This window comes from Salminus brasiliensis, chromosome 3, assembly GCF_030463535.1.
Source record: "Salminus brasiliensis chromosome 3, fSalBra1.hap2, whole genome shotgun sequence".
NCBI lineage: Eukaryota > Metazoa > Chordata > Actinopteri > Characiformes > Bryconidae > Salminus > Salminus brasiliensis.
This window is the reverse complement of record NC_132880.1, coordinates 36,447,238-36,574,855: the sequence shown is the minus strand read 5'-3', so window position 1 is coordinate 36,574,855 and position 127,618 is coordinate 36,447,238. Positions and strand designations below refer to the sequence as shown.

General features: G+C 39.3%; 5 protein-coding genes and 1 long non-coding RNA gene across 7 annotated transcripts; 3 read left to right on the top strand and 3 right to left on the bottom strand.

The window, feature by feature from the left end:
- Positions 1 to 21,170: 21,170 nt before the first annotated feature.
- sync (syncoilin, intermediate filament protein) lies at positions 21,171 to 26,788 on the top strand. The gene is made up of 5 exons (XM_072674815.1): positions 21,171 to 21,288; positions 23,643 to 24,389; positions 25,498 to 25,920; positions 26,122 to 26,246; positions 26,353 to 26,788. The coding sequence occupies exons 2-5, from the start codon at positions 23,661 to 23,663 to the stop codon at positions 26,408 to 26,410; spliced, it is 1,335 nt and encodes a 444-aa protein (XP_072530916.1). The 5' UTR covers positions 21,171 to 21,288; positions 23,643 to 23,660; the 3' UTR covers positions 26,411 to 26,788.
- A 243-nt stretch (positions 26,789 to 27,031) lies between these two features.
- On the bottom strand, positions 27,032 to 32,426 carry rbbp4 (retinoblastoma binding protein 4). Its single transcript, XM_072674813.1, has 12 exons — positions 32,319 to 32,426; positions 31,107 to 31,254; positions 30,445 to 30,590; positions 30,177 to 30,350; positions 29,970 to 30,085; positions 29,648 to 29,808; positions 29,358 to 29,484; positions 29,166 to 29,243; positions 29,000 to 29,076; positions 28,806 to 28,863; positions 28,584 to 28,694; positions 27,032 to 27,724 (listed from the first exon to the last, which is right to left on the bottom strand). The coding sequence occupies exons 1-12, from the start codon at positions 32,332 to 32,334 to the stop codon at positions 27,662 to 27,664; spliced, it is 1,275 nt and encodes a 424-aa protein (XP_072530914.1). The 5' UTR covers positions 32,335 to 32,426; the 3' UTR covers positions 27,032 to 27,661.
- A 1,530-nt stretch (positions 32,427 to 33,956) lies between these two features.
- On the bottom strand, positions 33,957 to 53,922 carry bzw2 (basic leucine zipper and W2 domains 2). Of its 2 annotated transcripts, XM_072676027.1 has the most exons (13): positions 53,820 to 53,893; positions 47,836 to 47,955; positions 47,504 to 47,574; positions 44,713 to 44,889; positions 40,228 to 40,331; positions 39,401 to 39,466; positions 38,587 to 38,722; positions 37,499 to 37,608; positions 36,489 to 36,659; positions 35,616 to 35,762; positions 34,711 to 34,849; positions 34,485 to 34,607; positions 33,957 to 34,373 (listed from the first exon to the last, which is right to left on the bottom strand). In XM_072676027.1, the coding sequence occupies exons 3-13, from the start codon at positions 47,565 to 47,567 to the stop codon at positions 34,345 to 34,347; spliced, it is 1,266 nt and encodes a 421-aa protein (XP_072532128.1). In that variant the 5' UTR covers positions 47,568 to 47,574; positions 47,836 to 47,955; positions 53,820 to 53,893; the 3' UTR covers positions 33,957 to 34,344. The 2 variants fall into 2 exon arrangements, with proteins under 2 accessions (XP_072532128.1, XP_072532129.1); XM_072676028.1 differs by lacking the exon at positions 47,836 to 47,955 and having other exon boundaries at positions 53,820 to 53,922.
- A 12,803-nt stretch (positions 53,923 to 66,725) lies between these two features.
- Positions 66,726 to 69,126, top strand: sostdc1b (sclerostin domain containing 1b). The gene is made up of 2 exons (XM_072674459.1): positions 66,726 to 66,921; positions 68,759 to 69,126. Exons 1-2 carry the CDS (start codon positions 66,726 to 66,728, stop codon positions 69,124 to 69,126), a joined length of 564 nt encoding a protein of 187 aa, XP_072530560.1.
- Positions 69,127 to 86,269: 17,143 nt separating this feature from the next.
- On the bottom strand, positions 86,270 to 93,173 carry LOC140551397 (uncharacterized). Its single transcript, XR_011979256.1, has 3 exons — positions 93,050 to 93,173; positions 91,288 to 91,304; positions 86,270 to 86,302 (listed from the first exon to the last, which is right to left on the bottom strand). It is a non-coding gene; the product is annotated as an uncharacterized lncRNA (long non-coding RNA).
- A 4,248-nt stretch (positions 93,174 to 97,421) lies between these two features.
- On the top strand, positions 97,422 to 106,851 carry meox2b (mesenchyme homeobox 2b). The gene is made up of 3 exons (XM_072674812.1): positions 97,422 to 97,956; positions 102,201 to 102,373; positions 105,601 to 106,851. The coding sequence occupies exons 1-3, from the start codon at positions 97,452 to 97,454 to the stop codon at positions 105,823 to 105,825; spliced, it is 903 nt and encodes a 300-aa protein (XP_072530913.1). The 5' UTR covers positions 97,422 to 97,451; the 3' UTR covers positions 105,826 to 106,851.
- The last annotated feature ends 20,767 nt before the right edge of the window (positions 106,852 to 127,618 follow it).

The following is a 127,618-nucleotide window of genomic DNA, read 5'->3' as shown; positions in this document are numbered from 1 at the left end:
ATCACAGTTTTTTATAAGTAAGAAGGGGGGGGGGGCTGTTAGAGAGGATTGTCATGGGAAAAACCAAGAGGATCATACACACCTCACTGAGTAAAAAAAAACATGCACACACACTTTCTACCTGTGAGTGACGGTTGGATTTTATGAAGGGGAATATGAGCTGCTGATTTTCACCTGACATGACTGACAGACCAGGACCATCTTGCCGTCCTTTCAAACACACACATACGAACAACTGAGGCTCTGTGAAGGAAGTGATCTGCAAAAATAGGCAAATACGTCCTTCTCCTCTTTTTAAACTGGCTTTTCACCACAGCCTTACCTGAACGCACACATTCTACAGCTACCATCTTCTAGAAATGGCTTGTATGCATGTGTGTTTGGTTTTAAAGGGGTGGGTGAGGGTAACTTTTTGACCTCCAATAATGAAAATCCCTCCCTGGAACTTTCCCTTGAACTCTGACTGCCTGGTAGCATGAATTAGCTATTTTCTACTGTTTCACAGTGGAGAGGAGCCATGAAGCTGAAACTAAGAATAGCGCAGGCGTAGTGATGTCACGCCACATGGGAGTCGGTGACGGGGGAACTGGAGCAGGGCTCATCTGGTTTCAATAGGGCTGTGCTGGTGTAGAGCTGAGTGGGCCACGTCCATCCGCAGGGGGCACAGGGACCAGATTAGCTCTTTCATTGTTTATCTCCTCCTGCTATCAGTGGTGCTGTGTTTAATGTGAGTTTGGTTTGTATGTAATTAAAACTGCTCTTTAAAACTACTAACAGTAGGTGCATGACGAATGTGAACTGGGAAAGAGGTCTGAATTCTTGGTGAAGAAAAACATAAAGCTGCTTCACCTGTCGTTTTGTTCTTCATCCTGGCAATAATGATTAAAGCAGTGCTTGATAATCTTGAAGCATGGTTTAGAACATCCACTCACTGAGCACTTTATTAAAAACACTTTACTAATTCTGGGCAGGGCAGCCTCTTTTCTCAAACAACCATTTTCATGGCTTGGATTCCACGAGACGATGGAAACATTGTTTCATTACACCAGCTGGAGGTATTAGAAGATGGGTAAAGTGTGTCATTAAAGGAATGCACATGGTCAGCAACAACACAAAAATAGGCTGTGGTATTCAAGTGAGGATTGATTGGTATTAACAGGCCAAATGTGCACCAAAAAACCCCAAACATTTCCCACGCCATTACACCATCTCCACCAGCCTGGACTGTTGACACAAGGCAGGTTGTTCTCATGGATTCATGATGTTGCCACCAAATTCTGACTCTACCATCTGTGTGCCTCAACAGAAATTGAATTTCATGTGCATTCTAAGATGCTTGTGCTCACCACAATTGTACCAGATAACCACGGAGTAGCTTAAACCATTCTGGCTGGTCTCTGTCGACCTCAATGGGTTTGAAATAAATGAATCAAGATGTGATCAAAGTGTAGACGTTCAGCTTAATTCAAGGGGCTTGGTAAACATATTGCATTAGCTATTAAGGAATTACAACTATAGTTCCTTCGTTTTCTCAGGCTCACCACTTACTTATTTAAGGACAATGCATAATACTTGGATGTAAATCCTTTGAATTATGACGTCTGGAACCTATGGACATCACCAAATGTTGAGTTTCCATCCTTAGGATGCTTTGCCAGGCCTTTAATGCAGCCAGGCCTTATCTGCATCATTTCAAATGCATTGTACAAAGACAGCATTGCAAACACCATGTCCCTGTTTTTAAATACTTTACAAATACTCATGGACCTGACAGTGCATACAGTATGTTTTCAGTTAAAATAGTCATTAAAACAGCAGCTACTCCACCCCTTTTTTCCTACCTTCTCTGATTATGTGAAGTTTTTTTTGTCACAGTTTATTACAAGTAGCATTGTTTGTTGGTAAAGTGCTTTTTCACCTACCTCCTTTGAGGTCAAACTTGATTTAAAACCTTATCAGTTTAGTTTTTGTATAAAATCAGTGAGCCGATGCAAACCCATCATAATAAAACCTGCTTTGTTAATGTTGTAATAGTAGCCAACATTTAGTGCAATCAGTCTGCTGAATTCCTTATATTCTCTTCTGTAGAATGGCAAAAAACATGAAATGATAATTTTCCTTTTTTTTCCTTTTTTTTGTTGGTTGTACTCATCATGTCGCAAATCTTAAATCAGTTCATAGATACGTAGTATTTACTAAATACAGCTTTTAGGCGGAGCCCGTTTCAACTGCTCTACAACTGAGGGTTCTACAGCTGAATCTAGATGTGGCATTTGCATCTGTTATTGCTCACCATGAGGACCAAAGAAGTGTTGATAGCAGCAAAATAACGTTGTAAAAAAAAAAACAAATCTGAAATATGGCCAAAACATTGGGTTTGCCAAAATAAACTGTTTGGCTGTTTGTTATGAAGTAAGAAAGAACGTGTCAGCTTAGCAGTAGAACACAACTGGGCAGACCACAGAACCCACAAAAGTAGATCAAATAATTATTTCATCTCTTTCAACAATAACATTTGTCCAGAGCAGGAACACTATGCAGGATAAATGTAGGTGTATCAAAACCATAAGGTTACTTAAGGTTACAAGTTACCAAGAAGAACCTGTAATGCCTCATAGACAGAAGATGAACCTGCACCAGAGTGATGTAATGAGCAAAGTGTGAAGAAAAAGGACCTGCATAACTGGAAATTACTTGATTCTCTTGGTCCGACTTAGTGCTTTTAAACACACCACTAAACAAGTAATGACTCTCATTGACTGAGCATGTGAACCACCAAAGCTGTACCCACCAAGCATGAATTTCTCTTACTAAAGAAAAAAAAACTAAAAAGCAAGTAGGCCCCAAGACAAACTGGAACTGGTAATGGTTGAATGCCCTGGCAGAGCTCCAGAGAAGGTAACCAATATCTAGTGATGTCTATAGGTCTATAGCATTTGCAGAGTATGGCTTTTTAATCTGTGAATTGAGGGTTACATGTTTTTTGAGAGATGCTGAAGAAGAAAAACTTTTGGTTCCTTAAAATAAATGTTTGTAATACAGATGTGTAAGCATAAAGAATATTTTAAAGATCTCCACTTAATGTAAAGATTCTTCACCAGTTTTTATCGAGTGGTTCTTCTGTGGCATTGCTTCAGATCAAAGTTAGCCATCTCCACAATAAAATCAAAATCCAATGTCCAATTATTTATTTATATTTACTGCATATATCATGACATTCATTTATTAAATTCATCCTGCCATAATGTCATCATGATTATCCATAATTAAATTATTTCTGGACCGCCTAGTGAGCTGACCGAGAAGAGGCAATTTCACTTACTGATTACTTACTGATTACTTACACTTACTGATTTCTTGTCCTGACAGTCTGGGAACCACATTTTGCCACAAAGCTAACAAGTTTTTGTGCTTCCAGGAGGAGATATAATCTTAGGTAAGCTGAAGTTTGCTACTGTGACATTAACAGCATGCTGGCCGCGGGCCTTATGCAGCATCAATACCATTGTGTTAGCGTGCCGGCTGCCGGGCTCACCCAGCATCGCTACTACAGTGTTAAACGACAGTCATTGGCTGGATAGCAGCGTAAACATCGCTATTGCAGCCTTGGCATTGCTGATCCTGCATCACTACTGCAGTGTTTTCATCGCTACTGCAACAACTGCTGGCCTTTTCCAACACTGATTCCACTGCGTTAGTCACAAGCCATGTTTATGAGGTCCTGGGCATCTAAAAACTGATAAATATATTGTCTACATTTTAAGGCTCATAGCAGTGACATATGAAATGGTACATCAAGCATAACAGATGCCATTTAATGCCAGAGCATAAGAGCAGATTTTGTTCACAAACTCCAAATTGTTGCAATGCCATTGATGATTCTATGCAGCCAATGGTGGTCTGGCAAAACTAGGCCTACCTGTTTTTTGTGTTTTAAATAGATGTTCACTTCAAATCTTACAAGCATAGAAATTCTATAATTCTGCAATTTATGTCTGATTCTATATTTAGAGGATTAAATTACAGTTCATATTGAAATTATAGATTTAAAAGATTTTGCCATAGACTAAAACTGAACATGTACAGAATTTGGCAGTGATGTGCAATGTTAAAAAAGGCTAGCTCATAATGGTGTCCTCGCTTACTCTTGAATGGCCACTTTTGGCTTTTATGATTCCTCTAATAGGTCACTAGTTTTCTAGCAGCTTTAAAATTGTGAAATTCATCATGGACCTTATTACTCAAACCTATAGAGATTTAAATGACCTAAGTGCAGTGAAATCACAATGTAAAACATTACAGCTAAAAGATTACGTAAATCCATCCCTGGGCAATGACCCACCAGCTCTGTTGCGAAGATAACCACATTGGACGTGTTAGTTTAATGCATTTTCTATCATGCGACATTCAGTTCATAGGAAATTGAAGTGGTTTTAAAGCTAAACATAGATAAGGGACATGGTTGAGGATATGTTTCTAGGAAGATTCAATATGCTCTGTAAACAGTGGAGGAGCCTTTTTTTCAGTCTACTTGTTTGACTTTCCCTTTGCTTTGAAAAGAACAGATGGAGCTCTTCTGCTCATGGCCTCTGCCTGCACTGGGCTGGACCAGTCTGGGTCCAGTAAACTGTCCATTAAATCAGTACTATCTGGGGATCACTATCTACGTCATTTCATTAGGGCTGCGTAAGTGAAGCTGCAGAGTAAAGAATTGTGCACAAATGTAGGATTTCAGAGACGCAAGACCTGAAGTGACAAAAAAGGTTTAGCAGTTTGTTTAGAAATATCCAGTGCCGAGATATACCACACATTTCAGAAGCTGTTCTGTATATTTTTGGCATATAATGTGGCTACTTATGCTCCGCATAGTGAGCCTGACACAGAGAGAGCGAGAAAGAAAGAGAGAGAGGGAGAGAGAGACGCTGAGCACATGGACGTTTGGAGAATAGGGTGGGGCTGGAGTGAGTCAAACTCAAGTTTAGTCACTCTAAACACACTGAAATGTTTAAATGCTACTATAGCAACAATGAAGAAAACAGTGATCCTCTACTCAATGTGAAAATGTAGGGGTTTTGTTTTTTTCTGGTGCAAGCGTGGAGCACTGCCGTGTTCCTTTGTGTGAAACGGTGCAGAAACATTAACCAGCAGAACATCCTGAACCCACCATGCAGCCTTTGATCTGTCAGTGGCGACTCTCCCCAAGCCCACTGCACAGACTCAACCAGCCTTAACAAGAAACTATGAAAATGCTGATTTACTTCCTCAGACATTCTGCATTTTTTTCACCTTGTATGAAACATCGTCTTCATCTACAGTGGCATCTGGCAAGGGCTGGGATATATTAGGCCGCAAGTGAGCAGTCAGTTCTTGAAGGTGATGTGTTAAAAGCTGAAAAAATAAGCATGGAAAAGAATGAGGATCTGAGTCACTTCGACAAGGATGGCAAATTGTAGTGGCTAGACTACTGGATCAGAACATCTCCAAAACATCAGGCAGGCCTTTTTCTAGTGTGCAGTTGGCAATACCTGTCAAAAATTACTTAAAGGATGATAACCGATAACGTCTTGGTGGAAGATACCACAGGACGCTTTAAGATGTTTCAATGTTTATATAATAATATATATTAGTTAGGGTTATAGTTTATTTTAATGGTCCCTTTAGCAATAATTCACAAGAAGAAGTGCCATACCTACTGTATAAACTGATTAGTCACAACGTAGAAACCGCATGCCTAACGTGGTGTACATCACCCTCAACTTTGTGCCACCAAAACACATTTGACCCATTGAGGCATGGACTCCATGAGACCTTCAAAATGTCCTGTGGTATCTGGCACCAAGACATTAACGGCAGATCCTCTAACACTTATACATTTCAAGGTGCAGCCTCCATTTATCACTTTAGTGAGCCTTGGGTTCCCATGATCCTATTGCCAGTTTACAGGTTGCGCTTCCTTGGACCACTATTGGTAGTCACTCACCACTGCATACCGGAAATACCCCTTAAAACCTTTCTGATGTTTTGGACATGTTCCCCGGATGTTCCCCAGTATCCAGTCATCTAGCAATCACAGTTTGGCCCTTGTCAAAGTCTCTCAGATCATATGCTTGCCCATTGTTCCTGCTTCCAACACACCACCTTCAAGAACTGACTGTTCACTTTCTGCCTAAAACTGTACACCCAACACCTCATCAGGTGCTATTGTAAGCATATGGTCAGTGTTCTGCACTTCACCTGGCAGTATGTTATGACTGAGCAGCATACGTATACAGTAAAGCATATCCTCAAGAGTATTATTGCTATTATACCACATTTTTGACCACGTAGTCTTTATGTTTATTAGCAAGTTAGCAAGAGTTGCTGCATTTAAGTGCTAATAGACATGAAGCTCTCTGTTCTCCCCTTCAGTGGTTAATATTTTCTAATCGGTTTTTGACTGGTTATGTAAGATGCAGCAAACCCCACTATTATCAGCATTAAGGGTTAAGTCAATTTTAAGTTGAGGTTAAAGTTAGTGGAAACATCCCACTTTCCCATCACAGTTTCCCACACATTCTCCACTGCTGTCTGCAGACCAGCCGCTGACCTGTCAGTCCTATTCTGCACATATCCACGTTGGACGTGTCAGTTAATGCATTACCTACCATGTGATGTTCAGTTCAGAGGAAATGTAAGAGGTTTTAAAGCTAAACACAGATAAGAGAGACATGTGGCTGAGGATATGTATCTAGGAAGATTCAGTATGCACTGTAAACACTGTGCCAGAATTTCACGATGGTCATCTGCTTTTTTTTCCCCGTTTTAGTTGACTTTTCTATCTAGCACATCAACATTCCTAAACCAAGGTTCCAGTATGGGTCTAGGAGAAATATTTCTTTGAGCCAGACCTTTTACATTACTTGGACTTTTTTAACTTAAACAAAAAATATTATTCATACTTACACTTCACATTAGGAAAAGAATCTGTTAAAGAATCCAAAAGTGGTTCCTCTATAGTATCACTCTAAAGAACCCTTTGGCACCTTCACTGTTAAGAGTGTGTGCTTTTTTTTACATGTTAGAAGTGAGTTTGATTGTGCATTTTAGGTGAGATTTTGTGGACGTGTGGTATGTTCTTTAGTTCTGACTCTGTGTGATTTTGTTATCGGCAGAGCGACTCGTTGGTGCAGAAGGAAATCCAGTCTGCGGAGGACAAAGAGAAGAGCAGCAGGATAATGAGGAGCGGGGAAAGGGTGGCTTATCCCCACCGGCATGCGGGATTTCCTGCCTGTTGCCTCAGCTCTCATCACTGAGACTCATGGTGCATTTTCAGCAGGGGGGTGTGGAGGGCTTGTTTTGGAATTACATGCCCTTGCAGCTTGAGATCATTATTTGGATCCTAAATATGACAGCACTTCATTTTGATGATCTATAGGTGCTTTGTAGATACTCAACATGTCTTTAACATACAATCAACTAAATATTACTCACGTCAAAAAGACAAGCACTTGTGTACTCAAATGCTTTTTAATCGGCTTGTCCTGTTTGTTCACTAAATGTTAATGATACAGTTAATCCTAAAGTGAAAACTACTGTATTGTCATTCAGTTTACCTGATTCTGTGGAGTGCAACAGGGTTCAATGTTAGGGTCTATGTGATATAAAGTAATTAGAAAATTATGATAGTAATGGTGTGTGGGCCTACATACAGGGTTAAACAGGTTTTAGCATTTCTAGGTAGCTACACTATTTGGACACCAAGTATTGGGACACCGGCTGACTCCCTTTTACTTCCAAAATCAAGAGTAATAAAAAAGGATTCTGCTTTGTTGGAGTTACTGTCTCCAGATAAGGCTTTCTGCTAGATTTTGGAGCATTGCTGGGAGCATTTGATTGCATTCAGTGACAAGAGTGTTAGTGAGGCCAGCATGTTGGATGTTCACCACCCCACCTCATCCTCAACTCCCCAAATTATTGGATGGAAGACCATCATTCCAGAGAACACAGTTCCATTGCTCCACAGCTCAATGCTGGGGCGCTTTGTTTGTTTGTGTTGCACTTGTGTCTTGTATGCACTGTCTATGTTGCACCATGGTCCTGGAGGAACGTTGTTTCGTTTCACTGTGTACTCTGTATGTAGTTGAAATGACAATAAACCCACTTGACTTGACTTGACTTGACTTGACTTTAAGTGTTTAAAAGCTGTTTGTCCTTTTCTTGAACACTCACTCCATGACCTTTCACTGATTATATAGGATAATGGCAAAACCCTGCATTCTCCAAACAAGAGGCGTCATGCTGGACATAAGGCCAAAACATTACCCTCTTAGTTTTATAGCAAAGTCAATAGTCTGTCAGACGCCTCATACCATAACTCAGTCTCTGCACTCGCCCCTGTTCTATTAACTGTTCACTGTCGTACGCTGTTCATTTCCAGGAACTGAGCGCGTGAGGAGCTTCAATTAAAGAGATTTCAGTCCGTTGTGAGACACTTTCATTTAGAAGCTTCCGCACTTCATGCCTCTGTCCTTAATAAGGCCAATGATGTGCCAAGTTCCCAGAACACTGCAGATTTGACACTCAGTGCCATCAGTGTAAATTAATTTTCTAAAGCCTTCCAGCAGCTAGTTGAATTGAAAGTGTGTGTCTGTATTTTAGAGGGGCTTCTGTTTCCTAAACAGCGTTGCAGACTTTTTTCTCCACTGACAGATTATATGGACAGATCGGTTAAACAGATCAATCAAGAGATTAACCTTGACCTTTAGCAGAAGAAGAAAAGACCATCCTCAAAACAGCATTCTTTCTTTAAGACTCTCTAATCTCACTTTAGACATTTAGAGTGGCATTTGGATAAAATTCACACCAAGAGTGTTCAAAGACTACAATGTGAGCCTGAATGGTATGCTGTATGCTAAATTTCAGCGTGAAAGCAGCACAAACCACTTTGAGTGTGAAGGTTCCTTGAGATGCCAAATAGCAGTGCCACAGGCCATAATCTGGTCTGCAATCTTTCTCATTTCAGAAAATGTGTATCCACCTTAATGCTTGAATTTTGCTTGAAGAACAGTGTTATAAACACAAAACACAAAAAGATTGGAGTGTTGTGGAGCAGAATATAACTTACATCCACTGCCTTCCACAGAAGAGGACCTACATCTATGGTTGAAGGATGCTAAATTTAAAGCATCTACCCGAATGTCCACATGTCTGCTCTTACCACTCTGTGGAGGGGGACACCAACACTAAACCATCCTTACCCAAAGAAATGATTCGGTTATGAAGCTCCAGTGAAGTGGATGTGAGCTAGGGTTAGACACGCCAATCTTTTTGTGTTGTGTTTGACAGCTAGATGTGCTTTACATAGCTCCATTAATAAGATCTATCATTGTCAAATAATTCGTTAAGGTTCTTTCAACCAAGTATAAGCTTTTCCACTGAAGAACCTCCTTTGCAAAACTGTATCACTGAACATCCACATATCTACATTGACCACCCACATACACTATATATCCAAATGTGTCCACACAAACAGCCTGTCTAGTCCCTGCAGAGAACTATTGCCAAAAATATAGGACTCTCATGAACATGAATGTATTTCTCCATGTACAGTATCATGGATGTGCCAAGGGAGCCAAGCCTATGACTCTGCTCTTTTGAAGCAGTATTATGTGAGAATTGGCATTTCTTGCTCCTGGGCTTCTCCTAGTTGGGATATGTAATTCATGCTTTGAGCCACCTGTAAAGGACACACTTAATACATGCATTTCTGGACAAGCTGTGGGGTACAGGATCGTCACAGAAAGCATGTGGATTGAGCAGGTAGAGTGATATTACAGGATTTTACACAAATATGACTCTTGGGGGCATTTTCCTGCCCGCTTTAACAAAGTTACATAATGCAGTTAGCAGCGTTCTGAGCCTGGAATAGGAACGACTGATTTCCTTACTACACCTCAGTAGAGCATCGACATGATTCTGAAGGTAAAGATACTACATAGTGTTGCTTTAACAAATATTGGTTGCATGAGACTAGATTACATTCAGATTGCAGAACATCTGCCAGGCCCAGATGGACAGAAATGCATTATATGACAGAAATTGTCAAAATGTTGACAGACTTACCAACAATTCCAGCCAGAGGCCCAAGCACTAATAAAGACTATGCAGAGGAACTGAACTGGGGCAAACATAAAGATGTAGGCCTGTGGGCCAGATGATGAGAGAGAGACAGTGAGCTTATGCAACGCAGCTCAGGAACTCTAAATGGAAACAACATGGAGAGGAAACATCAGCTAGAATATGATCAATTTAATCAATCAACTTTCTCTCTTTCTGTGTCCATCTCTCTCTTTGTCTGTCAACACACTCACTCACTCTGTCTGTCTGTCTCTCTTTTTTGCTGAGTGAGCAGTCTTTTTGGGGATCAGACAGACAAGCTGTCTACTTCATTATCCTTTCCTCCTGTTCTTTCTGCTCAGGAAAACCGGCACATGTCCAGGCACGGTGTTTGCCTCTCTCTCTCTCTCTCTCTCTCTCTCTCTCTCTCTCTCTCACTCCCTCTCTAAAGCCTCCCCATCCTAGAGGCACGCTGAGAGGCTGAATGTTCTGGAATTCCTCGACCTTGCTCCATTTGCACTACACAAAAGACCGGAAAAGAAAAGAAAATGTTTGTGTTCGTTTTTTCGTCCCTATCGCTGCAAACGTGGACCAGGGCAAGTGTGTTTTGATGTCTGGAGCTCAGTCCTGTTGGCTGTGCTCGCGTCTCTAGATGGTTTAATTATGGCCTGCACTAAGGGAGCCTGAACACACAGTTAGCTCTTTCAGAGAGCCTAGGCCTACATGAATAAGGATGTGCAATCTGAAAGTGGGCACAATGAGGGCAGACTTCTGGACTTCTATACAGCTTCTTTTGGAATCTCTTTTTTTCAAAGATCATGTTGTTAGGATAGGTCAAGTATAGCTGTTTGTTTTTCCAAGCACACAAACACAACACCGGAATGAGTAACATTTGACATGACAATTGACAAGATGAAGCCAACATAACTTTTTTTTAAGGCATAGACTGTATTAGGTGTCAGAAGGTGTTCGTTATAGAGGTTAACTGGTTCACAGTGGCATGGCGATTGCTCTGTACCCCTTGTCATTGTTACCCTCTGGCCTAATTGGCACATCTGCTATTCCATTGGGAGGCACTCAATGTGTGAGAAGTCCATTTCTCGGTACATCTTCACTACAGCAGCTCCAAAACATTCAGAGAAGTTTGCAGTTTTTGAGATACTACCACCCAAAAGGTATTATTATTCATGTTATGTCTGATTGGTGTAAGTAGGGTTTTATTTAAAGTTATTATTATTATTATTATTATTATTATTAATAATAATAATAATAATAATAATAATAATAATAATCAACTCATGCTACTGTTGCTTAATAAAAAAACAAAGTTCTGTATGGTGCATTAAAAAAAGCTATTGAGCAATCACTATTTTGGTCTCATTTAAAATTCTCCAGGGTTTAATGTGTTGCACAAAACATTTTAGCCATCATGAAAGCCTGTTGAATGGTGCAGGTGAGGACATTCTAGCACAGCACAGCAAAGCAGACTTGAATAAGGCTTATGGATGATGGTTTTAGTCTACCTCTCTTTTGACTATTGTTCTGTGATTATGACATTATGTTAAATGGTAGGTTGCAACACAACTCAGACAGCACTGATCTTTCCAGAAAGCTATTTCTGTCCTCTCACATATGTCTGACTGAGAGTATTTTAGGCCTGCATTTGACCACTAACAATCAAACGACCCGTTAATGCATTGTATACACAAGAAATGTCCAGATATACTCAGTAAGTGACAGAGCATAATACGGGAGTTGCAGCCTGCCATCCTGCCCCTGTGTCTTCCCAAAACACACTAGTTGTAATTGCATAACTATAACTTATGGCAGGGTGTGACAGAGTGAACTCCTGTGATTTTGTGGCAGCTTTGATGAATGGCAGAATGGTCAGTCAGTTTCCATGTGAGGTGGGGACTCTCTCTGTGCGCTGGGGTCAGGGAGCGGCTGTTTCGTCAGGCTGAAGTGAGTTATGCTTTTGCGTGGTGGTGCTCAAACATGGAACTGGTAATTACATACCTGCCTAACAGCCTCTTTTGTGGTGCATAAGCAAAGCAAAAGTGGGAGCTCAGAGAGAGTATTCCTGACTTGTAAGGCATTTACACACTCAATAGACCAGGAAGACTGTCCGTTTTACAGTCAGGTCCATAAGTATTCGGATACTTTTAATATTCAGATGCAAATCATTGCAGTCAATGACTGCCTGAGGTCTGGATCACCAAATGCTGAGTTTCCACTCTTGAGATGCTTTGCCAGGCCTTTACTGCAGCCACCTTCAAATGCTGCTTGTTTGTGGGTTTTTCTGTCTTCAGCTTTGTCTTCAGTAAGTGAAAAGCATGCTCAATTGAGTTGAGGGTAGCTGACTAAGTGACTACAGCCTGGCAAAGCATCTCAAAGGAAGATCTCAGCATTTGGTTCCAGGTTACAGAAGGTTCCAGACTTCAGACAGTCATTGAGTATGAAGGAATTTGTCCAATTTGTCCTTTATGACTGTAAAAATGGAGTGACATGGCTGTAATTCCAAAATGTTTTTTCCTTAAATTTCCTTAAATAAATTAAAGCTGAAAGTCTACAGTCACATCCCTATTGTTTTAAATCCATAATAGTAGTGTATAAAGTTTTATAAAAATATTTCATTGTCCAAATACCTGCCTGTGTTCTCATTACAGACATTAAATGGCAATGTTTCAGGGTGCCCTCATGTCTGTGTTACCTTCTGGCTCTCTCCTTTTAGTTAGGCTGTTATAGTCAGGCATAATAATGTTTAAATCCTTCTATCCTCTATAAATCCTCTATAAATTCTATAAAACAGAAAACGTCCATCCCTTTACTCTTTTCCAAGTTAATGACTAATGGAAAGAACTGCATTAATGCTGCATAACCCGTAAGTTATATTCATGTACAATCCGGTAATATTAGTCCACCACTTCATGATGCATGATTCTTTCACTTTCTGTGACGGTTGAGTATCTTTCAGCTTGTCAACAAATACTGTGAAAAGTCTGTCCTTTAGTGATGGCTCAGTGCGTGAATTCCACTTGTAGGGGGAGCCCATGAGCAAGAAAAGTCAATCTCGCATAATGCTACCTTACTTCTCTTTTTCCATACTTTCATGATTAGATTGTGAGATGTTCTGCATAAGACTGTTTGGCTGATACCTCTGTTTTTTCAATAGTTATCAATATCTTGAGTGTTAGATTCCTCTTCTCCTTGTTGGCGATTCAGCCGTGTTTTAAACGAGGAAATGAACCATAACTACAATACTGAGCTTATTTGAGAAGACGTTTGAAAACAGTGAAGCTAATATACCAACAACATTCACACACATCAGTTGACAGATCATTTTAGTAATATTTGACATGAATTGCTCTTCTAGTTTAACAATTATGCTTTCTGTCCTGAACATTAGAGTAAATATAGTTGCCTAGACTGTCTGTCTGTGAGGACCTCGGGGTACAGGGAAGAGTTTGAAACAGTGTGTGTGTGTGTGTGTGTGTGTGTGTGTGTGTGTGTGTGTGTGTGTGTGTGTGTGTGTATGTGCACGTGTTGTGGTTCCAGCAGGGTGTGGCTCTGTTGTTTTGGAGGTCTCATGGCTCTCTGGGGGAAAGAACAGGTTTTCCATGTGATCCACAGTGGTGCAGATCAGCTCCCCTAACAGTAAAATCAGGACCACTGCTGGAAACATTAAGCTATAGTTGAGAGAGCAGTGACACACTTTTCCTCCTTTGATATCAATCTCAGTTCTAGACGTATTATTTGATTATTAATAGTTATTAATATTAGTCTTATAATGCACAAACTATTATTATTACGCAGATAAACTTAAGCCTGTTGGCACCATGCCTAATTCCAGGCATGGGCTAGAGGGGTATAGAGTCCCCCAGCATTGAGCTGTGGAGCAGTGAAACTGTGTTCTCTGGAACGGTTGGTGCTCCATCTAATACTTTTGGGATGAGTTGGGGAGATGGGGATAAGGTGGGGTGGAGATCATCCAACATTCCGACCTCACTCTAGTCACTGTATGCAATCACATCCTCACACCAATGCTACAAAATCCAGGAGCACAGGCTTTTTAAATACCCTTGATTTTGGTAGAAACAATGAATAAGCAGGTGTCCCAATACTTTCTTTTAATAGATCATATGTTCAGCTACCTTGACAATAACTTAAAACCAAAACCTTAGTTTGTTAACACGATGAACATCTGTTGATCATATATAGGGGCTAAAGTGTACCATTCAAATAAAGTTAGACCAAATATACTGTTCATTTTCCTATTAGAACTTTTTGTCAACACAACACTGTATTTTTACACTGTAGTTACTCCATGGTAAGAGAGGACAATGAAGAGAATGATGCAGATGGAATCTTTGCTCATATATATACTATTTATGTACCTCATGGCCATGTTCAGTTCTTTCTATATGACATTTTAGCCCCTTATATAAACCTGCAGCTGACTAAGAACTGTGCATTTACAATCCTTAACTGTAAGAGCACACTGTCCGGACCTTTGTTTACCACAAATCTTGAATAATCTTTGAACTTATTTCTACATATAGATACATCGGTTATATGGCTCTGAAAGCACAAGGACAAGAAGAGGGCTCTCTCTCTCTCTCTCTCTCTCTCTCTCTCTCTCTCTCTCTGTCTCTCTCGCTCTTTTAGGATAGAGGACATGATATTTTTAAAATGTCATTAGATAGATTAGGGTGGAACAAAAAGGAAGCTTCCACAATACAAAATGTCACAAAAAATGTCACACTAATTCACCCTATTATTTTACAGGCATTCATTTTCAATTAGAAATCATCTATTTTCACAAGTAGTAAGTGGGTAACGATGAAGAGAAAAGAGAGCACTGGGAACACACAGGCGTCCACCGCGGTTGGGATGTTTTGACCCAGGGGATTTCAAGTTGTAGGGACCATAGAAATGTGTTAAATATCTGTAGTGCAATTGCATTTTTAAATGAACATTTACCATTAGTGAAAAAACCTTAACAGCCCTATAATAATCATAATGGCCAAATAATATCATTTAGTTTTAGTTTCAGGACATTAAAATAAATAAATAAAAAATACAGTCAGCTACCTTAAAAAACTTCACTGGACATTTGTCATCATCCTGGTCTGTGCGACCGATTATTGATTATTGCACATTTTCGAATATTTGATCCACTTGAGTGTATAACTGATTTGTGTATTTCATTGCTGTCCTAAACCTTGCATTTTTGCTGTGTTTGGTTTTGGACACCATTTGAATCTGTCAGCTAGATCTTTATATTGTGGTAGACGTTTGAGATGAATGGACCAGTAGAAATGCTCATTGACTTTCAGTGGTTGTGTAGATGTAGGTACACATAGAGTCATTATAGTGGAGAGAATCTGGGATTTAAATAGAAGTGTTTAAAGTTGTAAAATCCATACACTGAATATAAGGTGTAAAAGCAAACACTGACGTAAATGAAAGCACATCTGGTCACCCTATGTGGTATAAGGTTCTAATCATAGAACAACCAATCCAACAGCAACTCCCTTTAATTACCACTATGGAAATTGTATATCATGGCAAATGTATATAAAACTATACAAATATAGACTACTGTTATTTTTAGTGTTTGGTATTGGTATGGTATTTGGTATGGAAAAATCGCCAGATGAAATATGAATGCGGACTGATTTGATTCATAGCAGTGGGTGTAACTCACTGAGCTTGACTGATTTGGTTCAGCTCTTCTCTGTTCAGGTTACATCCCACACAAAACATTTGTTCAGAGAATCGGCTAATGTTGAAGAATGTTTGGCAGGCAGATGTGATGCTTATCATCTGCCTGAAAGGCTTCTTTATCACTGCCATCGTTGCCTTTCATGCTATCCTCATCGAGTCACGTTGTTAAAGAAAATGTCGCAATGTAAAGTGTGGGTTTACAGACAACATAATGTAGCTCACTGAGAGAAATATAGAGCAAGCAAGAACTCCCTCAGAGCAAGGAGAGAAATCCATCCTCCTCTAAACATTTAGTGAAGCAGTGATTCTTTACTGTGAAACAGGTTACTTAGCTGAGTAATGCTTCAAGGCATTTACGTATGTTGACAAGGATTTACTGCTCTCTAACCATCACTGAGGAAGAGAAGAAAATTGATGGTACTCAAACACTGAATTCATGTTGAATGATATACTGTCACAAGATTCAGTAAAGATTTCACTTTGAACTGAACAGGAAAAGAAAAGGGAGTTTCCAAAGTTTATTTAGCTCAGTGGTGAACGGTACGTTACAGACCTGACCCAGCTGGCCACCAACATCGATAGACCTTGTAATCTGGTTAAATGTAGGTCATGAAACTGGGTGACCAAAATTCCATGTCAGGACAAAGTCTAATGCCAATACTAATTTGACAGAATAGTGACGGGAGCTGATGTTGATATTTTATTGATTTTAAGTTTAAGTAACCAAAACCCAACGTCTTCCAGACGTCACAGGCCGACGTCATATTGATGTAACTAAAACTTAGTTGTATGTTAATGATGACTAAAACCCAACATCAATCCAATATAGATTTTTGATGGATATGTGATTTAGATCTTTGACCACAGTTCATGTGTTCAACGTTTGGTTTTGATTTTGACCCGATTTAAATTTTTCATTTCAGGTGAAAATATAACAAATTGCTAGGGGTCTAGGGGTGTGTATTTAGCGCTAGGATAACAGCAGATCATTGTAACATTTCCTAAATAAAAAACATGGACATTTGAAACTATATCCAAGCTGTATCCAAGACCTCCTGAAGGCCCAGGGTGACAATATTCTCATGAAATGGTCTCTACTTTGAAACATGATTGGTTGATTCCTTTGTGACTTACATAATTATGTTGCAGGTTACTTTCACATCTTAGTCCTTCAGTTCTGCTAAAGACCCAACCACTTGTTCAGCATCATCAACCCATGAACTACAGAACAGCTTTCTAAAATATAACCATCTCCTGTCAAAACCTTTGGATGAAATAAGACTAGTACTTTATTACTCTTTAAAGACAAGACTCATTCTATTGAAGGAACACGAACAACAAACAGGAATTTCCTAATTCAATAGGAAGGCCATGAGACGTCTTCACAGATATTGACCAACACTAGAAGTACACGTGTAGATACAGTTTTGTCATGCTAATTTATCAAACACATTCCAATGACATGCTAACTGGACAATTCTTTGTGGAGTTTGTACTCCATGGATCACTCAGGGGGTTTAGAATATTAGCTTAAGACCTGAGCTTTTTCCATAAGAAACTCTGCTTTGAATCATATCACATCATGTACAGCACATTTGCCAAGTATGAGTACTATGTACTACGTGTGTGTGTGTGTGTGTGTGTGTGAGGGAGGGAGTACATGAAAGAGAAGCAAATGGCAAACAGGTGAGATAGCTTATGTGTAGTATTATGAACCTGTACAGAGCCTTGAAAAATAGACCCAGAAACTCTGTATTGTGTGTGTGTGCTTCTGTCTGGAAACCTGTTGGTTATCGTGTTTTATGTGTTCATTATGTGCAGTGCAGGACGTTGTATTCCCATGGGAAAATGTAGGAGAGACTGAGAATGTGTTGCCACAGTAATCAAAACATGCATTTTACAAAAGATAATCTCACTATGATCTGCAGTGATGAATGTGACATTTTCATTACAAAACACATGGCTTGGATCACTGACAGCGCTTAGCTCATGCTCCGCTTCAAAGACACAGGTGGCAACTTTCTCTTCACAATGACACAATTGTAACAGTGCACCTAAATCAAATGTTGCCGGCACAGAATGTGCAGTTAAAGAGTGACTTCTGCTATGATGAGCTAAATCCTTCATCGGTTTAGTCGCAGTGAGCGTTACTGTGGTAAATCAGCGACGGCCTCACTCAGCACAGGCTTATTATACAGTTGCAGAGGCTCTGCATTCCTAAGAGAGAGCGGCGGGCTCACAGAGATTGATGTTAATGTAAAGAGAAAGAGAGAACACACAAAAGCTACAGCTCCTGCACTTCTACATCTCTGCATCTGTGAAAATGCTGGAGAGGAGTCAGGCAGTGAGGAGGGTCCGAGACCACCAAGAGATCTGCTCTGCAAAGGAAGGGGGGGGGTGGCGCTTTTCAAACAAGGCCACATTCTTACAGAAGAATGGAACCGTACTTATGTCTGAATCTCCATGGAAACAGAGGGCAGAGAGGACCGGACTGAGATTTGTATATGTGGCTTTTAGGATCTGCATAGACTATACAGTATAGACAAACTGCATGTATGGATGTATAATAAATAAATACATATGAATGAAGAATGATGATCTCCACCCCAACTCATCCCTAGCTCCCCAACGTATACCAAGAGTATTGGATGGAGCACCATCATTCCAGAGAACACAGTTCCACGGTTCTTATTGCTGGGGGTCTTTATACCCCTCTGGCCCACAGCTGGCTTTAGGTACATAGGCTAAATAGGTTAATGTTTATCTGCTCCAGAGAGTCCTATTCTATTGGCAGTACGTCTCTATAGGGACTAGACAAGTTGTGTTTGTGCATTGACACAGCTCTGTAGTGTTTTTATGTCATGCAGTAATGTTGATTTAACCGAAGCTAAGCAGCCCCCCCTTCTGGTCATAACACAGAAGCACAGCTGGGAACTAAAAAGTAAAATTAGGTTACAGGAAAGCCCCTGAAAGTCAGTACCAGCGGCCTTTTCCATTCGCTCATGTGCACCTGTTTACTGCTCTCAGAGCAGCTTTTTTCAAGAACTTCTGACACACTATTCATCTCACAGGATGAGTGATCAGCGGCCTGTGAGAGAACGTCAGTATGATCTCTCTATAGATGTGTGTTACTGGATTTACTCTTTGATCGTAGGAAGAACTTTGTGCGTATTTTAGAAACTATGTGGGGCAGAGTGCACAGTGACCTGCACCACGGCTCCTGCACAACATTGTTTCTCGATGGAATCAGGACTGAATCAAGGTGTTCTGCCTCTTGTCTCCTTCCCCTCACTACTCATAGTCTCTGAAAGATGACAATGAAACCTCCCTCCAGTACATCACAGACTGTGCCCAGCTCTGATGAAGACCAGACTAGGTAGAGTCATTATACTTCAACAAGAACAAGAGAACAACAAGACCTTTTCCTGTGTAAATACTGCTGTAACTGATTTAACGGACATGTAAACTGACTTAACTGTGTAAATGTTAATGTACTTGCTGAAAAATAAAATACCTTTATGATTTCAGATGTCAGATCTCAAGTGGCCAGAATTTTCTTCTTTCTTCTTATATGTGTTAGTGAATGTAATCTCATATGTATGGCAAGCCTAAAAATCTAAATAAAGCCTATATATATATATATATATATATATATATATATATATATATATATATATATATATATATATATATATTGTCATTGTAGTGAAAACTAGTGATCTATTTTTTCACTATTTTAATTCCAGATATCGCCACTGTAACAACTTCTAACCTTTAGATATCAATAATATTATTTATAATAAGGAGTCATTAATCCCCCCCAGTGCTTATTGAGTCTACAGAGCATTGCAGACTTGTATGCACTGTGTGCCTCAGCACTCAACAACCTCACTCTGTAACTTTACATGGTCTGCCACTTAGTGGCTGAGTTGCTGTGGTTCCTAACTTTCCCACTTTTCAATAATACAACCCACTAGTTCTTCATGGAATATCTAGGACGGCAAAGGTTTCACATACTGACTTGTTACACTGGTGGCATCCTATTACAATACCATGCTGGAATTCAGTGAAAGACTGATTCTTTCACTAATGTGTGTAAAATGCAGACTGCATGGCTAGTTGCAGCTCCGGCAATGGGACTGAATGAAACACCTGAATTTAATGATAAAGAGGTGTGTCCAAATACTTTTGTCCATTCAGTGTATCTTGAACTTGTACTGGTCACAATTCACTTACAGATATGTGGACTAGAATGGTATATATATATACACCTCTTAATCAATAATCATTTATCACTTCTCTATATGTATACACCTCTATCATTAAATTCAGGTGTTTCATTCAGTCCCATTGCCACAGCTGCAACTAGCCATGCAGTCTGTCTTTACACACATTCGTGAAAGAATGGGTCTTTCTACAGATATATGTATACATATGTTACCTGTACTGTAGTGAGATCGCATGGAAATCAAAGGAAACATATGACTAGTCTAAATAAGAAAAATAAAAGGATATATGGTCCTGACAGTATGAGTCAGAATAACTTCAGATATTTGTAAATCTGATATTATTACTATATACGTTAGATTACTACAAATTTAGTAGATACCTATACATTTTAACTGGTCTGAATTAGAGTTTGTATTAGTAAAAAGACCTGTCACTTGTATCAAACATGGATTGCAATAAATATCAGATTATCAGACAAAAACAGAGCAAAAAATCTTCTGATCCTCAAAGTCTTCCTACAGGTCATGTAAAGTGCAGTGCCTATTTACAGCATGCGTAGCAGTGAGCAGGCATGGAGAGCATTCAACACTGTCCTCCCGCTACAAAACGCACACTGTATGAGGTTCTACTTTGTCTTCGTTGCTCCTCTGGCCTTTGATTAGCTCTCTGCTCCAGTTCCATTTCAGTCTCCTTTTCACTTGATGATGCTCAGGCTTTCGGGTCATGCTGAAATATAGGTCAGTGTTGTTTAAAATTGCTAAGAAGTGAAGTCAAAACTTTCGCAGCTACCAATGAACTAGATTCCCATTGGTCAAAGCATTGTCCCTCCCATGTGACTGTCCTGTCTTGGATCCTATTTGTTAGTTTTGCTTTGTCAAACGTCTTTCAGGCCCCTGCATTGTGCTCCCCATTGGATGTTGCTCATGCTTGTTTGCATAAAATATTCTCTCTAAATCCTCATTGGCTCGTGTCCGCATGTCCTCTCTCTGTGGACTTCTCTGTACAGGATTAGCTGTAGTTGGGGTCTATGTTTAACTGGCTCATATTTCCCCCCTCCTACTGTTTATTAATAAATGTAAACAGATTCTGAGTTGCCCTGGTGACTCAGTGCAGTACACTGGAGCTGGAAGACAGAAGCCAGACAGACTCGGACTCTCCCTCACGTTCTTGGTCCTTCCAGCTCTTCTCACACTGCTTGGATATTGTTCTGAAGATGAAAGAAAGACATGACTTTCAGTGAGTATCTGGCCTTTTTACTTACCTTTACTACAAAGATACATCTGAATGCAAAAGAGACACTTGAGTAAATGTAAGTTCATCCAGTCAGCCAAACATCTGGTACAAAGCCATATATTACATACCTACTTATTATATTCTGATGATGGTAAAAAGAAAAGAAGGTATGCAAAAAACAATGGAAGTTTCATATCAGTCCTGTAAAACTACAGTGTAAGCATGAACAGCTGTTCGGGATGGAGTATGCCACTGTTGGAATGTGCCCTGCCTGGGCTAGCAGCTGCTTTATCTGTGGTCCCCCTGAGCCTCACTTTATAGCTACTGACCCTATTTATCAGAGACATGGACCCTCAGACCATTTAGGGTATCTGTGTCTTTAATATCACATTTTGTCCCAAGGGAACACCAGGGAGAGGCACTGCTTTTTAGTGCAGAACTTAGATCTCTGTAGCCAGGATTCGGGTTTGCGATGTGCTGTGAGTGACCATTGGTTACTGGTCCCACAGTAATGGCTGGGTTTTGTTGTGGTAAGCAAGCAGTCTGGTGGTCTTGTCTTAACGTACCCTGGCCGGTAGTTACAAATGATCTTTTGGAAAGCTTTATGAGATTTATATTTATATTTGCTGTTCTCATTTCCACAAATGGTTAGAAATGTCATGTATGATGGTAGATACTTTAGCATCAGCTGTGACAAGAGATACTTATAGATGTGATCCCAATAATTTAGCATTGTTGGAGACTTCTTTACACATCTCACACTTGCTAGAACAGCCTGACCTTGCAATGTTGTAAATTATATTGTGGACAGTGGAATCTTTTTTTAACCCTTTTCAGACTCTTATGCATCTACAACCTTCTTTCTGAAGGCCTAAAGAGCTCTTTGGAATCTTGCCATGGTGATACCGCTCACTTCAACAATCAAAAGCAAACAAACAAAAATAAGGATACATTCACACAACAGGTAAAAATGGCCCAAATCTGATCTTTTTTTCATCATGAGTTATCTATCATTTTCATTCTGATTTGGCCCAATTTCATATCTGATATTGAAATCTGATACATGTACAATACGCGATCAATGTCACTCGGCCTGAATAGCAAGATTGGAATTTGTGTGACTTTTATGTCTGTCCGACTCAGCATTTGTGAGTGCTGAGGAGAGTGGAAAATGGGTCATGTGCGTCAGTTTAGGAGCGTGAACTGTAGGTCCACATAAGATATGCTAAAAAGACAGTGTGAATAGCTTAAAAACTTCAGATTTGGGCCACTTTACCTGCTGTGTGAACGTAGCCTATATGCCTGGTGTTTAAAATACGACCGGCCCCTCTGCACCTGATTTTTAATTCAAGCAATTAAAATGTTTTCCCTCAAAAACAAATTGCATTTCTATGAATTACACATACAGTTTATTTTTTAAAGGCATTTCTTCAGATGTATATGTTGAATTCCATTACCTCTCATTATTGTTCAGATGCCCAAATGATTAAATATGTGAAAGATTTGACCTAGTTTTTTTTCACATGACTGTAACTATCCAAAAGTATCCAATTGGTGCATTCAGCTATTTCAGCACGCTCATTGCTGACACAGCTGTTACAATATGCGCACACACATATAATGTCTAGAAGAGCACTGCCAGTAGAATGGGACTCGAAGGTCACCATGCCCACTGCCAAGTGCCAGATAAAGCTCCCAGGCAGTGGACTGTGAAGTAGTGGAATCACGTTCTTTGGAGTGATGAAGCACCATGGAACACCCATGGGATGGTTTGGAGGGCTATTTGCAAGCCAGAGCTGATCAGCTAACATCAGTACCTGACCTCAATAATGCTCTTGTGGCTGAATGGGATCAAATCCCTGCAGCAGCAACATTCTAACATCTATCAGAAGGCTTTCCTAGATGTTTAAGGATGTAACGACAGTAACAGGCATTAAATCTGTATATTAAAACCCTTGATTTTAAGCTTAGACACTGGCTCATAGTGTAGGTAGATATGCTTACATGTTCCGTGGTTAGTCCAGCACTATATTTGTGTCTGTGCTTCTCATAAGTTAGCTGTTCATTAGCTTTGGGCAGCTGCAGCTTAATGACTTGCATGCCCTCCAGTCTCTTGGGTTGCCTTCACTTCACCACCTTCTACATGTACTGCACACTGTGCAAGAATCTCACACCCACAATGTGCTGCACACACACACAAACAGTAAGGTTGATTAACAGGGCCTCTCTCATCGCTGAAGCACTCTGAAGAGAACCAAGCAAATGGCTCATGAGCACAGTGTGTGTCAGTTTAGGACTGAACCAGTAATATAGAAAGGAAAGTGACATTCAACCTCTTTTGTGATTATTATTTACAGATAATTAACAGATAGAGGATGGAGAGTGAAGATACTAAGTTTGAGCAAGCCTGTGGGCCTCTGTCAGAGCCTGAGGGCAAATTCGAACCCTTATTCATTGAGGAAGAAGATGAGGACTACTTTGAAGATTGCTTGGAGGAGATCGAGGCTGCTTTTGCTATTCCCAATGAATCCGTTGCCTATTCACAGAAATGCCGGGAAGCACTGCAGGCTGAATTTAATGGACTTATGAGGCAGATGCTGGAACAGTTAGATGACTTTGATGCCACCCACGAGACTAAATCTACCACGCCAGCTTTCTTCTCAGAAGGTGAGCATATGTCAATAGGAAATGGCTTCGAGGACATGGGCAAGTTGGAAGACGGTGTCCCAGAAGCAGCAGTATCCATGGTTGTAGATGAAGCTGAAGCTGCACCAGTGCTGTCTGAAACCATGAAGATGAAGGAGCTCGGGACATCATTTGAAAGTTGCATCGAGGAGGTCAGCCAGCTAGAGCGCAGGAAGGAGGAGCTGGTGCAGGAGCTTCTGGAGCTGGAGAAGCCTATGGCAGAGGAAGTTCAGTCTTTGAGGGCTGAGCTGGGGGAAGCAAAAAACCTCCTCTCCAAGGCCTTAATGGAAAGGCAGAGTTTGCAGGAGGAGATGCGAGTGGTCAAGAGACGCTTGTTCTTGACCGCCAGGGACTGCGCACAGAGCCAGGTGGCTTTGGCCACGCAGCAGAAAGAAGTGGGGCAGTTACACCAAGCACAGGTACTGTGAAGTGACATTGCCTATAGGTGGCATCTGTAAAGAACCAGTGGTAATGCTTTTCTGTAGGCCAGCATTCATTAAAGCAATAGAACACGAGAGGGACTGTGTTGTCCTGAAATAACACACAGCATGGCTGTGATGAAGAAGACATGAGCAGAAGGCGAGTGACGTATTGTAAATAAATAAATAAAGTAATAAATAAGTAAATTGAGCGGTGCCTTAACTTTCCTTATGGCTAGTTCCTTAAAAAGCAAGCTTGTTGCTACCTCATAGTAACGGACTCCACTCGCTCACTGTAAAGCCTGCAGGTCCTTCGCCAGTTCCTTACATAGACACTTAAGTTTTTTTTCTTGTCCCTTCGTGTTTTGTTGTTGTGTATTTGTGTCTTAATTCTTTTAGTTTGGTTTTGGGTCGTTCTTGTGTTCTTTTGCTAGTGATTAGCTACATTACTTCTTTATACGTTAGTTTTTTTTAGCTAGCTGTATGATTTATAGCAACGCCGTTCAGCGGAGTGATACAGTGTTTATGAAAAGAACGTTAGAACGCTTCTGGCCGGACTAACTGTTGTATAACAACTAGTATAAACCTACATATCGCTGCTGTCCGGTGAAAACCATGTATCTCCATTTTTGTTTTCTCCATGGATTTTGGAGATACGTGGTTTTCATTGGACAGCGATGATATACATACATAAAAGCTTATTCCAACAAGTGTCAGTGGTCATAAAGGCTGCATAACGCTTGTTGAATAAACCGTTGGAAATGTTCGTGTAGCTGCATTTCAGTTGTCCTAAAAGACTGGTGTAGTAGCCTTATGACCACCGTGCAGCCATATATACACCACCCTTCAGTTGTGATTTGCCGAACCACTCTTTAAAAAATATTTGTGTAACTGAAATATTCAAATGTGGGCCTTTTTGATGTTTGAAGAATCTCCATACTATTTTAGGTATTTTAAGAGAGTTCTAATAACCAGGTGTCCAAACAAAGGAAACTCCATAAGAATGTTTATGTTAAAAATGTAGAACAAATTCTACACCTCTGAAGATCTTTTGCCAGTATAGAGAGCTTCTAATGCTGCTGTCTGCTCCAAAAATTCTTTCACTCAGGAAGAGATGAAGGGCCATGTTGTGAAGCTGACTGAAGAGATTGACCAGCTTCATTCTGAACACCAGGACCAACTACAAGCCCTGCAAAACCAGAAAGAGAACATTACCCAGGAGTCCAGCAAGGATAAGACACGCTCCTATCTGTCCCAAGGCCGAAGGGCCTCCAGTGACCTACAGCAGTACCTCCAAGATGGAATCAAAGCGCTGGAAGAGTGGTATGAGCCTCGGCTTGTGGCCTTATTAAAGAGACGAGAAATCAGTGCTGATGCTGTATGTAAGTCCAGGGAGCAGTGCCAAGAGCTAAAGGCTCAGCTGGGGCCTCTGAAAGACGAAGAGCAGAGGCTGGGGCTTGAGAGGGCCCGTTTGGAGGAGCGGATCCGTCTGATGGAGAGGCAGAGGAAAGAAAATGTGCAGCAGTATCGGGTATGTAATTTAGTATACGTTAAAAAGCGTTGTGGGCGATGACACCTAGTTTGAATCTGGCGGTTGTTCTGTACATTGTGTCAAACATTTCATGAGGAGTGGACCAATAGAAATTCTCCAAATTGACTTCCACTTCCATAATTTTAGAGATACAAGGTTTTTGGATGACACTGACGATTTCTTGAATGCATTTGTTTCCAGGAGACAATAGATCACCTTGAAGAGAACAGCAGGGAGCTAAAAACTGAGCTGCAGATTCAGATAAACAAAATCAAGGAGATTGAGGCATTAAAGAACAGCCTGGTCAAGCAGCTATACTTCTATAGGCAAGTATTTCACACTACTAAAACCATTTAATTGATCCTAATTTCTATGTTACGATACAGCAAATTGAGAGATCTTGAACCACCATGTCCACATTCTGTTTCATAGAGAACGGAAAGAACAACATCCCCCCCAGGAGATCCTAATGATGGAGGAAAAAACCTGATTACTGTTTGTGTTTGACCACATTTTGCACTCTTTAGTGATGTTCAGAGAATTCACTTTTTAATGGAATGTTATTTTTGTAGTATGCAGCGTAAACACAACTGTTAAAGTGTTAAGTGTAAATAATCCGTGCCACAATGTTAACAGTGTAATCATGCATGTGGGTGCGCTCTCCACACAGATGTTTAAAAGCAGGCAGTAGGCAACTTCAAATAAACCAGCACTCAGCGTCTCTGAATGTCACATCACCAAGGTATGTGTGATGGAGGCTGCCCAGATTTTTATCTACCCACTTTAACAGCTCAGAATGCTCTAGATGTACCTGCTGTGTTGACAGGGAAGTGAGTCAGAGTGAAGAGAATAAAGCTTTTATATACAATAGTCTGAGTGCTAGTGATTTGTCTTTAGAACCACAGGGTAGGACAACAGGAGAGAACAAGGACATATTTGGGCATCATACAGGGACTCTCAGAACACACTGACCGAGTGATGCTGGACAGGCGTAGATAAGCAGCTAGAATAACATGGATGAAGCACTTTATTATAATCACTTTGAATAAACGCAGATTAAATTGGGAGGTGTTTACAAGGCACACTAAAATCATTAGAACGACTGAACCAGTTCAGTGAAAAACAGTTTATTCTGAATGTTCTGTACAATAACACAGACATAAAGAAGACGATGAAAAGCCACAAAAGGATTTTACAATATTAAAGACATGAAACGGACAACTTCACCAGACCATTACTGAGAAAGTACAAAATAAAGAGTACACAGGTTATCCCGTGGACCCGACATATGAAGGACGCATTTTCGCAGACATGTAAAAATAAAAATAATTACCATGTTGTCCATTGACAGCCACCCGAAATTAGACCACGCCAAGCAGGTAGTCGCTAGCCGCAAGTTGCTTCTGATACATTTAAAATGAAAACGGACTTTCAGAAAACCCATAGAATGCTTAGAGCTCTGGGGACAAAGCACTTCAAAAAGGAGAGGGATTATAATTCTTACTTTTAAACCAAAACTAAAGAACCACCAATTTCTCATAGAAAAATACACTTTTCACAAAGTAATAAAAAGGTTGCCAGTCAATTTCCCCCTCCTTTTCTTGGGAAAGAACATTGTGTTCTTTGCTTGTGTAGGTGGCCGCTGATGTGTCTGATTCAGTTCACAGTTCCAAGAGATGGGAAAGAACATGGTCAGATGGAGACAGTGAGGTGTGGTGGAGAGTCAAAGTTCTATTGTTCTTTATCCTTGGACCTCCGTGTCTGCAGCGCCTTCGGGGTCCTCATCATTGTAAATGTTCTCTGCCTAAAGAAAGTGGAAAAGGACACAGTATTACAAAACTGAGAAAAGGGCTTCAGGAGATACTCTATATGGACAAAAGCAATGAGACATCAGCTTTTTCTTTCAAAATCATTAATTCTGGAAGGAAAGTTTTAAATATGTATGTTTTTTTAAAAGAAGGAAAATAACAGAAGTTACAGTAATAGGGTCTACTGTGCAGGGAACATTTTCTACTAGACTCTGGAGCATTAGCAAGGCTGAATGATCACCGCCCTGGCGCAGAACAGTTCCACAGCTCAATGCTGTGGCCGCATAGGGCATGGTGCCTATAGGTTCATGTTTATCTGCTTGGCAAGACATCTCTATGTGGGCTAGTTAAGCTGTGTGCGAGTGCATGCATTTGCACATCCATGTGAGCAATGGGTGCCAACAAACATGAGGACATGGCTATGCTACATACCTATGCTCCAGTATACTTAAAACACATGTGATTATTGTACTTAAGAATTTAGCAAATATAAAATTAATATTTAAACATACTCTAGCATCTGAGATTTGTAAGGACTACTCTGAAGGTCCAAATGTAAGGAGAGAAAATGTGTCGTCCTGGTCTTGTAGGTACAGACATTTTATTCCAACAATACCAGTGAAGTACAAACCTCCTTAAAATACGGTAACAATATACAAGTAGACATATTTCACCTCTGTATACGTTAGACTGCAAGTACAGTCATATCTACAAAAGAAAATTGCTACAGTCTTTAGATTTACGTTTTTTACATGCATTTTCTATAAAAGGAAAAATACTGCGTTTCTGTTCTGATCATTGTTTACGCAAGGTTCAGTTTGTCAAAGGATTTGCATGCACAGCATATTTACTCACCATCTGCCAAACTTGCATGATGTTGTCCTCAGATACAGAGCAGATCACCCATGGCTCATTGGGGTTCCAGGAGAAGTCCGAGATCTTTGCTGTGTGTCCACCATGGATGAACTAATAAAAATAAAAATAAGTAAAGCTTCCAAATTTCAGAAAGCCTAGTTAAGCTTCTGAATTTTAGGTGTCTCACAATGCCTAATTTAATGAATTAACTGAACTTCTTACCAGTAACTCAGGCGGGCCATCCTCTGCATCTTCTGGTGACTGTTCCTCACCAATTTTACTGCAGAAAAACAAAACAAAAAAAAAAAAAAAACAATAACCACCAGAACTATGATTACCACAGCCACAGTGCAAATTATGCATCTTCATTCTTTGGCAATGTCAGAGCAGACTTAGAAGCAAGAGCGCTTATTAACCTGAGATCCCAGACATTAAGTCGTCTGTCTGTTCCACTGGATGCCAAGATGGTCTCATTATGAGGTGACCATTGAACCTGTAGGAGTATTGAGAAACCCTTACTCAATTATTCAAGAGTTTAAAAAGCTGTACATATATACATGGCATAAAGGGTGTCTTTCATACCTGGAAGATTTCGTCTTTGTGCGACTCAAAGGAGTGCAGCTTCAGCTTGAGGTTCCTAAGATCCCACAGTGCCACAGTCTAAGAGGAAACAATAAATGATTGTTTAATATCAGCTCATTTCATTGATTTCTTTAAATACAAAAAACTTGATAACAGAGGACAATAGTAAACAACATTGACTAAGGTTCTCACCTTGTCAGCAGAGCCAGTAGCCAAGATGAACTCACTGTAAGGATTAAAGGACAGGCAATTGACCTCTGCAGTGTGGGCATCAACTGCATGGCTGGGCTTGGACGTGTTGTTGGAGCGCGTGTCCCAACTAAAAGGCAAAGTTTGATTAAAACCAACAAGAAAACAAAATATCAATGTAATTTAATCAAAAAAAAGTCTGATTACTTGACTATTTTTTACTTGTTTCCCTTCACTACACTTTTTCAATGATGTCAGCAGGAAGAAAGACATGGACACAAAGAATGACCTACATCATTAACTTCTGGTCATCAGCCACTGATCCAAAGAGGGACTCATGCAGTAGATGCCACGAAACATCCTCCACCACAGCAGTGTGACCAGTGAAAATGGTCTTTGCATCAACTATCTTTCCCTCTTTTGGCACCGTGCTGATGTCCCAAAGACAGATCGTCTGAAAAAATACAAAGTAATGCAAAACTGGTCTTAATTATTTGGGCAGAGAATACACATTTTAGAAAGTGGTTTCATAGAAACCAAGTTACAGTCCCAGAGATAATTACTCAAAATTAACAATCAGATCAAGTCACAAAAACAAATGTCATGGTTTCTTACATGGTCATCAGATGCACTCAGCAGGCAGCCACTTAAGTTGGGGTTCCAAGACAGGCCATATCCCTCTTTCTGATGCCCCCTCAATCGCAAGTCAGGAGTGCACTCGCCAGAGGGATCTACAAGGAACAAAAACATTCGCTTGTGATACCAAAACCAGTCAATCAAAACAGGGAGAGGCACAAACAACATAGTTGAAAAGGCTCCTACCAGGCTTGGATGGATGCTTGGTGTAATCAAAGACCAGCACATCACTGGTGGGAGTCTTGGTAGCAATAATGCAGGGGTTCTGGGGCATGTAGCGGGCCCTGTTCACCTCTCCTTCGTGGTTAATCTTAATTTCGATCTCAATCTTACCACTCACCGAACCAAAGCCTCCAAACTCTGAAAGAAAGGATCATAAAAGGTCTTCATATATAAACGTGTCGATGTTCTAATTTATGGTGACAAATCGGTAGACCATAAAACACTCCCTTACCGCCTTTCTCACTGTCGTAATGTGAGGCATCAAATTGGGCATCATCATTAGGCAGCTGAACACTGGCAATGACCAAGTGGTTTTGCTCATCAGAAGTGTGGGTGCCGAGAACCAGTCGATGGACGCTGTAATCCTTACCCTCAGGCCTGCGTAAGAAGAGAAAAATAAAAAAGGAGCAAAAACTTTATGCTTAAAAAGGTACACCGATGCAGCTTCAAGACAAGTTCCAATTTTCTTTCACATTACCTCATGAAGGAAAACATTACTCTAACTGGAGCTGCTTCCTAGCTCATATGCATATGCAGCAGTTTGAACACACCCTACACCCGTTTTACCTATTTATTATTTAATACACAGCTACTGTTTAACCTTTTCACATACAAAGGTAACCACACGTTTAATGTGCACCTTTACCCGTGTTCAATTCAGAAATATACAACTGTCAAACAGAAAGGGTGCTCTAATTTGCATATATATTTTTTAATCAAATAACAGACCAGGTTACATTTAAAAAACAAACAAACAAAAAAACAAAACATGGCATCTGAACAAGGTTGCATACAATTTTACCATGAACTCAAACTAGTGTGTGTGTGTGTGTGTGTGTATTGAGAGCTAGTTACATTAGGTTGTTTTCTGTAGAAGTGAGCATTTCAGAATACCTGGTGACGTCCGGTAACCACTGAGCAGTGAGGCTCGGCCACTCCAGTGCATGGGTCATCACCAGGTCGTACAGAAACGGGGTGTTTTTCTTCCATATCTTGTACTCTTCGTTTATCACCCTCTCTTCAACAGCATCATCGAAAGCAGCTGCATCACAGCGTGAAGAGAAACAGTCAGCTCTACAGTCAGGACAGACTGTCAAAACTCAAACAGACTGAAGACTATCAGTGATCTATCTAGGGGTGAACTAATCCCCTCCATACACTCACATATCAAACTCATGAACATATCAACTCTGTACCTTTACACATCAAGAAACGCTGATGTGAAAAGACTGTATTCTTCTACTTCAGGAACACCTGTACTCACACGTTATACTCTGACTGTGTAAACCTGTCTCATAACACCTTACATCTCTGCATCTTGTCCTCGCCACATTCTCATGATGAGTGATGTGTGGGTGCTGCGTTGCCCTGTCCTGTCCTGTTTATAGCCCCCCTGTCTGTCGTACACACTGTATTGGTCCGTGATCGGTGTTTGCACACTGCACTTTCTGTAACTTTGTACTGTGTACCTCCAAGGCCCTGGAGGGACGTAATTTCGCTGCACTGTGTAGCTAGTACTATACTAACGAAACGACGTCTCTTGACTTGACTAGTTCAGTTAACGTGCCTAAACATTTCTGCTACACATACACAGCCAGCAAAACCACTCCAGCTTTAAGTTCCGGGCACATAAACACACGAGTAGCACGGACACTATCTAAGACACAGAGAAACTAAAAAGCAGGTCAATTTAGTGGCTAAATACACAAACCCGCGCTAACGTGCTGATCATGCTAACTTAACGAGCTAGCTAACGTTCATTCATCCAGCCGGCTGACGCCAACGAGCGCTAGCTAGCCACATTAGCACGTCCGTTACTTTTCATCTTTTTAAACTAGCTAACCATCTGCCTAAAAACAACGCACTTTGACGCTCGCCACAGCCACCACTTCCCGCGTATCTTGCGGGAGACAGCGCTGAAGCTGTGTAGCTCTGTAATATGGCGGGACCCGGCCTGTGTTGATTTTGTCAATGGCTGCTAACAAGCTACGGCATTAGCAATGCTAGCCGACTTGCTAAACATATTAAACCTGAGGAGAATATCGGGGAAATAAATTACCACACCGCAACGCTTTCTGACTAAGTCACATATAAGCAGCCGCATACCGTCTTTATCAGCCATGGCGAGTCGTTAACGGCCGCAAACCAGGCAACTTTCGGGACCGCGGGTGATCCTGCCGCTCTTCTTTGTCTCGCGCACCGGCGTGCACGTTCGCGCCAAACTCTATAGCAGAAACCAGCGCGGCCGCGCGCGCCGCCAATGGAAGCGCCGAGACTGCCGAGATGGGCGGGACCACCCTGTTTCCCCACCCGTATTTCGCCACTCCTCGCCCACTGCGCTACCGCAGGCCAGTACGTCACCCGCCTGGTTCGCATAAATATGCATATTACATTCAGTACTAGCCAATCCCAGAGCTGGAGGCGGGACACTTCTAGCCAATCCCAGCGAGGCAAGCGAGACACTCCCGTAATCCCGTTGTCGGAATACGGGCGGTAAACAAAAAGGAGACTTCAACAGCAGAAATGAAGGCTGCGTCCCAAACCACACCTTCATGTACTTTATATACTACACTAGTGGATGCACTTCTAATTGCAGAACACGTTTAACACCGTTTAGTGTATTAATGTGCGATTTATAACGCGGCCAAAGTATACAACGCTGAGGATTGACAAAGAGGGCGCCAATTGCCGTGGCCACTGATTGGGCGCATACTGTATCACGTGATCGACCAAAGTCGGAAGTGAAAAGAGCTCTATCGTAGTAAGAGATGATGGTGATCGTATCGTAGCTATAATATTGCTTAAATGTGATCCCAGAAGAGGATTTTATTTATTACTATTTAAACTGGCCCATTGGACACATCTGACTACACTTATCAGTTTATTAGCAAAGACCGAACTGCATTCAGAGAGTGTAATAGTCAAAAAGTGGCTTGTTGCCGAACATAGACATAGACATAGAGGGTGAGAAAAAGGTGACTAGCTTGACCAGCATCACTTGTTATATGTTTGTTCTTTTTAAATATGAATATAGTCTACATATTCCTCTTCTTCCCGCTCCCTCGTTTTTGTACATGGAGAAGTAACAGCACAAGTTGGTCTAATCCTGCACTCCTAGTTTTTATTTTTTTTATTTTCTTTAAATGATGTGTAGGACAATAAAATGATAAAGAAGTTACATGTAATTCTGTTCAAGCAAAGCAACAGTAACCAGTATTTTAAGTTTTCTTATTGAAAATGTGTTGGTAGTCACCCTTGGGGTAGCTCTACTCTCCTTGCTATCAAACTGGTGTAACACAGCCTCAACAAAATGCTCAGATTATTAGGTTTAGTATAATTTTGTATTTGTATTCAATAATCAAGTGTTTGCCTTACTAGGACAATGGGAATTGTGTCTGTGCTTCTCTTGATTATAGATCAAATGAAATCCCTACAGTCTCACGATGCGTGTACACTCATGTCCATCATTTAAAAGACTTTAAATGTGTAGAGCAGGAACACCCACACACCCACACCCACACACACACCCACACACACACACACACACACACACACACACACACACACACACACACACACACACACACAAATCTATTAATTTCAGTATATGCAGATTAAATAACATTGATATTTAGACTGCTAAAGCTTTCAGACATTTTATAAATGTTTTTAGAATAAGAGCAAAACCACTATAGTACACCCTACTGCCCATGACCTCTATCAAACATCAGTAAAATCAGAGGATTTCTGGGTTAAAATAATTTTAATAGATATTTAAATGACATAATACATATAAAACACCTTTTTCTTAATAAAAAGCAATCGCATACATATACAAGTGACTTTGATCAAATGAAAATCTACTGCAGAAGCTGACGTCTTTCACACCGTACCTGAACAGCATTGATAAAAAGTGTGTCTGTGTGTTGGTTGTTATTAAAAGGCTGTCTATGTGACGTCTCCTGTACTCTTGACGTAGAGCCCAGAGGTCCATGGCTTTTCATTGAGTTGTGCTTGAGTGTCTAAGGACTCCTTGTACTAGGCAATACGCAGTGACATGGAGACTACAGTGCACTAACAGGCTGGCCACAAAGAGTAGACTGTGAAGAGCAGATCTTCAGCGGTCCGACTGCTAATCCTCCTCCTTCTCCGACTCAGACTCTGCCAGAGAACATAGAATATGAACCAGTACTGGACAAAATGGTAAATAAATGTTCCACTTCTGGATTATGGTTATAACAGCTTAAACTTCAAATCTCTGAAATTCTATACCTTCCTCTGCATTCTGAAGCCACTCTACAAACTTCTTCATCTGCTCCAAAAAGACACTTTTCCCTTTAGCAGCATGGGAGTCTTTGTACCACTTCAAAATTGCTTCCTCACTAAGGACATCGGCTAAAAAAAAAAAACGAGAGAGAGAATGTGACGTTGACAGAGTCAACAGTATGAAATACAACAAATACAGATCTTGGATTATACTGTATTGCTGTTGACGTACCTTTGTAGAACAGCACCACTATCTTGGAGAATGATTTCATAAAGTGGATGTTGTCATAGCAGTACTCCTGAATCTTGAGTAGCAAGACCAGTTCTGATTGGCCCTGAGTACTAAACATGGCCAGCAGGGGAGCGTAGTGCTACAGAGAAGAGAGCACATTTAGACTACAGCACAGAACAAATCAGTCAAAAACAAGCAAAACATATGTACAGAGCATACTAGTGATGATCATGTTCAAAAAGCCATTTGGGTGTTCAGCCTTTATAAATCAGTTCGAATCATAGCACACTTGTCAAGTTACCTCTGTGTTTCCTACAGCATTTCAAAAGATCTTTCACTGCCCTGCAAAAACTACCATATCATCTGAATCATCCATCATTCATTCATTATTTTTTTTATAATATATTCTTATTTCTAGTCCCTTTTTGAGTCATTTTATTTAAAACAGTATCATTGTAATGCCAGAAAGCTTAGCTCGTTTACTTGCTAAAAGAAGCATCTAAAAATAAGCATTTACGCACACGATTCATAATAATATATGTGTACACACACACACACACACACACACACACACACACACACACACACACACACACACACACGTTGATTTCACATTCGCTCGCTTCTACATTCTGCATGGGAATTTTTACAGCATCAAATGAGTCTGTTAAAATCCCACCTTCTCACCTTCTCTCTACATGTATCTGCATCTACACCGAACACTGGTGAAACCGCTTCCCAGAGAGTGAGTGAGAGTGTAGCCTAAAAGTTATAGAATCAAGTAGACTAAATATTCTCAAAACTTGTCATGTATTTTATATTTTTCCATGGCGACAAAAATCCTGCAAAGTAATTCTTGAAGAGATTTAAAGAGAATATGATGTTCATGAGGATTGTGGCAGTACCTTTAGGTGTTTGAGAGCCTGGTCAGTAACCAGCTCTTCCTTCTTATTCCACTCCACAGCATTCATAAGGCAGGACCACAGTAAGCCAATAACAGCCTGCTCCTGCAGATCATTCTTTTTCATCTCATCCTTCACATACACCACAATCTGACACACAACATTGACGAGGACACTGGTTAATTTATACACCAACATGAATATTAAATAAATCTGTCTTTGACTACCTACCAAAATTCAAAATTATACAAAATGTATTTAAAAGAAAGTACAACCCAAGAAAGTTTTTTCTTTACTACGTATAGGACCGTGGAAGCATGTTAAATTTAACTATTTTAACATGGAGTCTGTAGTTGCCATTACCCAAATCAAATGTGTGCAATATACTGGTGAGCTCATTAATCAAAAAGGGACTGATAGGTCAAGGAAGACCTCCACTGCTGATGGCAGACGAATCCTCACTAATCTTCAGAAAACCCCCAACTGTCCTTCCGACAGATCAGAAACAGCCTTCAGGAGGCGGATGTGCATTTGTCCAAAACAAAGTGAAAGCTCTTTAAAATGTCCCAAACATTATGGTACCCTGAAGATGTAATTTCAACACTGTGATACTGAAATGTATGCAAATACCTTTGCATCCCTAAAAATAGTCTAGAATGTGTACTTTATTCACAGCTGATTGATTTTAAATTTTAAACTGCAGAGCAGAGAGGCATCAAGAAAATTGTGCCTCCCCCAAACACAGAGGGCACTATATATTTATTAAAAAGAAAAAAAAAAAAAATGAAAAAAAAAGGTTCAACTAAATTGATGGAAATGTGAGTCACCATCAAATGTACTCAGAGGTAACAAAAAGGTTGATTGATTGATATTCACCTCTCTGATTGGACACTCTTGAGACAGACGCTCTTGCAGTTCTTTCTGTAGCTCCTTACGGGTGCCCAAAGACTGCTGCACTCGCAAGAAGTCTGACAGCTCCTTCAGGCTGGCCTCATTAAAGTACTTCGAGAAGTGCTCCACATTTTGCTTGTTTGCAGGAAAGAGTTCCTGAGCAGATTACAATACCAGATTAATTAGAAACATAAAACCATAAACCATTCTGCTTGCTTTACAAAAAGTATCTCATTAGGTTTAAGTTGGATTTATGTAACATTTTAAAATAAAAAATAAATAAATAAAATAACACCTATAAAACCATGTTGATGAGCAGTGAGAGCACTGCTGCTATTGTTGCTACACTATACAATGTAACTCGTGAAGTAGTGAAGTGTAAGTGAAGTGTAACTCATTTCTATGAGTCATATTTGTGTAAAACCTGTAATATTACACTACTGCACTGTTCCACATGCTTCTTTCACTTTAGATACCAGTTCTGTAGCTCTCAGTTTGTAAAACGCATGCGTCCCTTAGTGGTGGCTCAAAAAGCTAATTCCATCTCCTGACTGAAGAGGGAGACCATGAGCAAGAAATGCCAATTCTCACATAATGCTGCTGTAACAAATACTTAATATTTGAAAGTTAAGTCATACAGTGAAGAAATCAATGAACTAAAAATAAGATACTGAAAATAAAGATAATAAATAAAAAGTGGACAGATAGAGAGAGACAATAACTTAGAGTACCTAAAGTGTGTTCTTGTTGTGTCTGTGCTGTGGAAGTAAACAGTTTCTAGGAATTTCTAGGAAGTCCTAAATAAGAAAACATCCCTGTAGAATATGCCTCAAGGTCATGGAGGGGCTAAAGCATGACAGCCAAGTGATGAAGGTTTCCATGGAAACATCAGCACAATCTGCTCACAATCTCACAAATTTCACGTTTTCAAGATCAAATATCATGCCTCGTCCTCGCAAAAACAGGAGGCAATCTCACACATGCACACAGCATACCAGGAGTCTCTTATCCAAGCTGGCCTTACGCAGGGCTGAAGTCACTGCATTAGCATCTCTCTCTGCTATCCAGGCCTTGAACAGCTTCACTGCAAAGGAGGCAGCAATGCCTGCATAATGAGATAAGAATGAGTGTAAGAATAAAAAGGAGTGCTCTAGAACATATATGAGATCCTCAGCACACACAAAATGTAAATAGAAATTACAAAAAATAAATACATACATTTAAAAAATGCATGCATACATATACATACACAGTTATGTGAGGCATCAACAGATTTACATAAAATGTTTGAGATCATAATTTGTCACTTGCAGATTTAGTCATGACAAACATTATTCAAGTGTTCAAGCTGAACCATACTTCAGTAAATTATACATACATATCTTCCATAATAATTCTCAACTATAAGTTTTTTTTTTTTACTTTACTAATAAGAGGGGCCGTCAGCTGCCTTGAATATCCGTCCAGTTCCCAAGTATGTAAGAATACTCAATGGTGGGCTTCATCAAAAACATCTAAGCACAAGTTTGACTGGCAATGACATTTGTTGAGTTCCACATGGAATACGATGTAGGACTTTCCATGTTCCAAGTAGGAAATTTCAATTGAAATGCCCACCACAGGTACTAAGTAGAGAGAGCCTCACCAACACAATTTAAAATCCAAGATGGTTGCACTGCACATTAACAGTAGTAAAAGTTGTAGTATTATACACTTCATTAGCACTTCTATCTAGTTGTGTCTCTTTAAAATCAGTCATACACACAGTACTGTCTAACTTCTATCTGTGGCCTTAAAAATGGTAAAAGTCAAACCAGTTGTGGTAACTTATTTGGAAAGGCTTTCAAATAGTGTATAATTATCTTAAATGTTTAACTGGAACCTGATCAACTCGGGTGTGCAGTCATTCCCAGCTCAGACTTTCAAGGTAATCAAACACGGTCATTAAGAAAAGTAGGACTGTTCCTGCATCAGAATCAACACCAAACAAGAACAAACAGCAAAGAATTTTTTGGAGGATTTGACCAATTTTAGTGGAAAAACCTATGATTGTTTCATGACTGTAAAACAAAGTTCCACAAACCTTCCTTTACTATATTGTCACTGAAGAGGCTGGTAAGAATCTGAGGTGGTAGCGCGTTGTTTGCTAGCAGGATGCCCGTCAGCATGGCCAGTTTGGTCTGCTCAGACTCACTGAAGGCCTTCAGGAAGAGGAGCAACTGTAAAGGACAAATAGCAACAAAAATGTGAAAATGTGAAAGCAGGTTATGAAAAACACTCAAGTACAATCATGTAAATGAACTAGGACACCCCATGAAAACCTTTGTCCTTTTCAAAATGTAAATAATTGATCATTTTATCAATACTGAGAGATGGAGGGAAAAATAACTAAGCACATAAAAAAAAGCCATTCCTTTTTTTGAGATCTTTTTAAAACCCTTCATCTGCTATCAGTCATTATGCATTAGAAGGGGTGTCCGCAAACATTTGGACATAGTGTACCTTATTCTGAGAAGCGAGGTTGCCAGGTAACTAACACCCACACACCCACACCCACCCACGTTACTAATTAAGACCATTTGCTCTTGTCTATTTGCTCCATCTATTGATATTTGGTCTGTCTCTATATAATGTGCTCATTCATTAGCGAGACAATTATGAGCATTATTATGAGATTTTAGAAGTACAGGTTCTCATACAGGGCAAGACCAATATAATTAAAATGTTAAGTACACAGACAATCTAGTGAACCACTATGTAGTATGTGTCTGGTTCTGCCACTGTAGCAGTATTTAAGCAGATGGTTCATGAGTAATAAAAGCTGCAGACAGAACAGCTTTTTTTCACAGTACAACTCCATCTGCTATATAAAGTACAGTACAAGTCAATGCAAATACCTTTTTGATTTCCTCCTCGAAAGCCTTCTCCAGATATTTGTATCTCCTGATAAGTTTATTGAAAACCTGCAAATAGACGATCACCACATTATAACACAGAACTGAAAGAAACATTAGAAATCTGACAGTTCTGTGACTAGCAGAGTGTGCCAACACTCAGGAAACCTGGTTGTACATAGTGGATTCCTAGATGCTCGGAGAGCTTTCCAAAACCATGCAAGAACCTGCAGACCACCAATACCATTCCCTATCAGATACCACTTAAAAGCTTTCATTTTAAAGAGAAATGAGAAAATCAAGCTTCACAGATCCACAATGATGAATCAACAGTGTGGGTCTGCAAGGATGTGGAAATAATCAAGAAGCTCTTACTGAAAAAAGGAGACAAACCAAATAAGAAGACCATCTGAATTCTCAGAACAATGGACTAGGAGCCCAAACCTCAACATCATTCAGTGTTTTGGGAACTATATGGATCATGAGAAGCAGAAAATGCTGGCGTGAAAAAAATATCCCAAATTTCTTTGCTAAACTGAAAGCTGGTATTCCCTGAAAAGAATGGAAGTTGTAATGAAAGTAAAATACACTCTGAAATGAATGAACTTAATTTGGCCGTTTTAGCTGGAAATCAAAGTAAATGGGGAGGGGAATTTTGACTTTTGCACAGTACTGTACAAAGACTACACGATGAAACATTACCCTGGAGGCTATTTTAAAATGACACAGCATGGCTGGCATTCTGGCTCTACTGAAGGGATTCTGAGCATAAGCAGATCCAATTCCAATTTCAGAGAAGGCTGTTGTAGCGGGGGGAGGGAAGCCTTTACCTGAGCATAGCTACGAAGAGCGGTTTGATTTTCCTCTGCGGTGAACACACAGTGCTCGGTCACCTTGGTCTTGTCCCCGTCATCCATGCGCGTCCCCCCGGGAGCTAAAAGAGGAAAAGCAGAGTTACACTGACTGTTATCATTAACCCATGCTAACCCAAGGTCAGCCAAACCAAATAGTAAACCAGAACTGTACTGGTTTCTACAGTTATCGCTAACGTTTAGCGATGTAGTACGTGGTACGTATCTACACCTTAACTTAAATTATACCTTCCACTATAGTTGCATATGTATGTTAGGATGTTATGTATTAGGATTTCATCTTTTTGTAATAAGGATTGTTTATCCATCCTGGTTCTGCCATACCTGGCTCTCCACCTCACTGCATGGCTGTGCTTTTGACGGTTTATCAGCATGGACTTAATCATCTCACCATCTCCCATGTCTTGATGGCACATTTGCCAATTTTCTCTTAATTTAGTATTTTATTTTATTCCTGTTTTGCTATTTTTGTTACTATCCGATGTCGACCAGAAGAGGATGGGTGGTTTGAGTCTTATTCCCTCTCAAGGTTTCTTCCTCTCGATCAGAGGGAGTTTGTCCCATGCCACTGTTGCTCAAGCTTGCTGCAAGCACACAATACAGTTTTCACTACATAACTACATTACTTTAATAATTAACATCAGTTTCAGAGGCCCAAAAAAGACCCCTATGAGACTCCACAGGAATCGGTTTTACCAAATAAATGTAAAAGTTTTTGCATTAGGATTATTAAAAAAGAAAAGGATAAAACTAGGGCTCAATGGGGTTTAGCTTTAAATGTAGAGTCTTCCCTTTATAACACATAACAAGCTCTCTGCAGGTGCTACAGCCAGAGACAGGGTACATAAACACATATTTGCGCCAACGCATGTTTTTTGATGGGACTGTATGGCACTTGAGATTTTCAAAAGTACACTTCTAACAAATGAAACAGGCCTTTTTTTTGACCAAATAAAGTGCCAATCTCCATGGAGAAGTATTTAAATAATAATAATAATAATAATAATAATAATAATAATAATAAAAAAACAACAGTCTCTGTAACTAATCAAACATAAAATAAGATTTAAAGGCAAATTTAAATTCACATATGACTCAAAATAAAGAAAGAACTGGCACTGGCAGAATTGCATGGCAGGAGAGAAGAGTGGATTCCACAAAACAAACCCCAGCAAATCCTGGATGCAAAGGGCAAACACTCTTTGAAAAGGCAGAAGTTGTAAAGAGAAAGGCTTTTACAACAGAATAATGATCCAAAGCATACATCAAAACCCGCCATGGAGTACCTGAAGAGACACAAACTGAAGCTTTTATAATGGCTCTCACAGTCCCCCCGATTTAAACATCTGCAATTTATAGATGGACCTTATACAAGCAGTCAATGCAACACCAGTCAAGAATATCTCAGAACTGTAGGTCTTCTACAAAGAGGTGGGATCAATTTCAACAAGAACTGAAAGATGTTTAGCTGCTACAAAAAGCAAGCTGCAAGCTGTGAGTTCTGCCAAATGTGGTGTTACTAAGTCTCGACTCTGTACAGTATCCAAATGTTTGCACAGGCTCCACTCATTTTTTATGTTATGAAATACAGAATAACTGTGCATTAGAATTTGTTTTTGTGTTTTATATTTGCTATAAAGAGCTGTGTTGCTACCATCCACCATTTCACATTGCACTTCTTATTACACTTTTAGCAGCAAAGAGTACCCCTGACTCCTTAAACAGAGGATTTTTACAATTCATAAGTCAAAGATTACAAAATGCATAATAAGGGAGTGTGCACTTTGGGTTTGCAGTTCATGATTCAGTGGCTCAGTCTGCAGGAAAGGTTAAGTATTTCTAACTGCCATAGACATGGTTCAATGGCCACTGTTTAGCAGACAGTCGTTGACCTCTAACAGGATTATACAACATTACCACAGCCTCCATGTCCTACACTCAGACGAGGGATCAGCCAGACTTACACAATCAGATCTCCTTACACACATAAACAATGCCAAGGCTGAAGCCACAGGTGGACCAGCATATGTTCTATATAATTTTGATGTATTGATTTTGTATTCAGACAGTGTATTTAACCAGATCAGCTTAAAATAATACTGGTAATAACAATGCTAATATGTTTATATTAACTGATTAAAGACTGATACACTCTAAATAAGAAAAGTGCCAAAGAATATAAGTTTACATTATGATTTACAATTAAATCCATTACAATAAAAATAATCAATTTATATATTTATTTATTCAAATTAAGTAATTCAACACAATGCTGCTCATCTCCATTCTTCAGTTGGGAAAAGGGCTGTAATATGGGAATAAGGGGGACAGGGTTGTTGAGCCCGAAGCCGTTTCTGTCCATCCTGGCACAGGGCAGAGGCAGGAACAGCATATTTAGTTTGAATAGCTGCTAAAAACTTTGCCTGCTTGATTAAATGTCAACTAAAAGGAGTGATGTGTAAACACTCTATTTCTGTAAAGATATTAGCTATCTAAGGTCAGCCCATTTCACTGTGGACCAAGCTAACAGATTAATTTCCAACACTCACAAACTACACTCATCCTTCTTCCTGAAACACTGAGTTACATACTGATGCCATTTTCTCTCTCTCTTTCCGGTGTTGGATTTATATCATTGCGTTCATTGTAAACAGATTTTTCTTTTAAATGATGCTTCACTCCCAATTTGCAGTGCACTGCTCGCAATTGTAAATCTCATCTGTTTTCAGGGCGGACTGAACCATCTCATATAAATAAAAAGGGAGATGCAAATCAGATAATGCATGAATATTTACTCTGAATATTTTTTGCCAAACAAGAAAAATAAATAATTCAAGAAAAAAATAGTTTAGTTCAGTATTGGAAAAAAGACCAAATACAAAACTAATACATTTTTGATGCATGCTTTTTCACTTTCTCTCCAGTAGACTGGGTTCTATGCTTCCACTTTTAGATTACAGTAGATCATTAAAATGGCTAACCCATCTCTATTCAGACAAAACAAGTTAAACAATGGATTGGGAAATGCTTCAGATTAAGAAAGACAGGCCATGTAGTTTGAGAGGAATGTGTAGCCATGGAATACCATTTTCGGTGAGAACTGCACAAGGTATAGTTACAGGTTTCTTCAGGAAGTGTGAATTAAAATAAATTTGACACATGAATAATCAGAAAGCTTTATAATTGGTAACGGTCATTTCCTGGCACAGCACGACAGACAGTGTTCCAATTGTTGATTGGCGCTTTGGCTGGGCCGTTCACCCGCTCTCTCTGTCTGTCTGTCTCATGATTAGTGAATAGCTCCAGAGGCTTTATATAGACCCACAGTAAACCGTTTAGCTGCAATTGGGTTGACAGAGTCAGCCTGGATAGTGCCTGAATGTGAATTAATTCTAGGGTTAGAGATTAAAGAGGAGTGTGCAGTGAGTGCATGAGTGTAGATTGTGTACAGAAGATCAACTGAACAGCAGTGACAACATTCATCCAATGAATACGGATAATCTAGCGTCTAATGAGCACAGGTAATCAGAGGTCAGTCATTCACTAATCTGAAAGTGACACATACACACAGACACTAACTGCACCAATAGAAACACAACATTTCAGTACACATGCCACCAACACAGACCCCTCTACAAGACCTCCCTGTGGTGTCTGGCACCAAGATGTCAGCATGAGTTCTTTCCTCTCCTGTCAGTTGCCAGATGGATTGGTCACGGATATATCGCGGCTGTACAGCCATTACACATTTCTGAGACTTTTGCCACAGCAGCCCTTCTGTTGGTTCTATCCAGATGGGATAGCTTTTATCGCACTCAGTAGTAACCCACCACAGCTAACCAGGAGCACCCACATGCCTTGCAGGGTCAGTGAGACTCAGGCCCAGTCATCTGACCATGATGATTTGGTTCTTGTCAAAGTCATTTAGATCTTTATGCCTGACCATTTCTGCTACATAAATAACAATATTGGAAAATAAAACCTGTGATATATAATTGTCTAAATAATATAAAGAAAAATACAGGAATTTTCACCAGGTTTCTCCAGAGGTCAAATGATCCAACATTTCCCAAAAACCTATTCTGTATAGGACTGGACTGAAATAAATGATATTGGGCAGATATAATTCGCCCTTTTTAGAAATGTTAAAATATGAAAACTGTGTAGATTTTCATTTAGCATCAAGCATGCTGTAGCACGACGCATGTAATTTAATTGGCCTTACAGGACCTTGCATGTCCTGCGATATGATCATTGCACATGTGCGCATTCCGATGACGAAACTGATACAATATATTGTGCAGCCCAATGGACTGATCAACTATCTTTAATTCAAGAGAGAAATTGTATAAATTTGACCTTAGTGAACTACTCCTTTAACAAGCATAGATGAAGAAAATGACTGCAGAATGCATCAAGTATCTGAATGACAGTCCTTCTTACCAAGCATGCTTCCAGCGATGAGGATGTCAAACAGGGTGTCAGCATAGCGACGGTAGTCCAATTTCGACCCGGTGACATCCAGAAATTTGGCTACAGCATCGAGATCACCCCCCGCTTCACTGAGGCCCTGAACAATCGTGTCTCGGAAAACTGTGGGCTCAAACTTCTCCTTTTCATCTGCAGGAAAGTACAATAAAGACGTCATAATTCCTCGTTTTGATCATCCTGCATTTGTTGGATTAACTGTCTCAGTTGCCCAGAGAAGGTTTTCTATAAGCATTGCTGTGAGGATTTAATTGAAATCAGTGACAAGAGCATTAGTGACTAGGATGCAAACATTGCACCCATCCACAAAAACATGGCAGATGACTGAGAATGAAAATAAGGGTAGTTTAGACCAGTGTTTCCCAAAATGTGGATTCGACAGTAAAGTTCATTTTCCACTTAACAATCACAACCGACTTCTCCAGGGCCACTTCATCATTCAGAAGCTTTAAAGAGCTTTAAAATGATGTATGGCATGCAGACTTTTCTGTAACACTCAGTGGCTGATTACACTCAGATATTACTGTAGATGGCTGAGTTCAGGAAAATGTCACGCCGAATGAAAATGAACGACGCGCACCAACCATCTTGCTGAGACACCCCGTGTTTGAACTGCCAATCACACCTACAGAGTAAGCCCCTGAAGTGTGACGCAAATGTCCTGTTATGAAAAACACCCTCACATTTGGCAGTCACAGGCCACTGAAGAACATTTTGTAGGCCAAGCCTCTCTCACTGAACTAGTTTCCTTTTGCCTTACACGATATACTGCACCACAATCTCAGGTTTGCAGCACTAATGTCTTTAAATTCATGTGGAACCTCCTGATAGCGCACTGTTTGGAAAGGCATGCATCTGTACCAGGGTGAGCAGCTTCTGTGCCACTGTTGTTGTTCCTGCTTTGTATGTGGGGAGGAGGAATGGCAGGGATAGTGAGGTGGCAGGGGGCCTGCACAGGGCCTGGTGTTGTGTAAGGGCCAGCGAAAACTACTGGACACAAGCAGGCTATTAATGGAAAGTAGAGAGCTGCCACAGGGACCCATGTCATCGCGAGGGTGAGTGAGAGACTGCAGCACATGTGTGCTGGTTCATGCCTGAGGGTTTTTGTGTGTGCGCACGCATATGCCCGAGTGGATAAGCAGGCAGATGAACTTTGTTGTATCTGTTGAACATTTTTCAAAATAGAGACGCCACTACACCAGGCACAAAAACCAGTGGCCAACTTGGTGCTTATTGATACCAATCATTGATCAACTGACCATTTTACTTTTTCCTGCATTTTAAACCAAAGTTCACACTATAATCCATTAACTATATTGAGCCTTGATCAGAACACAAATTACTGATTATTATATGGCTCACTAATTGAATAAAAAAGGACAGTGTTTGCGTATCAGACACTCCTATTCAGTGCAACTTAATGTAGCATTATACAAAAAATTATATTTTCGGGTAATTCATGTTTACTCCACTACCACGAGCTTCATAAGTAACTGAAAGCTACAGAAAGCATATGGACTATGACAGGAGAGTAATATTGCATTTCAATATTGGGCTAATAACAATACAACAATTGGCCCATTTATTGTCAAACATAGTGGCCCTGATATTGTGCACCCCAAGTTTTAAATACACTAGCAACCAAGAAGTGTTGTGCTCCAAGGTGGACAGAGACTCCAAAGTCTGCAACAAATACTTTGATCCTTTGATGCTCTGCAACAAAATGCTTTGATAGTGGAATCATTTCTCGATTATTGAAATACATAATTGATTATTCAGATTACTAATTGCACAATTACTAAAGAAGTTTTATCAAGTCGTTAGCTTTTAAATTTAGTTTGGAGGTTGTCTTGTGCATTTGCTAACCAACAAGGAGGACAAAAAAAGAAAAATCTTATTAAATTTACTGTGTTTTATTTAACTTTCTTGCTAAAATAAAAAATATTTTTCTTGTCAATATTTAAAAACCAATGATGTGGAAAATAGCAGCAACAAATGACAAAGCTAAATCAGTTTTCCCATCATTTAGCACATCAGCAAAAAAAAAGTGAGATGCCAGTTTTAGCTTTAAGTTTCAAAGTATTGTGTGTTACTGCTATGTTTGTATTAGTGACTTTTATAGTGACATGGCCTGCGTGTGTGTAAATGCCCCTCTCTCACTTTTTCTTCCTTTTATTCCATTACACATTTAACAACATTCTGAGGTTGACTTGCCTGAAGATTTCTCCTTTTTACAGTCAGCTCATGTCCATATGAGACTCCTACACCTCACTAGTATAACTCTGCTCTCCACTCACACATCGGAGTGAGGTTCCTGCAGACGTGTGGCTGCGTTGTCTTATGGCTCTGAGGGTACAGCATATACAAACCGTACCAGTTTTATGCACATGATCTGTTCATGTGACAGACAGCTGCTCTATAGTTTTCACTGCAGCTTGGTGCCCAGATTAAGGAAATAACTACTGTAAAAGTAGCAGTAATACTGTATACCACACTGTAATGAATAAACTTTGGTGATTAATCCATGGTTCACTTGTATCCTGAACAGTTCCTAGCTGTGCCAGAGACACACGTGATGATGTCATCAACAAATCAACTATCACAATCAACTATAAAACTATTAAATTAGTGGCCAAATCATTTGGTCATTGATATTGGATGACTCCATTGGATGGATGAAGTCCATTAGTCGTTGGACCCCTAACAAAAACTGTAGCGAAAACTAAACAAAGAGACAAAGACTCACCCCTTTTCCTGGTTTTAAACCGTTGGCCTGTAAGCACTGGCTTCTGCTGCTTACCGGTATTCATAAAAGTCCTGAAAAGAGACAGTAAACAAATGATTAAGGATCCCCCATTATGAGCAATCCAAAGCCTATGGTCAGACACAGGTAACCAAAAATAGAAACAATAGCATCTACTATGCCATAATCCATTATTACAGAGAGCATCAAGGAGCAGCAGCAGTGGAGGAACAACCCATGACCTAGTAAGCCAGCACTGAACACTCTGAACATACAGCTTATCCAAACCAGAACAGTACAGAGAGAACCAAAACCCCCCTGTTTGAAAAGCTTACCAGCTGTGAGGTCCGCTCTACTGTAGAGTTAGTGTGAGCTCTGTGTGTCTCAGTGAATGCTCCAGCAGAAAGTGACTGCTCCGGCCAGGCTTGCACTGCTCTGTGCTAAATATAGAGGGGCTCATCCCCGACAGTGTAAACTTCAGTCACTCAGGCCTGGGACACGTGTCGTATTACAGCAAGGACATGTCTGATCACACACACACGCATGCACATGGACATTCTAACATACGGCTTTAACAACAACAACAACCATGAAGTTAAGGTGCCACCACAGTAAGTGTCCTATTAACAACAGGGTTTACAAGCAGTCTTGACTTCATCACAGGACACTATTGAAAAGTCTTAAATCATCTGGCCAATGATCCAATACTAGGATTGTAATTATGACACACACATAATCACATGCATCTCTTTTAAAGTCATGTGGTTCACAGGAGGAATCAATTCTAAGGAGACCTTTCCTGCTCGGTTTGTTTATTTCTCGAACACGGGGAGTCTAAATCCAGCACAGACGTCTTGGCTACATCTACAGCACGCAGAAGAAGACATAACTGAACGTACTGTACTCTGCCTCCCCTGAGGCAAAAGAAATAAAGGAATTAGAAATCTCATTTTTGTTTGTGAGCACAAACCACAATAAGTGGACTGATTTTAGAGTATTTGGTATGGTTATAGGTTTACATTACCTGCAATTATCTGCATGATAATTTTTTTTTCGACTCCCACAGTAAACCCTTTAGTGCACCATATGAAATGAATACTTCCAACACAGCACTGTTTTACAACTAGGGTGATATTTTATATTGGCAAAGCATGAATTACAAGGATTTTGGCATAGCTGCCACGTCAACAAAGGAAAAATCTGAAAAAGCAAAGTTTAAGATCAATACACTGATTGAGATTCTCATTGTGTTAAGATTCACATAAGTGAAAGATATGGCACGTTCCTATTTTCAGTATCGATACTGAAACCCTGAGTATTCTTTGATATGTTTCTGCTATTCCTTTATTTTTATTAAGGCATTAAAACTACCTTTAATACTTGTGTCTCCAGTGTGAGCAGATTAGACCAGATTTATTTTCCTGTACTTTTACTACCTGTAAACAACAGTTTTTCATCTAAATTGATCTGCTCTAGGAGACTGAACAGTTTAGAAGAATGGTGGACATCCTACAACACGGTGGAACAACAGATGGTTCAACAGACGCATTTATGCATGCCTTACGGAATCCAATCACAGCAATCGCATTCTGTTTACACATGTATTACATGTGGATGAGATCAGTCTCTGTCCACATCCAAAAGTGTTTTGCGTGATCCAATCGTAATCTGATTACGAAGCGTCTTGGGATGTGTTTCTATCTGGCTTTTCATGCGGCCGAGTGAATACAGAATGCGATCCGAACACCTGAAACACATGGTAATGCCAGCTGTGAACAGACTTACATTAATGGTATCTGGTCGACACTCTTATCCAGAGTGACTTAGCACTTGAATCTTGTTACACAGGTAAGTAAATGTAGTGGTAGAAGTCCTGCCCAATGACTGTTTTTGGTATAGAGTTCTTTCACTGTCTCAGAGAATGTGGTTATTAGACACCACGCCACACCAACTGCTGAGCCAATGGTTCTGATTTTGTCATGCATCCCTAGAAAAATGGTCTTGTATGCACAATCCATCCCACCCCCAATCCATGATGGTATCCACAGCATGGGTATTGCTCATTTTGTAGGCAGTGGGCCTAGGTATAGCGAGTCTTATTTATGAAATTATTTACACAGTGCAAATTAAACCTTTCTTTATAGGTCATAACCTCTCTTCTAGGATTATATTGGTGAACACATCTACTGCTGTACGATATTTCAGTTAATTTCCTTATGTCACCATTACAGCTGTACATTTACTCAGTTCCAGGTAGGCCTACTTTAGTACAACCATGGTGGAAGAGGAGTGGAACGGTGAGGAAATAGCCTACAGTGTTCTGTTTAATTGAATTTCAAGTGACTTTATATGTGGTTAAAGAGGTCCAAGTACATTGTGTTTCTCATCACAATGTTATGTGTATTTTGACGATGATCAGACAGATACTGTCCAAATTTGCCACATATTTATTATAAAAAAACATCAATTATAATGTGTTTGTTTTGGAATGCTCATTTGACCCAAAGAATTGTGTTTTAATCAATTTTACAGTTTTTTTTTAAACAAATTTTTGCATCTAGTTCCTCAGTGTGTTACAAATAACCCACCATTGGGGTTTTATAATTTTATTATAATTACACTCAGAAAACAAGCATTAGGTTGCACTCTCCCCAAACTAACACACACACACTTACTTTATAACATCTCCCAAGCCCTGTCCCAGAGCATTAAAAAAAGGCAGGACAGAACAAGTCTTATGCCTCTGACCTCACTGTATTTAACCTGTAAATGATTCCATCTGTACATCATGTCTATGGCAGTTTCTATTCCATCTGTATATTATGTTTACAATACATCTATAATAATATATTCAAATGTATATTTTACAATAGTTTACAATTACAGTTTACAATAGTTTATTATCTAATTATAGACCCATCTCAAACTTAACATTCGTATCTAAGATATTAGAAAAATTTGTGTCATACATGTAAAAAAATTACATGTATGAGAAATTCCAGTCTGGATTTAGACCCAATCACAGCACAGAGACAGCCCTAGTGAAGATTACGAATGATCTCCTTCTTGCCTCTGATCAAGGCTACGTATCTTTATTAGTCCTACTAGACCTTAATGCAGCCTTTGATACAATAGATCATACTATATTACTAGAAAGATTAGAGAAAATGGTTGGAATCACTATCATGGTTCCAATCATATCTAACGGGACGCTATCAATTTGTAAAGATAAAAGATTTATTTTCAAACTACGCAGAAGTAAGATATGTTCCGCAAGGCTCAATTTTAGGGCCTCTATTATTTACATTATACATGTTACCACTGGGCTCAGTTATAAGCAGACATGGCGTTAATTTCCATTTCTATGCAGATGACACACAGCTCTATATATCAGCCAAACCTGACGATAAATTTAGACTACAGAAAATGGAGGACTGTGTAAAGGATATAAAACTCTGGATGTCACATAACTTCCTTCTCCTCAACAGTGACAAAACCGAAGTTCTCCTTTTAGGTCCAAAAGACTCTAGAAATAAACTATCAGACTTAATGTTAGACTTGGCTGATTCTTCCATCATTCCTGGTTTAGCAGCTAAAAATCTTGGCGTCACATTCGACTCAGATTTATCATTTGAGCAACATATAGCTAATATTAGTAGAACAGCCTTTATGCAGCTTAGGAACATCTCCAAACTAAGAAACTCCTTATCACTACAAGATGCAGAAAAGCTAGTACATGCTTTTATTACCTCAATGCTAGATTATTGTAACGCACTACTGTCAGGTTGTTCCAGCAGGAACCTCAATAAACTTCAGCTGGTGCAAAATGCTGCAGCCAGGGTCCTTACTAAAACTAGAAAATTTGACCATATCAGTCCAGTTCTATCAGCACTTCATTGGCTCCCAGTTAAATTCTGTATTGAATACAAAATTCTTCTATTAACATATAAGGCCCTACATGGCCTCGCTCCTGAGTACCTGCAGGATCTTATTGTATATTACGAACCATCAAGACTACTTCGATCTCAGGGTGCTGGCCTCTTACGCGTTCCCAAAATTCAGAAAACCTCAGCAGGGGGAAGAGCCTTTTCTTATAAAGCCCCCCAGCTCTGGAATAACCTTCCAGATAATGTTCGGGACTCAGACACAGTCTCAATCTTTAAATCTAAGCTGAAAACGTATATGTTTAGTTTAGCTTTTGGTAATTAATGTTTCTTAGATAAGGGCTGCAGGTCCAGGGGTTCGCGGACCCAGGGAATTGTAGTACACTGAGATGCTGGAGCTGTCGTCTCGCTGCTTACACGCGATCACTCAGGTTTGTTGACGGTGGAGCAGATAGATGCTGGTGTTCTCAGGGTGCGCCCGTGTCTGTGTTACCTTCTGGCTCTCTCCTTTTAATTATGCTGTGATAATCAGACCTGCCGGAGTCATCAGACATACCCAGATGCTGATTCTCAACATTCTCTGCCCTCCATAAAATTCCTCTTAGAACTAACTTCTCTTTTTACCTTCTTCGAGTAAACGGCCACCCAGCCCGACCTGCTGGAAGATTGCCCGCTGAGGTCCCCTCTACCTGCGTCTAACCAGCTGCCACCTACCAGTCCGGCCAGCGGGTCCCCCCCAACCCGCCACCACCCATGGCTCACCCACCTGCCGCTGCTGCCTGTTTGGTGGCCGTGCTGAAACCTAGATGGACTCGTGTCTGTCTGACACTATTAATATCACCACTATCAACTTTCTGTTGTATCTGCTTTGGTAATTGTTATCATTAATGTTTAAATAGTCTGGCCAGAGGAGGATGGGTCCCCCTTGTGAGTCTTGGTTCCTCCCAAGGTTTCTTCCTCCAGCTCTGAGGGAGTTTTTCCTTGCCACTGTCGCCGTTGGCTTGCTCACGGGGGTCTTTGACCCTTCATGTTATTTCTTCTTTCTTCTCTGTCCTTTATTAAGTACTAATTATGTAAAGCTGCTTTGTGACGTCAACAGTTGTAAAAAGCGTTATACAAATAAATTTGACTTGACTACACCTCTATAATATATTCACATGTATATTTGTCTATATCTCTGCCTATATTCTGCATTTATTGTACATTCTGCACTTCTGGTTAGATGCTAAACCATTTTTTGCCTTGGTACTTGCACATGGGTAACCAAAATAATAATGTTTAATCTAATCTAAAATAACCTCAAATAAAAAAAAATTAAAAAAAAAGCACCTCAAAAAATCTGTTCCAACCTTGATCAGTGTTTGTTGATCCACTCAAATGTTCCACTGCAGCTCTACAGGGAACTTAGGCGAGAACTTGCTTTTTCGACTCCTACACACACTACTTTTATTTCTACTCACCTCTGGCCCAAAGCAGCACTCTCCTCCACACACACACACACACACACACACACACACACACACACACACACACACACATTACTACAGCACTTATTCCTTCTCCACAAGCCCGGTTTACAACAGAAAACCAGAGATCCAAAAGACACATGAGATGGTAGGATAGTATAAAGGACTGAGGGCAATTCACTTCCAGCAGCGAACTGAAAGGACTGGAGCCAGACATCAGCTGAATTACTCCCAGCTCTTCAGGTGCGCGCCAGGAGTGAACACTTGGCTGCAGCAGATCAGACCAGCTTTGCGTGAGAAGATAAAACAAACACCTACAAACACATCATACTCATACAGCTCATCACACCCGGACTGAAATCAGGGCTGCACACTCGAGTAGCACTACAGTGTTACTAACATTACCGTGAGAAAAAGCACGAAAGTGAAGTTCACAAACTGACTCACTGCTCCTCTATTAAACGCGCTCACAGCATTTCGCCTCAGGATAGGTTGATCTGCTGCCTAAAATACAAGCATTTTACCCCTAAACCCAGCTTCTGCAACAGCTGTGACCCATTATAAATGTACTAGTGTAAAAAAAAAAATACTGTAATTTCTTAAAAAAAACGAAATCCTCAAGGTTCAACCCTAAAAATGGGGATTTGGGAGTTTTGGGAGTCATCTACCACAAACGAGCTGTAGAATTGACCTATAAGTGATAAACCACAATACTACGTGCCCTGTGACTTTATATAAGGCATATATTTACCTATAAGCCCTTATTGCTTACCGTTGTAGCTAACTAACTGCAGTAAGGTCAAGCGTCTACACTGCAGTCAGACTTTCCTCGCTCTAAGTCAGATAGTCAGGTTTACATGATCCTGTGTAGCTTAACAACAGCACAGGTGGTTAAAAACTCTCACGCCAACAATACAGCACATACACACACCAACATATTAACAACATATTACTAAGCGACTGAAATACCTGGCGGTGTTTAATTTGCCTTGTGAAGAGTTTTCAGCTCGGGTGATGAGGACTGCACTCTCACTCGCTTCAACTTGAGGAGGCAAGCGACATGCAGCCAGCACAGTCCACTTTCCACAGCTCATTGAGCATTTATCAACAAGGCTGGGTGAATCAGGGAGGAACACATCTACATATGAAAAGTGTAGGATTTTAGGAAATGAATTTGAGAAAGCTTTGAGAAAAAAAACAAGATGTTCAAAACTGATTTTGAAACATTTCTGCGTGTTTGTATTAGGTCTCCCCCGTTTGTGCGCTGCAAATGGTACGATCCAGTCCCTGGCTTTTCTACCATGGCTACTGTGTTAGAAACTCAGGGGCTCTGTATGTTTGTGCCCTAATTAGCAAGGCCTGCCAAATTAACCAACGCGTTTGTAATGAGGGAAAAGAGGGACGATACAGGTTGCTGAGGTTCTGTAGAAATCAATGGTGTCATTTATTCAAACAATTGTTTTTGAGGTTTCTTTGTTTCTCTTTTGATTTTTTTATTTAAAACATTTAAAACTGCATATTCTAAACCTCATCATGTGTACTGAATCAGTCTGATGTGCACAATTTACATTGTATTCATACCGTGTAATGTCAGCTTTGTTATTAAATGTTCTTAGATGTACTTTCTAAGATCTAAGTAGATCTTAGATCTAGGCTCTTTGGCTGTATTGAACTGGATTGACTTCAGAGAATTAAGGACAGCTGATTGAACTACAGTAGCATCTTTAAACCCTGTGCATATCTCAGTGTTTGTAATTAGAATCAGTACAGTTGTATTTATGAAGGAATTTGTGCTTATGAACACTGACGATTCTTAAAACAAACAGTACATAAATAATATACATACGGGCTGGTAAGTAATGTTAACAATGCATTCATTTTATTGCATCATCTATGATACAGTGTGTACAGTCATTGCCACCGTAGCTCGTGCTGGATGTTGGTAAATGAAATTGGAAACTATGTTGATCCTATGCAAAACACATGATATTCACAATTAGGTTCATGTGAACCATAGTTAAAATTTTAAATGTTTGTTGAATTAGTCCCCTTTTCCCCCAATCTGGTACTGCTAATTAGATTCAAAAAGTTTATTGTCCCCGTTTATTGTCATATGCACAGAAACAAGCAGTTACACTGTACAATCAAAATCTTACTTTGCAGTTCCTCCATTTACAGACATAATCTTATAAATATAAACATAAAAAGAGACAAACAGAATAATATATATATATATATATATATATATATATATGTACTATGTAACGCTAAGTAAAAAGAAAAACACTAAATAAAGTTAGATAAAAGTTAAAGAGTACAGTACAGTATGCAAGTTGTGCGAGTAGAGTTGCATGTGCACAGTGCATTGTGCAAATACAAAAGTATTTGTAAAACAGTAGCAGAGAAATATATATAAATAAATTTATAAATCTAAATATGTAGTGGACTTATAATAATGGGTGCATGTCAGAGTTCAGCCAGTAAAATAAGACAAATGCTGTTAATAACAATGAATTATACACAAATAATATGATTAATTAATAATATTTGGATCATCTGACAGCCAATGTCCAAAAGTTTTTTGTGGACACTTCTTCTAATTCATGCATTCAGCTACTTTAGGTTACACAGATGTGCAAATGTGCACACACCGCTTGTACTAGCTGTAGAGGAGTATTGCTAATAGAATAGGACTCTCTAAAACAGATAAACATGTTGAATGCCAGGTGTGGGATAGAAGGATATAAAGCCCCCAGCATTGATCTGTGGTACAGTGTAACTGTGTTCTCTGGAATGATGGTGTTCCATCCAATACTTTTGGGATGAGTTGGGAAGTTGTGATGAGGTGAGGTGTTGATTACCCAACATCCTGAACTCACTAACTCTCTTGTCACTGAATACAATTAAATCCTAACAGCATTCATTGTTTCTTTCAAAATCAAAGGGAATGAAAAAAGAGTTTATCCTGTTTCCTTTTGTTGGAGAAACTGTCTCGACTTTCCAGGGAAAAAGGCTTTCTACTAAATTTTGGAGCATATCTAGTAACAAGCCTTTCCCCTGGACAGTAGAGACAGTTACTCAAACAAAAACAGAATAAACTCTTTTTTTAATACCCTTGATTTTGAAAGAAACAATGGATGAGCTGGTGTCCCAATAGTTTTGTCAATATAGTGTAGATCCAATACGTAACTACAAAGTGCATCACAACATACCCAACATACCCACTAGATGTACTGGACTCCACTAGTCCATGCGTTTTTGTGTAAATGATGTAATTGCTGAGCAAGCAGCCCTAATATGAAGCAGTGTAGTGTCTGATGGCCTGAGGTGACAGTATGTGTTCTCTATTGTTGGGAAGGCATGTGGTGGAGACTCCTGAGAGGCAAACGCGCATCTCAAACTGGTTTAGATAATGCAGAGGCACCACTAAATGTAGACTACAGTACAGGCTTCTTCAGACTCTTTTGTCAGAAAGCAGAATGGCTAAAAACAGAAAATCACAAGAGCCCCCCTGCCTGTCAAAATCAGATGTGCTGCTTGCACGGCCTGCCACCAACGCAGTCGTTCAGCTCTGGCCAAGAAGCAGCTCGGATTATGAGTCACACACTGACGCGTGTGCTGTAGAGAAATACCTTGGCTACGGAAAGCAGTTTTTCCATTGAAACCAGTGCTGTATTTAATAATACAATTGCAGCTAGATGAACTACTTTCAAGTAAACACTGAATTTTGTGTGTTCTGTATGTCCTCGTATGTATTTAGAATGTAAACCTCATCACCATTTAGCTCTCTTTCCAAAATAACTGCATGCTGCATCTAAAAAAATCTGTAAATTGCAGCATACTGTCATATATTGACTCCAGTTAACATGGATATGGCTGTCCTGATCTTATGTTTGTATGGCTCTCATTTACATTCACATATTTAATTAGTCTAATCTCAAATATTTTAGCATGGTAGGCAAATGTAACATTCGATTTCTCTTTTTAGGACAGCATGTTCGGTTGAGGAATCCATCCTTTTGTGTGCAGGGCAGTAGTATTATCCACTGTGCTAACCAACCACTCTCTGGTGACACCAAAAAATGTCTGGGCAAAAACAAGCTCTTTTGTCATGTCATGTCATAAAGTCATGATTCGGCAATGTTGAGATTTCATTGCTCTATCTTACAAACTGTGCAAGGCATGTCACAACTCTCATTGCTATCTTACACCCCACCAACAGTCTATTTTCATGTCTGCTTCACTTAAATAGCAATGGTGCTTGCCGGTTGGCGTGGTGGTCTTGAAATGAGGTGTGTTCAGGTACATTTCTGCCGTATTGCTTTCTTGGCAATGGAAAACACAGACACGTCACGATTAAAACAGCCTAGGCAGACATCAACAGTCAGACTATCTTGCCAGTGAATTGTCAGCAAAGGCGCGTGCCCAGGGGGCGTACACCCCTGCGTTGCACCATTGAAATAGCAATCCGCCAAAGTCAAAACGCACCTGGCTCTTAAAGGGAATGACGAGTGACACACTGATTGGTTTAAAAGATAAAAAAGTGCATTTATTTGTCACAATTTGTACAGCGAAATGTGTCCTCTGTATTTCACCCATCTGTGGTAGTGAGCACACATACACACACACCCAAAGCGGTGGGCAGCCAACTCCAGTGCCCGGGTAGCAGAGAGCGTGAAGGGCAAGGCCCAATAGTGGCAGCTTGCTGAGCCCGGGTATCAAACCCACAACCCTGTCATCAGTAGCCCGGAGCTCTAACCACTAAGCCTCCACTGCCCTTTTTTTGTTGCATGTTATGCCCAAAACACACCAATGACTAATTAAGAGACTTAAATGCCTTTTGCACATTTCAAGCCACGCAAGGCCTACTTTTCCCATCGTTAGGATAGCAAAGATACACTGGCACACCAATATATATATTGGTATATTATAATTTTTTTTTTACATTATTCTAATGATTTTTTCTCTGTGCTGTTAAGCATTTGTGCTGCTGATTTTTTAACATCTTAACTTCAGTGACATTCTTCATACAGAGAAGCCTTAAAATAAATGTAGACTTTTTTGTCATTGTTTATTCCTGCTAAATCAAATATCTGTTTCATTCTTTGTTGAAAACACAAATTGTCATACTGTCTTATTTAATCACTGAACACTGAACAGCTGTGCGAAATAAGCTATTGTCTCTTTTTGCCAAGGCAACATAACAGTTTGTAATGAACAACTCGTCCCTCATGCAAGTTCACTAGAGTATTAATTTGCTTCCAAAACTGGTAGACCAGTTCTATAGAGACATCATGACCACCAGCCTAAACTCTGTGAAGGTAAGGACTAATACATGTTTTAGTCAACACAGTGTTTCAGCCCATAGGCCAGTATGTGCATTACATCCAGAGACCATTAATCCAGCTGATTACAGGACATGTATAAAAGCAGCTATAGACTATCATCGAATATAATAGCATATTGTTTGGAACAGATGCCGCCCAGGGATCTCCACCATAATAACACTGAAACCCAAGAATTCCAGTGATGGGCACATGACCAGGCTGTGGCATCATCTTGCATCTTGTGGCATACCTATGCTACAATTATGTTTGACTGAATATATATTGCAGGACAGAATGATGTGTCCTCTCTCTGCAACAAAGAATGAGTGTGTAGTACTTCTGAAGTAAACTAAGCCACATCTGCCTGCAGGACTGGGTGTGTCCTGTAAAGATGGACTCTTTTTACTATACAGCTTGAAGTGTTTATTGCGACTGCCAAATAAAAAACATGTATCTCTGTATTTTGTCCATTGTTTGAACTCTGTAGCTGATCTGTGCATTGTGTCAATAATTCTAGATGAATATACCAATAGGAATTCTCGAAATGACTTGGAATAAACTCTTACTTTTAACCTCCATTCAAAGTCAAGAACATTTTTGCCTTCTTCTGTAAACACACCATTTTGGAAATACATGTTTTTTTTATTGGACAGCGATTGTATTTATGTTGTATAGCCTAATATTAGCCAGTGTAACTCTGAATGTAACTGAATATCTGAATATGAAAGTAATTGATGCCCACAAGGTAGAGGGAGGCTATAGGAAGTGTTTTAGCCTGTAATGTCAACAGTGCTGAGTGCTGATAAAATGGCATTTCAGGGGAACTGTGGAAGTCTGTGGTAGCGATCTTAAAACTAGTTGCATGATGGTAGGACAAGCACAAACAATCTTAATGGAAGAGTCATTAGAGAAAACACTGTGACTGAAACTGCATTTCATGAAACGAACAGCTTTTCAACTGTTAAGCATGGGGGGGGGGGGGGGGTTCTCATGCTTCGAGCATGTGTTGCCAGTGGCATAGTACCAGTGGCATTGGCAATGTTGCAATGTTGGGTGGGGGGGAAGAATATTAGAATTAGAATTAGAAGAATAGATAGATAGCAATTCCTAGATATCAACTGTCAAACTGTCAAACCACGTAAACATGTGTTCTTAAAGGCTCCAGCTGAAAAAGTGTGACTTCTACAAAAGGACAGTTTTTACATTTAACTTCCAATCCACTTTCAATTCCAAAACAGGGTTTGCAAGCACAGGCCATTGATCATTTTATATTTTTTATGTCATGAAGGCGTAGAAGTAGCCGTATTTTGAGTAACTGTGCCTTTGTATTTTATGTTTGATTAGCAATATACATTGTACTGGGCATCTTCTTGAACTCAAAGACCCACAGAACTGCCAGGATCATGTATAAATTCTCATAAGCAAGTGTTTATTGGAACATGATGTAATTTGATCTATTGAACAGCTTTGGCAGCCACAGAATGCACTTCATGGAATATGGCATAGGAGATATCTCAGATGTCTCACTCACTGCTTTCTGATGGCTAAGCTTCTCGCACTGACTCTCAGCTCGTCCTCAATCCTCGTCTCTTTGGCTGAGTGAAGGGAATGTGTAATGTGATATGTGGCTCATTCCTGGAAACTTGCTAGATGGGTCACCATGGTTCTGCCCCCCCGCTCCCCTTCTGTGAACTAGTTTGCTGTGATGGATTTGTCCCTTTTTCACCTCTCTACCTCTTTACTCCTGTCTTTCTCTTCGTCTTTCCCTGTCTTCCTCCACAGCCTGTTCTCTAGTGAAATGTAATGTATGAGAACCTTTTAAGAGGGCGTAGTAAAACACAGTCATAATGTAGACCATTGCTATAGAGAAAATAGGTGATTGGTCTGCTGTGAGCACTGTGTGAAGCAGAAGGACATAAATTAACTTGGTTCACAATTAGAGATGCTGCTGAGGAGGTGATGTCATCATCATCAAATGCCTGGCATTTTTTCAGTACCATGCAGTGATGCAAATGGCAACCTTTAGGTACATACCTCAACAACAGCTGACAGAATTCTGTTCTGCAACCATCCAAACCATTTTGACCTCCTCTAGTGCTGTCTGGAATGGAAACATTGACACCTCCACTCATGAGCAAATCTGAATGGATTGTGAGCAAAGCCTCAGTATGGTTGGAAATGGAGACAATGGAGACAATACACTGATCATCTTGGATTTATGATGTAAATGTGCCAGATTTAGACAAAAGGCTAAGTTCCATTTGCATTGTCATGTAATAACCTTGTATCTTCAATTTTACCACGTTTTACATAATTTGAATCTGGCCATTGTTCTTTACATTGTGCCATGTATGATGTCATGATGAATGGACCAATAGAACTGCTCAAAACGACTTAATAATAAATAATAAAATACTTTTGCATTTGCGTTTTTCTTTTTCTTTTCTTGTAAAGTTGTCATTTCATTGCCTAATATTCTGAAAATATACACCACACACAGACTAAAAAAAGAGAAAATTCAAAGAACAAAAACAAGCACTTCGAAACATACACATCAAAACTCCTCAGACATAAAACAACCATTTTACAGATCAATTTGTGTGGTACTTGTGGTTGTCTAATAACCATGTTTGCTGTTTTTTTCCTCAAATGAATCAATGTACCTCAAGCACATAGACAGAAATCACCAAGGATCCCTCTTACCCAGCACACCTTACCTGTCAGTCCCTCTGGCATACAGACTCTGATCACCAGTCCTGGAACATCTTGTTCCCATCAGCCCCAGAAAACTCAACTTTGGTCTCCAGTGTCTGCAGTGTCTGCTGGTTGTCACAATGCACAAAGGTGCATCACTTTGCTGTGTTGGCAGTCCTCAACTCAGACAATAGTTATGTGATACTCCTGCACCTCTTTCTTGACGTTGTCTACAATCTTATGTAGTGTTTCTAATGTATGTCCATTTTGTACCTTCTGCCTTGACCTGCACTTTATGGTTGTTTTGTGGAAATGAATGGTGAATATACCTCACTTAACATAATATAATAAACGTATTAGTTATTTTCTTTTTCGATGTAGCTTAAAGTAGATGTTTCTTCTTAGCTTCCAGACAAAGATATCCTGTCACCCAATGCATATAATTACCATTACACACTCTATTCAATGAGGGGAATAAGGCAGAACAGTTGCCCTCCTGACAAAAAGGACAGATTTGAGATGTCCCTTCTAAGTACTACGAAATGTGTTTAGTACTGTATCCAGATGTACAATAAACCATTGTACAACTTTATTTACTGTACTGTAGATATAGTGCAACTACCTGACGTATAATCTCTGTGTTGTTTGCCCTGTGTCAACTGCAACCTCTGCTTTGCAGTGAGAGAACATTTGTACTGAAATGTGTTGTTGCGACAATAAAGTGTATGATTCAGTCAAAATGACATGACAATGACAGTACAATCAATGAACTGGTTATTGCTTCTTAGATAAAGACCCAACAGTATTCTCTATTTTCACTTAGACAGAGATAGGGCAGATGGTCCTCTAATGGATGCCAAATATGGTGCTTCATGCGGAAAGAAGTGATTCTTCCATGAAATGCTACTGTGAGCTTCTGTTGCTGTCATGTATTTTTTGTCAGTAATTATTAAATTATAGTTATATTTTGTATATGAAATTCTGCTGTTTTCATATTCCTGTGAACAGGCAGGCTGTGTATATGGTTTTGTGAAGGTTTAAATCAAGCCACCTACTTACTTCTTCACCTTAATGGTCTTTGGTCAGGTCATCTGTAGCCTGGTATGTCAAAATCTCTACTTTTCCCAGGCATGTGATCTTGCCTGGGAAAAGTAGAGCTTTTGACATACCAGGCAACAGATGACAAACTCTCCCAGTCTAAGAGAAACTTTGGTTCTAAACTCATGTGTGATGGAAGATAAAACTGTGTTTCCAATTATTAGGATCCTCTTATAACCTGTTGAGTTGATTATGAGTTTGATAGGAAATAGAGTGGCAAAGGTTATTTTAAGATTCTCACCCATACAGGGCATGATGTAATAATCAGACATTAATTCTTGTCTTTTTTATGCCTCATTATTTTCTTTTCTCCAGACATTTGGTTCTTTTCAATAAAGGTTATTGATATAATTATGCTATACTTACTTTTTCCCCAGTGATATAAGCCTGGTCATTTTAGGCTGTGGTTGTTTCTAAGCAAATGCCTCAAAATCCACTGGATCCTGCTTTACCTCACAGTCTAATAAAGCCATATTCTTCAGGGCAACAAAGTGGAAAGTTCTTGGCTAGGTAACAGTTTTCCTGAATATTGGAAAATGAATTTTACAATTGGTGCCGTCCATGTCAGAAGAGTGGCCATGGATGAATCTGACATGAGATGCAAAGTCTGTTTTTTGCCTTTGTGGTGTGGTCAACTCAGAGTTCATGTTTAGGTGAGTGCACCCTCTGATGTCCACTTAACACTACTACATTTTACAACTGCAGATCATAATAATGAGGCAGTAGAGGAGAGCAGCTGATCAGCGCTGGGACTTTGCAGAACTTGGACTATCAAAGTGTTCTGCTGAGGATAACCTGACCCATCTACTCAGTTACGAAAATTACTGAAATTTCTAAAATCTGTTTCTACTGCAGAGATAAAAGAAGGAGGCTTAATTTTGTAGTGCTGCATTGCTCCAATAAATGAACAAGTGTGTTGGATGACACAAGGGTTGCTGCAAGATCAGACAAAAACTCTGAAAGTGGGGAACTACTTTTACACAAGACTACAAGAGGGGGGGTTACATAACCTTGAACCTAAAACCCTACCTTAACCTTGCCCCAACACTTAATCGTAATCCGTACGCTATTGATTGTCAACTATCTTATTCTCTGACTCCTTTAGGCACCCCTAAATGGAGGAAGTCTTAATACAAGGAAAGACTTTGAAGGGCCTTGCTTAAAATACACAGTGCTCTAACCCACTGTTTCTCAGCCCTGGTCCTGGAGGCACACTGGCCTGCATATTTTAGTGGATTCCCTGCTTTAGCACATTCCCTACAACATCTGAAAGGCCCTGTTAGCTGATTTGTTGAATCAGGTGTGTTGGGAGCAGGGAAAATACTAAAATGTGCAGGACCAGGGTTGAGAAATACTGCTCTAATCACAGAGCCACTACTGCCCTGCTTTTAATGTAGTGTAATGGTTGAGACAGTAGAGGGCAGCTTTTGTTCAAATATGCATACTTACTGTTCCACTTCGGCTGCAGTGCAACCATCCCTTGGCTGTGATATTTACAGATGGAGTTGAACTTTCTGAAACATGCATTTAGAGAGGGTTGTAGGAATTACTGTTCCTTTTCAGAGTAAATGGCCAGGTAACACAGCTATTAATCTCCTCTTCTAAACCAGTACAGTATCGCACTGTGTTGATGTCTTAACTTAAAACTCTTAGTAATTAAATGACTCTAAGTCATTTTTGAAGTTTTAGAAATTTTGAGTAACAAGAATCTATGTCTTAAGTTCTCATGACTTACTTCTGAATTCACTTGACATCTTTGTAGTGAGCTGCAGTCAAGGTCTTCTATATAGTAGGACATTAATAACAGAAGGGATCTCCTCAGTGGACTTTCCCACACTCTGTCCTGCCATATACTTCCTAAGGCACTTACACAGAATTCTATAGACCTCTCCAACTATTCCTGAGAGCTTTGTTCCCTGTGTCCCCATCCCCTCGTCTCAGGGGAGCATCTCACCCTGTGGGCCAGTGAGGGGCTGTTTAGTGTACTCTTGTCATGTCCCATGTCAATATGCTCATAATTCAGTGCTGTATCCCCTCAGTATCCCCTGAGAGCAACCCCCTCCTCTTTTTTCATCTATGACTTTGTAATAGTCATTACAGCAGCATAAAGAGACTCTCATATATCCGGTTTACAGATACGAAGAAATTAGCGAATGCCACCTCGTATCATATGGCTTTGATATTGCGCTTTCAAGCCCTGAGGTGGAACAGCTCCCCAATAACTCAATAACCCCCAACCCTCCATCCCAAAACAATATCACTAACAGAGCTTTCTGGGTAATAAGAGATCTTTCTGTCAGCTGGCTTTTTAGAGAAAAAAATGCAAAATAATAATCCCTCTCCTGAGCCTAAATCAAAGAAGTGGACCAGTAGAGAAGTGAAATGAATTGATAGTAAAAGCCTGAGGTAAGAGTGAAATTAGAGCCTTGATTCATTTAGACAGTTACACAGTTTCGGCAGAATAAAGAGAGTGCGGCTCTTTGTGTTGCCTCCGTACCATTTGTGTCACACATTCGTTTTCATGAGCTCATCTGAGACACCTGTTTGGATAATTTTGGGGTAAAATAATCCACCTATATCCTATTTCGCGGGTTTGTTGTACACACTTTAACTTTACAGCAGTATTTGCAGTTGAATGCACCTGATTCTATTCTACCCAAGTCCAGACACAAACTAATCATGCAGAACAAAGTTCGTTGCCACATGCCCTACATGTAAACTATAAACACAATATATTTGGCTTAAAAAATCATTTGTTTATTCTAGAAATACTTGTCTGCAACAACCACACAAATTTTTGGCCATCGTTGCATTAAAAACTCTAAAAAATCTTTTTTGAGAATCGCCAGTGGTGCAGATGTCAAAGGCTAGAGATAAACTTAATGCAATCATGAATGCAAATGTTATACATGCCTATGTGTATACAGGCCTATATGCTACACGTGTTACTGGAGGCTTCCACTAGAGGGCAGAACAGAGAACACTAACCAGGTTTCCACATTGACTTTTAAAATAATACTCTCTCGCCAGCTGTTCTGACAAGCATATGTGTCACTGTGCTGTGGCAGGGACACATCATACAGATGAGGGTAATTGCAGACATTTGCGGTCACACAGCCTTTCATTGCTGACATAGATGTGCAAATGCACACACACACACACACACACACACACACAGCTTGATCAGTCCCTTCCAGAATAGGACTCTCTGGAGCAGATAAACATGAACCTATTGGCTCCATACCTAATGCCAGGCATGAGCTAGAGGGGTTAAAGCCCCCCAGCATTGAGCTGTGGAGCAGTGGAACTGTGTTCTCTGGAATGATGGTGCACCATCTAATACTTTTGGGATGAGTTGGGGAGCTGTGGATGAGGTTGGGTGGAGATACTTCAAAATCTAATAGAAATCTAGAAGAAATTTAGTAGAAAGTCTTCCCTGGACGGTAGAAGCAGTCACTCCAAGAAAAGCAGGATAAGCTCTTTGTAATATCCTTCATTTTGGAAGAAACAGTGAATGAGCAGGAGTCCCAATACTTTTGTACATATAGTGCATACCTCTAGCAGTCATTGGAAGATTGAAATCTCAATTCTCATCCAATCTAAAGAGCATAACTCGGCTTACTCTCTCGGGTGGGTTCCTCCTTCTTCCCTATCACCCTGTCCAATGATGTTGCAATAGCAGCAGTGCAAGAAAAAGTGATTGTCTGGCTTCAAGTGACTTTAAGTACCTGCAATCCTTCTATCTCCCGGTTCTGGTAGCATGAATAATGGAGGAGTCCTAGGTTGCGGATGGGAATTGGAAATGACTCAACTGGGGAGAAAATTGGTTCAACTAAATAAAGTGTTGTTTAGTAAAGGCAATGGTTATGTATAGAGCCATGACAACAAAGATGAAGTCTTCCTCAAAAAAAAAGAAAAGAAATGGGTTAACATGAGCTGTGAAAATCACTTAGTATCTCAAATGTCCAGTCTGAGATTAGGGTGTAGCAATCTTCAAACAGGAAGCACCCCAATGCAAAAATGCCCCACATTAGGCTCATTTTCTCTATTTTGGAGTGTAGAACCCTTTTAAATGGTTCTATTAAGTCAAAGAACCTTTCTAAGGTACTATACAAATACACAGTGAAGCATAGTAGAACATATTAAAATGGTTCTTAAAAGAATGATTAGTAAATCATTTTCTATCAAAGATATATTTAAGTATCTGCATATTTCTTTGAGTTGTCATGGTCTTATGTAGAACCATCCAGAACCTTTGAGGTTGTAATATTTATAATGGGAATAAGGGCTAAAATATACAACTGTACTTAGCAATAAGTTTGGACAGAATGAGCATAGGATTCTCTAAGCCGGAGTCTTATTACACGCCCTCGCAATGAGAACAAAAAGCGTGCATGAAATTACATTTCCTTTCTGTACCTATCCATTTGCACCCACACTCAGGGAGGAGATTCCTCAGATGTGCAGGATGTAGGCTTTCCAGAGTAAACATCCAACATCCAGTAGGCTACCAGCCACAGTTGTGCACATGTTTTGATATGAATACGGGTAGGCGTGCTGAAATGTACGTACACTCCCTTTTCTAGCAAACTTCAGCATCCAAACACTAACTGTAAAGCTGAGGAGCTAAGGGGTGGAGATGGAGGGTGGTGTATATAAACACATGTGCCGCAGGTAGCATCACGTCACTTCTGAAACCTTCAATGACTCACTGAACACCAACATCTCCAAAGCCTTCTCATATGAATCTGTCAGCATGGCTCTGGACACGGGCGGATTCCAGCTGCTGCTTTTCCTCTGTGTTGTGCTGAAGAGCTGTGGAGATCTCCACAACGATGCCACTGAGCTACTCAGCGCACACATCACCTCCACACTGCAGCACACGCCAAGCAATGTGTCTTTGAACGGAGCACGCGACGGTGGAAGGAGTGTGGATGATCAAGGGGAAACGGGTGCGTAGCTAATTTGCCTGGACACACCTGTCTCCATTCGAGTCTTAGGGGTTCCTGCTGATTTTAAGGATAATCCAATGCTGAAATGATACTAGTGGAGTTCTGTAAAACTATAACTGAAGTTTCAACTGAAAGGGAAAATTGCATTAGTTATTTCACACCATCTTTGATGGTCACTCTTACTCACTCATTCACTCACGTTTAGCAGGTTGATTTGACACAACCGATTAAATTACTCATGGTGCACAGAATCAGTTACACTGTATTGAATATATCAGTTTGTTTACATATTTTTTGGAAGCAATAAATAAGTTTCTTAATGTCCAAAAAGTTGTGTTTTTACATTCTATCGTTCTGGTTATAATGAACGTTTAGTCTGAGCCCTTTTGAGAGCCTACTTTGCTAGCCCTCCATTAACACACAAACATTGAGACATGTTAAAGATTTATAGACATAATTAATCTGAAAACATAATAAAACTAAAGATACAAGTAAAAACCATAGACATATAAAGAGATATATGGTGTATTATGGTTAACATTGCTGTGTGGTATAGTGCAATGAGCATGGCAGTAAAGTTACATGTGCAGTACTGTGCAAAGAGCACTGTCACTGTGCATTATTGCTTAAAGTACTGCCAGCAATTCAAGCTGTAGCAGTAAAAACTCACATTGAAGATCAGTGTAATGTAGTTTTACCAGGAGAAATTCTCATTTCAGATACCAGCATTTTTTTTCACTAAAATAGAATATCTGCAGACATGTAAAGGCATTGTGGCTAGTTATATTGCCACGGCAGCATATGCTTAATGTTATTTAGACATATGTCATAAGTCATATGTTTAAAATAAATCAAGTCAAATTAATTTGCGTAGCACTGCCACTGTCAAAAAGCAGCTTTACAGAAATCAGTAGGACAAGTGATGAACAAAACATACAAACGTAAGACCCTCAGTGACCCTCAGGGAATCGAACCCACAATCCTGTTATTGAGCCACCACTGCCCCACTGGTGATGGTTAATGGTGGTAATAGAAATAATAATAGTAGCAAATAAAGAAGTTTAAAAAGTAAGAAGGACAGCAGTACCAGATAGGTGGACAGCCGAATGACACGTGTAGCAGGAGAGCCCGATGGTCTGTCTTGTGCGTAGGCAGCTGGTCTGACATGGGTAGCAGGAGAGGTCAGCGGTTATCATTTTACCATTGATATATATGAAATCTCATCATCTCTTGTGTATGATTATATTTTGACTAGTAAAACATAGAATTAAAAAAATCTGTAATTCCTTTTTACCAGGAGAAATGGTAGGGTACTGTGTTGCTAAGGATTAATCCTGCCCATAACTACACCACTGCATGACACACTTCAGTGAAAAACGATTGACATGAAAATTTATAAAATGTGTAAATGAAAGAATAAACAAAATTTATGTAAATAAAAATATGTAATATGTACTATATTCAAATGTCACCACCTTCTCAATTCAATGAAAGTATATTTCTGGCTTCATGCTTCCACTGTTTATTGAGTACAGTTTTGATAAAGTACCCATGCTTTCACTTAAAGCAGCATTATGCAAGAATTAGCATTATGCTAATGCTAATATGCAATTTCTGTGATTCCCCTACAGTTGTTTCATGTAATTTGCACTTTAATGGACCCCCAGCAGACACGCTTTACACATGCATTTCTGCACAAGTTGAGAGATATAGAACCGCCACTGAAAGTGAAAGAAGCATGTGGGCTGCCGCGGTAGATTCCAGGCCCAGTGTACCATCAATAATTTCATCAATTTAAGGTTTTCATTGTATCAGCATTTGTCTGTATGTTCTGCAGACCGTAACCAGCTGGGCTGCAGGGAACTCAGGTCCACCAAGTACATCTCAGACGGACAGTGCACGAGTGTGCAGGCTGTGAAGGAGCTTGTGTGTGCTGGCGAGTGTCTCCCCGCCCATCTGCTGCCCAACTGGATCGGCGGGAGCTACTGGGGGAGACGGGACACGCGCACATGGCGCTGCGTGAATGACGTCACTCGGATGCGGCGCGTGAAATTGCGGTGCCGAGACGGCAGCACACGCTCCTACCGCATAGCTGCTGTGACATCATGCAAGTGCAAGCGACTAGCGCGCCATCACAACGAGTCCGGATCTCTGCAGGAGGGCCAAGGCGAGAGAAGTGGGGACAAAAGTGGGGGTAAAAGTTGAAGGACCTCCCTTGCTCTCTTTCTGGACTGAAACATGTGATTCAGCTCGATCACTCAAGGACCACTGACCTGTGAGTTGAGACACTGAGGTGTGGAAGCCTAGGCCTAAATGCAGCATGTTTTCTTTTTGAGGTATATTCTTGTATACTGTAGTGTTTGTGTGTGTGTGTTTATGTGCCTATTATTGTGAGTGTTTATTAGATGTCAGGAGGACGTTAGAAATTGGACAAATGTTTTGTTCACTGGGTTGACATCAAGCTCCAACATTTGACAGACGTTCAGTTTTGATTACTTAACACCATGACTTAGAAACAACAACGTTATCAACATCTAACCAGAATTTCTTATTATGTGCACATTAACATCATGAAATTTAGCACATGTTGGGTTTTGGTCATCATGTCACACAACTAAATGTTGGTATTGTACGTCAATATGATGTTGGGATACAAGGTTTGGAAGGTGTTAAAATCTGGTTACTTACATCACAACTTAAAACCAGCAAAATATCAACGTCAGCTGTCGTTACTATTTGTTGGATTTCTGTTGGCAGTAGACATTGTCCTGACCTTACAACCTACATTTAACCAGGTAACAACATCTATCAACCTTGGTGGCCAGCTGGGCAGTGTCACTGTATAATATTTGTATGTCATGTTCAGTATTTTATATAACAGGGAAATATACTGTATTTACTTATTGCCTCTGTATAAGTGTATAACTGTAGTTTATAACACTATCATGCCCATTTTATGGTTTTATAAGATTTAGACTCCAATGTTTGCATTACCTAAGTGCAATAAATCTGGTAGATTTATGTTTCTTGTTATGGTTTCTCTCTTTCATTATCAGACAGCAGCTGTCGGAGCGATGTTCCAGTGATGGATATGAAACAAGGAATTAGTCAGAGAGGGATGACCCTTCTCTATGTGTGAGAAATATAATGCTGCTCTGCGGTGAGGGGAGACCCCTAGCCCAAGGCATGTCAGCCTCACTTTGCCATAATGTGTTACTGGAAAACCTGCTTTACTGTATGACACACTCTTTCATTCCCCATAAAAGAATAGTGGCTTCTCACAGTCAGAGGCATCTCATTTTCACCTCTGTGGATAGCAGCTGTAGATAACACTTTGGTGGGAGATTATTCCTGTGAAAGGGAAAACTAATAGTGATTTATATGGGAATTAAATGTGAGAACAGTCATATTTCACTAGACTGTGCCCATTTTATGACCTTTGCATCAAAAGGTGCCTTGGAATGGAAAACTGTATTTATCTTGGAATAGTTGTTACAGTTGTAAAACTGGTCAATTAAAACAACTAAAAAATGTATGTTTATTATATTTACATCCCAAAATTGATATATACACCAAATGCTAGTCATTCAAAAACAAATTTAATGGCTACCTCTGTAGAATATGGAAGGCTGAAATTTTATGCTAGCCGGCCGGGTGAAGCACCACTCAAAGGTGCGTTACACGGAAGCCACTGAAGCTAGCTGGGTGCTATGGCCAGGCCAGAGAGAGCAGGCTGGACAGCCATTAAAGCTAGCTGGGTGCTTGGCAAATGCTAGACTAAAAGCTAACCCAGCCCCTTCTACAATCTCTTCATCACATCATGCGAACTGGACACCATGAGGACCCAGATAGGACAGTAACAATATCCAGTAAGACTTGGGAAAAATATACTATGTGTAACTACTGTGTGTCTTGGTGACATAAACCACCCAATGAAAGCAGAGTTAATCGCGTTTTTCCCACAAGTCCACTGTACAAGATCAATCATCATGTTTCATTCCAAACTACATCTGAGCATTTTTCACCCCAACCAAAGTCACATACCTACTAATTATATATCAAAGAACAATGTACAATACTGAATAAACACATTCTTAGGCACATTCAATATATCAGGTAGCATTTCTTGTAACAGCTTTATTCCACAGGCCGCAGCCATCGTACAATGTTCCAGTGATGGAGCACTTCTTTGGAACTGTAAGACAGTTTTAGATCCTGAGTGAGTTGCATTTCTTTTTCCGGAAGTTCTTACCTGGTCTATAAAAGGCAACTTGGCTGGATTGCTAAAATTACCCAGTAAAATGATATTCAGGCAGGACGAGTCAACGGAAGCAAGTCTAGAGAGGAAGTACCGTATATATGGTGTGTTGACAGCAGAGTCACAGATGAGAGCATTCGACACGGTTACAGTCAGCATGGTCCGTTTCACCATCCCTGTAATTATCCCTAACAACAGATTCCCTTCCAGAGAGCATGGGATATGAAGACCACCTGCTGTTATTTATGACTTCAGTAACCAACTTCAGGCTTCTTTCATCCAAAGAGGCCACTGTTCTTAACCATCAGACGTCTACCCACTGTCTCTTACACTCTTGCAATTAAAAGCACCATTTTTTTTTTTTTAGAGAGTACCATTTTAGTGAAGCCAGAGAAGAACCACCAGTTTCTTTAAATGTTTAAAATGTATATGTTCTATCCATTTTAAGGGTTCTTCTTCAGAGATTTGATATTGCTCAAAAACTCATTGCAACACCTTATATTTATTAGTGTATACTTGAGATTTTAATACTGGTTTTGTTTTTATAACCAAAGTCAGTAACTTGCATGATGTTTGTCTCATTTTCTTCTAGAGATTAACGTTAGAGACTAAAGTAACTCTTTATCAGCTGGCTTGTTCAAACTTCTACTCATCTTAACCAGCCACCGTTGCCACATTAAGTAATAACCTGTAAATCACGCGAGTGTTTTAATCCAGTGCCCCAGTTAGTTTCTTCGGTTCATTAGTATCATTTCCATTCCAGTGCCAGTTCACAATAGCAATCAGTTATCACCTAAAGCTTAATGTCGAAGCCACACATTACATACCCCCGAGCAGGCCTCAGCAACAACTAATTCCTGCAGCATGCAGTTTGTAACGCACCCTGTCATCACGCACAGCTTGCCAGTGGTTCAGCCTGCACCCACACTCCATCTCCATCTTTCCACTTGGCTCCAGTACAGAGACCTTGGAGAGTACCTCAGCCACACACAAGCAGCAGCCTCACAACTGAGAGTAGGAGTCATAAGCACTTGGCAGTTGCCGGGCAGATGAAAAGCACTTGATGGATGCATACAAGTTCACACACTCAAATATGCTCCAAAACACATTCTTAATGCACTAGACCACATTTTGATCCAAATGGATCTTCATTAGGCCTTGTGATTACCTGTCATCATCCTAAAGAAATGTCAAATGGCTCTTATTATTGGGAAGCAGAAATTTAGGTTCTGAGATTTGTGCAAAAGACCAATGCAAAAACACAATAAGGACACTTCTCGAAGACATGTACCGCCTCTATTAATCAATTTTGCATTTTGCAATTTAAAATAGAGTTTATGGAAAGAATTTAAGAGAACATGCTTGGATATCAAGAATGGCAAAGACATGACTACATTTTCTCTCGTCTAAACCTGCATGGCAACGTGGGAAATCTGTCACTAAAGGGGTGAGAGCAGAAATGCTCACTCGTGCAGGTGTGGGAGGGAGAATGATCTAGCAGTGTGCATGTGGTAACAATCCCACAGTAATGATGCACAATTAATCATGATATAATCTCCAGCTATTACCAGGCATTAGGCCAGACCAAGATTTCAGGGAGCCAAGCACAGCCACATTGTTAATCTTTTCTTTTTTGTCTCAAGCCCACAAAAACCATCAGTTACTGCTGGACAAAATGTAATATATATATATAACATAACATTTTGTCCAGCAGTAACTGAGACTTAATTTGCAAGATATAACAACAATCATGTACCTTTGCTGCTCTTTATAATTATTATACTTGTATCTATATAATGATTTTAGTTCATCCACAAAAATGTGATGTGATATTCTAACCATCATAAGCTATAACAGTTAAACTATCAAACTGTCAAGGTAAATGTGTGTGCAGTAGTAGTAAGGTTAATAAAAATAGTCACAAGATACAACATCTATGTATATCATACAGCTGTGAACATATTTCTACCATAGTTGGGTAATAGTTCTAAGTTGATGATAGTTCTAGTTCTAGTTCTAATGATATTCTATAAATATGTACAGATTATATACAATATGTAAACTTGGAAAGAGAGAGAGAGACTGTAAAGTAAATTTGCATATCTATTAGTCAGTCAGAGTTATTTACACAGTGTATATGTGTATATATATATATATATATATATATATATATATATATCCAAAACAGCATGGAAAAAAACTACTTAATCTTCAGTGGAAAATTGGAGCATCTTATTGGTCCGATAATCATTACATTTTGATACATTATGAAGAACAGCAGAGTCATATTATATCAAAAAGTAAAAAATGGAAAAATTGAGATTTTGTCCAACATCTACAATGTACTTTTTGACATAATCTGGAAGTTGATCTTTATTTAACAATGAATAGACCAATAGTAATGCTCCAAAATGATTTTTTACTGATTTCTACTGAAATCTAAGAAGATTTTCCTTGAACTGAAAAGTTGCTATTTTGGAGATATGATGTCTTTGTCCAGCAGCAATGTGGTATATGCTATATATTAATAATATAAATGAAACTATTCACATGTGAGTATGAAATGTAGGTGGTGGAAGGACTGCTAAAGGTGTCTGCACAGCGTAACCCAGCGTTCACAGAAATGAGAATAATGTGCCTGAATTCAAACACAGATGTTTCACATTCATCCAGGATGCTCCAGAGAGATGCCTTCATCTCACAGCTAAATCCCATCGCTCACAAAACAAAGACCCTCACTGTTTCAGGGCTACGAGCCTCCAGTTTCTGCCTTTAATATGTCCAATTAGGGTAACGGTTACTGTAATTTCACTTCACTCTTTACAGAAACAAAGTGCTGCAATCCAAATTGAGTGCAGAATCGAAACGTTTAGAACTGTTCAGAGAATGTGTGTTATTTTGGGCAGAGAATGTGTACTGAATATCCAAACTGGCATGACATTTCTTTTTTACACTCTTTCACACATTCTAACAATGGCTGCTATATATCCTCCTATTCAATTCAGTTCAGTTCAATATTAAAACCAAAAATGAGTGTGAGGCACAATTATCATATTCAGAAGCAGGTTAGGAGTGTGTTCAGGCACTGGCAGTCATGCAGTTCATTACAAAATCACCTAAACTAAATCCCAAAGATGTTGTTTTGTCTTTGACTTGTGTATTTGACTATTGTGTACAGTGTTGATTCTTGCATTTTTTCATGAATAATGTAGCCAGCTGTTTACTACACTGTCTGTACAGAGGGAAATAAGAGGAAAGGTAAAAATGTACAATGCTATTTTCAGCATATTGCATGCATACTGCTTTCTTACATTACAATATGTTGTATTTTATTAAATGATTAGGTAAAAGAAAAAATACATTTAAAATGTCAATATATTTTCTGAAAAATAAGATAAATATGTATATGAAAAGTGCATGTAAATGTGTTCAATGATTTAGACATAATTGGAAAATGGGATCTATCTGTGGAGTATAGTTATGAGGTAAACGGTTTATAACTGTTAATTTTATAGTTAAAAGAACAGGGTTGGTTGTTGACTTTTCTGTTAACTGGATTTAGTGTAGTTTCACCAGCAGCTTACCTAATTTACCAGACTGACTACACAAACTAGATGTCTGGAAGCTAACACATACACATAAAATCACATGCTGTGTATTTGTACAGTAGTTATTTTAAGGCTGTAGTCACCATATGTATTGAGAGGGACCCCCCCCCCACAATATTTAGATATGCTCAACATGCCCCCCTCCAAAATACTAAGAAAATAAATGTAAATAAAATATTTACTAACTAGTAACTAGTAACTCTGTTCCATTATACCAGCACTTCACTTAAGCAAAGTATGGGCAGCTAGCTAACATCTCTAATTGCAGGGAAAGGTAATGTTAATGTCAATGCATCATTTTGCACTGAAACTGTTATTGTGGACAAAAATAATATTTTACTAAAAGAGACGTGTGAGTATGAAGAACCTTTTAAAAGTCAGCGTAAAGGTTCTATATCAATATTCACATTTACAGCCTCTTTTCTGTGGTCCCCTGTCCAGTTATGGCTACAGTCTTGATTCATTTATTGTAATATTTCAGTTTTTTCTTTTTTTTTTTACAAATCAACCTTTATTGCCAAAATGAATTTTCATTGCTTTCTTTTGTCCTCACAACAACGCACAAGTGGAGATTTTGTAAATCATTTTCTCAGTGACAGCAGCATTTCATATAGCCTCTTCTAGCTTGGTACACTAGACAATCAAACCTTTATATTTACCCATCTTGAGTTCAGAGTGTTTCAGTGACCCATTCAGCTTATTATGCCTACCCAGTCATTTATGACTAGTGAGGTGTTGAAAACTGCAGTGCGTGCATATTTGGTGAATCCAACTCGTAAGGGGAATGAGTTGTTCTGGCCTTTCTTCATAGTATTTTAAGTATACGTGTTTAAGTGAGCAAAGACAGATTTTTATTTGTGTTATTACTATTTTAGTGCTGGACACAATCACCAACCCTAATATCCACCTCAATTCCGTGATATATAAATTTTAAACACACGTTATTAATGTTCGGCTTGTGATCACTTCTTCAACTGGCAAATCTGAATGACAGGAGGAGAGTTTTCCTGGCTCTTGGGTGTCTTTTTCCATCATTAGAAGACGTGTGGGCTCCGACACTTCATTTGAAAAGCCTGACATTGCGTGATGTGTGGTGGCTGGCATTAGCTTTAACAAGACATGCCAGTTAAAATTCTTTAGATCTTCCATAAAGCAAGAATTGAGTAAATGACAGCCTGATTAAAAAATAAAAATAATTACTGATTAATTTATTCATGCATTTCTTTCTTTCCTTCTTGCTGTTTCTGCGTCATGTGCAAAAATATGCACACTTTAACACATGAACCATCCCAGTACCACCCGTGGATCAGAATGTTTATTACAGTTTTATAATATGAGAATAATTTTGCTTCATTGCACTGTAGGCACTCTGCACTAAAAATAATGATGCTACAAATTGTTCTCTGAGTAATGCTACTGAAGAACCACTTTTGGTTCCATGTTTGTAATAGAGATGTGTGACTGTAGAGAACTCTCACTTGATGTAAAGGGTCTTTAACATTTAAAAGTCAACAAAAGCACATTGTGTAATATGAAATGATAAAACTTTTTAAAGGGGTTAGAGAAATCTAATTATTTATACATTATTTATACAGAAATCATCAGAAGTAAAATAATTTGTTTATTCTGCACAAAGATGCCACAGGTGCTTTACAAATTCCAGTAAAGAATAAAGGCAGTGCCGTCTCATGTAAGAACCATACCATACCATGAATATGAAGAAAAGTTTCAAGGAAATTTCAGAGAACTTTGCTCTGGATAAGAGCACCTGCCAAATGCAGTAGTATGTCAAATTATTTTAATATCACATTTAAGACATCCAAACTTGCAGTTAAAGTGCTTTTTATTAAAATAAGAAAAAAATGAAATGTTAATACACCATAAAAAGTCACAATGCATAGGATTTAGGTCCATTTTAAGTTTGATAGAGCACATATCTCAATAGGAAAACTTTCCAGAGTAAATCACCCAGTTTTTTCTCTGTCCAGGGAACCCTCAGAAGAGGCTGGTCAGCAGATCTTAAGGTTCTTGACTGTGTATGTAGCTGTAATAATTCTGTGCTATAATTGAATTTTAAGTTAAATTTGAAATTGAATTGGAAGCCAACGTAGGGATGCTAATACTTGTGCAATGCAATCATCCTTTTTCGTGGGAAACATAAAAAAAAAGCTGCTTTTGATCATGGAAGAGGTATAAAGTCCTCATTAAAAAAGCACTCCTATGTACTGAGTCTGTGTTTGTTATGTAATCAAGCTGTGCTGAAAAATGGCAATATATTATGTGGCTTTCAAAAGCAGCTTCAAAAGCATTTGGATGATCCACTGACTTGAGAAAACCAGAGAATAGCGCCTCTATTCTCTCTATGCTCTGGACTCTGGACTCTACACTTTTTTTGGTATAACTTTGGTGAAGAGGACAGAACTGCTAAACCGCATAGAGCATCCTTAATGCTTCTTCCATTTTCAGTGCCAGTTCAGTATGTTTTAGCATGTCCAGAAATGCATGTGTAAAACATGTCCTTTAGGGGTTAGTGCAAATTACACTTCCAAACAGTAGGGGAGCCCAGGAGCAAGACATTCCATTTCTCTCAAATTCCGATTAAAGGAACAAAATAAACCTAAACAGTCAAAAGAGTAAAACAACAACATTTCACATCATGAATTAATTTGATGGGATAATAAATAACAGCTTGAAAGAATTTTGGAAATAACCGGACAAAAAGGATGATTTCCTTGACAACACCACAAGGCAGTTTTAACAAACACTGCTGCTTAAACATCCATCCCATCAGCCTGCAGTAATTAGTGTAGTTCTACTTTTAGAAAGAAATCATCAGCTCTGAGAATCACAATAAATGACCAATTTTCCCAATGACATACAACAAACATGCCCCAAAGCTCTCCTCTGTGACACTGCAGGGATTTTTGGTTGTTGTTTCATTTAGAATCTATTGAGCTCCTTAATATTGTCCTCTTTTCTCAGTATGAACATAGTACATGTGTTTCAGTCTAGCTGCTCTTACTTTGTGCTAGTTGTATCCCTGATGATTAGCCCTTTCCTCTTATCCGCTGACCCCGGGTTTCAGTGACATCATTATTCATCACCTCAGAGATGACTTGGGCCAGCGTGGGTGGGCCAGATAAAGCCAACATCTGCAGCCAGAGAGCTTGCAGGACCCTCTTAACTAACTCTGCTTCCCTCACTTACTCTGATTGAGCATGTGATTAGATGGGAAACTCTGCTGGGACATGGGTCTTCCTTTCCTTTGTTTTCCCTGTGTGTCAGTCTAACAGCTCTAACCCTTCACATCTGAGCTAACATTTAAGTTGTGTTCTGAATACTTTTAAATAATAATATAATAAAGTAAAATTAACTATATATATAATTTTTTTTTTAAATCACAGTATGTCAAGAATGTGTTTACATGCTGTAAAGTAAAAACTTAATGATGGCCAAGACCATGGCCATGAGTTTATATATATATTGAGTTCCTTCCTTGACTCTGTTCTGTATTCTTTACTGATGTCTTACAGCAATACTGACTGAAATACAGTGAGAATCGCTTTTAGGAATTTATATTCTTATTTCAAAACACTGATGGCGAAACTAAAAACCTTTTATTACCATCACCAGGTGTCTTTACCATCACAGCCAGTTTTGTTGTAGTGATGACATGTTGCGGCAATGACCCCTTTTTACTTTTTCCAAGAAAAAAAGTGTTTGCTAACACTATTCATCAGCTAGTATAAGATGTTCCTTAAATACAAACAATGTTAACACTTGGCATATCAGTATAAACAGTGATATAGATATATACTACTTACTTTTACAGCCATCAAAATGTAATGTGCTCCCCTGTCAATTCTGGGTAAACAAGTGTTATCTTTGACAAAAAAATCTGTACAGTATCACAGGCTATTGTGATAAGAATGGTAGTGTTAGGGCTGGTGATCTATGGTTCAAAAATATGCAAGTAACCAACACTTCCAGATATTAACATAAATACATTCTGTGTATTTTAGGTTATTATCAAAAACAAACTCTCACTTTTTATGTTTTCAATGTAACAAGTGATGATGGTTGGTGTGGCGCAACAGATAAAACCACTAGCTGCTATTATACCATGTGGGAGACCAGGGTTCGATTCCCAGTCTGGGTGACTATGCTGTGCTACACCAATAAGAGTCTCTGGGCAAGACTCCTAACACTACAGTGGCCTGCCTGTGTAATAGGAGTCACCTTGTAAGTCGCTCTGGATAAGAGTGTCAGCTAAATGTAAATGTTAATCATGTTAAAAATAATAATAGATTTAATACCTGAACTATTTATTGTGGAAAAACATGGATTAATAACCTAGAGACAAAATTATGTTTCCTTATTTGGCTTGTTTGTTTCATTGTTTGATGTTTTCCAAGAAATGTTGTTCAGCCTCTTTATTGGCAAATCCCAACTTATGCTGAGTGCCTGCTCTGGCAATCTCTTTGCTTGTTTCAGCTCCATAATTCCAGACACAGGTAGGATCTGTGTTTGATGCAACAAAGACACTGTATTTGAGATTAGCCTGTAGATAACATGATTCCTTATTTTGCTTTTTCATTCCTGGTTCTGTTTATCGCAAAAACACAAATCACAGAATACAGAGAACAAAGGCCTCAGGCTGGAGGCTGCATGGTGGTTGGCTCACATTAGGAGTTTATTTTACAGTCTGTTTTGTGCAGTGTTTGATGTGGTTTGACCTTTGACTGAGTTGCACTGAATTAGATGGACAATCCATCACTTTAAGCCTGTGTTTAGATGTGTGGACTTTTTTTTTTACTTAAATGTTCCTGGAAGGAGTAGTCGACCTTATCTATTACTTTACTTGTGAAACAGTTCTTTTTCTAATGCACTTTGTAAATGTTGGCTATTCCAGCGAATGTGAGCCCACATTTTTAAAGAATTTTTTCCCTTTTTTTAATGTCTTTGGATCAAACTTAGAATGGAGGTCCCATGTGTATTGCATTATACATCAGTCTGAAATATACATGATTCCTTTTAAGTCAGGATGCCCCTGGTCATTGCTGAAGTCCATTGACTGCTTTGTGAGGCTGCTTTTAAGGGCTGCGTCTACACTGATCCTTTGGTAATGATGAGACTGCAACTGCATAGCCCTTACACGAGACTGTTTTTGTTGAGCGGGTTACTCGATCCAGTAAGAGAGGAAATGCAGTTTTAAAAAAACACTGCTATTTGTTCCTCATTAAATATTATGTGACAGCGCTGAATGTGTGTGATCACACGACACCACTGTTCCTTTCCCTGTGACCTCATGCTTGGCAGCGTTGGTTTTCTCTGGCTGCCTGCATTGCATCACACTCTGAAACTCAGCTGAATAGGATCAGTAATGTTGATGATAATTCTTCCCTTAGTAAATCGGAGTGGAAGTCTTTTTGCTGTCCCTTATTCTCCCATCAGGAGTGATGGGAAAGTCTTTCTCTTGCCTAGTGCAAGTAAGTTGATCTTTACCCTGACAGGTATTGCTGGCCGACCATAAGAATGTCCATAGGAAGCGACACCAGAAGCGCTTTGTGAAGGCCTTGCAGGCTGCACTGCAAAACGGAGCAGTGTATGTGTGAAGATGTCTAAAGAAACACCCTAGTAGGTAAAGGTTACTCACAGATGGTAGTGTAAATGCACAACCACCAAGATTAGTTAACTTTCACGGGATATTAAAACATGAAAAACAATGACCTTTCGGCAATGACCTTTCCTCTTTTTTGAGAATCAACACTCACTGTAAAATATAATAACACAATAAATAAATAAATAAATAATGAGATAACGAGCAATTAAACTAGTCGTATTAACTCAAATGCTTTAAATTAATGATTTGTTCATTCAGAATATTTCTTTGAGTTGGATAAAACAGTTACCTTGCTTGTTACCTCATCGATTACTTATTTAGAGTAAGAAAATGTGTTTTCTGGTGTGATTTATAACCAATAAGCACAACTGGAAACACTATATCATTATACTATCACTATATCATAAACAATATATCATTTCAGAATAGTGCACATGCGCAATAGTCACATTGCCGGACGCGCAGTGTCTTATGACTCACAGTCAGGGGCGCTGCCAGGGACATTGGGCCCTATAAAAAGACATAACACTGGGCCCCTCAACTCTAACAATTCTGCCATAATGCTCAATTAATACATCTTTTTGGGTCCCTATCAGTCACAGGCCCTTAGAATTGTCCTAAGACCCCCTCCCCCTTTCTCATATAGCAGTCCTGCTTACAGAACTTGCTGCAAAGAATCTGTCTTTGTGCCATATATCACAGGACACCTTCAGAGGCCATGTGGAGTCTATGCCTTGAATGGTTAGATGTGTTTTGGCAGCACAAGGGGAACCTTGTGTGACCTCAATATTAGGCAGGTGGTACTAATCTTATGGCTGATCTGTGTATTTGATAAACAGTGATGAGGGTGGAACAGTTGGCAGGTAAATTGCAGGAAATTAATTGACCTCCTCCCTTTTATTGCAGAGGTATTGATGTGATTTTGCTTCTACCGCCCTCTTCAGGTGATAGGTGGTTTTAACAGTTAATTACAAATCAGTACACTCACATTTGAAGGGTTCACAGCAAAATGCATTAAAAGACATCTCTATGGTTTTCAGTTTCATAATTTAGCTTTTCACTACAGTGTGATAGTGTGGAATGGGGAGGATACAGGATATGTCAGTCATATATGATGATTTATTTTACTGTCATTAGAGTGAGAAAATGTGTCTTATGGTTTGCTTTTTAACCAATAAACACAACTACCGGTAGGTAAGAATTGGGGGTGGGGGAGTTAAGATTGTCTCCTCCCTTGAGCAAGGCACCTAACCCAACTGCTCCCTGGGTGCTGGAGTTGGCTGCCCCCGCTCTGTGTGTTTGTGTGCTCACTGAACCTAGTACACTTGTGTGTGTGTTCACAACCATAGATGGGATAAATGTAGAGGACACATTTCACTGTACATTGTACAGCAACAATTACTTGCACCTTTACCTTTCCTCGGTAACTACAGGAACTTCTGTACAAACTGGTGGGACTATTCTGTGGAAATAGACGTTTGTATTACCGCTTTCGACCCACTGGCAGTCCAGAGGCTGTTTAAGAGGCAAACTTAATAGACTTAAACCTAATTCTAATCCCCTACCTAACCTTACCCTTACCCTAACCAAGTAAAGAGAATTTCTGCGTGTTCGGTACATTTACAGCAACAAAAACATCTAGAATCTAAGATGTGTAGAACTACGTGTAGAACTAGTTTTGCACATAAGTTATGAAATGCAAGCCAAACGTAGAGTGTTTATGGGGATATTTGGCTACAGCCCTTAACCAGCCAACGGACTATGTGAAATACAGCCCTATTACATTCGTGCTTTTCAGATTTCCACAGCACTTGCCTACCTTTGAAGCACGATGAGATGTTTAATGTGAAACATTCCTTCTCTTCTTGACGGCGTGAAAGTGCTGACGGCCACTAATCGAGTGTGTTAGGGCAACGTGAGGATACGTGGGGCCCGCAGACGCAGGTGTTGATGGGTCAAACTATATTTAACTTACATGTTACCCTTCACTAATGACTAATGGAGAGAGAAAAATGAAGAATGGCTGAAATCTCTGGCAGGCCCCAAGAAGCCTCCATGCAGTCATCCTGAAGAAATTTCCTTGGAGGGATTGCAAAGCCACAGCATTATTCCAGCATGATTCATTTTTAAGAACAGCAATTTTAAGAACTTCATTTAGGTATGTATTTGCTTAACCCATCTTTTGTATAATACTATGCAAATGTTTGTTGGACCATGAAGAACATCAAGTAAAAGTTGGGTTTAAACAAGGATGTGAGAGCTGCTCATGTTTTCACGATTTTCCTGAAAGTCAGGACTAAACAATGTCATGCACAAACAGTCTCCCCACATATGCAGAGCGTCTTGCCACATGCAATAGAAGGTAATTACGGTGCTGCTATTTAAGCTTCTGTCTGGTTGAGAGAACTGAATTTCCAAACCAAACAACATGAACTGAGTAAGAGAAAACACCAACAGGATTCCTCCTTGATTGCCCTTGTTTGATCTGTGTGTCTAGTAGTCACTTGCTATTAATTCATCCATCAGCCAAATCCAAGCACTTCTATGGAAAGGCTGCCTGTTGCTATGTAATTAGGATAATTGTTTACGTCTCCTGGCAACTCAAATCCATTTAGCACAAACACTTGGTGTGAATTTGTGCATGCATGCAGCAACAGGTGTGTGACCTAGGCCTGCACAGTAATCGGCAAAACCAGCCTTGATGTTGCTTCCCTGGATTGGTCACATTCAGGTGATGTTGTGTTCTTCTAATGTTGATTATGATACCTGGTCGTGATAAACATTACTTGTGTTGAATAATCATAAATATTATGATACACCGGTAAAAATATATCTGCATGAATTATTATGTGTACCCATTCTAAATAACATTTGCTCCAGCAAATGTGAATATTGTACACTGAATATGTACATTATAAACAATGATTGTAGTTTTATGGTAAGCTACTGTTTACTTACATTATAGTATGTTTTTTCATGTTGCTGGTAATTCTAAAAGATGATGTCCATTCTGAACAATGTACTGTTTAATAGACAGTGAGCTCCTGAAAATAAGTAACTAATATAATTCACAGAAATTCTCTAAAAATATAAAATCTAAAAACCAGGAATGTCTGTAAACATGTTACGTTTAAAAGCAGCAGGCAGCAGAAGATCAATATGGCTTTGACAGTTGATACATTAGAAAAATGTAACTCAGGGTAGTGGGGTCTGATGTGCTACAGTAATAGATCAGCGAGTAAATATTCAATTGAATTCAAATTAAATTTAAGCGACAGAGATTCAGGTCCAAGCCTCTTTTGAACAAGCTAGTGGCAACAGCAGCAAGGAAAAACTCCCTCAGATCAAGAGGAACCAAGACTCAAAAGGAGAAGCCATCCTCCTCTGAATAAATATTAGCTGCAGTTGTGAAAAATGAAATAACTGACCTAACCTTTAAAACAACTTCTGTAATTAGTATTGCAGTACATATACAGGGGCCTTCTGTGTTTTTACAGCAGATCCTGTGATTTTATTGTCATCAGTTTAAGGTGAAATTACTGTGAAATGATGCACTGTACATTAGTGTACATTTACAGTACAGTACAACTGTTCTGTCAACTAATCTACCAGTAACACTGTAGATTCCACAGGAGTTACTTTACAGTGAACTGTATGTTATAGTTAGCTGAGATTGATGGGTGATATTTAAAGTGATATTGTGTATTATGTTATTATGTAATCACAGCACACTGTAACCTAACCAGCAAAGCCAACTGCATATAGAGACTGCCAGGGTCTTGTGGATGTGGGCATGAAGGACTGATTGGCCTTGTTAGGAAATCTATTTTCCAGCTCAGAAAGCCTTTGGAAACCACACTGGCAAAACCTTCTGAAACACTCTTCATTTCGATCTAACATGTAAACACAGGAGAAATGAAATGAAAAGCACCAAAAGCACAACTTTACTGATCCATTGACCCGTGAAGATAAACATGTACTTTGCGAGAGAGAGACAGAGAGAGACTACTGCTTGTAAGTATGGATGTACAGTTTTCTCTGTAAACTATATTTGACTGACACCACGAGATGGAGCCGACTCATTGCAGTGTGGTGTAATCTACTGCAGTGTTCTCGGTTGGTGCTCTAGATGGTGCTGTTTACTGACTTTAAGCTGTTGAGCTGTCAATTACGCTCAGTCAGAAATCTTAAAAATGTTTAAAATATTTTATAGTAAGAAGATTAAGATTAAGCATTAGGACAGTCTTGATAATACATTTAAACCTTACAATCAGGAGCAGTTATATATGTAACTGCCACAATAAAAACTACCTCTTACTGTAATTGTACACACACACACACACACACACACACACACACACACACACACATATATGTACACACATACAAACAGATCATTCTAAAATTTTTTATGTATGGACTAGAGGCAGGGAGAGATATGTGTATGATCCTTTGAAAGAACACATAATGGACTTACTTAAAAATAATTCTCTTTTGAGCAAATGACCATCTGCTTATACCATGTTTCCAGTGCAACAGCAGAGGAGAAATAGGTGAAAATACCATATTGTTAAAGAAAAATATACATTTACTGTAAAGCTAAACCATATCTGTACATGTGAGAGGGAATTCCCAGACCAGGGGTATTTCATTAAAATTCAATTAGGTCCAGTTAGAGACAATTTCCTTCAGCCAAGGTCTGAGGCACCATAATGTTTAACTTAACATAATGATATAGCCTGTCCTGTATACTGAAGGAGCCTAGTAGCTTATATTTAGGGTATTTAGCTGGCACTCCTATACAGAGGGGCTTACAAGGTTACATGTATTACAGACGTGGACCACTATTGGGTTATGAGCCCTACCCAAAGACTCCAATTGGTGTAGCGCAGCATAGTCATCCAAATCAGGAATTAAACTCCAGCCTCCCACATGGTGTAGTAGTTCAATGGCAAGTAGTGGTGTTAGCCATTGCACCATACCAACTACTCCAAAATGTTGATATAGTATTTATATCAACATTTGATGTGGTCAACAACTCAAAATCAAAGTGCAAGTACAATTCAGTATGCTTCAACAATAATTATACTCATTTGTTTTTACACTGATTGGAATTATTATATAAAAAAAAAAACTCTAAAAAGTTATTTTCTCATTTCAAGCAAAATCTAAAAACAAAAGAGAATGATATATTTTTAAATGTGTAACTGCGACTGTCCTGCTTGATATCTTAAACTTGCTATCTGCTTTCCTGCAGTCTTGGAACTCATCAGACACACTGGTTCAGAGCTTTATTAAAAGCTTGGTTTTCACACTCTACTTTTTTTTGAGCTTCCATATGAATTAACTTCTCCTTGACTGCTCTCACTCACTCCAGATGCAGTGCTCATCAATAATGCACATATCTGATTGGCTGAGTAGTGTGTGATATTTTCTATGCACGTGTTTGAACTGTGAGTTTCCTAAACACTAAACTGAAATAATTTCTCAATAATTTCCAAGTTGACAATGATTTTGTTTTTTATAGCACAGACAACAACAGGCGAACAAAAAACAGGAAATGATTCAAGAACAAACATTATACTGAAGACAGATATTAAAGTACAGATAGACCAAAAAAAGACAAAATACACTTCTTAATGCAACAAGACTTCAAAATTAGGCAGACCCTTAAATAGAGCTGTAGAATGCAACCTGTAGTTGACTGGTATTCCACACATTACTGGTAGGCTGGTTTTACCACTACTCTGGCCTTGGCAGTGATGGGCGTCTGGCCTGAGCTGTCCTGCAGGATGCTTGCTTCACCGCAGACTTCTGGTGCAGTGAAAAGTACCATAAATCCAGAGCCGTTCATATGAGCACATGCCAAAAAGCATAGCAGCAGCCAGCCCACTGCAATGTTAGAGTGAAGTGAAATTCTTTTAGACCAACATTGATGTCATATCCTGGTATGGGTTCATGAATGAGAAGGAGTATAAACAATTTTGGGGATATATATATATATATATATATATATATATATATATATATATATATATATATATATATATATATGCACAAAACCTTGCATGTCCAAAAAAACTAGACAATAGATAAAGACAATCTTTAAAAGAAGCTTAACATTTAATTTAATGTAATCGGTTTTAATCCAATCTGAAAATCTAAAAATGATGCTTGTGCAAGCAATGCTGCACAGTGGAAATGTGCACCACCCTCTTGACTTAGCTCCTTGCTGACTCTTGGCAGTCATATAAGGGTTTTGATATGCCTTTCTTATCAGCATATGAGCAGTTCTCTCATAGCATTGTCTTGGACTTTAACATCTCATCTTGGCTTCCACAATTCTTGTTAACTGCCATTCCTAATAAAATTCCACACTTTAGAAGCTGCAGGCTAAAAAGATGTGCTATTTTTTCTTCTCTTGTGGGAATTTATTACTTTTGTTTTCAGATCTTTAGACAGTTGTTAAGGGGACCTATGTTTAATGTGTGTTTCAAGGTCTGTAGAGTCAGAGAATCTTTCAAGATTTGATTCTGCTGACAGTTCCCAATGACAATAGGTAACATCCCTCATGCCTATTTTTTATATAGTATATAGTTTATAATAAAGTTTACAAACTATGTCTCTATGTGTGTTTTGTTTTATTTTGTCTGTGCGTGTAGGCTATAGATACTGTCATAATTACAGATTAGGTTTGAGGCCCATTGAGGGACATGAAATGTACAAACTTTCATACACAGAGAAAGAAAGAGAGAGAGAGAGAGAGAGAGAGAGAGAGGGTGAGAGAGATGAGCTGAGTGGGATGTGAGAAAGGCCAGATGGGATGCGTTAGGTTAGGCTGCTTCCTTCTTTCCCAGCGTCCACTCTGATCCCACTTCCCTGTTCTGCTTTAATGAATCTGTAGCTTTGAGAATTATACTATTCATATTACATTCATGAACTGCTGTGACTGTTAAGAGCCATGCACTGAATGGTGCATACTGGTCCACTGAAACAGTTTTCAGAAATGTAGCAGGATGAAAAACTGGAACCTAGGAGGTGAAAATCTCTAACAGAGATTCATAGTTTTAGAGATTTTAATTATTCTGTAAATATATGGCATTGACAGAAGTCCTAAGCAGCCATTGAAATAGTTCAAAATAAATACCCACTTCAGCAGTAAATGTACTTAGTCACTGTATGTCATTTAACCCCTTATGCTCTGTGACCTTTATTACTATGTATCAGGAGCAGATGAACATGAACCTACTGGCACCATGCCTAATGCCAGGTGTGAGCTTGAGGGGTATAAAGACAGTGGAATTGTGTTCTCTGGATTTTTGGGATGAGGTGGGGTGGTGATCATCCAACATCCTGACCTCACTAACCATCTTGTTGCTAAATGCAACTCACAGCAACCTCACAGCAATGCTTCAAAATCTAATAAATAAAGTCTTCCCTGGACAGTAGAGACAGTTATCCCAACAAAAGCAGAATAAACTCTTTTTGATTCATTTGATTTTAGAGGAAACAATAAAAAAGCAAGTGTCCCAATTCTTCTGTCATATGTCCTTCATAGTTATAAGAGTGAGGAATTAAAGTGTGCATCCAGAAATGGACCTTTTGGATTTTAATGGTTGAATATTCCAATGTAAAACAATCTTTAAACAAGTCTTAAACTGGGGACATCAATCAAATGACAATGATGAATCTGCACTGAATGTAAAATAGTTTAATAAATCCTGAGTTTTCCCTGAAATTCAAGTCAAATGTCAGGAACGATCAAGTCTAAACATTAAGAACCCAGGAGAACAGTGTTTTTTTCGGCCAAAGGAGGCAAGCAATCAGTGTTCTGGTGGGATTTCCTCCGTTTTCTCTGCACATTTGTCACTCCTTGCTTACTGTATGAGAGCATGATCAGAAGAAAATGGAGATTTACGACGTGTTTACTTACAATTCGGTGGTGTGCTCATCCTGGCTTTTATATTTACTTAAATCTCACCGCACCTTTCACTGCATCCCTTTATCCCTGTGTTTGAGGATTGCTCCTTATTTATAGATAGAAGGAGAGGTAGAGAGTTACAAAAAGAGACTGTGATCAAATTGCTACATAGCTAAAGACAGAGACAGAGGGTGAAAATTAGCATTACACGTGTGGTTAGCCTAATTCTGTTGTTTTTTTTCTTGCTTCAGGATTAATCAGCGCCTACAAGAGGTCAAGCCTGTTCCATGTAAACACAGCATGGTGGTGCGATACGGCCCATTTGTAAAGAAAATGGTGAATTCGAGGCAATTAAATTGTGGCTTTTTTCGTAAAAGGGAGCGCATATTTACAGGGCTCAGCGTCAGTGCAGCAGAATGGCGCAGGCCGCACATAATGTTTACACTTAATCCTCAAATAGGATTAGTGCTTAGAGAGCAAAAATAGGAAATTACGCCTTGATTACAGAACAACAAGAGCAGAGCATTTGGTGGAGAATGCAGGCAGTCATTAGCTGGCCGAATGGAGTGTTTAGCGTTTAGCCTGTGCTGGGATGCTGTTTAAAAAGGCCTGATTTGAAAAACCCCAAAGGGTAAATACTGGGGGCTGAATGCGGAAAGCATCTGTCTTTTCAGTCAGATCTGTCTTCTCAGTCTTGGGATGCTCCATCTTTTGGGTTTTGTGTGGGATGGAAGGACACGTTATTAATGTGGCTGAATGGTGTCCTGTTCATGTCAAGCTGGGGCTACGCTCTAGGGCCTAGGCCGAAATGAAAGACTTGCATCCAAATTTGTATGAATTAGTTGTAGGACTAGACTTGAGGCCTCACAGAGCAGCCACAGGTTTACATAGTCTACGTAAGAATACTCTTAACCATTGCCAGCAGAGGGCATTGCACACATACTAAACCACAAGCTGAACTACAATTTGTACAGTCTATTCACAGCACAGAGTCTTTTGCATTGACTCATCAGAGTGTCATAGGGTCAGATTCAGCGTCTTCTCTATTCTTTGCAAAGGCTCTTGGCTGAATGGTGTTTGACCTCAACGTGTGAATAAAACTCCCGATCCATTTTTCTGTGCACAGGACAAAATAAAGACTAGGTTCAGAGCTAGGCCTTTCAGTATGGCAGCTTATGTAAGCACTGACTGCCATAACAACTGTCTAATTCTTCACTAATGAATACAAATGATCAGAAACCTTTAAACTGTTGGCATTCATGGGTACCATGGCAGCAAAGTCATAAAGTAAAAAAAAAAGTCTGAGAATTTGAGTTAGGATTGCCAGTTTAAATCATATGAATAAGATAATTGGTTTCAGACCTGTCACAAAACCTCTGGAAAGACGTTTTAACAGTACAAAGACACTAGCAAACGCACATTCCGTTCAGGAAGCCAGCCAGCACATGAAGAACTAAGAGAAGAAGGAAGCCTTTAAATCTTACGATGTCATTTTCACTTTCTGGAATTATCTGTAATATTAGAACAACATGTTCTACTGAAGGTAGAGGCCTATGCTGGAACGATGAGATTTTTTTTTGCCGCTTCATATGCCAGTTTTCCCCTTTCTTCAGCCAACCAGAGACAAATTCATTTTTAAAATGCTGTGACAAAGTGAAGACACTGCATGGAATACATTAGTCTCAGCTGCAGGCTTGAGAGTGACTGATTCATTCTGTGGATTCACCTAGCTGAGAGTGTGAGGAAACACAACACACACCCAAAGTACTGTCCAAGAGCACTGGGTGCAGTGCAGCCTTGACTTTGCACAGCAATTTTTAGTCGCAAACGAACTCAGCTCTTAAGATTTGATTCTAATTTTAAAACTGGATCAGTTTTGTAAATTATATTCAAAAGGATGACTCTTCTTAACTGATTCAGTTAGCCATGTAAAGCCAAGTATTTAATATTTTGGGACCTTTGAAACATCAGTGTGATAACTGAATAATGAATTATCTTAAATAAGTATTGATTATTGAAAATAACAACAATAATACATTGAATATATAATAATTCATTATATAAATAAGAAAATTAAATCAGATACGTGTTTTCCGCCCCCCTGGTGGATGATATGTGCAATGTATTAGCCAGTAAAATACATACAGATTTCTAAGTTTGAAATGACAATTTTCTAGTGTTCTATATGTTTTAGTTTGTTTAAAAAACTGCTGAGAGCTATAAAGTCCAGATGTGTAAAATATGATGATTCATTAAGCGGTACTAGGCGGTATTAAGCGGTATTTGTTTTTAAAATAAATTGGCCAGGAGGTAAAATAAACACTCCAATTTTAAAGAGATTTTAAGACATTTTATAGAATTGACAGTTTTTTGATGTTATAATTGTCAATGCATAATACAGCTATCTCAATGTAGTTCAACAGCCACATGAATCTGTATGAATCTGTTACTGGGTCAGTAAACAGGGAATAAACAGTAACGGTAGAGAAAGTGATATTTTAAATATACAACACTTTTTTGGGTTTTGTTTTTCCTGTGTGTGCTTGTGTGTGTCTAGAGGGCTAGGGTGTCTGCAGAGATCCGATAAATATTTTTTATTTTTAGTCATTTTGTATTTTATTTTTGTCATAGAAATATGGTGGTCAGCCAACAAACCATTTAGGAATGAGGATAAAGGCTTACTGATGACTGAAGAGCAGACAATATGAAATGTTTTATCTTGAAAATTGCAGGATTATAGAACAGTTCATGGTCAATAAACCAACAGAATAAGTGCCATGCAAATAAATCACTGACCTAAATGAGACATATTCTGAATTCTACATCACTAACTCATATTCCACTTTTTAAAAGTCATGCAGCAACAATGTTTCCTGACACAGAAATGCAGAGATGCCACCACTGGTGTTACATTGTATATGTATCTGTTCACTATTAATCATATGCCTTCACTCACTTTGAGAAATTCTGCATCTGAAAAAGAGTCAAAGAAGTAGTGTCATATTATTAACCCTTTAACCCCTAGGCTTATTATTCAGTTATTCATCTAAAGACATATTGCCATGTGAAGCTTTTATGAAGCTTCTCCACAAAGAAGGAAGTGTCAACAGTAAGACATTAAAAAGACTTAAAGAAATTCAAAATTGACCAGAAGTTCTTTAATAGGTGTTTTAATGACCTTATCACGTGATAAACATTCAATAATTTATACTTATTTACACATTTATTTATTCTGAATTATTTATTTTTCCTCCTATCACCATTTGTACAAATTCAGAATCTTTTCTGCTTAGTCCCCTAATGTGAATACTTGTCAACAGCCTGTGTTCCTGTTTATTGTGCCCCAAGACCAATTTTTTCCATGCTGATTCTGATTCCTATGACATATTGGACTATATATATATATATATATATATTGGAATCAGAACTGAAAACTGAACAGGCCTATGCTAAAAATGAACTGAATGATTATTCAAACACGCCGCTGTTTTAAAAACTTTTGAAAAAAGAAAATACAAAAGCACACTGTTGAATGTTCTCTCAGGGCTGGAAGAAAGTAGATTTTTCATTTCTGCAGGAACTTGATGCTAGACAGAGTTCAAGCTGTGATTAAGGCAAATGGTGGACAGGCTAAATACCGAGACATTTCAGCCAATATTAGCATAATGATGTCATCTTGTTTGAGAAATAAAATTTGAAAAAGAAACTGCATCTTATTTCCCCACAACTGATGAAATAAAACCACGTCTTCATTGTGGACCTTCTCGCCATTCTGTTATTTTGATTCAGTTTCATGTACAATGAAGTGTTTTTAAAATGTTGTCATAGGTTTAACTTTTTTATTGTATCACAATAAAAAGGGCTACATAAGATTTGTTTAATACTTATCATTGCAGTGTTGAACTTTGCAATACTGACATTGCAGAAATCATATGTAAACAAGCTTTTGAACAAATCACTTTTTATTGTGTGCTCTAATTTGTTTTATTTGCTTTTTTAACATAATGTCAATCTGCCAGATGTTCCTAAATTGTGAAATCTAAATTTCACAATGAATGGACCAATAAAAATGCTTCAATGACTTGGAATAAAATCTTTTCATTGACAATTAAGGTTTTTTCCCTTCTCCTGTACTTTTGTCCTGTATTTGGAGACACAAGGTTTTTGTGTGTGACAGCAACAATTAAACCAACTCTAGACATTTCAAATAGGAGATTTTCTAGATGTTGCGACCAATCAGAGCATTTTACAACAGTAAATGGAAGTACAAATGGAAAGTGACAAAGGAAATGAAAAGGAAAGAGTGTGGATATAGGAAATATATCTGACTCAATATAAACCAAAAACTCATTTAACACAATTAGAACTATATGCAGCATGTGTAAACACCTCATTCAATATCCGGGAGCCTTTTCTGACAAATTGGAGAATTGGCAGACTGAAAAGTTGCTGTTATAAGCAGTAATGATATTTTCAGCTCATATAACAGGTTGTTATATTTTGGCTGATCTGATTGACACAGACAGATTGGAGGTAGTGTTGCCTCAGCAAAGTTCAAAATCCAACAAAATCTAATATGGGCCGCCTGTCAGACGAACACTACCTCTAGAAATACAGCTAACAGAGCTTCGCTTGTGTACACACGCTCTTAACGCCACACACATGCTTATAAACACACATCCACACACACAGTTAGCCACAAGGTCAAAAGGACTCACCTGCAGAATATCCCTTCTCCACTGGGACCTGTCAAATTAGCAGTTGGCTGTTACAGAGGCTTAGGTCTCAGACTCACAAAGAGAGAGAGAGAGAGGGAAAAAGAGAAGAGCGAGAGAGTCACATAACCATGGGGCACTGCTGTGGCATAGCGTCTGAGGCTAAAACCGAAACCATATGAGCATTAATACGCACCCAGGGGCTCCACACACAGATTACTTTACATAACGACTAATTGGCCTAATTTGTTAAGCAAACACTGTATTTTCTTTTGGAGATTAATACAAGACCACCGCACACTCACAACCGTCTCTCCACACTGAAAGGCAGGGAGCAGCAGTTACACCCACATCAGGTCTTGGTGGTCTGCTAAAGTAATTTCCCCCTTCCAAATGAATCTAATTTCCTCTGCTGTTCCAGCTTCATGAGCCTGCTTGGTGAGAACGTGCACAGATAGCACTTGACGTGGAGCGTGGTGGGGACGGCATGGGCCGAGGTCAGAAAACATCTTTCGTTGGGTGATTATAACAAATGCAAAAAATATATATATAAATAAATAAATAAATATAAATATTATTACATAACATTTTTAAAATGTATGGCTGTGTCCTAAGCTTTACAGCTTCATCATGTGCATTTACTCCCTCCATGGTCTCATAAGACTGTTTCTACAGGCAAATATACAATATTAAAATAATACACTTTTTACAACACAGTTTATGGATTATATGGAATTAAAGATTACAATAATAATAATAATAAAAAGATACTGTTTGCCAGTGTAGATACTGACATTATCACAGGTTTGGTTCCTGACATCTCTGTGCTTCCAGCCACTATATAAATTAGCTCGTTTCCTCCAGCAGCTCACCTAATTTACTTTAACAAAGGACTGATTACTTTAACTAGGTATTTGGATGGTTACCGTAAACCTGACGTTAACACACACATTCAATTATTTGTAGTTATTTGTGTTAGGATGTTAGATGCCACAAATGCAAAGAAATGCCCACCGCCAAATTCATCTCTTTACATTTATCATCTTCATACACATCATTTTCTCAAACGTCTAAGGCTCGATAAATATGAGAATCATATTGTGTCATATTGCTGTGTATCAGCTGCAATATGTCAAAGCTATCAGAGAGTGAAGGAGCTTCAGTTGTTTTGGGAGCACACTGCATTCGTAAGCAATAGGCTACGTCCCTCATCCAAGTTTCCACCCAAATGAGGCCCTTTATTACTTCTCTCAGTGATGTTATTCCACAATGGCTGCAGACATCCATAAAGCAAAATGAAAAAGCTGTGAAATAATATGAACAAGTAAAATGACCCAGAAAACCAATAGCATTCATTTATTCTGAAGTATTTGTATTTTACTGTATGAACATCCAATAAAAGTCCTGAAAATGTTTTTTTATTTTAAACAGTACTCATTTAAATATGGAATTTTCCAGCAGACACTGCTTGTTAAATTGATTTTTAGACCATTTTTTTCTTCTACATTTTTGACAGGCAAATACACCCTTTTATGTTTTCAGTTTCAGGGAGAGCACTAAGAGAAAAATATGGCCCTCCACCCACTGACAAATATGCATGTGTATTAACAGCATTTGTCTTCTGGAGCCCATTCATAGACATTCAGCCAGTCTTGGAGCTCATTCTTCTTTTCATAATGTGTGTTATAGGACAGATTTACAGTACACACCATTCTGGAAGAATAGGGACATTCTAGCATGGATAAATTATAGATTTCATTAAAGGTGCCGTAGAAGGCATTTCTTCAACATTTTAAATTCTTCCCTGATGTTAACATAGAAGTTATGTGACTTTAGACGGTGACAAAAAATGCCTAGATACAGTTTTACAAGCCCATGTATAATCCTATGATTAGGATTATGAATCCTTGGAATCCAACATGCTGATTTTCCCTTTTATCTTGGGCTCGTGGACAATGCGATGAGCTCTGCTGTAAATGGCTGGTTTACAGCAAGGCAAGACAATGGCTCACAGAGAAGCTCCATAGCAGAACACAACATCACACAACAAAGCCTCACATAGCTTTGTTTTTAGCACTGCAGCACTGTAACAAGAACATCACAGTCATTTTTAGTAATTATTTCCAATTATCGGACTATTATCCTATACCACTATACTGTAGCTTTTGTGCTAAAAAAAGGATCATTATCAAATTCCATCTAAGTAGACCTGTCATTTTGTCTAATCCTGTCTCATGTTTTTATCGGGCTGCTATCCTGTCCTTAGCTAGCTGATGGGATGGTAAATCCGGTCAGCTAATGTTAGCTTTTAGCCTAGAATGGACATCCACTCGCTTCCCCAGCTTTCACTTCCTCATGCCTCACTTTTGGCTCCCCTTTCGCTGAATCACTTTGACTTACGGCAAAGAACAGTGTAACAACTTGCATATTTTCCGATATACGAAGTAGCATATATTCCGATATCTAGAAGTGTCTGGCAGTGATTACTAAATGCAGTGTTACTAAATACAGAAAACTGAATACAGTAATAGCAAAAGGACCATATTCTCAGAAAGCTGACTGTGCGTTGTTACTACACTATCATCTTGAATCAGTGTAAGAACGCTGGTGTATGTCAATTTTGTGAGCATAAATATTAATTTGTCGAGATTGATCACTTTTTTTTTGGGGGGGGGGGGGGGGGGGGTAATTGGATTGTAATTTATTGCCCTCGCTTTTTCATACTAAATTTGCATTTAAATGAGGAGACAACAGTGTTTAAGGTTCATGCTTTGTCACTTTCATGTACCAAACTCTCATTATTCAACTATGACAAATACTCTTTCAAAGACAGGACAAGACAAATGTTCTTTTCTTTATTGTAATTTTTTGTGTCCGTAGTTAAGATTGTGTTCTCTATACTGTCTACTTATACACAATTATGCAACGGTCCCTATACCTAAACATATTCTATTGGCCAAGACATTGTTTGGTGTCCGAAGTTGGCTTTATTAGTTCTGCACTAGGGGTACCAGACTAATATGGCAGACTGAAATAAACCCTCACAGCTTTATTAGCATTATGCTGTATATTGAGGAACAGTAAATAGTGGTAAAATAAATACTTTTTGATCATGAACTGATCAGTAATCACCAGGTACATAAACAAACAAACATTAGTTACTTGAACAAGGTTGACATTTGCTTCTTATTAGTAGCCATGTATGGGGTTACAAGGCCACATATGGCTACTAATTGTGTATAATATAATGTGAGAAACAGTGCCCTAAAATGCAGATAGGATTCTATTGAGGGCACACCGACGTCACCAAAAAAGATATCTGGACTTTTTTTGTCTATATTAGCCTCAAACCTCTGGATGTGATGTAACTATGTTTGGGGAAAGAGGACAATCCTGTTTATTTGATTTTTGGTGAACCACTCCTTTAAAAGATGACAGTGTCAACCACAGATGATGTCTATGTGAGTAATGAATATTGATGAAAACTGACTGGCTGACTGAAAATCCCTCATTTTTCAGTGATTTTGCACACGTTCAGACCCACACTGCGAGCCAGTCTGACTCAGAGCTCCTTATTCTCCACTGCACGTCCAAACCAAACCCCTTAATGCTGACGCAACTCACTTCTTAGAAAATGTGCCAGTGGGGGTCAGATAGCTGAGGTCCAAAATAAATTGCCCACTTTTTTTTCCCCGAGGCCAGACCAGCTTGGCCAGCCTCAGATTTATTGTCCCTCACTTTTCTGGAGGAAGATGGTAAGCATGTGGTCAGTAGCGAGGAGCCAGTGACCCAGCCTCCCTCTCACGTTACGCCCTATATATAACATCCACCCCTTCTCTCCTCCACCTCCTCCTCCTTCCCCCCACCTTCTCTCTCGCACTCTTCCTCTCTCCTTTTCCACTTTTCTGGAAGTACCCATTCCCTGCACTCAGGCCCAGGATAGCTCTCTCCCTCTCTCTCTCACTCACTCACTCACTCACTGACTCTCCCTCTCTCACTCTCTGCTGCCTGTCACTTGAGCGGCCTCCAGCAGGCTGTGTGTGTTTACCCTCGCTCGGCCTGGCAACAGGGCCGCATGCTCAGGATTACGCGAGGCCTTGCCTTTCATCGCCGATTGCTCCCTCTTCCTTCTATCGCTGAGTCCTGGAGCGCAAGAGCCGCTGGTGCGAGGTGAGAGGGGCCGTGAAGGAGTGCTGTGATTTCAGGGTTTTTTTCCACTCTCTGGTGGCTGTTTTTCTCCACTATTTAGATTTTTTTATTATTATTAATTATTTAGGGGCTTTTTATGCTTCCACAGCCATTTTTTCCCATCTTCTTTCTGTAGCACCTTGGAGGTGTTGCTTTTGGTTTCTGGAAGTTGTTGGCGTGGAGTAAATCAGGGTGGATTTGCTGGAACTGAACTGAAATGGATCACTCTCTTTTCGGCTGTCTGCGGAATCCCCACGCTCCGGCTCAAACCCTCCACCCTGCCTTTGCCCAGCCCTCTGCCCTGGCCTTGCACGGCCGATCCGACCACGTCTCCTACCCTGACTTGCCCGGACCCTCTCCACCATGCAGTTACCCAGGAGAGGAAGGTGGCTTCGGTGGCCCTCATGCCCCTCGTGGTCATCCCACTCAGCAGCTTCACCAGCATCATCCCCAGCATCAGCCATCAGCCTGGCACATCCAGCAGATGCCCTCGCCTGGCGGCGGCCGCCACGGTATCTGCCTTCCCCCACACCCTGACACACCGGGCTCAGAGCTGTGTGGGTCTGCAGGGACAGGCAGCCAGGGTCTGTGCACAGCAAACCCAGTGCTGAGCAACAGTGACCCTTCTGGGGCAGCGTGTATGTCTGGGGACTTTGGGCGGCAAACCATGTCACCTGTAGATGCAGACAGAAGGAATAGCAAAGGAAAGAGTGACAGCTCAGGTAAGCAGCGAACACACGTCTATGCAGTCCTCAACACATACTATACTATTTTATACCTTCATTAGGAAATATTAAGGTGTGAGTTTAATTAAGTACATTTAACTTTAAAAAGCATCAAATAGCAAATTGCTATATTATAATAGTATATAAATAATAGCGATATTATTGTAAGAACTACAGTCCACTAACACCTATAATAGCTGTAATATTAAACTTCTTCATTTAAACTGCCGAAGAAAATAAACATGTAAAATAAAAATTTCTACTGCTGATATTAAACATGTAAAAGTACATGTATTCAAAAGTTTAATACCGCATGCATGTAAATTATGTACATGTTATTTGTCACAATTGTTTAAATACTGTAGCTTTTGTACTAAAAAAAATGATCATTGTCAAATTCCATCTAAGCAGTCCTGTTATTTTGTCTAATCCTGTCTCATGTTCTTTATGTTCTTAACCCCGCACTATAATAAATTAACAGAAAAGGTCCCTCCAATCTAGTCATGTTTAGCATTCCTGTAAGCTTCTTTCTTTGCTTGCTTTTTTCCCTGTTTCACGTCTAGAACTTTTCCAAGCTGAACTAAAGGTCAAGACAAATGTGTGCAGTGTGTAGATCAGACCGATTTCTATTTGGAAGTCCTCTATTCTAATTTGCTAACTCACCAACGAACTATGGTGATCAGGAATTTGAGCCGTTCCACCTTTAGACATGCTTATTATATTCAAATATAACAGTTCAAATGAGTGTTCGTTTCATTGTTTATGTCACTTCTAACAGGTTCATTTATATAAAAACGTGCAACATCCTAAACCTTAGTTTACTCCACTCTACTGCAGTATCAATATGACTGAAATACAACACATATGTAAATACAGCAGATTTTAATGATTTATTTTCATTTGATATGAATTTCTTAGTGTCTTAGTCTTAGTAAGTTAAGCCTGTTGTCCCTGTCATGCAAAAGCATGAATTCATAATGAAAATGTTACAGTAAAGAAATACAATTAAAAGTAACAATATATATTTTTAATGAAAGTAGTTGAGATCTTGAGTGCTAGTTTAAAGAACAAAGCTTGGTTCCAGATTTCTTCTGGAAATCCAGTCAGAGTGTAAATCCCTCAGCAGCTCACCTGATTTAACATCATTAAGCGGTGACTAACCAAAAGAGGTGTTGGATGATTACTATAAATAATAGTTGACTCCCAAGAGGAGAGTTTTGGAGATGTTTTAATAAACACAGTGATGTAAAACCGCAACTTTTTCTATGGATGTGATTTGTATTTATTCCAATATCAGTTTTTTAATAAGTAAATAAACACTTATGCTTTTTAATATATACAGGGTGTGTGTACACCCTTCTTGACATCTGGGAGAACGATCTTTGCAAACTATTCTTTCCTAAATCTGACAGAAAAAAGACATTCTCCTCTGTGTTTTTAATAAGGCTGGCCTCTTACCTATTGTAACCTGAGTGCAAACTGGGGTGATTCCTTTAAGTGAAACAAAAGATCCTGCCTGTGTTGGCGAGTTCAGTGGGGTTTTAATGGCTAGGTCTGGTGCTGCAGAGTTGCACTGGGTCGCTCTCTCATCAGTCTCAGAGGTATAACTCACTGTGGCATTTCCCTTCAGGGCTTTAATGGCCTACAGGTGAAACTGCTTTTAAATGTTTGCTCTGGTCACACCTGTGCTTTTGATACCCCCCAACATGTGCGCTGCATTTAGTACTGCAGAACATGTTGTGTTGCCACAGGGAGCTGTGGTTATAGCATTTTATGAAGGGCTGCAAATTGCATGGAAGATTAAAATCCCATTTTTAAATCTTGTTAAAGTAGCTGAAATTACTGAAAAAAACTTTTTAATGAAACATTTCACAATAAATAATCTATTTATATTAGTTGAAGGAGTAAGTTTTATTTTTATTTGGCATAAAAAAGATCTTTGCGGTTTATGGCAATTTGAATTAATGAATTAAAATCCATTTGATTACACCAGGAGATACCAGGATACTTTGCATATGAAACTGTAAATCAGTGAACTCTGCAGAGTCTTAAAAGAGGACTGTACAGCGATCTCCTGGTAGATTCTCCTAGGAGACTGAATAGTGATCCAATGCAACCATCACAGGCAAAGGCTACTGCTGCTAATTAATTGTTAATGTCGTTAAATAAATAACCTTTATTGGATCAATTTGGACAAAACCCTTGTGTCTCCAAAACTACAACTTTACAAGAGAAGCAAAAAAAAAAAATTCAGTGGAATCAATGTGAAAATATTTAATTTCAAGTCATTTTAAATTTCTGTTGGTCAATTCGTCATGAGATTTGTGTAAATGACAGCTGCCAGATTCAAATTATGTCAAAAAATGAAAGAACTCAAAAATGGAGACGCATACATTTTTCTTGACTGGACGCTTATGCAATAATATTCTTTTACAATTAATATTGTATACTTACTAAAGGTGGTTACGATGCTAATGCTGTTGCAAATTCAAATCTTTGTCTTGTGTGTCAAATGCATCTCTTGGCGAACAATGAAAGGCAAGCCAACTGATGGATCACTAGAATACTGCTTGGGATTTCCAGAAGTTTCCAGTTGGTACTACTTTTTTTTTTTATCCCAAATCCAATTCCCTCCTTAACTCTGTTGGCAGTTATCAAAGGCAACATGGTTTTTATTCAACAGTAGGTCATACGTCTCATGAAGCAATGTGGCAACGTTTCAATGATATGCCAAAGAGATTACAGTCCATTTGGAAGAATGATGCTGAATATAAAATATGAAATTTATCCTGTGCACTGCAAAGGCAATGTGCGCCAGAAGTGTTTTTATTTCTAGACAGACTCCAGCAAGCTAAAATGTGAAAATCGCAATTACGTCCCCCTCTAACGTAATCTGGAAAAGTCAAACAAAAGTCTTTTGCAGTTTGTTCACTTAAAAAAAAAATTATAGTGGCATCTACGAGTCTGTATTCTCATAATCAGGCACCCGAAAGGCCACTGGCTGGCATTTCCCAACTTTTCAGAGTGTCTATTATTTGAAGATTTGGAGGCTGGCAGCTGGAAATAAAAGCCATGTCTGAAAGAACAGGCCATAAATTATGATCCAACATTTTGTCGCCTTGAACTGTTATATTCAAAATGCCCCTGTGAAGTTCAACCAAAACGAAGCCTTTAAAGTGTTTTCATGAAAGGAACATGAGCATCATTACAGAGCTTGAAATCTCGGTCTCTGCTTTCAGGGGGAAAAATCATTTTTCAAACCGTATTTTTGTCGCGACCACATTAAAGCAATCTGAGGAGAATTCCAACTCTCTTAATTGACTGGTGGTGCTGAATGTGCAGACTTTGGTCACAGGGATGTCTACCGTTATTTGGTGCCAGTATTCTTCTAAATGTTTCTAACAAGGTCTTTTAGAAAAGTCTGGTTTAGAATTAAAAAGACTTCAGTGCCCGAATGGGAGGTCTTTTATCTTGGGCCCTAATATTCATGCACATTGCACATAAATGGTCAAACATTATTGAAATGACCTATTAATGTGATTTCTGTAAAAACACACTCCAGTATCCAATATACAGTATATATTAAGTGTATCTAAATATATATAATCAATGTATTTAAAAAATCAACAATAATCCTAAACTATAAAAATCACACAATTATGCTAAATGTCCTGCTTTGCTGTGTAATGCATCGTAATAGGGTGAGAAGTATATCTTGACTAAATAAGCAGGTAATGGAAGGCAGATATCCAGCTCCCATAGCTGTGTGCAGGTTCTCACAGTGCTAATTCTTGAGTGAATAGTGGGCTTTCTTCATTCACAAACAGCCTGCAGTTCTGTTACCATTTGTAAATGACTCAGAAATATTCCTAAGAATAATAGCTTACATTCAGTAAAGAGGAGCGTGGAGCTTGTGGAACGGAGTGAGAGCAGGAGAGCTGTGTTGATTTAGGCCAGATCTGAGAGCGCTTCCACATGCTCCACTCCTGGCCCCTCTCAGCCTGCTTCACACACACACACACACACACACACTCACACACACAATCACGCACGCATGACCAATATCGGCATAATAAAAGGTGACTGGCACCCCTAATTGTTTAGCTCTCGTTTCATTTTCATTCTGCTCGGGCTCCTGTAGTGTATCACACAATCCCTCCCAGTTTTTATTTTTTTGGTTTTTTTTTTACTCCATATTCTATTTTTCCTGCAGCTGGAAAATGTTCTGTTTTTCATTTCAGATTCCCAAGACGGGAGCTATAAGTCAGACGTGAACAGTAAGCCCAGGAAGGAGCGCACAGCGTTCACCAAGGAGCAGATTCGGGAACTGGAGTCAGAGTTTGCCCACCACAACTATCTGACACGGCTGAGACGCTATGAGATCGCTGTCAACCTTGACCTCACCGAGAGACAAGTACGCGTCACACTGAGCCTATATTCTGCTGGAGGTTACTAAGAAACATAGCAATGTTGCTTTTTCATGATGACCAAAATGAAATGGGCTGGTTTTACAGTAAAGGATTAAGCCTAGTCTTAGACTAAATTTCACTTTCAATGGAGAATCACCACTCAGAATGCTCTGTAGTCTAGACTAGACTAGATGTAATACCTGTCTGGGGAACCAGTGTCAAATCTATAATTGACTCGTTGCTAAATTACATTTCAGTCAAGCTGAGTAGTCTGTCTGTTTCATAGGCCCCAAAATGGAACCCTTTGGGACACCAGAATTCATTATCAATAAATCCACAATAGTTTATATATAACAGATGCAAGTAAACAGCATAAAAACAGTCAAAAGTAAAAGTTTGAAAAACAAAGCTTGGTGTCAGATTTCTTCTGGATGACCCTAGTCAGTGTGTGGATGTGTTCAATTTCATCACCAGCTCACCTACTGATTTACCAAATTATATACGTCATTGGAACTGTCATTGGAAAGTCAATATAAAATATTTTATTCCAATATATTTTGGAGCAATTCAGCAATTCTGTTTGTCTATTCATCATGAAATTGCCAGAATCAAACTATCCAAAAAATGGAAAAACAACAAAAATGAAGATACACAATTTGTGTGTGATAGCAACAATATGTATAGATAGTACACAGATAGTTTGTTATATGGGCAGAAGTGCTAATGATGACTAAGAAGTGCTCTGAGTTGCTAGTGTGTGTGTGTGTGTGTGTATCTGTGGGCTGTCATTTTCAGTTGTGCACGTCAAAGCCTTGACATTTCTGTTCCTCTGTTTGCTGTTTACGTAGTTCGAGCAGAGCCAAACATGTCAGCCATTACCCCATTTTTTCCCTCTCTCTAACTCGCTCATTTCACTACTAGAAACTTTTTTTTAAATCATACCCACATATGGCATATTTCACACTCTATAATTCTGAGGCCTTTAAATAAGACCAAAATGTCAAATGCATTCAAAGCTACAGTTTGAGCCAAGCTTATTGGTCTTCTTGTGAACTTTTTTAAACTCAGTGCTTCAGCTCCACAGTTCCACTAAAACCCCTTCCTTTCTATTCTGATATAAATCACCACAGCTGCTTATAGCAACACATTTAGCCAAACTAGCCTATGGATCTCACATACCCCTCAGTGAGTCTGGGGGCCCGGAAGGAAAAAAAGCAAGTGTTTTGGCCTACAGGGAAGCCCAAGAAGCCAGACAACTCACCTAGGATTCAAGTCTTCCTGTCCAGCCCCCCCTTTCCCCCTCCACACTCCTCCACACACTCGCTTCCAAAGATTCCCTTTCTAGGTCCAATAAATCTGCGTGTGTGGGTTGATCCTGGACCTCAAGCGTGGTAACGTCCGGATCTGGTTATTGTGTTCATTTGTCCTGTTGGAAAATGAAATGGGACTAATAATGATGATCAGTTTCTGTCAGAGTACTTTCACTGATTATCAGTTTAAGTCCCTTTAACCTCTGCTTTCTTCAGTGAACAATGATTAGTTTGCAGTGTTTGCAGTTTGCCCTCTGAAAATGAAGTTGCTAGTTTGAACAGATTAGAAATAATATTATTACTAATAGAAAGCTGTTAGTAAGCATCTTCCCAGAGTCACTGCAAAAAACAAAAAAACAAAGTAGATATTGAATAATCTATAGTTAATCCTGTATAATATTTGTTTACCATATTAAGCACCTTGGAACAGTCTGAATACATTGCATTACTCTCTACATTTGTGTATATTCCTGCTGTGATGCAAAAACCTTGTGTCTCCATTTCTGTAGTGTTTTACTTTTTGATATAATTCTGTCCGGTCTTTATATTATATATAATAATAATACATATTATTAATATAGTATATATTATAATATACTTTTTATATTCCAAAGGTATTATTATTATTTTTATTTTATTTTTTTATTTATTTTTATTTTTTTTATTTATTTATTTTTACATTGACTTTCATTATAAGTTGAGAAGGTTGTTTTCTTTTTGTCTGAGATACCAGTTGTTGTTGTTTTTTTGCATGACATTGACAATATATATGACACTCAACTGAGCTGAACTGAATGAAGTCTCACGATTAAGAGTTGCGGTGCAAGAGTATATCCCCTTTATATTCAACCAGTCATTTACACCACACCTCACCCTGAAATACCTGCAGTCTTCAGGCTAAAATAACCACTCGTCCTAAAATAGCCCCCTTACTGCCCAAGGCAGAGACAAACATAGGTGGGGGGTGGTTGCGAGCTCAGAGTCTGGACCCGTTCAGACCGTTTTAGGCAGCAGCTTAATCATCACTGAGAGACACGAATACAGAGTGAGCTGTCGAGTCAGGGAAAGGAGGCAGGGCCTGGGGCCAGTGGGCCTGCCAGGAGCCATGCATCAGCACATTATTGGCCAGGTGGAAATAGCCTAGCCACCTGATGCTAGCCCCCCGCGGCGCCAGTCAGGTTCCTGCACCTCTGCTTGTACCGAGCTTGTGAAGAAAAGAAAAAAAACACACACCCACAAGTGTGAAAAGGGTCATGGAGACAATCTGAAAGTGTGGCCTGAAGCTTACGCTCGAGCAACGAGCTGCTGAGGCTTGCTCTGCTGCCAGCCAAGTGTGTGAGATGAGGTGTTGTGCGTGCTTTTACGCAAGGCCTGTGTAAAGTGAACGAGTGCGAGGACGACTGAGTGCTGCCCTTGCAAAGCTCTATTACAGAAAGCCCATAAATCTGTACTTCACACAGAAACACACATACACACACACACACACACACACACACACACACACACACACATATATATATATATATATATATATATATTTATATTTATATATATAGTACACACACAGCTACATTATGCAGAGTCTTCTCTTATAGAGCCATTGGTGGTTTAAGGGTGGTTGGGGGCCTACTGGCCAAAACATCTCCTTCTCGAAAGTGTCACCAGCACACACACACACACACAAGCACCAGCAGAGCGGCATTGAGTTTCCCTGATGCAGTATTAGCAAGTATTCGTTGCTAAGAGACTCAATTAATCCAGTAAACATTGTGTACAGTTGGCTGCTCTATATCATTAACAACTTCACCAACTATTTAGATACCCGCATGCCATGTCATAACTGTATTACTGTTAAATACTGTACAGAATCCACTCCAGTGGATATTCGAGTTAACCGACTGTATGGAATTCCATTTCTGCAGGTAAAGGTGTGGTTCCAGAACAGAAGGATGAAGTGGAAGCGAGTGAAAGGAGGGCAGCAGGGAGCTGCGGCACGAGAGAAAGAACTGGTGAACGTGAAGAAAGGGACGCTCTTGCCGTCGGAGTTTGCAGGCATGGTGGGACTGCACCACTCCTCTGTTGGCTCCCCAGGCAACGAGGACGACAGTCACGACAGTGACCAGAGCTCCGAGCACGCTCACTTATGACCTTCTGGAAAAACTTCCAACTGAACCCTACAGTTTTCCTCAGGAATCACAGCGCTTAGTACACTAGGGCCCTTAAAATCTAGTCCAGGGCCAGCTGTTAAGATCTCTTACGATTTGCTCTGTTAAACAGATGGTGAGAAGGAGCTCGATCTCTGCAACATCTCAGCTTAGAGATTTCACTAAAGTAAAGTGCCAAGACTGGAAAACTGGATGGAGACAAAAGACTGCAACATGCTTTCACTTGTGAGCTGTAGCTCTGAATTTGGATTTTGGGATTTTGTAAATAAAATGAAGGAAAGAAAGAATGTTGAGAACATTCCACTAAAGTGCCTTGGGAAGACAATTTGCACTGTTTTTAATTATTGCCCTAATTCATAGCTACTGTATTTACCCGCATTTCAATTGTTACCATTGAACATGAACTGCATTGAGGATGCAATATTGTACCTGTTAACAACCAACAAAATGTCTATTAACTGTCTGGGTGGCAGTGGTTGGTAAAGTGCCCCTGCTCATTAAATGTAGTTCTGTACATTGCACTCTTCTCATAGAGCTTAACCCCTTACACCCTAGGTTTGCTTTTCGGTTATTAATCTTAATGCAAAAACTGTTGGATTATTATTATGTATGTGGTTTATTTGATAACCATTTGGTTTCGCATATCTCATGGTGTCCCACAGGGTTCTATTTTGGGGTCTGTAAAACTAATGTCAAATATGACAGTAATGAAGTTACAAGACTGGTGGTCTCAAAGTGTGGGTTTAAATGCAGGGTCTAAGGGGGTAATATGAATTATAATTTGGTTTGGATGTTTAATAAAATAATATTATTATTAATAACCAAATAAAAATGATAATGAGAGAGAAACAATTCTACAATTTGAAATTTCTAAATTGCATTGCTAAATGTCTGCTAACATGGGAAATGGTAAAAAAAAACACAGGATGAGAACAGGTAAAACAGTTTGAGAAGTGGTTAAAAAAACACAGTATGAGGACAATGGGTTTTATACCAACATTTCTAATCTATTCCCTTAGTCTTATAGTTCATTCTTCTTCTTTTCAATCGTATATGTTTACCTTTTGAATAAACAGGTATTGCAGCTCTGACTGTTTCTGTCGTGCAAATGACACTAATAAATTTACCACAGAGTCGTTAAAAAAAATAAAACGTGAATTTTCTTTCTTTTTTCTTGGAAATATGATCAACTCCAAAGAGGATAATGTGATGTAAATGTGATGGAAAGCCATGTTGAAAAACTAATATTATGGTTTGGCATTTCCATGACTACTGTGTGAGTGTGCATCCTAATTTTTCAGAGTGGCATTTTGGCAATCGGCCCGACTTCTCAAAGCGTCCTCAGTCGTGCGAGAGCAGCTGGCGATTCGATACCTCCAGAAGTTTGGAGCTATTTGATTTGTGGCTTTGCCGTCCCCCTCGACACTCAGGCAAAACCCAGGCTAAGTGGATTTGTTTTCAGTTGTGGTCAAAGGCAGCTATGCATTTTCCTCTGCACAAGACGTTTTTGATTAGCCGTCCGATTTAGATGTTTGTATATGATATAGTGTGATCAAAGCAAGACACAAAGCAATTCCCTCAGGGAAACAATTCGTGGCTGTAAGACGTGAATGGGGAAATATATTTATGACCTCTCAAAGCCAGCCAAGCACCCAGCTGCAGTGATCCTAGCTATTTCTAAACAAAGACATGATGAATATGGGCTGGCAGATGTCGTTCTACACAGACACATCAATAAAAAAAAAAGAAGAAACCTGCGTGAATGAACACAAATCAGGGCAAACATGACTTTGGTATGTGGAACATACCACAGATCACAAACTAGATGACTAACACCAAGACCAAAAAGTAAGTAACTTTTTGATGATGTGCTTTCTACTGTGGATTGCTAGTTAAATGTGGATGTTTTGCTAATTGGGAGCAATTCAAGCTGATTCTTATACATTTACAAAGTAGTAAACTGTCTAGTTTTGCTCTCATGGTGAATATTAATAATGACTATGAAAAGAAGAGGAATGGCCTGTTCTCCTTGAGCTTGATTTTGAGACTGACAAATATTACCCAGGGTGATTATCCTGAAGCAATAAGTTTCAGGCTTTAGTTTTATTTGCGCTATGGTGCTAGATAATCCCCTTTCTTTTCCTATAACATTTGAGTGATTGTGCAGTTTTATACGGTCCTCCCGGGCATTTACAAGCTTCAAATTATCCAAGTTGAGTCAGTCCGTGCCATGCGAGAGAAAGATAAAACTGCTGTTGTTTTGGAATGCAGCTGGCCCATGCTACTTTTGATCTTGGACGAACCCTCCACCTTGACCCCTTTGGGAACAGCTTTCCTTTAGCAGGAAGGGAAATGTTGTCATTTCTCTGTGCCATGCCAAGAACAACAGAGCCAACTGAAGACTTTTCCACATTGAATTTGGGTGTCTGCTTGGCCCCTTAAAGAAATGATTTAAGATAATTTTCAGCCTGGCTGTAGGTGTTGATGGACGATGTTCGCTCGACTACGAGACGCAGTGCTAGGGTTGACTGTTTTGATTTTCACAGTGGTAGCACACTGTGCCCAAACACTCTTGAATCCAATGGCTCAGCGCAAGAGCAGATCTTTCTTATGTCTTTCATCAACGTGGTGCAGATAATGAAACACTGGCGTTTCTAAAATAGACTCAACTCCTTGGCTACAGTGAAAGACGTGTCTTGAGAATAAAAAAAAGGGCCTCGGATATGTCTGCATTGAGTTTCTCACAGTTTCTACAGACAGTCTGGACCGAGGCCAAGGCATGGTGCATCTGGGAGAAATTACTAAAATGGCTGTCTGTGAGAAATCAACAAACTGCTACATGTTTGTTCAAATAATTGAGCATAACCAGAATATCAGATCACATCACAGGTTCTTCTGCTTAATCACATTCCAGGGGCTTCATGGAGTAATTGTCAAATCTCATGCCTTCACACAAATCTCTTGGCCAACAAGCAAAGTCTCTTGTGCAATAATAAAATCACTCAATGAAGTGACACTTTTCAGTGACATAAAATTCAGACTTGGCAATCTAAGGTTAGATTGCCCCACAAGTGTCTAAGTAAGGGTTTGAATCCATTACGCTCTGGGCAAGATTATTATAGCAACTCAAACAAATCCTACATCCAAGATCCAGTGTGGTTTAATACTGTGGTATCCAAGATTCAGGAATCGTCTAGAGCTCAGGAAATTGTTCCGAATCTTAAGATTATGGCCGGATGATATCGTATGACGAAATGCAGGAAACCACAACCCCTCCAATAAACTGGCAGGGGACCATGAGTGACAGCTGTTTTGTCCATTTAGAGTCTTATTTATTGGTACAACAGTGACTTTTACTACAGTAGATCTGGGCCAAGGTTTGAAAGAAAAAAGAGCAAAATGTGACTTCACACCTGGAGCATAAAAAGAGAAGTCACGCATATGACCTCTGGTACAAAGAAGAGACGAACACGTTCAATTTAAAATGAAAGTTAGGAAATAATTAAGTGATAAAGAAAAATGTTATAAATTTTGTCACACTCTCACAGCCATGTCAATAAAGCTGTCCAAGCACAGTAACCATACCCTTAAATAAAGCAATGCAAACGTGCATTAAACTAATGTTTGTTTTTATAATAACATATTCTTATAACATTTAAGAACAGTTATCTGAGGAGCAGTCAGAAAAAAGACAACCCTCACCATGCGCCAGACTTTAAGGGTGTGCTAGTACAACATTGTGTCTGTTCAGATCAGTGATTCACTGATCTCTGTTCACTGATCTCTGAAGTAATATAAATCACTTATCTCAGAACATTAAATTGAATACAGCTATCCATCACAGTGTGGGTTGGGTTGTAAATGATGGTGGAAGTGGGTAGAAATAAAAGACCAAAAAAGCAGATATCTATATTTACTGCATGAATATAATTAAACTAAAAATATAATAAATAAATAAAATTAAAAATTGACCAGCCCTGTTGGCAAGTAATGCACAGTGTCTCAGTCCTAATGATGCTAAAGAAGCTAACACATACAGTGACTGATAATGAGCTCATTACAAATGTATAGTATAGGCTAATTTTTAAGTAATTCAATTTTTAAGTAAGTTCAAATGCTGAGTTTGATGCTCAATCTGGCTAAACAGCACACAATGTACACATAATTAGACCATAAGTCTCTCTGAATTTTTTTAGAGGCGTGATTTGTGTTCAAGAGGAAAAAACACTCCAGTGCTGTGTTGACCACTCTGTGCCCCTGTAATCCTGACTAATGACCCTTTAACCAATGTGTGGTAGTGAACACACATTCTATTGACTTGGTACTAGTTGCTGGGGGCCACAGGGAGACACCTCAGCACATAAGAAGTAATTGCAGGGGTAGGTGTCTTGCTCAAGAGCACCTTAATCATGGGTGCTGAATGTTGTTGTTGCCTCCTGGATTAAACTGCAGATCATCCGATCCCAAGCTCACTACTGTAATTTGTTAACCATGGATGCCTCAATTTGAAATTGTAATCTATTGAAATCTATTGTCCAAGACTGGCTTTGGCTTAACTCATCTAAATCTCTTCTCAGAAATACTGTAGCTAGTGGGACAACTAGCTGTCCAAGAACTTTTCTGATATGGAACCAGCCACCCATAAAAGTTTTACCTTCAATCAACTCAGACTTGTCAAAGCACACGTGACAGTCCAAGGCATTAGAAATCCCATCACCAACACTGACAATGGTTTAAGTGTAACTTGCCAACTTGTGGTGGTAATGAAATTGCACAATCTTGTAAGACCTGATCTTAGAACAGTGCTCTCAGTCAGAGAGGGTTGATAAATATGGAATATTGTCTTCCTGTTAAAACTACATTTTGGGATGTGATACACAACAGGACTCATTCAGTGTTCAAACTGGTGGGGCTGTTCTTTGGTAGTAACACTTTTGGTCTGCCGGTGGTCCATAGGCTTTTTAAATGGTTAAGTAAAGTAAGGTTGCTTTAATAAGTCAAGTCAAGTCAAGTCAGATTTATTTGTATAGTGCTTTTTACAACTGTTGTCGTCACAAAGCAGCTTTACATAAATAGTGATTAATAAAAGACAGAGACAAAGAAGAAAGAAGAAAATAACATAAGACATGATGGATCAAAGGCCCCAGTGAGCAGCCAACGGCGACAGAGGCAAGGAAAACTCCCTCAGAGCTGGAGTAAGAAACCTTGGGAGGAACCAAGACTCACAAGGGGGACCCATCCTTCTCTGGCCAGACTATTTAAACATTAATGATAAAAAATTACCAAACCAGATAAAACAGATAGTTAAAAATGGTTTTAACATGGTCACTAAACAGGTAGCAGTGGTAGGCGGGTGAGCCGCTGGTCTGTTATGGGTGGTGGTGGGTGGGAGGCCTGCTGGTTGGACCGGTAGGTGGCAGCTGGTTTGACGAAGGTAGAGGGGACCTCAGCAGGCAATCTTCCAGCAGGTCGGGTGACCATTTACTCAAAGAAGGTAAAAAGAGAGGGTTAGTTCTAAGAGGAATTTTTTGGAGAACAGAGAATGTTGGGCAGTATCAGATTGTGTCTGATGACTCCGGCAGGTCTGACTATAACAGCCTAATTAAAAGGAGAGAGCCAGATGGTAACACAGACATACTTACGGTATGCATTATTTGTGGAACTCATTGCATCTCAGACAGTGTAGTGGATAACAACACTACTTAAACTCAGAACTCAGTTTTATTCACACTAAGGGTGTTCTTTTCCCACTTATGTCTAAATTGTCATTTCATGCACAACAAAAAATAATTTGGGGAACAAGCTGAAACCAATTCTTTCTTGCTTGCTTTACATTTTCTCAATCAGCATTTCTGCCTCTTAAACAGTGCTGTTCACATCAGTCATTGATAAAACTGCCTAAGATTTAGGCTTGAGACACAAAACACAAACATCTGCTCTACAAATGTTGTCATTTTCCATACAGGACCGCAGCCCAAAAGCTGTAGTCTGGACGTTAGAGCACATTAGTCTAAATGCTCTGGCACAAGTTGAGTGCCTAATGTTTAAGGATCAAGAGGACAACTTATCATAATCTGCGCCGATTCATCTTATGAAACATAAATCACCAAATGTGAAGCAGTGCATGTTCATGAATCTTTGCAAAGAAAGAAGAACATAAAAGTATGTATATTTGTCTGTTTTCTTTCCCCTCAACACTACGCAGACTTTGGTTGTTATCACTCTTGTCCAAATGACTGTCACGTGCAGACTCAGTAAGCTTATTGCCAAGATTTTCTGTTGCCTTTTCCCAGATCTTTTGTATGGTCTTATTGAGATGCCGAGGATGTATAGCCATTGTTTTTTGGCTTTCCCAATTAACTGTCTGATCCAATCCTATCCTGTTTCCCAGCCCACCTGTGTACACATACTGTGGCATTCCTGTCATTCCAAGGCACTCCCAAACACTCCCTATCTCTAGTGAAAGACCACCAGTTTAGCTTGGAGAGTAAAAGAGCATTTAGCAAAGAATTGCTGATATTCTTTGACTTTGACATTCTGGAAGTACAGCTTATTCAAAAGCACAAACAGAGGTTTCCTACATATGAATTATGTTCTGGAAAAATTGGAACACAGCAGAAGGTTATTTGAAGTCTTTTTGCATGCACTGATTTAATTGAATTGTGTAAAATATTGTTAGTTAATTCATTTTTTTTAATCAAATCAAAACTGGCCAACTTGCTTATTACCACATGCTTTTTATTTTGGAACTGAACATTTTTTAGACATTTTAAAAATGGTTGTTTAACATATTTCCACACAATTTTCATTCAGCATGTCCTCTTAAAGTGTTACTTATGGTCATAAGCTGAAGTTTGATCTGTTGCTGCATGAACGTTGGCTAACGCCATGATGAGTTCCTTCTCTGTGTTTCCTCACACCATACCGAGGCAGGGGAACTCTATACATCTTCACTTATTCTGAACTCTGCTCATTTCACCCCCAGGTCGATTCCAAGTCAAACAGCTGTGGCTACTGTGAGGGCTACAGCAAATATAAGTTACCGTGTGATGAGAAATAACAGCTCCAGCTCCTCTGTCTCTGCAGGCGAGGAAATTCGTGTGGATAGGGGAGATCTGTTTTAAGTTGTGCATGGATGGCCTCAGGTCCAAAAACACCCCCAATCCCAATAGGCAATAACACCCACATCCTTGCTGGATTGGTGTGGTCATAAGGCTAATGCTTGTAAATTTGCCAATTCAGAGATCAACTGGGCGATGACACTGGTTCTCTGTCCAGTGATGATTTTGATGAAGTTTGTCCAGAGTTTTCCATCGACTCATTCAAGACGCACTCTCTACTAAGTAAAGAAACATTCTACCAACATTGTGAGAACGCTGTGTCCTTAGATACCCCTCCATCAGAACGCATGGCTGGGGTCTGGGATGGGTGCCTAACTGCACACCTGCAGGAGACAGCTGAAGTTGAGATCCTGAAACTGTGTAGGCGGCTGATTTTTGGCCAAAATAAAATTGTCAGCCCTGTTCTTATATCTGCATATTCAATGTATTAAAAACAAATCAGATATTAAGAGTTTTATTAAAATATTAATATTAATATTAAAATATTAAGAGAGAATTGTGGGGATATTGTCAAATCTTTTCCTAAACTCTGTAATATGTAACTGTTTTTAAGTTATAGGTTTTATGCAACACAATCTCATTTGGTTATAAATAAATATATATGAAAGTGCATTCCAAGAAATGAATCATAACATTTGCACATACATATTCATACATATTTTACGATTCACAAGGAGTGCCCGTCGACTGCTGGTGCTGTTTTGGTGCTGGTGCTGATATGGTTCATCTTAAGACGAGGTGGGGTGGTGATCATCCAACATCCTGACATTGACTAATGTTTTTGCCACTGAATACAGTCAAATCCTCACAGCAATGCTCCAAAATCTAGTAGAAAGCCTCACAGTAGAGACAGTTGCTTCAACAAAAGCAGGATAAACTCTTTTTAATACCCTTGATTTCAAAAGAAAGAATGGATGAGCAGGTGTCCCAATACTTTTGTCTGTATAAGGAAGCCATAGCTGTAATTTGTTTTTCTACAGCTGACAAGGCATGATTTCATGAATCTGGAGAAATTGGATGCCATTTAGACACAGATCTCATTTTTTACATTGGAGAGAATGCATGGAAAGAGTCTGAACAGTATGTTGTCAGATTTGCCAAAGCTCCCATCCATGTGGCCTTTCTGAAATTATATGCCAACAGAAATACAATGTTGACGTCTATTAGTTTCATGGGGGTTTCACATTTGGACACACAATGGAGACTAATTTGGCAGCAGCGATCAATTTTTCTTTTTTAAAATGGAAAGAAATTCAAGTAAGACAGGTGTCAAACACCAAGGTCAATGATGGGAATTTTTAACATCTCATGGTCTTAATTAAGCTGGCTTAATTTAATTAGTGAAATATGACTCTTAACTAGGTAGCCTCAGTTACAGACTACTGTACTCTCTTAAAATAAAAAGATCCAGATTGTTTAGGAGCACCACAGCAAGGCATGGTCTGTCTCACACTGAAGACTTCTCCACAACATAGAGTCTGCATTTTTTTATTAGGAATATTAAAACGTATACTTCTCTTTGTTCTCAAGGTGCCTTGAACAAATTCTGTGAAGCTATTGCACTATTGAACTATAATCTGAGAAAGCTTCATGATGAAAATACAGGCAACATTTTTTTATGTAAATAAAGTAAGAAAACCTTGATTTATGGACCCATCCAAAGGTTTTAAGGCCAACAGATGTTCAGTTGTAAGCTTTCACAGCACAGGTTATTTTACCTGTGCCACTGAACAGAGACATCATAAATAGCTCAGATGTTAATGATATCACAGTAGGAGGCCAGTCTGGAAGAATACACTACAGCTCTTTGTTAGTACTGTCTTGTACATGCCTGTGACTCAAATGTCTGAAAATCAGATCATCCCTAGTTGTCCAGTTCAAAGGATGTTTGAGGTGAATCCGTGAGGTCAATGAATACAAATTTATTTGATCAGTAAACCATCATTATTGCCTACTAATTGAATCATTTTATCATACCTTAGATTTAAAGGTGGAGCACCAATTTCCTTTTTCTTTGGGTTAAAAACAACTTCCTTCTGTAACACCAACCTGTAATAAGGCCCTTTCACACAAAGTCAGAATTTTACAGATGAAAAAAACACATATCAAGTTTTTAAAATGAACACATATATTAATGATGTCTTTCACACAAGTGCGAAACTGACGGACCACGGCGCTGCCACACCAGTCTGACCAATCAGAGCTCTACTGTCATGGTTGCAGACCAAACAAATGAGTCTTAAGATTTATAAAAATATATATAAAAATATGGAGAAAATATATGGCTGAGCAGAGCTGAAAGGCTGGGTAGCCATTTTTAAAAGTGCATCCTAGTCTGTTCATGTTCACAAGGAACCGTGAACTAAAGCTTCCCTCATTAATGAGAACTCATGGAGGAGGGAAGTTAAAGAGAGCAAAAGCAGACAGGGAGCAGAGAAGAAGAAGGAGTGGGAATTTATGAGAGTTTCTAGTGCCGTTTACAGAGCACAGAAGGCAAAAAACACGTCCCTATTTTTTATCCAACAATCGGACTTGGTGTGAAAGGGCCCTTACCAGTTAGGGTTGCACTCTGATAGTTATTTTTCCTACTGTACTTTCTTTCTTTGTTAGTTTGAATGATTCGTTCTGTCCTGCAACATTGCTACTGCAACCCCAGGGGGAATTCCCTCCAGGCCTCTTTTGTCATATCAATTCCATGCCTCTGCATAATTTTCCAACTATTTTTGCCCATCATCAGTGCAACGTGTCACACAATGGCCTTGGCCTCCCACTTTTTTTCCAACCGCTGTGTTCTGACTGTAAATCTACTGCCAACTGTGAAGCTCAAGAGGACCTCTTTAGATCAGCCAAGAGGAACAGGATTGGATTACCCAGGCTTTATTCATTCAGTTTATTCATTAATATTTACTAATAATATGCTCTATTAAATTAATTAAATATAATATACTGTGTAGGGATAGACTGTCTCAAAGCTCACTTAAAGCAGCAGACACACACTGACTTACACTGTCAAATGTTGGCTATCCCTTCTAATGAAATCATTCAGCTACTTCAGGTACATTGCTTTCACCTTTAAAAGCATTATATTAGCTATATGTCATGAATGTCTGAATGTTGTGCACACACACACATCTTGCCTAGTCCCTGTAGAAAGGTTTTGTCAATAGAAAAAAAGGTGCACGTAAAATGTATCCTCCGCATTTAACCCATCTGGTAGTGAACGCACACACACATGTGTTAGGGGCAGTGAGTACACACACACAGAGCGGTGGGCAGCCAACTCCAGCGCCTAGGGAGCAGAGAGGGTAAAGGGCCTTGCTCAAGGGCCCAACAGTGGCAGCCTGCTTGGCCCGGGAATCAAACCCACAACCCTGTTATTGATATCCCAGCGCTCTAACTGCTGAGCCACCACTGCCCCATCTGGTTTATAGTAAATAAAATGTCCAGAATAAGACTGGAGCAAATAAACATGAATGTATTGGCACCATGTCTAATGCCAGGTGTGGCCTAGAGGGATATAAAACCTCCATCATTGAGCTGTGGAGCAGTGGAACTGCATTCTCTGCAATGATGGTGCTCTATATAATACCTTCAGCATAAGTTGGGGAGTTGGGGTGCAAACAAATCCACTGGCCATTTTATTTACTTACGTATACCCCAGTATAGTGTAGGTTGCAAATCTGTTGCTGCACAGGATTGTCATTGACCAGATGTCATTTAAGAAGAGGACCATTATCAACACAGCAGTGATACCACTATGATATTAGCTGGAGAATGGACTCTCTAACTGTACACCAGAAAGGGATCCTAACACCAGCAAGACGCACCATCAAGAACTGTCTAATAAAGTTGCCAAGGGTAAATGAATGGCATGATAAATGGATGGATATCATGGAGAAATTCTAACATACTGGTTGAAGGAACTTTCCTCTGGAGGTTTAGCTGAGGAGTTTACCATACATAGAGGAATAGTTTCTAGGGGGTCCAACAGGTGCTGTTAGAGATGTTCAAGATCAAAAAGGGTGCACTGAGTGGAGTGGCATAAGGTTCAGCTGAACTATAAACAAATGAAACCATGGGAGATATAACCTGAGTGACTTTTTTCTCAATCCTGCTGGATTTGGACCTCTTTACAGCAGAATGTGGAGGTGGAGGCCCCTGTTATGCATCACTCATTTTGAAGAGGGTCATTACTGTAGCGCATGTCAAGAGTGATGACCAGAAAGGCTGCATTCAGTGCATAGTTGGGTTCAGTATAAACCAGTTACTTTTATTACAGTTCTCTACTGTAATGTAACAGGATGGACAGCCATATGGTCACCAGACATCAGAACTGAATTGTGAGGCACAATATTTCTTTATTTATTTATTATAAATAATTATTACAATACATATCATTTATCAAGGGGGTGACTGTACAATGTACACAGGATTACAGCAGTGAGCTCAGATTGAGACATCACAGACTGAAAGTGTGCATCCACAACAGAAATGTTTCCTCTATTAGCAGGTTTAAGTTAATGAAAGAAGTAAATGAAAACTATAATGATGGTTTAAGGGAAGATTTTGTTCAGTTTATAGGAGGTAATTTATCCTCTAAGTATTGCTCGACTTCCAAAAACTACAGACATATAAATTCATACTGGATTGAAATGAAGAAACTTAAACTAGCGAAGTACATTTCCTAAAGGAAATGCAGAATGGTTGCACAGCTTAAGTAGTTTCCACTTTCCAGGCAGTTGGCTTGAACTGTTTTAGTTAGGAGGCTGTTGTCACTCCAGATGTTTGCTTTAGTGTTACTAAGTGGTTGATAGGGTATCCCAAGATGTTGTTATGGTGTTGCTTTAGTGATTACTGTAGTGTCACATGTTAAGTGGCTGCTAGGGTATTACCTAGAGGTTGCTAGAGTGTTTCTAGTTGGTTGATATGTGGGTGCTGTGGTATCCCAGGTGGTTGCAATGGTATTCCTGGTTGTTTGCTCAGGTGTTGCCAAAGGTGTTTGCTGTGGTAATCCTTGTGGTTGATTGGGTGTTACTAGTGTATATGTATCATAGGAAAGGTGCACAAACATTTGCACCCCATTCCATGTCAAGTCAAGTGGGTTTTTATTGTCATTTTAGCTCTTTACAAATTTCCCAGAACAAAAGGTGCAACATGGAACAAAACGAGAACAAAAACAATGCGGTCCAGGACAGACAGGACAGGCAGAAAGTGCGACTCAGTACTGAGCAGAGGTAGTGAGAATAAGGTGCATAGAAATCTTTACATGCTGTGACATTATTTAACAACAGCTTATAACGCACATGAAACATGGAACACAGCAGGTACTGAGGTAGTAAAGTATAAAATATATAAATAATATAAATAGGATGCAGACAGATTAAAATGCTATGGGTTGTGGGTTTAGTTCAGTCTCTGTTGATTAAAAGTCTGACTGCTTGTGGGATAAAGCTATTGCCGAACTGCGCAGTGACAGCACAGATGCTCCTGTACCTTCTGCCAGACGGCAGCAGTGAAAAAGTTCATGTGAGGGATGAGTGGGGTCCTTCACAATGCTGATGGCCTTATGGGTGCAGCCCGTGTTCCTTCCTAACTGTACATCTGACGAAATGCTGTATGCAGGACCTAATCAGACTGAATGGTGTGGATATCTCAAAAAATATATACTTGAGCACTGCTTTAAAACCATAATTACAGTGTAATGCAGTTTTAAGAGGGCTTAAGTAGCATCCTCAGTTACTGTTCATAAACATTTTTAAATTTAAAAAGTAAAATAATGTATGAATCAAATACACTAACAATACACTACCTATTTCAAATAAGCAAACACACCTCTCAGTGTGCGGCCTTGGTAAAAATCTCATGGTCACAGGTGACGGTCTGAACTCCTCTGCTGAGAAACACAGGGCACTTTGTCTTCACAAGTGCCGTAATAAAGGAAACCGGAGAGTGGTTTGGCCCCATAAGTCTCAGGTCATGCTGAACCTCATACAGCGCACTCATTCACTCATGTAATAATCCTGTAACACGTCTTCCTGTGAAAGAGGACGAGTGACCCTTAACCTTGCAACCCGAGGTTGGTTGAAACAAATCATGTTCACAGCAGTAGAAAAGCGCCACCCCAGCTTTATCGAGAACATGTGGGAATGATGGGGGTCCTCACACCTGTGTGTCTTTTAGTATTGATCCTCTTTCATACAAAATAAGCACTCTAGTGGATGCACCTCATCCACCTTAATCGGCCCAAAGTCATGAGACTCGGACTCTACTCGCATTATTAGACTCAGGAGAAAGCCACATGTGCTAATGGCAGTTCCCCACACATGTTTTGACTGGTCTTTCATCACCCCTGCTTCCTCCACACACTCTGCTGCCGAGGTCTGGCATGTGTTAAATTGTCCGGAACAGAATAGGGGGAAAAGTGGGAGATGGAGGGTGATGGAGGGCCAGTTATTGTGGGAGGCAGTAGAAAGAAAGCAAATGAGGAAAAGAGAAAGTGGAATTATTGGGACCATTTGAATGAAGTGGAAAGCACAAATGGTGTAGGACGAAAGTCACATCCCATATCCTTTCTCCTGGTAATCACTCGGCATGGAGAGGCTGATGGAATTTCAGCGAACTCTCTCTCTTTCTTTTTCTATGTTCCATGCAACAGTCAAAGCAATACGACAAGTCAATAACAAGGTTGTTTGGGCAGTTTTTAAACAATTCCAATAGTTAATTGTGATTCATTACATGAACTTGTATAGTTAACTGCAATAATTACATTTCCAGCTGCAATTAATTACATTTCAGGGAGTTCTGCAACCTATGACTAAATGTAAGTGGCTTTCTATTACATATATAGTCCAGCATTCATTATTTTGTGACATACATAGCCCCCTAAATAGGGTGTAAGGAGCCTTTGGAGATTCAGCCACGGATTCTATCAGGCATCGTTCTGCCTGATGCTACAAATGGTTTGAACTAAGAAAATATGGTAACTGGTAGTTGTGGCCTTAATAATTTATTACCACCATGTTAATGAGTTAACTTTCACAGTGCAAAATACTATCGAATTGTTAAAGTATAGTATCAGGTCAGCTGACTCATTTTGCATTCAATGCTGACTTATCCATGCTTTAGTGACAAGTGTGTTCCTTCACCAGTTACTATAAATATTAATTTAGAAAAGTAAACAAGAGTGCTTAACAAGTGTGTTTAAAGTAATGCGCTTTGATTGTTTATACAATATCAAGCATTCAGTTTAGGAAGTTTGAACTACTTAGTAAAACTTGATTACACCAAATTTGCCAGCATACTAATATTAGCTCTAATAAAGATTACCCAAATCTGTCCCAAACAGTGTGACTTTTCACAAAATCTTAAATATTTCATATTAATAATAATACAAATAATTAAACTACAGTATTAAGTGCTTCAATTTATTTATTTATTTTTTTTCAGGTTAAATGAGATTTTTCTAACGTTCTGAAAAGCATGTCCAAACCACTACATTTGTGGGTGGAGCCTGGGTATGTCAATTAGCTCATGTTTTTTGTAAAATTCTGATCAAGTAAATGATCAGGCAGACTTGATTCTGCAGGTCAAACTCAGGTAGTTAGAAAGCTTCCCTTTCTTTTTAGCAAGAAAGCAGACGAATGTTAGCAGGCAGGCAAAAGACAGTGAGTGCAGTTGGATTCTATTGTTTGAAGAACAAACCTGGTGTGTCTGCAATGGGGCGAGCCCCTGGCGGAGCACAGCTTCATAAATCTGGTCTGTGACTGGAAGTTCCTGGCTGTGCAGGTTGGAGGGCGGACAAAAGCAGCCGAGCGCTCAGGATGTGGAGAGACTGCACTGCAGCCGGGCCCAAGGGGCCGTGAAATAACATCAACAGCAGCCCAGGCTCTGCATGCTGCAACGAGTCAGAGAGGTCATCTGATGAGTGGCATGTTTGTGTGAAAATGTAGCTGACATGGTTATGGTTTTAACGGTAGGGAGAAGAGGCAATGGTGTTTTATTTAATCGCAACAAAATATTGTAAAAGATTGTTTAAACATCCACATTATGGAAATGCTTATGGAAGCTGAATAAGGTGTCTGATGTTAAACCTTGTTTTTAATGTAATGTTAATGTAATCAAGCATATAAACAAAATGAGAACAATTCTTCTTCGCTCAAAAAGGGGCAAAATAAATTTTCCTAAAGTGTGTTTTTAAAAGTGTGTCTTCATGCAAAATTATGAAGTAATTACATCTTAAAATAACAGTGTTCAAATCATTTTGATGGTCCACAAGCTAAAATAATCAGAATGGCACCTCTCTCATCATCACATATTGCATAACACTTTACTGCACACTTCTCACCAACAACTATGTGTCTCCATCTAGTTATAATAAGGAGGTAGCTTGATATTCCCATTCCTATCATGGTGGAGGCTGCAAAGAGGCCAAAGAAGATTATTGCAATAAGTGCTTTTGTGTTGGTTGCTGTCAAAGTTTACCACTCAAGTTTACATTGTGTCAGTGGACTTTTCTCCAAGCTTTAATTAGTTGACTAGCTGTTCTGTTAGCATCTCCTAGCATCAGACTATGTAATAGTCAGGTGCCAGAAGCTTGTTGTCTTTGGTTCTGGTTTCATTTGCTTGGCATTCGACAATTCTGACTTGAGTGCAATGCTAGTGCTACCTTCAATGAATGGAAGCACTGTTCAAACTGGTATTTATGCATTAAACTGTAGTTATAATGAGATATAGTTAGGCCAAGATTCTGACCAAAGTTGACCAAATGTGTAATATTGTTTTTCCTCCAAACAGAAACAAATATTAATATAATATGTTCCTATTCTCTATATGTGTAACATATTGGGAACAATCTGTCCTGGTTTGTTCCAGTGGTGGAACGAACTTCCCCTGGGTGTCTGAATGGGTGTCCGAGTCGCTCACTGTCTTCAAACGCAGGCCCACCTATTCCAAGAGTCCTTGGGCGAAGTGTAGAGTGCAGTGGTATCCATACTGACTTATATATTCAGTAGCATTTGAGCTTAGAGGTATCTTTTGGATCCGAAAAAAGCAGGTGAAACCATTGAATCAGTAGATCATATGAAAGCACCACACTGTGACAATACAGGGATGTCTTTATGTGCCACTATGCTATGTCTGTTTTTAAAACTTATCACATACAAAGCATTTGGTTTCTTTGTACACTGTCTGCTGATGAATAAAAAAATCTTAAAGATCTTGAATCTTGACTGATCAGAACTTCTCTAAACAAGATGCTGATCGTGTTCATGGTTGTAAACTACGTACAATAACGATACGAAAATATAAGCACACCACTTTTTCTCTGCCCTCCAGCTGTGGGATGCATGCCAAGAGCTACAAGAGGAACCAAATGCAGCTTAGCACTTGAGTATTTAGTCTATATACAAATTTACTTTTTAACCTCTATGTTATGAGAGCTTTCATTGGGCTATAATAGATATTTTAATAAAGCAAATCTCTACATGCTTTATCCTGACAGTGTGGTCCAACACAACTTTTTTAATAAGTGCTTTTCTGGCTTCTTCCATTCAGGTTTCCCCTTAACTTTTCTGTAAAAAAAAAAATCTGTAAAAGTAAATTCTGTGTTTTTGGCGGTGAAGTGGTGGAGACAGCGTGAAGTATTGCGATGACAGAGAACGGTTTGTCCAGTGTCCTGGGGCGTAAGCTGCTGTTTAAGTTGGCACCCAGCGTGAAGAGGCTCATGTGCCAAATACCAAAAGCCTTCACACCCCATTGATAACGTGACTGACGGGGCGTCCAGTTACTCAGCAGATTGCAAATCAATGGCTCATTTGATGCCGTTGGTGACTACACAGGGACTAAATTCTTTCTGTGGCACCATTTGATTCCAGGCCTTTCCTCCTTGTGAATAGCAGAGAGGATTTAGGACATGGTGATTTGCTTCATGTATAATTATATACATGATACCTTCTTCTTCTGACATCCGTCTCGTTTGATGTGGCGGCTGCCCAGAATCTCAAGAGGCAAACATAGCCAGTGCGTTTGGTAATGCAGATTTGCAGACTTCAGCATTCCTTGCTTGGAGAGTCAGTTTCCGTGGCATTCCCTGTGTCCCTGTTTGAGTATGGGTTGGAATAGTGGCTGCCAGACGGTGCAGCCACCCGCTGTGCTGGACACACACTCGACTGAAGCCTAACCACTCCCACTTCCCTCCAGTGACACCTCACATCAATCTCCCCCTCCCCCTACACCTCCCTTTCAGAGAGAATCAGTAAAAGATCGACAACAGACTCAGCAGTCTGCCATTGATGTTAAGGCCTTGGCAGCTGCATTATTTATATGTGCTATCTAATTCAAGGAATTGTTTGAAAATGCTAACTTCTGAGGTTTGATTGATGCATGCCGTCCTTCCATGATACTTCTACTACTGAAAAAAAACTATACTTCAACTGGTGAAAATAATAACGCCATTTGGGGGTTTGGCTCATTCATTTCCAAGGCCAGCCAATGCATGTATGGCACAGTAAACACATCTGAGAGTTGTTTATCTCCTACGGCACTGATCCTGCCTTTTGGACTACTTCAGCACAGTGTTTTGTGTGTATTTCATTTGGCACATATTCCGCCTTCGCTGTGATGGTGAAATATTTGACGTCAAAAAGCAAAATTGCTCTACCTCCTATAACCTCGACAGCAATAAATTCACCCCCTCTCCACCCCCATTTTTGCATCTGAGCAGTTTTGTTAACTTGTGAATGCGATAACCTTGGAGTTAGTAGCTCTGCGTGAAACTGAAGACCTGCTCCCTCTTTGTGGTGGCCTGTTCTGCATGATGTGCCAAAATCCATTTGCAGAGACAGATGGGTGGTCCGTCATTAGGTCTAGGCCCCACTAAACTTTACAAGCATGTAATTAGTCCCAAGTATGAAGTGAGATGCCAAGGTAATGCATCTTTTGCCTCAACACGTGAGCGCGGAGGAAGCAAACTGAAGGCGTTAGGCTGTCTGTGGACCAGCTGTGGGCAAACTATTCCTACAGTAATCCCATCATTCCCTAGCATAATAAAACTAAGTCAGAATAAAGAAGTAGTCTATAAAAAAAACTCTTTTCACAGCTTGTCCTCCGCCCCTTTCAGTAGTTTGGGTTTTTCATGCAGATGCTACTTTCTTTGTCAAAGAACCCACTAATAAACAAAGGGAGTGGTTAATCTTAGCACCAAATTGGCAGTGTTTACATACAGTACATATGTTGCCAAATCATGAACTTTGAGTGAGATTTGATAATTCAAATAGTTAAATAAAGCAATAAAGCTTATTTATTTATTTTTTAAATCTAAACTAGTTATGTATACACAGGCCCAGGGTGACCTAAAACCTGATGAGGCATCCTCATAGCAAAGAAACAAACAAACAAAAAAGGCAAAAAAATCTAAACGGTAAGATTCAACAGGTGAGCTACAATTAACAGAGGCTAATCCATGTAGGAAGTCTTCTAGTTTACCTTCCCACAACATACAGCGCATCCCAAACATGAAGTTAAGTCTCAAGGCTTTTCTTTTATTTCAATACTAGCAGCAAAAACACAACACTGAATACAAATATTATATTTGCAGTCAAGTATTACACTTTTAATATCAGCTCAGGCAGTAACTGTGCATACTGTATTAAAAATATCACTGTACATGTTATTTAATCAATTATATATGCTGCTCTCACAGTACATACAATCTACATTTACATTCTCTCCACTCACTCTGTATATTACATATACAAATGTGTATGTATATTTGTAAAATCCATATTTTGAACTTATTGTAACCACAGCCTCATCTGCCATGGTTACTCGCCTGTCCTTTACATGTAAATGGTACTGTATTTGCACTTCTGTGTAGATGCTAACTGCATTTTATTGGCTCAGGTCCGACAAATGTGTCAAGTCCGACAAAATCTTGTAATGCCAGTTTTTTTACAGAAAAGAACAGAACTGAAGCACTGGGCACAGTAAATACAGAAGAAGAAGATTTAAAACAACTTGATTTGGTTACTCTGTGGTTTAATCTAGCTAGCATAACAGCACATCCAGAAAAGCTTACATTTTTAGAGCAATACAATCAGTAACTTACCGGTACCTTAGATAGTGTGGCTATAATGCTAGCTAGCATACGTGTCTAAAGTTGTTTTCACTCATTTTTTGAAGCAGTGTCAAGTCTAATGCTACTGCAAGCTGCCCAAGAATATGTGTACACTTCCTAATCCCAGCCTACAGACAGTGCAGAAGTAAATATAGTTCGGTTTTAATAATTACTGGCGAAAAGTATGACAGTAGCTTTGTTATTTTTTTGTTTAGTTAACTGAAGACACTAAAGTCATTGAAGTCGAATCACCATTCTCAAAATGCCAAGATAGCATTATCCTGACCACAACAGCAAGAGTAAGACAGCCAAGTCATTTAGGGGTTCAGTGTATGTTCAGTTTTAAACCCTCCAAAATGAATACCTTTAGCTTCATATTAGTACTAATCAAGAAAATCTTTTTTCACCAACACATTCATCATTGAATTATTGCAGTTAGTTGAAAATCCCTCTTAAGCCTTATTATGGGTCCTGATGTCCAGCAGACATTCTCCTAACCGCCCAGAGAGGACTTGGGTTTCAGAGAGAGGAGCTGTGATCTCCATAAGCAGCTCAGGAGAAGCCTTAATGGCCGCAGGGATACAATCAGACCTGTGTCTGCTACCCAAACTCGAACAATAAGCCTTTATTGTTACACTGGGTTGCACAAGAGTACTCTTTCACTTTATGTGGGCGTGTGTGTGTTACATGTATCTGTTTTTGCAGTTTGCTCCAGTGCCCAGGGAGCAAGGCAAAATTTTATAGCCGCAGGATATTTTTCATCAAATTTATCATAACTCCACTAAGTGAGTGGCTTTATTACTCATAATTCATACTTTCTTGCCAGATTGAAGGTGTTTTGGTGTAATGACATCAGTGAAAGTGAGATGGTGCCACTTTGGTTTCAGAGTAGTCTTTTTCTTCTTCTTTTTTTTTTTTACTAAAGAAAGAAAAAATATTTTAGAAAGATTTACAATAAAATAAATAATATTATATAATAAAGTGTTATATAATATAATGTAATAATCCATATTTTATGTTGACATGAAAAATGTTACAGAAAAAGAATAATAATAATAATTATATATATATATATATATATATATATATATAAAATTCTTCTTCTTCTTTTTCTTCTTCTTCTTCTTCTTCTTCTTATTATTATTATTATTATTATTAATGAGAAGAAGAAGAAGAAGAGTGTACATTGTACATGATTATGTTTCACCAGATAGTTTGTTTATAATACACAGTATCGGGAGACCTGCTTTTGCAGTTTAGCCTGCGTTTGTTGGAGTAACTGTCTCTACTGTACAGTGCACGCTTTTACTACATTTTGGAACACTGCTGTGCGGATTTGATTGCATTTAACAGTTCAAGATGTTGGATGATCACCACCCACCTCACACCCCAACTCAGCCCAAAAGTATTGGATGGAGCACCATCATTACAGAGTCATCACAGTTCCACTGCTCCACAGCTCAATGCTTTATAGCCCTTTAGCTCATGCCTGGCATTAGGCATGATGCCAGTAGGTTCAGGTGTATCTGCTCCACATAGTCCTTTTCTAGGGCCTTTTCTGTGTCAACAGTGGGTGCAACTTTAGTTAGCTATTCATTAGAAGAGGTGTCCACAAACGTATGTAAATATAAAGAATTGTCAGACCAAACTGTTTAGAGACCACATCAAATGTATGCTTTATCTAGTTATTGAATGGTTCTTGAACATTTACAAAATGGTGAAGTGTTTTTCACTTTTCTTCTTTTTTCTTTTCTTTTTTTTGTACTTTTGTACTTACATTACTTTACATTATATTCTCTCTACATTTTAAGACCTCTTTTGGCACCTGTTTAGTGATTGATGGAACTGTCATGATCTTAAAGCGATTCTAGATGTTTAAAAATGCCTCGCTTGGCTGTGATTTCATCTTTTGCATTTGTCATGTTGTTCAGATGTTGTTCAGAATGTATGACTTCCTCAAACTGTGTGACTGATCCAGGTCTTTGCTCAGGAGAGCGCTAGCTTCTTCCTCTTCCTGTCTATGAGGATTCTCTCTGCACCTCCTGGGGATTGCGAGTGAGTGCTGGTGGTCCAAGTGGACAAGGAAAATATTTGTGTGGTAAGGTGAACCATTTCCTGTCTGAATTATCCTTAAGTCTCATCAATCACCAGAGCTTTCCAAGCAAAATAACCCTAGCTATAGCCCACATTACTGTTGCATGTGCTTAAGCAGGTTTATGGCTTTTGCTGGTCTGGCATGTGAAATTAAACATGCCTGAAGAATTGTGCCACTGTGTTTTATATATATATATAGGCATTGCAGGGCTTAGATGACATCAGTGTGGCAGCTCTCTGCATATTGCCCCATCAGGTGGTGTAAGAACATTAATTGAGAGCGAGGTACGGGATTACTGTGAGAGCATGCGACGGCTGCGATTTTCCATTCCAATCTATCTCAGGTGAACCGGCACCAGGTTTCATGATGTTTGACACAAGAAAAGTTTTAAATTCATTAAGAACTTCACTGTGACCAGCTTATTCAGTACAGCACATAGACTCTCAA

Coding starts and splice junctions, on each gene's coding strand:
- sync (XM_072674815.1), top strand. CDS start 23,661: ATGGAGAGTGAAGATACTAAGTTTGAGCAAGCCTGTGGGCCTCTGTCA. Junction 24,390..25,497: donor GGCAGTTACACCAAGCACAG/GTACTGTGAAGT, acceptor TCTTTCACTCAG/GAAGAGATGAAGGGCCATGT. Junction 25,921..26,121: donor AAAATGTGCAGCAGTATCGG/GTATGTAATTTA, acceptor ATTTGTTTCCAG/GAGACAATAGATCACCTTGA.
- rbbp4 (XM_072674813.1), bottom strand. Junction 30,086..30,176: donor CAAGCATCCATCCAAGCCTG/GTAGGAGCCTTT, acceptor TGTTCCTTGTAG/ATCCCTCTGGCGAGTGCACT. Junction 29,244..29,357: donor CTACTGGCTCTGCTGACAAG/GTGAGAACCTTA, acceptor GTTTCCTCTTAG/ACTGTGGCACTGTGGGATCT.
- bzw2 (XM_072676028.1), bottom strand. CDS start 47,567: ATGAATACCGGTAAGCAGCAGAAGCCAGTGCTTACAGGCCAACGGTTT. Junction 38,723..39,400: donor TCGAGGAGGAAATCAAAAAG/GTATTTGCATTG, acceptor TGTCCTTTACAG/TTGCTCCTCTTCCTGAAGGC. Junction 36,660..37,498: donor GCTTGGATAAGAGACTCCTG/GTATGCTGTGTG, acceptor TAATCTGCTCAG/GAACTCTTTCCTGCAAACAA.
- sostdc1b (XM_072674459.1), top strand. CDS start 66,726: ATGGCTCTGGACACGGGCGGATTCCAGCTGCTGCTTTTCCTCTGTGTT. Junction 66,922..68,758: donor GGATGATCAAGGGGAAACGG/GTGCGTAGCTAA, acceptor TATGTTCTGCAG/ACCGTAACCAGCTGGGCTGC.
- meox2b (XM_072674812.1), top strand. CDS start 97,452: ATGGATCACTCTCTTTTCGGCTGTCTGCGGAATCCCCACGCTCCGGCT. Junction 97,957..102,200: donor AGGAAAGAGTGACAGCTCAG/GTAAGCAGCGAA, acceptor TTTTCATTTCAG/ATTCCCAAGACGGGAGCTAT. Junction 102,374..105,600: donor TTGACCTCACCGAGAGACAA/GTACGCGTCACA, acceptor CCATTTCTGCAG/GTAAAGGTGTGGTTCCAGAA.